At 41.4% G+C, this 133,427-nt stretch overlaps 1 pseudogene; it reads right to left on the bottom strand.

Moving 5' to 3' along the window:
* Window positions 1-27,877: 27,877 nt before the first annotated feature.
* LOC132342241 (nucleophosmin-like) lies at window positions 27,878-103,852 on the bottom strand (annotated as a pseudogene).
* Window positions 103,853-133,427: the final 29,575 nt, after the last annotated feature.

Raw genomic sequence — 133,427 nt, 5'->3', positions numbered from 1 at the left:
TTTCTATAGAGGATCTGCTAGGTTTTGCTCAGTGTGAGCTATGGACACTATTCCTAATTTGTGAAAAAGCAGATTTTTCACATATTGGATTTACCAAAATAATTAATTATCGCACCGTACTCATTGGCTAAGAGTAGTAGTGGCAAAACAGCCTCTTGCCCCATTGGAAAAAAGTATTTGCTTTATGATGTTGCTGCCTACTGCTGGCCACATGTATAGTAGATATGGGAAATTTGTTCCTCTCAAATGCTTCTTTGACTTCTAGGCTAACTAGATTAATATATGATTTAAATTTTATAAGAGCTGTGCTCTTTGCAAAATACCCTTAGAAATGCTAACACTCACTGAAGACATAAAATATTCACATGTAAAAGAAAAGATGAACTCAGTTCAGGAAGGAGACCTGAAACCAGAGAGATCCTGTTTCCTAAGGGAAGGAGGGTTTTGATGACAAGGCAGCTTCCAAAGCTGGAAGTCCTTAAAGGAAAAGTGCAGGAAATTTTCTGAGGATGGATCTTAAATGGTCACACACACACACACACACGAAGGAAAAAAAAAGAAATTGTTAACTGTACGAGGTAATGCATATGTTAATTACTTGATTGTGATGAACTCATATTGTATATCAAAATATCAAATTGTAACCTTAAACATATACAGTTCTGGGGCTTCTTGGTGGTTTGGTGGTAAAGAATCCACCTACCAATGCAGGAGATGCTGGTTTGATCCCTGGTTGGGAAAGACCTCATACATCAAGGAGCAACTCAGCTTGTGTGCCACAACTACCGAGCTTGTGCTCTAGAGCCTGGGAGCTGCAGCTGCTGAAGCCCCCACACCCTAGAGCCTGTCCTCAACAAGAGAAACTGCTGCAATGAGAAGCCCGTGGACCGCAACTAGAGGGCAGCCCCCACTCGCCGCAACTAGAGAAAAGCCCTCACAGCAACAAAGAGCCAGCTCAGCCAAATCTAAGTAAATAAACAAATACTAAAAGAAGAAATGACATAGATGCAGTTTTTATTTTCAATTACACCACAATAAAGCTGGGGGGCAGGGTGATGAAAAGGATATGACTGTCTTGCCTGGAACCACTGCTCTTAGGAAATATCAGAGCATGGACTACTTTGACAGAACTCCAGGAAAAGTCAAAGTCTAAATTAAATAAGGCTGATCCATGGAAAGGGTCTCTGAATGACCAAATTTAAACTCACGTTTCATCTGAAATGCAGCACAAATATACAATAGAAAGATTGAAATGCCCATTTTACTCCTTTCGAGTGTTTTCTTTGCATTGTAAAATGTAAGAGAGGGAAAATTTTGTGTACATTTTGGATCTTCATGGGAACTAGGTTCAATTAGATTCCGGTGCCTGAGAGAAGAAATCTCATCAGCGGGAAAGTGATTGTGAGACAGCGTATTTATACACAGAATTCATCAGTTAGGCAAGTCAGAGAAAGATCTGTCCGAGGGAGATAGATGTAAGCACCATTTTCTTCTTAAAAGATGATTCCTTTGTCTCTGGTTTCACTAGGATGTGAGCTTGCTGTGGCAGCACTTATGAAGCCTTCACATACTGAAATGATAATAAGAACACACACATATACTCATACAGCCCATTGGACAAGCTGTTAAGATGCTCCCTAAAAGAAGGAGTTATAAAAGAAAAAGTAAAAGAGTTTGCAGGTAGTTCACTCACATCACCAAACCTTCTTTTGAAAGTGAAAGTGTTAGTCACTCGGTACTGTCCGACTCTTTGTGACCCCATGGACTGTAGCCCACTAGACTCCTATGTCCATGGAGTTCTCCAGGCAAGAATACGGGAGTGGGCTGCCATTTCCTTCTCTAGGGGATCTTCCTGACCTAGGGATCAAACCTGGGTTTCCTGCATTGCAGGTAGATTCTTTATTGTCTGAGTCACCAGGGAAGCCCCAACCTTCCTTTGGCAATGGTTTAATATCTGCTTTTTAATCTGGCCCACTGAAGAAGTCTTAGGGCAAAGTGATCAGACTCAGTGGGAAACAAAGTAGATCATTTTCCCCTACTCTATCTTTTAAAAATCTACCTGATTCCTAATTTAATAGCACAGACATTTTCTTTTTCTTTTGGCTGCACTGTGAACCATGTGGAATCTTATTCCTGGACCAGGGATTCAATCCAGCACCCCCTGCATTGGAACAGCAGAGCCTTAAGAGTGGGGAAGACCCCACTCTTCTTATTTCTGGAAATGTTTCACCTTATTACTGTTTCCCTCTTGGAGATCTTTGGGATCTATGTAGGATATTTATGGTAAAGGCTCATAGATGGTAGTATAACACATTTAATGTAGTTAAATTTATTGATGTAGTTGTGTATATGGATCTCAGTCCACTGATTAAGTGTGAAAGAAACATTTCTCTTCATCTTTTAAAAATCGATGTGTTTCTGTTTTCACCCAGTTTGTGAGACATTTAACTCGCATCCTTCTTGAGGCTTTCATCTGTACCCTCCTAATCCCAAGAGGATGCCATAGTTCCAGGCTCTGATGTAGTGCCCAGGTGTGTGTGGGAGGGGGTGAGGAAGAGGGTGAACATGCATGCCCTCTGGTCTTTGGCTCTCTTATTTGTAAAAGTCACGACTGAGGCAATCAGTCTTTGGTCCTAATCACATGGTTCCTGTGGGGCCAGCAGCATCTGCATTGCTTCTTCTGTAAACAAACAGGAGCACCTTCAAGGTCTGCTTAAGGGCCCATATCCCTGACGCAGGACGTCACCCCTCCTCTTCAGGGTGCTGGGCCCTCTCTAGGGCACCCCCAGGGAGTCATCGGGTAGTATGCAATAGCTCCCCACCTCTCTGTTTCTGTCTCTGTCTGTCTCTCTGTCTCTTCCTTTCTCCTCTTCTGCCCCATTGTGGGAATATCTCCTTTAGTCTGGTCAGAATCCTCGCTTGATGTTTCTTACAAGCCCATCTGATTTTTCCTGTTCTCTTTGGAAATTTTTTTTATAAAAACAAAAGGTGGAAAGACTACTTGTGCTTTCTATTCATTCTTTCTGGAAGCGATTTGGAGAAGGCTTGCATGAAGAAAAGGGGAAAAGGGACTACGCAAAAGCAAATCTCATAAATTAATATCTCAAAATAATTCACATATACAAAATTGATGAGACTCATTTCTCCTGATCAGTTGTTTTTGTTTTTTTTTTTTGCACTGTGGGTTCCAACCAAATCATGAGGTGTGAAATCCACTTGGTGGGTCACAATTAGCACTTAAAGAACAAATTGGTAAAACAGTAGAACACAATCATAAGGATAATTATATCTTGCTACTCTTTATAAAGGCTTTCTTTTTTATCCAAATTCTTCCTCTCTGATGTTTAAAACAGAAGAAAGATTGATAAAATCTCAGAAAAATACCTTATAAAACTCTTGGCATGACATTATCTGAAATTCAGATAATGATTCAGATAAATTGATGTGGTTGTGTATATGGATCTCAGTCCACTGATTAAGTGTGAAAGAAACATTTATCTTCATCTTTTAAAAATCGATGTATTTCTGTTTTCACCCAGTTTGTGAGATATTTAACTCACATCCTTCTTGAGGTTTTCATCTGTACCCTCCTAATCCCAAGAGGATGCCATAGTTCCAGGCTCTGATGTAGTGCCCAGAGACAGACAGACACACACAAAACAAAATTTGGTACAGTACAGCATTTCTCACTATCCAGCGTAATATTTAAACTCACGTGATACAGTTAGGAATCAAGTAGATTTGGCTATCGTAAGCTACATACACACATATTCACATACTCTATATGTACTGGGTACCTTTTAACATAGATTTTGTAATGTGAATTAAAGTAAAACAAATTTGGAAGAGATTGGTCTAGCCCTCAGATCGTTATTGGAATGATTAAATACTATGTTTCATAGCTCAGTTGGTATAGAATCCGCCTGCAATTCAGGAGACCCCGGTTCAATTCCTATGTCGGGAAGATCCCCTGGAGAAGGGAAAGGCTACCCTCTCCGGCCTTCTGGCCTGAAGAATCCCAGGGACTGTATAGTCCATGGGGTTGCAAAGAGTCGGACACGCCTGGGAGACTTTCACTTTCATGTTTACTGAAATGAGGTGCTGTGGCAGTTAGGAAGACTCATTCTTGAGCTGTGACTTTACAAGATGACAGGTCTGTGATCTTGCTCAATTACTTGGTATTTTTGAACTTTCATAACATGGGGGGAGGGAAGTGACAACTTCACCAGGTTTTGTGAGGACTGAAGGTAACTTGTATAAAGCGCCTGGTAGGAGAAGGAAATGGCAACACACTCCAGTGTTCTTGCCTGGAGAATCCCAGGGACGGGGGAGCCTGGTGGGCGGCCGTCTATGGGGTCACACAGAGTTAGACACGACTGAAGCGACTTAGCAGCAGCAGCAGCAGCAGCAGCAGCAGCAGCAGCAGCAGGTATAATGTATCATACACTGCAAATGCTCAATACAGAAGACTACCCCCTACCCCTCAAATGAATCAGCTTCCCCAAGGAATCTAGCTCTCTCTTTGAATTCATTCTCCGCATCCTTCTGCTCTTAGCATGGATGTCCTCTTCTTCAAGAAGAGGCTTTCCCTGGCTTTCTAGGTCTAGGTTAGATACCTCTACAAATGAGAAATGCTTTTGGCTACAAATAATCGCAAAACCCAAATAAAGAAACTTAAGCAAATAGGAGTTAGTTTTTCTTTCATGGCAAGAATCGGGAATGTAGAGATTTGCTGCTTTGGTTCAGGAAGTGAATTATATTAGGGACTTCCTGCTGACTCTCTAGAATTCCTTTGGCTTTTTCCTTATGGTCACAAGAGGATTGTAGCATCACTAAGCAATCAGTTTCCCATTCCACATAGAAAGGTAGAAGCCAAAGGAGGAGTGATGCTCTGAGTTTCTCCTCAGTACCTTCTTCTTCTTTTTTTTTTTTAAAGAAAAATATTTATTTATTTGACTGCACCAGCTCTGGTTTGCGGCATGTGGGATCGAGTTTCCTAACCATGGGTCGAACGCCTGCACTGGGAGGGTGGCGTCATAGCCACTGGACAACCAGGGAAGTCCCTCCTCATCACCTTGTTTTTATCAGAGATGAAAAAGTCTTTCTCCCCTCCAGACTCCACCATTCTGATAAGAGAAAACCGCTTAGGATTACGATTCAGGCAGATAATAGATTGCTCCCCAGGTAGCTATGGTAGGTTTTCAAAATAAATGAATAAATAACCCAAACAAGCAAACAACAACCATTTAGATTTGCTGCTGTTCGGTCAAGCTCATATATGTCACTGAGAACTATTCTCATGTGCTCGAATATTTGAAACTTCCCAAGTCTACAGTTAGTCGTATCTGTTTCTCTGCAGTGACCTTGAATAAATACAAGGTACAAAACAGGAGGCATCAGCTGGGAGAAACTGCCCCTTTCTCTGGTTCTGACCTCCCCAGTCTCTTGTTTCTTTGTGTATCCCTCATTAACCGAGACAGTGAGAGAAAGATAGACTTGTCGTAATAACACAACAGTCACCTTTATCTGCTTTGCCACTTCGAGTGCTATTCCTGTGTTTCAGTCTTTTACAAATTCGCCGGCCTTGCCAGACATCCAGAGAAGTCTCAGACCTCCTGTGCCTGTGATGACTTCAGGTGGGAGAAAGAGAGGATGAGCAAAAAGAGGAAGTCTAGGAAAGGAGAGGAAAGGAGGGAGCAAGGGAACAATGGAAGGAAGAAAGAAAGGAGGAAGGAAGGAAGGGAAGGAGGGAGGAGCATGGGACGAAGATGGAAAAGGTTTTGAAAAGAGCAAGATGTAAAAGGGAAGCGGACAGAAGAAGAGAAGGAAGGAGAGTAAACTGCGCCTGTTCACTGTGAACCCAGCACTTTCACATACTTCACTGTATCAAATCCACACAAGGACCCAGGGAGGCAGACCCCGTTCCCCCCTAGTACAGATGGGCAAACTGAGGCCTCATCAAGCCTACACAGGGATTCCTCTAGATGGTTTAGGAATGGGACTCAGTATCAGTGGAATCTTTCAAGTTCTTGTGCTTACTACTACCTCATAGGAGAAAAGACCTAGGGAGGTAGGAGAGAATATGAGTGGGGACCAGCAGCAGCCAGGAGAGGCGAGGAGAGAGCGACCGGCAAGACAACATGGCCCTGGTTACGATCGAAAGGTACATCTGGTGCCCTTCTGTCTTCATTAAAGCTGTGCTTACTCTTTAACCACTGTGCACACTATTAGATTAATTAATTAGACTTGAGTGTGCTCCTTACAAACCCCAGGGAGTTCACCAATAAATAGTGTCTAGACATGGTGGCTATGGAACCCAGAAGGAGGTCATCACAGAGTTCACTCTTTGGCTTCAACTCTGGGGTGAGGCTGATGGTTGGAAGGCAAGGATTTGGTTATGAGTTCTCCACATGCCTAGAGCCTAAGATCCCACCGCACCCAAATTTATCTGAAAGTTCCCACATGTTAGGATGATTTGGAGTGGAGAGATGGCCCTCAGTGGGGCTCCCAACACAGGAAGCTTCACTGTCACTCAAATTGACAAAGGACCACAAATCTACCCTTTGAAGCTATATCTCCATGAAGTAGTCTACAAAATCTTCTGTTGACATCATCTGATAAAATCCAGAGACTGCCTGAATTAAAGCTGGAGAAATGAAGATAAGCAGCTTGGAAGAAAACCCAGGAGACAATAGAAGATCCTTTTAAGAAATGAAATGATGCAATACCAGTGCTCTTGATGGCATAGAACACTGATGACTCTGAGACGAAAAACCATTCAGAATGGTACCACTTTGAAAGTATTAGGAATATAGTTCCCAATTTATATCAGTTATATTTTCATATATCTATATATACATATATTATATCTACGAGTGTGGTATCTGTTAAAATCTATATTTATCTGTTTAAATGCTCTTTCAGTAAGTATGCACTTAAACTTCTAAGTGGTACAAAGCGTTGCTTTATAGTTTAATTAGCAGCATTTGTTTTTCTTTTTTAGTGCTGCATGAAATAATGAAGTGTATAAGAGTTAATGGAGTCTTATATTCCAAGAAATACAGTATGTTGTGGTAATAATAAAGCCATTGACTTACTGGAAGGGATAGAAGAGACTCACATCTTTTTATTTCATAGGTGAGGTCTGCTGCAAAGAGGTTAAAGGACTGGGACCACCCTCTACTCATTACAGGACCAGTAATTCATCTGAGGGACTTACCAGGTGTCTCGGCAGTAAAGAATCTGCCTGCCAATGCAGGAGACATGGGTTCGATCCCTGAGTTGGGAAGATCCCTTAGAGGAGGAAATGACAACCCACTCCCAGTATTCTTACTTGAGAAATCCCATGCACAGAGGAGCCTGGGAGGGGTACAGTCCATGGGGTTGCAAAAGAGTCGAACACGACTGAGCAGCTAAACAACAAGGGTTCATCTGAGGGAAATGCACAATCTGGAAGTCAAATCTGGCTTCAAATTCTGACTTCCCCTAGGCAGCCCTGTGCCCTTGATCAAGTAATTTAGCTTCTCTCCTCTTTACTGTTTTTCATCTGCATATTAGGGATGATAATGTCATAACAGGTATCAAAAAACATGTCTTAAAATTACAAAGGGGACGTTGTAGAGTTCTGGGTACAGGTGAGCCTCCAGTCTGAGACAGGTCAGAGTGCTATTATGAGGTTACCAGAAGTTTCTTTCCAGACTTCATCTGTTGGAGAAAGGCTCATCTCTTCCCTGCTCCTGCTCAGTCTTCCCTCCTTCTCCTTCTTTTCTCTCTCCTTTCTTTTCTCTCTCCTTTCTCCTTGCTCTCTTTTTTTCTTTTTCTTCCCTCCCCACTCCTTCTTTATTGCTTTTGAAACCGATTTATTTTTCCTCCTGTCTCCTACTTTTCCCCCTCTCTCCTTTTCCTCCTTTCTCTCTTTCTTTTCTTTCCTTCCCTTACTTCATCTGCCTCTCTCTCTGTCTCCTGCTCTCTGTCTTATCAACCAAAAGTACTTTAAAAGCACTCGTCTCTTTTTACAAGGGCACTAATCCCGTTCGTGAAGATTCTATCTTTAGAGCCTAATTGGCTCTCAAAGGTACTATCTACAAATACCAGTGTATCGGAGGTTAGGGACTCAGCATATACATCTTGGAGGAACACAAACATTTGGTCCATAACACCTTTCCATACAAATATTAATGAATTTCATTAGTTGCGGTTCTTTTTGCTGCAAACTATAGAAAAAGTCTGCAGCTAGTTTAAGCCAATGAAAGTAGAAAGGATGGGATTTCATGGTGGGAAACCGAAATGTTCACAGTGCAAAAGGAAGAGATGAACAGTGGAACTTGGGAAGGATAAAACCTGGGCCATCTTTGAGGACTTCAGCAAGATGTTTTATTGCTCTTTTTTCTCTGTTTCAGTCATTGATGTAACTCAGTTCCAATTGTCCCTCGGTCCCTGGAAACTTCCTTTCAGCTTTCTCATTCCCAGAAAAGATAAATGATTGACGGACAGCCTACTCAAGTGTTTCTACCTCAACAGTACCGCCTTTGGTCAGGTAGACATAGTCCCATAGTACCCCATGTAGCTACTGGGATATGGCAAGTGAGTCACCTGAATTGATGTTTACTGAATACATCAAACATTTATTAAATATCTACTGTATGCCAAGAAACACTCAGATGAATGCCACACAGTTCCTGTCTTCAGGGGTTTATAATAATCTGGGAGAATTCCTTGTTACATCTTACTACTAACTTTCCGTAAGCATATTCCCATTTAACGCGCTCAAGCATTTTGATTTTTGGCACCCTTGTCCTCTTCCATTGATGTATAACATTGGGATTAAGAGCCCTAGCTGTGGAGTTGAACTTGAGTTTGACTTGGCTTAATTGCAGCTGTAGGTACATTACTTAATTTCTCTTCTCTGCACTTTGGTTGCCTTTTCTGCAAAATAGGATAATAGCTCTAACTAATAGATGTGTGTGTGTGTGTGTGTGTGTGTGTGTAAGAGTGCAAATAGATGCCCAGTGGATGTCAGCTATTGCTGCTATTGTTATCATGATCTTAATGCTTTTGATTACTAGAGTTTCAAAATTGAGTTTCAGGAAAGTTAAGTGACTTGCCCAATATCACATTTACTGGTGGAATTTGATTTTATTTTAGGTGGAAGTGCAGAACCTCCTACAGGGGTATATGGCCCTGACTCCCAGTTCTAAGGCAATGTAATAGTCAAGATAGCTGAACATCAGGCGAATCACTTCTGTACTGAAACCTGGTGGGTGACACTGATGACTACAGGACTTTAGGCTCTTGTGACATTTCAGAAACAGTTGTTGACTGTTTTGTGCCCTCCCGTATGCACATGTGTGTTGCCTGTGTGCACGTGTGTGAGCGCATGTGCGGGATTTTTTCCACATCCAACTTGGCTCTTGAAATATATTCAAAGGAGCTGCTTTCATGGAAATTCTAGTCAAACTGGAAGCCAAGCACTTCAGGAAAAATCAGAAAATGGGCCTTTAAGAATCCTCTAACCAAATACTTTCAGACAAGCAAGAGTTCACTTCTCTTTGTAGTGATGACGAAGGAAATCAGTGTTTAGAAGCAGCCTCGGTCCTCTTGAATTCCAGGAGCTTTAATGAGCAGATTTCCCTGCTGACCCAGGTTGAACATATTACATGAGTAAGAGATAATTCTTATTTGTGTTCGGCCATTGAGATTTAAGAATGTTTGTTATTATGGAATAACCCAGCCTAACGTGACTAATAGCAGGAATTTGAACTTCACAGCAGGAGCTGGGTGCATTCAGATATTTTAGCATTAAGTCGACCCCAGCTGTCATGGAGATTACCCCATAAAACTCACTGAGCACCTATTTGTTCCAGGTTATGTGGGAATGTGATGTGCAAATGTGTTTGTCTTCTTAAGGTGTCTACAGCAGAGAGGGAGAGACAAAACAGTGATTGCAGCTCAGCAGTGCTCAGGATATTGTTGGAGGGCCAAGAAGAATGGCTTAAGCCACGTTTGGATAAGCAAGTAAAAAGTAAGCTAAGACAAGGAGGTAGAGGGCATTTTAGATAGAGGGAGCCACGAACAAAAGGAAAATCGATTTCAGGGAACTGCAAGGACACACTGCATTTGGGTCAAGAGTGAATGAGGAGAAATAGGCTGAAATGAAGCTACTTAGGCAGCCAGACCCAAGGTCAAAACCACCTGCAGTGCTGTGTTAGGGAGTTTGACTTTCATTTGGCAAACCACAGGATGGTACCTGGGCTTCCTGGGTGGCGCTAGTGGTAAAGAATCTGCCTGCCAGTGCAGGAGACATAAGAGATGCAGCTTCCATTCCTGGGTCGGGAAGATACCCTGGGGGAGGGCATGGCAATCCACTCCATTATTCTTGCTTGGAGAATCCCAAGAACAGAGGAGCCTGGAGGGCTGCAGTCCACAGGGTCACATAGCTGGACACGACTGGCGTGACTTAGCACACACTCAGGATGGTACCCATTAGACTGTCTCACAGCAAATCCATGTGGCAAATATTATCACCACTAATGCCCAGTGATAAACTCAGGTTCGAAGAAGTCAAATAAGATTTTTTTTCATCTTTCACTTTCAGAATCTTTTATTTATTTATTTGTGATACACTTGACATTGAACACTGTGTAGATTTAAGGTGTACAATGTATTGATTGGGTCTACTTGTATATTGCACTGTGATGACTACCCTAGCGTTAGCTAACACCCCTATCAAATCCCATAATTATCATTTCTTTCTTTGCGGTGAAGACATTTAAGATCTAGTCTCTTAGCAACTTTGAAGTATATAATACAGTATTGTTGACTATAATCACTATGCCAAGCACTACAAACTTGCAGTTAGAAGATAAATAAGTTCTTAAGAGTAAATGAGATGTTTTGATCCCATACAACTAGTAAGTGACTAGTTGAGACTTGAATAGTTGTTCTCTGAACTTTTCAACTTTTCATCTCACTTTCCCGCTTGCACAGGTGACTATGGCCACAAATCTCCAAGTTATCTTTATGTGTTAGGGTTTTGTGCTTGCCTCCCCTCTGGCTGGTCTCTGGGTCCCCAGATCTCCCATGACTGCCTTTATTTTACCATGTGACCTCTCCTAAAATGTTTCTTGAGTAGCGTGCTGTCTGAAATACCCACTGACGCCAACTTCTTGCATCCCTCTTACTCTAGTTATATTTTTTCCTTCATAACACTTACTACTACTGAAAATTTTCTTTGTTACCTAATTAAATGTTTTCTCCTTATTTTCATCCTTTAGACTATAAACTCTATGAAGCAACTTATTCATTTTGTGTATTGTGTATAAGTTGCTCAGTCATGTCCAACTGTCTGTGACCCTATGGACTGTAGCCCGCCAGGTTCCTCTGTCCATGGAATTCTCCAGGCAAAAATACTGGAGTGGGTTGCCATTCCCTTCTCTAGGGGATCTTCCTGACTCCTGGATCAAACCCTGGTCTCCTCCATTGTAGGCAGATTCTTTGCCATCTGAGCCACCAGGGAATATTTCTTGCCTTGAACATAGGTACCTGACTCCTGGTAGATGCCTAACCCATGTTTCTGAAAGGGGTGAGTGGCCCATTGAATCACAGCTTCAAGGTCACAGCCTGGGAAGATAGCCCTGTGCACTATGCTGAGGGTTAGTGAGAAGCTGCCATGAACCGAGAAAAAAAAATCTCTGGGTGATTCCTATATATCACCCTGCTTTAGTACCGAGGAGTTCAAGCAAAGAAGAAAGAAAGAAAATTCTTCCCAAAACAATCAAGAAAAATTATACATTTAGCAGGGATCCTTTGACTTCATCAACTATCTACTGAGCACTGACTATGTGTTAAACCATCCCTGGGATTCAAAGATAAACAATACAACATCCCTGATTTTATTACCTAAAGCTTGCATCTTTTTACATTGTTATTTTATTTTCTTGACTTTCACTGATAATCTGGATAACATTTTATATCTGAGAAAACACACAGTTCCTGAGTAAAACAGTCCTAATCGATGAAGCGATGTAAGGAAACAAAGGTAAAATTCCAGAATTTTAGCAGTATGTGGCCTCACATAAAGTTTCAGCTCATGTCTTCAGTTAAGAGATGGAAAACTGAATCATCACAGATTTTGAGTGATATTTCTAAGGCCGCATGTGAGATAATTGACAAGTTATTGGGAATTAAAATTCTTCTGAGTTCTATTTTAAAGTGCTTTTCCTGTGCAGAAAATTAAAAATAAAAAAGGAAATAGATGAGGCTTCTTTCCTTTAGAGAAATAATTTAGCCACTTTGAAGGGCCATTACTGATGGGATTCGCAATGAAGCATGATTTCCACTCGCTGATTCCTTAACCAAACCAGAGCCCCCAGCTGAGTTATGTTGATTTCTTTACCACCTGACAAGAGTGACAGAATATGAAGGAGTTTTATTTTCACTAATTTGCTTCTGAGGTGTTGTTTGGATGGAATTGCACCTTTAGTCATTATTTTCAACCTCCATGTATAATGCTCTGCTGACTCATATTTACTTTAGATTTAAAAGCTCGGTTTTGTCCTCAGTAATTAAAGTGCCCACATTTCTTAGATGGGCTCAGAAGACGGAGCTCTATTCTGCTGCATAACAGATAAGACCATAAGACATACCATAAGACAAGGGTGTGTTTATTTGAATCCATTACCACCCCTTAGGGATGCCAGCACACCTGATGTGTTAAGGATAGGTTTGAAAATGGCAACCCACTCCAGTGTTCTTGCTAGAGAACCTCATGGACAGAGGAACCTGACGGGCTATAGTCGGTGGCATCACAAACAGACGGACAGGACTTAGTAGCAACAACGATGAGCACACACTCTTGTCCTTCTCATATGGAGGGTGGAAGAGGTTCCTTTAACTAGAATTCTATAGAACCTGGTTTCAGTGGAGTGGGTTCCTGGGGTACCTTTGTCATAGTCATCTCCATGGCTGCCAGGATCCAGGGTCCAATTGGCTTCACAGACTCGTGGGAGCTTTTGGACAAAGAATGACTGAGATCAAGGGCGCCGTTGCAGACACCGACCTGAATAAGCAACATCTGATTCTTCTTGTTCTGTTAACATGAAACATGGCCAGGGGAGCACTTTTCTGCCTTTTTGGACCAGACTTTGGCAGAGCTGAAGGGGAAGTTCACGTTTCAGGTACCCCAGAAACACAGCCTGCTGCCCACATAAGAGGAAAAGCTAAGAAGTCATTTCTGCAAAGCTTGGAAACCACAGCTTCAGGGACCAGCCCAGAGACACTGTTTTCACAAATACTGGATATTTCCGTTTAATTTGCTGTTGATGTGTTCTTTTAGTGATAGGTTTTTTTTTTTTTATGCTCTTTCAGTCCAAACCAGCTGTAGAAGATAATTGCCTTCACCATTCATGTATGTTCTCCAAAGAGAACTTTTGTGTTGTTTTGAGATACTTTATATGAAAACGTTTGATTGCATTTGCCATCCATTCACATCAGTGAGGGAAATTTCCTCCATATTTCTTCCAAATTTCCATTTGTCAGTAAGAGAAGAGAAAGATCTTTTGGATTCTGTACACTTCATTTCAGCTGTTGCAAATTTTGAATGGTTGTGAAATGGTTTTACATTTTATTAACACCTACTCATACAAAGTTGGTTTTTAGTTGTGATAACTATTAAAACTTTGAAAAGAGCCTCATTAAAAAGTATCCATCAGAATTTGTGTGTGGCCAGCTGAAGCATAAAATCCACTATGAAATAGAAGTTATCACCAGAGAAGCAAGTTCAAGTTGCCTATTAGAATTTTGATGGGATTTTATGCAGTTGTTTCATATGAGTTTAATATTTAATACCATCCACAATACTTTTTTCATTTTATCTTTTCTTATCATAATAGCACTTTATAAGAAAGTTAAATGAATTTTCTTCCGCTACCAGCATCACTGCACTAAAAAATAGTATCATGTTTCCTGTTGCAGGGGAAAAAAATGTCCTACACCCCACAGCATGAGCAGACCTTTTACAATTCCTTATTGTGGTCTGGATAATGATCCTGGTTAGAAGTGATTTACTCTCACAAAAGGAACTTCTCGCTGGCTTATACAACAGCCTGGTAAATAAAGCAGATTCTCTTTGTAAAGATGAGCACAAGGAAGCCTTGAGATTAAGTCTTGCCTTCATTCCTTCAAACTGTAAATGTCCATCTCTTTTGCCTCCTGTCCTGTGCTTTGCAGGGTTGGGCAAAGTTTCTCAAGAAAATAGATGATGGTCTCTATCCAAACTAGGAAAACTGGGATGATGCTCTTAACTTTAATATGCTTCTCGTTTTTATTTTTTTAAATATATATATATATATATTTTTTCTTTTTTTAAAAGAATATAATCCCAGAAGGCTCCCCAGGTAGCTCAGTAGTAAAGAATCTGCCTGCAATGCAAGAGCTGCAGGAGATGCAGGTTCAATCCCTGGATCAAGAAGATCCCCTGAAGAAGGGAATGGCTACCCTCTCCAGTATTCTTGCTGGGATAATCCCATGGACAGAGGAGCCTGGCAGGCTGCAGTCCATAGCATCGCAAAGAGGTGCATACGACAGAGCAATCGAGCAAGCATGAATGCATGCTCCCAGAAATCCACACAGACATTCATCTTAATAGATTACTGAAGACTACAGGAAAGGGAAAGAAAGAATAAGTCTTCCATTTACAGATGCTGCTTTACTCCTGGACAGTGGGATATCTGACTGAGAGAAAAAGTGCTCCATTAGGTTTCAGAAGAGTGTACAAAAAGGTCCATGAGCAGGAAAGTGTAAAGTGATATATTTAGAAGAAAAATAATTCAAAAATAATCCAAGCCATGTATAACCCACAGTTTTCAGGCCGACAACTCTAGGTGTAAATCTAGGGTTATTAGAACATTTGACTATAGTCCTTTTTCAGCTTTGTCTCATTAGCTATTGCAAGATGTCTGTCATATTCAACCATCTCTCAAATCGTTCTACTTTTTCTTCCAATTCTATCGTCACTTCCCCTGTCCAAGCTACAATAATGTTTTCTTTTTCTAGCCATGCCACGTGGCATGCAGGGTCTTAGTTCCCTAACCAGGGATGGAACTCACGCCCTGAATTGAAAATGAGAAGTCTTAACCCCTGGACTACCAGGGAAGTCCCCCAAACTATAATAATCTCCTTTCATCCTTTTTTCTCTTTTGTTTATTCTCTTCTTCACTGCCAGCATAAACATTTGGCAGTACTAACCTGGTATTTAACGCACAGCACATCTACTAAACCCCTCTGGCATCTGCCTTCCTATCGCTCATATGGTTAGGACAGAAACCCCCAGAATGGACTTCAGGACCTCCCTTGACCCAGCTTCTGTCTGTCTCTCCTCCTTCAGCTGGCCCCAAGCATTGTCTTTGATCACATTCTCTAAATATACCTGGTCCTCACTGCTTTTGCCCACATCACCCCTCTATGTTTTCCTGATCCCTCTCGTCACCTCAGTCACATATTTTCATCCTTAATATCTCACTTCCTTGTTATATGCTTAGAAAATCTCTCCCCAATGCCCTGATTTGGTCAACAACTCCTACCACAGGCTCTGAAAAGACGGCATAACTTATTCTTGGTTGTGCTTTTCATATTTGCCATTTTTCATTTCCTTGGCAGTTATTTGATTAATGTCTTTTTCCTGCCAGACAGTTTACACCCTCTGAAGACTGTATTTTTCACTTTTGTTTTGGCTCACCATGTGGCTTCAGACTACAATATGGAGTTGAATCAAGTCCAGTGTGAATGTTCAGTACAATACATTTCAACTGCTATTTATTATTAATTGTTTTTTAGTGGATTCAGTGTATATACTTCTGGTGAACTTCTTGGTACTTTCTGTCATTTTCCCTTTTCCTGACTGTCTCCTCCAAGTCCTGTACTAGCTAAGCCTGTCTGCTGCCTCCATCACCGAGTCTTATCCCTGCCTCCTCTGGGTACAAGAGCCAGGCTTCAGCCAAGCCTCTGAGGACCCTCACTGGTGAGGACTATGGGAACAACAGCTTAGGTTTGACCCCATCAGACCCAAGAGGCTCTGGCTTCCCAAGGCTCAGGCCGGAAAAGCCAGGTACAATAGCCAAGCACCATGATGGAATTGACACCCCAGCGGGTGAGCTTGGACCAGCGAGAGACAGGAGACAGGAAGGATGGGCAGATACATGGCTAGTGCTTCTCTCTGAAGAAGAAGTTAAGTACGCAGCCCCACTTGGCTTTTCCAGGGACACCCTTGTGACTGATCCACCCTCTGCCTTTAGAGTCCCCTGAAACTTGGGTCAGTTTAATAAAGCCCATCTCATATTTCCCTTGAAACTTTGATCAGTTTAGTAGCATGGTCTCGTATTTGTTTTCTGTGCTTCCTTCTCTCTTCCCTTTTGCTCCCCTCTCCTGTGCACTGGCTGTACAGCCCTGTGAAAAATAGCAGCTAAGATTCACCTCAGGCTGTTTTCTAGGAAACCGAGGCTTGCATAATTTTCCCTCTTGTTTTCAGTGTCACTATAATCTTCCTTTGGGCACCAATCTAAGCAACTGGACAATGCTGGACCCCAATCATACATTTGTGAGCTAAATATTTATCAAGTTCATACCAAGGGATGGGCTTTATTTGGGGTCTCGTAGGTATGAGAATGTAGAGAAAGCTATTCTTGCGCTTTAGAGGCCATTTCTGAAATGGGAGAAGGGGAAGCAGTCATGAAAATTAGCTATCAGGAGCTTATAGTAAGTGTTCACTGACCTAACAATCATTAGTTTTGCCCAGAGTTGTCAGGAGAGCTTTTTCAGGGGCAGTAACATGATGAGGAAATGTTACCCTAAAGGATAAGGAGTGATCTTCCCATCAGACAAAGTGGCCAGAGAGGAAGAGAGACAAGAGAAGGCTCTCCAGGTGGAGGGAGGAACAGACATGCAAAACAGATTGTGGCACATCCTGAGGAACATTGCCAGAGTTTATCAGAATAAAGGAAGCTGGGGAGGACTTGGGCTCAGAGCCTCAAAGGAACATTCACTCCACATTGTGGTTGGGCAGCCACATTTCTGATGCACCCACTGAAGATGCATCAGAATAAAACGAAGGTGATGGAGGGACCTGGTATCAACCAATTTTGTTTAATTTTTCCTGTTTTATTTTGTAGCAGAATTTCAGGCACGCTGAGCAGCCCAAGCTTAGAAATATGAAGAATGAGAGTTACTATAATCATAGAACCTGCATTTTTACATGAGGTTGCTTCCCCTTTGAAATTCAGAGACTGAAGCGACAAATGTAGCCTGGTTGATTCCCAAAGCAGATCTGTTTTTGATGTCTCCTTTTACAGGGCAGAATTATTTTCAGTAATAATCAATGAAAGGGATGAATATATTTCATGTATGAGTCAAAATTTGTATGTCACATCTTAAAATTTTATACCTTGAATTTCACATTCTATTTCACTTTTAAATTGAAATAAACACTTTAAAGGCACATGGAATGACAGAATTGAAGTGACTCAAGTTCTTTCTTCATCTTTACCATCACTGTATCATCACTGTTTATTTCTCACCTGTAGGTTAAATATAGAAATATGTACTATATCCACAGGGTTGGCTATGTGAACTATATTTGCACCTACAGTAAGCACAAACAGTTCTAAATCCTAGGAAATTTACTCTTGAAAGCAATATGTGTTACTGGGTTTATCCATGTCAGGGGAGCTCTTTCAATCAACTTTCATTGTATTAATGAACAACAAACACATACCAATTTGAAGCCTATAGACACATTAGTAAAACTCATCAGTAGTAACCGTGATTGTTGGGAACTTGGAACAACAAATAATTTGGGAGAATGTGCGTTTTCTCACTGACATTGTTCAGAATTGCTAGTGAACGGTGATAACAAAAGCAGCTGTTGTTGAGCTTCCCAGGTGGCGCAGCAGTGAAGAATCTACCTGCCAGTGCAGGAGAAGCAAAAGATAAGGGTCCAATCCCTGGGTCGGGAAGATGCCCTGGAGAAGGAAACGGCAACCCACTCCAGTATTCTTGCCTGGAAAATACTATGGACATAGGAGAGTCCATGGGGTTGCAAAGAGTTGGACACAATTGAATGACTAAAACAAACAAAGAAAAACACATACAGTAAGTTTTAGATGAACTAGCTCATCTAGTTCAAGAAGGGAAAGTGAGACCCGAGGGGGAAAACTGAGGTAGTAGCTGAGACAGGATTGAAACCCAAATCTTCATATTTCAACTCAGTTCTCTGATCCCTTAGCAACACTGATTAATTTGATTATGGTGACAAAATGAAAGGTTGATCAACAAGCCCGGAAGACTCAGCACTTTATGAGAAGTGTTGTTTTAGGGAAATTGGTTTATGCAGTTGTCACATACTTGTGTTAAAAAAAAAAATGCTTTCTTTTTTTCAGCAAGCTCTGGGAAATGGTGAAGGACAGGGAAACCTGGTATGTTGCGGTCCACAAAGAGTCGGACGTGACTGAACGACTGAACAACAACGGTTTTTCAATATTGGGCCAGGGATAACTTCTCCGTCTCATGGTGACGTGAGATGCCATTATAACCTGAGTGAGATGATGTAGCTACAGCAGCCACACACTGTGTGCACCTGCTTGCTGCTCAAAACACCCTCTGATTTTCGTTACTATTGCTATTATATATGAGTGCTGCCCATAGAAATATAAGACGAGCCACAAATGCATGCCACGTATGTTATTTTGAATTTCCAATAATTACTTTTGAAAAAGTAAAAAGAAACTATCGAAATAAATTTCAATAGTTTAATGATATGTTTTATTATTTAACTCAATATAATTGAATATTATCACTTCAACATCTGATCAATATAAAACTTAGTAATGAAATATTTTGCATTTCTTTTTAGAGGCATGCCTCATTTTATTGCATCTCTCTTTATTGTACTTTGCAGATACTACATTTTTTTAGCAAATGAAAGGTCTGTGGCAACCCTGCATTGAGCAAATCTATTGGTGCCATTTTTTTCCCCCAACACCATTTGCTCTCTGCATATCTCTGTGTCACAGTTTGGTAATCCTCACAATATTTCAAGCTGTTCCATTATTCTTGATTTGTTATGATGACCTTGTGATCAGTGATCTTTGATATTACTACTAGGACTTGCTGAAGGCTCAGATAATGCTTAACATCTTTTAGCAATAAAGTTATTTTTATTTTTTTAATTTAAATTTTTTAATATTACTTTATGTGAACCACTGTTAAAGGCTTTATTGGATTTGTTAACACATTGCTTCTTTTTTTTAATTTTTTTTTTTTTTTGGCTGTGAGGCATGTGGGATCTTAGCTTTCTGATGAGGGATCTTCCCTCTGCCTTGGAAGGCAAAGTCTTAAAGACTGAACTGCCAGGAAAGTCCCCAAATTTCTTCTTAATTAAGGTATGTACATTGGTTTTTTAGGTGTAATGCTATTACACACTTACTAGACTATGGTATAGTGTGTATATAATTTTAGATGCACTGGGAAGCCAAAAAACCCATATAACTCTTGCAATATCCACTTTATTGTGTTGGTCTAGAACAGAGCCTGTAATCTCCGAGGTTTGTCTGTACTTTCTTCGTCTTTGAAGTCCAGTGTGTATTGCATGGGCTTCCTAGGTGGCTCAGTGGTAAAGAATCTCTGCCTGTCAGTGCAGGAGATGCAAGAGATGGGGGTTCAATCCCTGGCTCAGGAAGATCCCCTGGAAAAGGAAATGGCAACCCACTCCAGTATCGTTGCCTGGAAAATCCCATGGACAGAAGAACCTGGTGGGCTCCAGTCTGTAGGGTCACAAAGACCCGGACAGGACTGAGAGACTCAGCACAAAGTCTGTTCTATACTAGAGCACATCTCAGTTTGCATGCTGCTGCCGCTGCCAAGGTGCTTCAGTCGTGTCCGACTCTGTGCGACCCCGTAGACGGAAGCCCACCAGGCTCCCCCGTCCCTGGGATTCTCCAGGCAAGAACACTGGAGTGGGTTGCCATTTCCTTCTCCAATGCATGAAAGTGAAAAGTGAAAGTGAAGTTGCTTAGTCGTGTCCAACTCCTAGCGACCCCATGGACTGCAGCCTACCAGGCGCCTCTGTCCATGAGATTTTCCAGGCAAGAGTACTGGAGTGGGTTGCCATTACCTTCTCAGTTTGCATAGTCACATTGCAAATGTTTAATAGGCTCATGTGAGTAGTGGCTGCTATATTAGACAATACACGTATAGATACTTACTTTAAAAGGTGACATATATTAAGAACATAAAGAGCTATTAAAGTTTTGATGGTGCCATTACCACATTTACATTAATATTTTGGGTAATCTAGCAATCAGGGATATTTGAAGGAAATCCTAAAACTTAAAAGTATTTGATATAATATCAAGATTTGTGTGTGTGTGTTTCCAATGATGCAACAAGAAAATTAGAGATACCAAGGGAATATTTCATGTGAAGATGGGCTCAATAAAGGACAGAAATGGTAGGGACCTAACAGAAGCAGAAGATATTAAGAAGAGGTGGCAAGAATACACAGAAGAACTGTACAAAAAAGATCTTCATGACCCAGATAATCATGATGGTGTGATCACTCACCTAGAGCCAGACATCCTGGAATGTGAAGTCAAGTGGGCCTTAGGAAGCATCATTACGAACAAAGCTAGTGGAGGCGATGGAATTCCAGTTGAGCTATTTCAAATCCTAAAAGATGATGCTGTGAAAGTGCTGCACTCAATATGCCAGCAAATTTGGAAAACTCAGCAGTGGCCACAGGACTGGAAAAGGTCAGTTTTCATTCCAATCCCAAAGAAAGGCAATGCCAAAGAATGCTCAATCTACTGCACAATTGCACTCATCTCACACGCTAGTAAAGTGATGCTCAAAATTCTCCAAGCCAGGCTTCAGCAATATGTGAACCGTGAACTTTCTGATGTTCAAGCTGGTTTTAGAAAAGGCAGAGGAACCAAAGATCAAATTGCCAACATCCACTGGATCATGGAAAAAGCAAGAGAGTTCCAGAAAAACATCTATTTCAGCTTTATTGACTATGCCAAAGCCTTTGACTGTGTGGATCAAATAAACTGTGGAAAATTCTAAAAGAGATGGGAATACCAGAGCACCTGACCTGCCTCTTGAGAAACCTGTATGCAGGTCAGGAAGCAACATTTAGAACTGGACATGGAACAACATACTGGTTCCAAATAGGAAAAGGAGTATGTCAAGGCTGTGTATTGTCACCCTGCTTATTTAACTTATATACAGAGTACATCATGAGAAACACTGGGCTGGACGAAGCACAAGCCAGAATCAAGATTGCCGGGAGAAATATCAATGACCTCAGATATGCAGATGACATCACCCTTATGGCAGAAAGTGAAGAGGAATTAAAGAGCCTCTTGATGAAAGTAAAAGAGGAGAGTGAAAAAGTTGGCTTGAAGCTCAACATTCAGAAAACTAAGATCATGGCATCCAGTCCCATCACTTTATGGCAAATATATGGGGAAACAGTGGAAACAGTGTCAGATTTTATTTTTTGGGGCTCCAAAATCACTGCAGATGGTGATTGCAGCCATGAGATTAAAAGACGCTTACTCCTTGGAAGGAAAGTTATGACCAACCTAGATAGCATATTCAAAAGCAGAGTCATTACTTTGTCCACAAAGGCCCATCTAGTCAAGGCTATGGTTTTTCCAGTGGTCATGTATGGTTGTGAGAGTTGAACTATAAAGAGGGCTGAGCGCAGAAGAATTGATGCTTTTGAACTGTGGTGTTGGAGAAGACTCTTGAGAGTCCCTTGAACTGCAAGGAGGTCCAACCAGTCCATTCTAAAGGAGATCAGTCCTGGGTGTTCATTGGAAGGACTGATGTTAAAGCTGAAACCCCAATACTTGGCTACCTGATGCAAAGAGCTGACTCATTTGAAGAGACCCTGATGCTGGGAAAAATTGAGGGCAAGAGGAGAAGGGGACGACAGAGGATGAGATGGTTGGATGGCATCACCGATTCAATGGACATGGGTTTGGGTGAACTGCGGGAGTTGGTGATGGACAGGGAGGCCTGGCGTGCTGCAGTTCATGGGGTCGCAAAGAGTAGGACACGACTGAGTCACTGAACTGAACTGAACTGAACAAATAAAGATCTTTGTAAATGTCCAGTGCAAAGGAGCAAAGCTAGAATCACATTTTTTTTCTAATGAATAGTTATGACTCCTCTGGTCATATTTTGAGACATAGATCTATTGAAGTTGATTGCATTGTTCTTTCTGCCTTACTTTGCCAGGAAGCTCTTAGCTAAATTGAGCATTCTACTGTAGTGGTTATCTTTAGGCTAAGTATCTTTTTTTCTACCTGCTCTATCCTCAGCTCTTGTTTTTTATTCTAAGTTTGCCTAATTTCGAACATGCTTATTTATTATTACTGAAAATTATTTGAGGAGAATAAATAATATATAAAGGAATAAATGTATAAAGCATCCTAAAAGCATCTTTTGGTACCTTCTTCAGACAGACTATTGGGTTGAATGAATTACAATCCTATGTGAGATATGACCTAGAATTTAGTACTCTTAGGACAATAATTAAAAGTCAGACTATAGATTTAGATATTGTCAGAGTCTGGAAGGGCTGGGAAATTATTTAGTTGGACTCTTGAGTTCCAGATAAGTTAAGCAAACTTCTTAAAAGTTTCTAGAAGTTTAATGGTAGATCTGGCCTTTAGACTGACCTTCACAGCATATGGACTACCTCTGTATCCATTTTAATAAGATTCTGATGAGCTAGTTTTCAAAGAATCAGCTCTCCTTGGTGGGTGGGCAGAGACGTTTTGCCTGGGGCAGTTCAAATCTTGACATTTGTTGGTACAATGTACATTGACTAATACAGATTTCTCTCTTATTTGCTGAGGGCAAACTTGGCTAGACATAATCGATCTATTCTGTGAAGGAGTCTAGGTTCTCCATCCCTGATAATAGAATCATTATTCATGTGAGATGACTTTCCACTGGGAGTTTGGACTATGGATATTGGTTTTTATCACTCATGCTTGATAAAACTACACAACATGCTAATTGCTGAAATTATTTAATAAAATTTGGCATTGATTTGGGAGAAAAAACAGACATTCTCATATAGTCACATATTTACTTCAAGGTTTTTGGAAAATAATTTGCTAATGTATATCAAAAATCTTAATCATATACATGTCCTTTGGGCCAAAAATATAGCTTCTAGGTATTTATCCCAAGTCAATTTACAGCCTTTGCTTACATGTGTATGTTACACAAATTACATTTGTATCACATTTCTGACCCCTTGTCAGGACCTGGGAATTGAGTAGTTCTAATTACGCCCATTTTACAGATTAAGAAGCCAAGACTTGAGGAAGTTCCAATAACTAGCTTGTAGTCACACAGCTAATTGGTAAAAACCTGTCTGCAATTTACTTCATTTGAATTATGCAGACAGCCTTTGAGACAACCATTTTAGTACAAACTGACAAAGGCTATCTAGGAAATCAGAGGAGACAGGAAAAAGAGCAGAGAGAGAACAAGGCTTCCATAAGTGATTTGTTTTATTTGATCCTTAAATATGTTTGACATAAAAATAGCAGATTAAAAGATACTAGACTTCAGACTCAAAGTTAGTAAACATTCAGATCACAGTGAAATCATGCATTGCTGCATTGCACATGAAATGAAGAAGTGTGTGAGATATATATTGAACTCAAAATTCAAGTTCAATGTGATACAGTATTTGCTTTTCGTGACTGTTCATTTAAAACTTGGAAAGATTAGAGCCGGCTACTGACTCTTATTATTTGGACTAAAACAATTTTTTTTGCAAGAAAAAAAACAAAGGATCAACCTACTATTTTAGCTTATTTGCTTTTTTTTTTTTTTAACAAGCTTGGCTCAGCTGGTAAAGAACCCACCTGCCAATGCAGGAGATGAAAGAGATGAGGGTTCAATCCCGGAGAAGGGAAGATCCCCTGGAGAAGGAAACGGTAACCCAGTCCAGTATTCTTACCTGGAATACCCCATGGACTGAGGAGTCTGGTGGGACAGTCCATGGGGTTGCGAAGAGTCAGACACAACTGAACACACGCATACGCAGAAAACCAGCACAGCTGGTTTCTGTGTTTCTGGATTTCTCCTTTCTGTTGCAAGGAGAAATCAACTGACTCCATGTTGTAACTGTTTCTTTGGCTTGCTTTCTGTTGCTTTTGTTATTCTAATCATACATAATGGCCAGCCTCAGAGCATCCTGCCCCTCTGCCTGACTGTCAGAGTGTCTTTGTTCAGAACCCTGTAGATGGCAGGAAGGAAGAAATGAACACATAACCCTGTCTGAGGCTTGCCATTCTGGGAGACATTTGCAGGATTAAATGGCCTTTTACTTTGCGTCCTCATGGCCCCCTATCTCTGATTTGCAAAAGAACCTGGCATCCAGACCCAGGTAAGATGGTTATTTTGAGATATTAGTCTGCCATCTTCTTGGTCAGAAGGCTTTCTAAATAAAGTCCTATTCCTTGCTTTGACTCCTTGTCTCAGATTCATTGTCCTGTTGTGTGGCAAGCAGAGCAAACTTGGACTTGGTAACACAGCCACTATGTACCCTGCTTGACTGCTGACCTGGGGCCAGCCCTCCAACCTGGATGGAGCTTCTATTTGGGGAACAGAGGGTGTGGGATTCTCTGTGGAGCCTTTCCTGTGTCCTACTGGCAAGGTTGTTTTTAACTTTCGCTTGGGAAGCTTATAATGAGGGATTTTCTCACTTTTCAGTAGGAGTCAGACTTTACACCCTAACACGCAGGATTTTAAAATGGGAGAATTGTACAAAGATGCTCGTGGGATGCCTGCAGGGTAAAAGAAGCCTTTGCCTTTGGTGGTTATGGATATCAGGCAAAGTCTGTCATCACCATTATCATTACCTTCATCATCATCACCAAAATATTTCCAAACATTGGGTCAAGCATTATGCTAAGCACCCTCAGCGCATTGTCACGTTTAATCTTCATCATACACTGCTGCTGCTGCTGCTGCTGCTGCTAAGTTGCTTCAGTCGTGTCCGACTCTGTGTGACCCCATAGATGGCAGCCCACCAGGCTCCCCCGTCCCTGGGATTCTCCAGGCAAGAACAATGGAGTGGGTTGCCATTTCATACACTCTGGGTAGCTACTATTACCCCTGCCTTACAGATCAGAAGACTACAGCTCAGGGTACAAGTTGTCTGCCTCACACCTTCAGCGTCAGCCCTGATGGATAGGAGCTTTGAGGAAATCTTCAGTGAAAGAAAAACGGAAGGAAACAGTTAAAGCCTTACATGCATTTAATAATCTCCGTTGCATCAGATGAGAATAAAAATCACTCCATTCACCCTGAGTCCTGCACACTTTGAAAGGCTGGAACTAAATAAAATTAAATTGTTGTTTTTCTCTTGAGAAGCTACAAAAGAAATGTTAAAAAAAAAAAAGAAGAAGAAGAAGAAAAAGAATCAGAAGTTAGTCTGGAATCAGGGGCTGGTAAGTACTCTGTCTATGCCACTAAAAATATAATTCATTGAATTGATGTAATTTATTGAAAGCACAGTTTCTATGGCTCAATGGAGGCAATATTTTTTTCAGAGAGAATTAACAAAACAAAAAATTTTTAAAGTAGAGGGAATGTTAAAATGTAGTGAATACCTTCTAAGTGCCCAACCCTACTTTATGTGTATTTTCACATTAAGTTTTACTGCTTTATAGATTTAATTTTCCTATTTTATAGATGAAAAAATTGGATCTTGGAGATGTTATATTATCTGTCTGAGGTCACAAACTGCCCATCTCTCTGACTCTGAATGATTCAGAAGAGTCAGAATTTCCTCATAATTCAGTTCAGTTCAGCTGCTCAGTTGTGTCCAACTCTTTGCGACCCCATGGACTGCAACACACCGGGCTTCCCTGTCCATCACCGACTCCTGGAGCTTGCTCAAAATCATGTCCATTGAGTTGGTGATGCCATCCAACCATCTCATCCTCTGTTGTCACCTTCTCTTCCTCCTTCAATCTTTCCTAGTATCAGGGTCTTTTCCAAAGAGTCAGTTCTTTGCATCAGGTGGCCAAAGTATTGGAGTTTCAGCTTTAGCATCAGTCTTTCCAATGAATATTCAGGACTGATTTCCTTTAGGTTTGACTGGTTGGATGTCTGTGCAGTCCAAGGGACTCTCAAGAGTCTTCTCCAACACCACAGTTCAAAAGCATCAATTCTTTGGCACTCAGCTTTCTTTATAGTCCAACTCTCACATTCATATATGACCACTGGAAAAAACCATAGCCTTGACTAGACGGACTTTTGTGGACAAAGTAATGTCTCTGCTTTTTAATATGCTGTCTAGGTTGGTCATAGCCTTTCTTCCAAGAAGCAAGCGTCCCTGGACTCAGTGGTCTCTTTTAATGGAGCAACAGTTACTCGATGGGAGGGTTCTTGACTACCAGTTATTCTTTCAGTTCCAGTGACATGCATTGCCCACCAAACATCATACCTAAAGTAATATTCTTAGTTTATCACTCTGAGACCCTCACAGTTCTCTAGAGGATGTATCAAAACAATTAACACATAAATGTTAGGCCACCATGGGCAGTTTGGAATCCCACACTCAAGCAGCATCATGTAAGATGAATCTGAAAATGGATTGACCCTAGGATGTGTGCTTGTGTGTCTAAGAACCCCAACCTTTCCATTTGACTAAAGAAGTAGAGATTCATAGAGATGTGGTTATTTCCCTTAGGGTACACAGCTAGTTAGTGGCAGAGCTGGGTCAGGAAATCTTGACTTGGGGTTCTCATTATATAAAACTTGGTGTTTGAAAGAGAGGTGGATATAAAATTAAGTATTTTAATACTAAATTGTAGGGATATAGCTTCCTTGATTAATAAAGGTTCAAGAGAATTCCCTGATAGTCCAGTGGTTAAGACTCCACACTTTCACTGCTGAGGTTACTAGTTCAATCCTTGATCCAGGAACTAAGATCCCACATGCTGTAGGGAGTAGCCCCCCAAAATAAACAAAAAAAAATGAAAGCTCAGAATGTATATTATACATATACACATAATGCATATATAATTATCTAATTTTATTTAAAATAATATATGCCATTGAAGGCACTATAGAAATATGGAGGAAATTTGCACAAAGTATGCTTATTTAAGTATGAAGAGGAAACAGCAAAAATGAGAAAAAATGATAAGAAGAAAAGGAGAATTTAGTGTGCTGAGTAATTTACATACTGACAGTAAGTTTCTTTGAATGGAACATACAAATGTATGTAAATTGGACAGCCTATTTAAGAAAAAGATATGCAAATGCATGTCCACAGAAATCTGCTACCCTTCCTGTTGAAGTAGAATAACAAGATGCCTAATTTTTGTTCAAATTATTTTTTTTTCTTTCCAGAATGTCCCCTCAGGAAACTGTAGGGCCAAATTTTACCCGTCTAGATTTTAATCATTCATGCATCCTTGTGTTCATCTTACATGCACTTAGGGCATTATACAAAATAATGAAGTAGCAAAGGTGAGTAAGACACAGAAGTTACTGATTTATTGCATTTATTGTAAATTGTGTGCCTCTCCCTCCATAATTGAAGCTCTTTTGAGGGCAGGGCCCTTTATCTGTTTTGCACAATGAAATGTCTAAATCTGCTTCGAGAAACATATGAGGAGCTCTGAAAATATTTGTCAAGTGAGCATGCCTGGCTTAAAGCAAGTGCTCAGTCATACTTAGCTTTCTCTTTCCTACCTCAACTTCAAATGAAAAGCTACATCAGTTATAAGACAAACAAGTACTAATGGTATCATATACAGTATGATGGCTACAGTTAGCACTGCTGTATGTTAAGAAAGCTGTTAAAAGAGTAGATCCCAAGAGTTCTCATCACAAGGAGAATATTTTAAAAGACTGTTGCTGTTGTTTAGTTGCTGAGCCGTGTCCGTCTCTTTGTGAGCCCAAGGACTGTTGCCTGACAGGCTCCTCTGTCTGTGGAATTTCTCAGGCAAGTGTATTATTGGAGTGGGTTGCCATTTCTCCTCCGGGAAATCTTTCCAACTCAGGGATCAAACCCGCATCTCCTACATTGGCAGGTGGATTCTTGACTGCTGAGCCACCAAGGAAGCCCTGTTTTTTTTTTTTTGATTCAAATATTTATTGAGCAGCTAGGGAAATACATGGTCAGAGGTGAGGCAATTGCACAAATAGAAAGCAAAGTGTAAGGTTCACTGAATCACAGCAGTCAAAGTGTTCTAGGAGATCAGTTGATTGCTTCCAGCCTGGAAGGAGGCGTGGGTGGGTGGCCAATCAGCAAAGGGGACTGAGATTCAACTAGAAGACTTCAGTCTGGATTGTTGATGATGCACAGTTTGGACTATGCGTGTCTGTCCTTTTCCTCTCCCCATCTTTGGTCTTAATTTACCAGCAGTGCCCAGGATTGTTCAGTGTGTTTTTCTATACTTGCTTGCATTTTTGCTTTAATGTCTTAAGGACAGAGTTAGATCCTTTCGGTGTTGTAGGTGTTTTTTCCTGTTTTTTGAAGGATTCTTGACCTTTTGATCTTGGTGTTGACAGTTTTGAGTCTTTTCCATTCTGATTCGATTTTTGTGCATTTTTGGCTGGAGTATCTCGTACAGATTTCTTTACTGGAGCTTTTTCTTCCTCATCAAAATTGTCATCATCTTCATCATCATCATCATCATCATCTTCAGCAGCAGCAGCGAGCTTTACTTTTTTTCTGGGGAACCTTGCTACCACTTCCGGGGCAGAACGCTTTCCAAATATACTTAGGAGTTTCACATCCTCCTCCTCTTTGTCTTCTGACCCTGCATCTTCCTCCACAGCTACTAAGTGCTGTCCACTGTTATGCACAGGCCCTGAACCACACTTCAACCGTAAAACCACAGGTGGTGTAATTTCAAAGCCCCCAAGAGAAACTGTTGGCTGTACAGACATTTTCAAAGTTGCCAGTGTTACTTTAGTTGGACTGCCTTCATAATCCATCACCTCTGCTTCAACAATGTGTAATCCATCCTTTGCTCCAGCCCTTAAACTGACCATTCTTAAAGATAACTGGTGCTCATTTTCATCATTATCCACCTTGAAGGGATAATCTCTGTCAGCCTTTAGTTCACAACCAGAAAGATAGTTCTGGGGCCTCGAAGGGCTCATATCCATGTCCATTGACTCCTCCGTGGGTTGGCAGCACACATATGTGGGAGAGAAGCCGGATGGAATTAAACGACTACTCAAAGGAGCAACTGCACAGGACAGAATCACACCAGGGAAAGCAGAAGCCTTTTTAAAGGACTAGAATTACTTTATTTGACAGAACCGTACGAACAGATGAGAATTTAGTTAATATTTTTCACATGTTATCATTGTAACTTTAAGCAGGTAAATCTTAACAGATATTAATATTGTTTACATCATAATTGATTTGCCTAATTCTAATTACAAGAAATAGTCATGCTTTATTTTTTTTTCTTTCATTGTATCTCTATGAGACGATGGATGTTAACTAAACTTATCTCGGTAATCATTTTACAATCTATGTGAATCAAACCATTGTACTGTGCACCTGAAACTTCCCCAGTAATGTTATGTCAATTATTTCTCAATAGAACTGGGGAAAAAATGAAGAGCTACAGAATGTCTGTTAGAGTTGAAAAAGGCAATGACCACCAACCAGCTTTCCTCTCTATCCTCGCTGTGCCAGGACTCTGCTCAGCCTGGGAGGTAATTAACACTCCTAAGGTGACACTTTTTCCACCTGGAGAGGTAGTTGTTGTCCTTGGCATGGGTTCATCTCTCTTTGGGACAAAGGCCATGTCTCCTTCTCCTCCTTTCACCAGATGTCACGTTCCACTGCATCCCATGAACAGAGGTATTATGTGTCTCACCAGAAAAAGTGCTGGCCCTTCTTTTTTCTTTCGCTTTCTCAGCATCAGACACGGTGTCATCCAGCCTGTTTCATGGCTTTACTTTGTTGAAGGGATTTTTCTTTGCTGATGTGTGAGCCGAGTTTCTTCCCTCTTGGTCACATCCACTGTGGCTTCTCAGCCTCCTCTGGGCTGCTGCTTCTATGATTGACTCCTCCTGATACAAGCCCTTGGCAAGGACCAATAGACGATGGATTATTAGTAACTGCACATTGTCCAAGCAGTGCACATCATCTCAGTTTATAAAGCACCTCCCTATTTGTGGGCTTCTTTATTCTCACAAAGCAATTTGTCCTGCTTGTGATGGTTGAGAATAAATGGTATTTAGAATGAGAGGAGCTCTGTTCATATCAGAGCTTGTCCATTCATCAGCTGTGTGATCTTAAACATCCCTTGTGGCCTCTCTGAGCCTTATTTGAATCTGTGCTAATGACTGAGGGATCATACAATGTGTCATCGCCAAACCTGGATAGTTTTGAGCTTCCAAGTGAGTACTTTTAATAATCGTATGAGAATACAAGCATATATAGCTCTGTTCTGGGCCTGTCAGATGTACCATCACTCCTGTTATACCAACAGTTCTATCGCTTACGATACAGATGCTAAGACTAGTACAATAACAGCTACCATTGATGTTATAATATTAGTGATGAATACCTATTTCACCAGGTTATTGTGAAGATTAAGAATGCACATTAAAAATACTTACATCCGGTTAGATGTTTTGTAAATATTCTTTGTTTACTTAAAACTTGGGACAAGAGCTCAGGTAGATCATTCCTGAACATGTGGCAACTAAGAAATAGAAATGGTAGTGGGCATTTTTGGAGATACCCAGGTGGTCAAGGTAGAGCAGAATTTCTAACTTTCAGTTATAAGTGGATGCCTCTGCTTTCTTTTCTGCAACATTCAGAAGCGTGTTTTATTATCCACCTAGAGGTTGGCCATGGCAGTTTGCTCAGTGATGATTTCCTTGAAGGCAGGGTCCATATCTTGCTCATCCGTGTCCTCTCAGTACCTTTTAAAGTACCTGGCTTTATGCACATGCTCAAAGGATGTCATGATGGATGAACATACAGCTGAAGAGCAAAGTTCCAAAGGACAGTATCATTTTTTTAAAGATTTTTTTTATGTGGGCCATTTTTAAAGTCTTCATTGAATTTAGTACAATATTGTTATATGTTTTGCTTTTTTTTTTTATGTCAGTGAGGCATGTGGGATCTTAACTCCCTGACCAGGGATCGAACCTGTATCCCCTGCACTGCTAGGCAGAGTCTCAGTCACTGGACTACCAGGGAAGTCCCCAAAGGATGGTATCATGACAAGTACTCTCTTCTCCCTGGAAGTCAGGCAGAAGGAGGGACTTGGGATGCGAGCTAGAATTAGGATGAGAGACTATGTGAATGAAAGTGAATAAGCCCAGAATGGTGACCTTAATTTCTATCTAGTCTGTTTATAATTGCATTGCCAGTTTTTAGAACAGTGCTTGCTCTCAGCAGGTTCCTAACAAATTGTTGTTGAATCGATATCCACAGCTGTAGTCTATTTGACCTGAAAAGGAACATGTCATTTTTTCCAGAAAAAAGTCAAGTGGTTATAAACTTTTGACCAAGAGAACCAGATACCTGAAAAGGGCACGGGCAGAGCTCAGTGGATACCAGCTGTGGATGTGCTGCAGAGCTGAAGTCCGATGGATGGTCTCCAAACTGTGGTGCTGGAGAAGACTCTCAAGAGTCCCTTGGACTGCAAGGAGATCCAACCAGTCCATCCTAAAGGAGATCAACCCTGAATATTCACTGGAAGGACTGATGCTGAAGCTGAAGCTCCAATATTTTGGTCACCTGATGCGAAGAGCTGACTCATTGGAAAAGATCCTGATGCTGGGAAAGATTGAAGGCATGAGGAGAAGGGGGCAACAGAGGATGAGATGGTTGGATGCCATCATTGATTTGATGGACTTGAGTTTAGCAAACTCTGGGAGATGGTGAAGGACAGCCTGGTGTGGTGAAGTTCATGGGGTCACAGTCGGATGTGACTTGGCAACTGAACAAGAACAACCCCAGCGCTGCTGTCCCTCCCCAGCAGGAGATGCTGGCTGCTCACCTCTTGACTGGGTTGACCTGAGCCTTATCACAGATATAACACAGCTCTCCTCAGACCACACATCTCACAGCTGGGTATGCCAGGATGTTAATCCAAGTACATTCCACTAAACTTCCTTGTGTTCAGCTATTCACCTCTTCTAATTTAGGTTTCCATAAAATTTCAATGAAAGGAACATCTGGAAAATTTTGTATAACACATGCATAAAACTATTCCCTGACCAAAGTGACTTACTTATGAAAAGTAAGACCAGACTACCATTATCCAAATTAGTATCCCATACAACACTGATGCAACAAGATATCCCAAGACAAAGGGTCCCATGGATAATAAGATGAGAATATGTGATATCTTATATTTTTTCCCAATTAAAGTTTCCCAGTATACCTTAGAGACTATAAGTTCTTACACAAAGAAACCAGCTGAACTTCATGAAACATAGCATTCTCTGCATTTATTTTATTCCCAAGCCTCCCTTTCCCACATAATAATGTCCTGCAGTTCCTGTGTTTAGTATAACATACATTGGGAGGTGTTGGGCTGAGATAGTTTCCAAAATTCTTACCAATTCTAAAATTCTGTTCATCTATTTAAAGAGAGCAGCCAGTAGCTTTTTTAGAAAACCCTGCCTGAGTAAATGCTGCTAGTTCCTAATCCATATTTGGGGGATTTTTATTATTGTTTTTAACAGCTGAGGTGGGGTGCTGGCATGGATTATTTCCCTGGTGGCTCAGATGGCAAAGAATCTGCCTGCAATGCAGGAGACCCACGTTCGATCCTGGGTTGGGAAGATCCCCTGGAGAAGGGAATAGCCTCTTATTCTAGTATTCTTGTCTGGAGAATTCCATGGACAGAGAAGCCTGGTGGGCTGCAGCCCGTGGGGTCACAAAGAGTCAGACGCGAGCGACTGAGTGACTAACACTTTCACTTTGATGGTTTATTTAGAAAATGTAAACCATTCTCATCAGAAGCAGTGGTCTCTAAGAAGCTGCCTGAGTGATGGATCATTCATGAACCATGTGTCTGTTCATCTTTAGAGAACTGTTTATAAAGAGGAATTCGATCTCGGATGAAGCCCCGAGATGCATGAGGTTCCCAGCTCCAGATGACTCAGCAGAGGATGAGCTTGGAGACTATTTATTACATTTCAGTGGCTGGTTTGGGGCTGGCTGGGGGTGGGGGGAAGGATGCAAGCCTCTGAGATCATCAGACAGTAAGAATTGGCACCTTTTAGGAAAGAGACTTTAAATAACTCAGAGCAGGCAGTCCATGTTCAGGGGGATGTGTCTTCTCCATTTTTCACTTTGTTAGGTCATTCTGATCAGCCTTATTATTATTTTTAAAAAGTTCTCCCTCCAGCTTTCCCAGCCCATCATCATGGAGGTGTTAGTGGGGACACAGGCCAAGCTGTAATAAGGGAAAGGACAGCTCCAGACCTTCCACCAGGCAGTACTGTCCCTCCACTTGCAGTTAACAGCATCCAGAGACACAGACCCCAGACAGGCTTGCACAACAGTTTCTTTGCCAGAACTGGACCCCTGGGTAGAGATGATTCTTTGAGATTGGATTCAAAACTGTTTTGTGGCAAGAAGATGATAGAGAGCCTTGACCACAGAGAAAGCACAGGACACAGAAGGCCTGATTCCAACATGGGCCCTGTGCCCTACGAACTCGGGCTTTGAACAGAAGTCAAAGTCTTTGAAGATTCAGATATCATCTTGCTTTAATGCAACTTGTATTCTCATGGAGTGGTTGATGGGTAGCAGAAAATGCACAAGCAAATAATGAGATAAACATGAGAATTTCAAATGGGTATAAATAGCTGTGAAGGAACAAAATGTAAAGAAGTAAGAGAGTGAGATGAGATTGGGATGGCTAGTGGGGGGTCAGAGAAGGCCTCTCTGAAGAGATGGCATTTGAACTAAGAGCTGAATGACAAGGAGGCGCTCCCATGGAAAGCTCCAGAGGCATCCTCCTGGATTGTTGATGAATGGCTCTATTTTTAACGCACTTCGTTTATTGAGTTAAAAATAACATGGGCAAAATTACCTTTGGAGGATCCCCTGGAGAAGGGAATGGCTACCCACTCCAGTATTCTTGCCTGGAAAATTTCATGGACAGAGGACCCTAGTGGGCTACAGTCCATGGGATTGCAAAGAGTCAGACATGACTAAGAGACTAACATTCACTCACTCTTTTACTGAGTTCAGAATAACATGAGCAAAATTACCTTTAACTTTGTTTTATCTCTGATTTATCTGCAATTGATTGAGTCCTAGGCTCCCCTTAGTGACAGGTTGCATTCTCCCACCATCTTCTTTGTTATCCATCTATGATAACCATGCACTTTTATTCTTCTGCCTTTCCCCATCTCCCTCTCACTTTATTTACTTGTAGAGAAAGATGGAGAAAAAAGGAATAGATTTTTCTAACCAGTAGAACATTGGTTGTTGTCTGTTTCTTCCAAGAACATTTTAGCAACAGGGACAATCAACAGCAAGAAGACGTTCATGTAAGGATATTGGATTGGTCCCATATATGTGTAGTTATCTGATCTGAATATTTCTATTAAAATAATAAAACTGCATTTTCTTGGAAGGTTCCATCACATGTGTTCTCTCTACATATCTTCTTACAGCTCAGATTAAGGAGCAACAATACCTTAGTTTTGCCTAAATGTAATGGGCTTCAGTAACACCTGAGAGGGATTGGTTTGGCAATTGTATATATATATGTCATAACTCAGAAGAAAGATTTTGGTCAGATGCAGCTTTGTCAGTATTTAGTGTGTTTATAGTTGCAATCACCCAGTATATTTATGGTTGCAATCATCAAGCATATTTATAGTTCACATATGTGGGAAACATATATAGGACTGAGCTTTAAGAGATTAGCAGAGTCATGAAGGAGGCTGAGATGGATTAGCCAGAAATCTTAGAGAACTCACTGGGAGGGTGAGGTGCCATAGAAACCAGGGAAAAAGTTACTTCAAGAAGGAAGCATAGGTCCATGCAGATTAAGATAAGGAGTGAAAATGCTCATTGGATTTATTTTTTAAGAGGTCACTGGTGACCTTGTTTGGGCAGTATAAGCGGAGCGGTGGGCTAGATGCTAGATTTCTGTGGATTGAGGAATTTCAGTGAAGTAAGAAAATGATGACAGTAAATAAGTAAGTTGGTTACATAGGTTGGTAGTTTGAGGATGATATGGAGTAAAATGAAATTATTTGTGAATAAAAAGAAAATGCTCATAGCATCCTACACTGGCCTCTGTCATCAAACTTATCACACAGTGACTGTGTCTCTGTCCAGAGCATTTGACTTTGAATTTTGACCATGACATCTTTGTCCATCTTAGAATCCCCAGTTCCCAAGAATAGACAAGATTTTGTTGTTAAAGATTGCTTAATAATAGAGTGAATTAAAAGGACGTATTTAGGAATATCCTTATGCAAAGATATTCCATTTTTTTGTTGGCACTGGATTTAAAAGGAATAGCTACCAAAAATCAAACGAGCTTGCCCAAAGACTTTCTTTGCTGGAATCTGATGTCTTTAAAAAATATATATTTATTTATTTGGCTGTGCCAGGTCTGGCTGCAGCATGTGAGATCTAGTTCTCTGACCAGGAATCAAACCAGGGTTCCCTGAATTGGGAGCTTGCAGTCTTAGCCGCTGGACCACCAGGGAAGTCCCTGGAATCTGATGTCTTTATAGCAGGAGCCACCTGTTTTTACTTCTCTTAGTTCAGCACCAAGCACAATGCCCCACACGTAATGTGTGTGTGCTCAGTCACGTCCAACTCTTTGGGACCCCATGAACAGTATCTTTCAGGTTCCTCTGTCCACGGGACTACCCAGGCAAGAATTCTGGGGTGCAGAGCCATTTCCTTCTCAGGGGATCTTCCTGACTCAGGATCGAAACTGCATCTTTTGCATCTCCTTCACTGGTGGGTGGATTCTTTACCACCAGGCCACCTGGGATACCCCTCGCCCTGTCCCCACCACACACACACATAATCCTCTCTAGAGGCTTCTCACTTTAAATGGCAGTGAAGTGACTGAATGCATGAGAATGGAGAACATATACTTAGTCTGATTTAGACTTGGGGAAGAGAAGTTTCCCAGGTTTTGCAATCACCTTCTTCAAATATCAGGGACCTGTCAGATACCGTAAAGATTAGTTGTCTTTTCTATTATCCCAAGAAAAAGGAATCGAAAAAAGGGAGGAAGTCAGCAAAATATGTCAGCAACTGAACTTAATGATGATTGCTCCTGTCTGGTTATTCTGTTGATGGACCACTAACATTGTGATGCATAATTCATAAATGAGTGTATGTTTATTCCATGAAACTTATTTTTCTTGACTTCATTTCAGCAAAAATAATTTCTTATACTTTTAAAATAGAAAATGTTCATGTTGTTTGTGTTCTATTGACTAAAATACTCAGCAAGATTAAAATATAAAATAGAGTTCTATTCAAAGTATAAAAAATTAGAATATATTTCCATAAAATGTAAGCTAAATGCAAGCGAAAGTGTCAATTTCATTTCTGTAAAATATAAACATTTGAAAAATTAACATCATTTTGCATATGTCTCCAAAATGTCTTATAAGCTTTCAGTATTATTTATTAAAATTAAAATATATAATATTATTAAAATTGCTTAATATTAACATTTTAGTCAAAATCATTCAAATTCAGTTATTTAATTTTTAAATGTAATTAAATCTTTTAAAATATATGTATGAAAATAGTCTTCACGTTTCTTGCACCCATTGCCCACCAGGTTGCCAATATAAAGTATTGGAGTAACATCCCATACATGTTACACTGAAGCTCAAGAATATGCAGTTTTAAGAGTGAAGTGCATTGTTTAACATTGCAAAATGTTTCATAGTTGACTTATGCGTGTATTCTGAATCCTAAGTTAATTCTGAGTACCTCTGAAATCACTAATTGGAATATAAAGAGATGCAAGATCAATGGATAATTGGCATCCTTGGGAAGCTGATGTTTTATTATACCAAAAGCTAATGCATCCTTGAGAGGAAAGAGTCGATAGAGTAGTTGCTTGATCTTTTCTCTTCCTGAAGCATTTTCTCCACACAGGTGATTCATGTGTATTTGTGTCCATCTCCATTTGCAAAGCTTCACACATTTGGACTCAGCTATCTTTCAAGTCACTTAGTCATGTCCTACTCTTTGAGACCCCATGGGCTGTAGGCCGCCAGGTTCCTCTCTCCATGGGGATTCTCCAGGCAAGAATACTGGAGTGGGTTGCCGTGCCCTCCTTCAGGGGATCTTCCCAACCCAGGGATCAAACCCAGGTCTCCTGCCTTGCAGGCAGATTCTTTACCGTCTGAGCCACCAAGGAAGCCCCATCTTTCAAGAATTTATGGTAAAAGAAACATTTCCTGTATGCCCAAAGAGTGTTAGACACATGAACTAGTGTTTAGGTTTATGAGTTGTTCTGTGACATTGCTGAAAGAGGAGAGTGAAAAGTTTGCTTAAAACTCAATGTTAAAAAAAATAATAAGATCATGAATCTGGTCACTTCATGGCAAATAGAAAGGAGAAAAGTGGAAGCAGTGACAGATTTTATTTTCTTGGGCTACAATATCACTGTGGGTGATATCTGCAGCCATGAAATTAAAAGACCCTTGCTCCTTGGAAGAGAAGCTATGACAAACTTAGCATATTAAAAAGCAGAGACATCACTTTGCTGACAAAAGTCTGCATAGTCAAAGCTATGGTTTTTCCAGTAGTCATGTGCAGATGTGAGAACTGTACCATAAAGAAGGCTGAGTGTTCAGGAACTGATGCTTTTGAACTGTGGTGTTGGAGAAGAGACTCTTGAGAGTACCTTGGACTGCAAAGAGATCAAACCAGTCAATCTGAAAGGAAATCAATCCTGAATATTGGAAGGACTGTTGCTGAAGCTGAAGCTCTAGTACTTTGGCCGCCTGATGCAAAGAGCCAATTCATTGGAAAAGACCCTGACGCTGGGAAAGAGGAGAAGGCGGAGACAGAGGATGAGATGTTTAGATAGCATCTCCAGCTCAATGGACATGAATTTGAGCAAACTCTGGCAGAGAGTGAAGGACAGAGAAGCCTGACATGTTGCAGTCCATGGGGTCGCAGAGTCAGACAGGACTTAGCAACTGAGCAACAACAAATTTCTGAGTATCAGATCCCAAGAAACAGTGGTATACATATGTACTTTCATAAGTTTGCTTCTGATGTACTTTTGTGATATGTAGGATCCTCAAAAGAAAAGGGTTCAGGGAAAGGATACCTTTGTTCTAGCGTCTGAGAGAGGTACCAGGTAGATCTGGCAGGTCAGCATTCAACTTTCCATACAACTTCCTTCTGTATTTTTATTTTTGTAAAACCGGTGGTCTAAAAATTACATTTCTCAAACCCCCTTATAACTATGGTTCTGGTTAAACTGAGTTTCTGTTAGAGCAGTTGCACTCACACTGAGACTTGGAAGGCGAGATTTAACCAGAAGCTGTCTTTCTGTGGCTATAGTAGCTGCAGCTGGCAAACCCAGTGATGGAGATTTGGGGTTTCAGGCAGCAGCATTCCAGGTGTGGGCTGCACTGGTGCTCACCAATGCAGAACTGGCCTGCAGGGAGAGACCAGGTGAGGTGTCCGCCTAAGTCCCTGGAGCACAGACAAGGTGGTATCTTCCTAGGGCCAACAGGTGTTGAGGCAGCCTCCTCACCCCTCCTTCTTACTTGTGGCAGTGGTAGCAGCTCTCTGTTGGCTGATGCTGTCTTATGTCCTAAAAGGACAGCAGGGAGCAGAGGCTTGAGCGGGGAGACAAAGTCCAGGTGCTACCAAAGAGGAGAGAAACAAGCTGCCTTCACTGGGTGCTCACTTTCTGTATTGTCCACTCCACACTTGCATTTCAGACCTTATCTCATTTAACGACACCAACTCAGTTTTTTATTTTATTTTTTGCCTCACCCAGTGATTTGTGGGATCCTAGTTCCCTAACCAGGGATCGAACCTGCCCCCTCAGCAGTGACAGGACAGAGTCCTAACCACTGGACAGCCAGGGAATTTAACCAATTCAGTTTTCAAATGGGCAGATGAAGTAAAACACCTCACCTTGATTGAGATCCCTCTGCAAGCAAGCTTTGTTCAATTGCTTTATCTTTCACCTGAGTCCTCAGAATATAGGTTTGGACTACTGATCTTCACTTTCAGTTCAGTTCAGTTCAGTCTCTCAGTCGTGTCCGACTCTTTGCGACTCCATGAATTGCAGCACACCAGGCCTCCCTGTCCATCACCAACTCCTGGAGTTCACTCAAACTCAAAGTCCATCCAGTCGGTGATGCCATCCAGCCATCTCATCCTCTGTCATTCCCTTCTCCTCCCCCAATCCCTCCCAGCATCAGGGTCTTTTCCAATGAGTCAACTCTTTGCATGAGGTGGCCAAAGTACTGGAGTTTCAGCTTTAGCATCATTCCTTCCAAAGAACACCCAGGACTGATCTCCTTTAGAATGGACTGGTTGGATCTCCTTGCAGTCCAAGGGACTCTCAAGAGTCTTCTCCAACACCACAGTTCAAAAGCATCAATTCTTCGGCACTCAGCCTTCTTCACAGTCCAACTCTCACATCCATACTTGACTACTGGAAAAATCATAGCCTTGACTAGACAGACCTTTAATGTCTCTGCTTTTGAATATGCTATCTATGTTGGTCATAACTTTCCTTACAAACAAGGAAATTAAAGCTAAGTTAGATTAAGGGTTTGTGTTCAAGAAGAGGTTATATGGGGTGTTTTTTTCTTATCACCAACTTCAAAACCCTGTCTCTTTCTCTATCACATGAAGGCTAGAGATGTAGTTCAAGAACGTGGATGACTCAGTTAACTCACAGTAGACTATTGGGACGATCCATATATGTTTTCTGCATATCTACAGCATCCTCTTTACCTTTAAAAAGTAGTCGTAACTCATCCTATGTAAAAATAGTGTATTGATTTTTTTCTTATTGTGAAGTGATACTGCGAAATTTACCTGAAATAATTTGGATAGCACATGAAAGCAGGAAAGAGGACATAAAAATTCCGAGTCCCACTGCTCTCGAATCAACCACTGTGTTCATTTTGAGGTACACACATCCTTCTAGGTTTCTATTCTTTCTATGTAAATGAATGCACATAATTATGGTTATACAGCTCATTTTCTAATAATCTGCTCATTTCACAATTGCTCACAGTGATTGTCAGTTGAATATCCACCTGGTATTCCATCTCATTAATTCTACAATTTATTTCTCTGGTCGTGCATTTCTGAACATTTCTTTTCCCATTTTTTTTTTTTTTTGTGGCCTGGCACATACAATGCTGTATTGATCATATGTGTTTATATTTCTTTACATGCTTAATGATTTCTTTAGACATAGGATTTTGAGATCAAGATATATTTGGGGGATATATATCCAAAAAGATGTAGCTTCTCATCAGTTTTCTGCAAAAGTAGCTGCCTAGAGCCCTTCATTGCTGTGACTATTAGCTTTAAAAATAAGCCAAAAATACCATCTTAAAGAAAAGTTATCCCTAATTAAATTAAAACCATGTTAATATTGAGTAATGTGAGGCTTGGGGGGAATACATTGATTTTTCCCATCACTCCACTCAATTTCCATGGAAGTTCCTGAAGAATGACACCTCTTTTATTCTTATTGTAGAGTCAAAACTTCCTGCCAAGACTTGTCCCCTCCTCACACCTGTGAGGTTTAATCTTACCATCAGGATGTGATAGCATGCTGTCTGGCCAAAACCTTTTTTTGTCTCATTATGGGCTTCTTACCCAGCCCCATTCAGGCAGTGCAATCAATGTTTGCTCAGTTTAAAAGAAAAGGTAGAATAATCCCTAAATATATGAACTATACCAGCAACTACACTCGGAACTGGCTTTAGCATACCTATTTTTAAAAGTCAGTTTTTGTACCTAGGACTTTGATGTTATTTTCCAAATTCCTTTTGCTGTGATCAAAATCAATGTTGAGCAAGGTACTTGACTGAGCTCTAGGGTGCTTCCAGGAGGTCTTTGTCTGGTAATATATATAGAGAGAGAGAAGGGGGGGAAGAAAAGTGTCCTTAAGGTCCGAGGGTGGAAAGGGAACCTGAATGTCACCTTTCCATCCTCTCTCTTCAATCTTACATCTGAGAATAAACGTTCATGCCTTCCATTCCCTTTTGAAAACAGTTAAGCCATAATATATGTACTTTGCCAAGCAGTGCCAGGCATCCTATATACAGTAACTTATGTATTCTCAAATAATAGTCTGAAAGAGTTGGCCTGTTATTATTCCCAGTTTACAGATGAGAAAAAGGAGACACGGAAATGAATTATCTTGCATGGCTTCCCATTTGACTCCTGCCTGCGGGGAGCGAGCTCCGCCCCTGGCAAAGGTCTTGAGGAAGGAGGCTTGGCATACGCAAAGGCGGGATCAAGCCTCAGGAGTCTCCCTGGAAATTCTCGAGCGTCTACCCCCAAAACCAGAGTCTGCCTACTTTCTGCTTTGTGCTTTCACCTACACCTCTGACTTTACGGGGGGCTGTCCCCCACTACCTCTCTCTGAAAAAAGAGTTAGCTTACAGCTCCAGTTAATAATTCCTGGGTGTGAGTGTTTCAACCTACAAATTCCTTTGGAAATCCTCTAGCCTGCCTGAATAGGTTTTTCCGGCCACATGTGATTGCTCAGAGCCTCCCAACTGTGAGAGGCATGAGATGTTCTAAACTGTCTAAATACAGATTCCTTTGAGCAGTTAAAAGATTGATTAGAAATTGTATTGGTGAAGGGATTTTCACTTGTCGGGCCAATGTTTGCTGCTAAGTTTCCATATCCCTTACCTGCTGTGTCCCTGGCAGTGTATTGATTAATATAATTGGTGTAAGTAGTAGCTTTAATGTTTGTAATCTGGGACCCTTGAGTTAATTCTTTTTCTTGTTATAGCCCACCACATCTTTGCTCTGTAGGAATGCAAGTTTATCTAATGCTTTTTGGAGGCTGGCGCCTGACTTTAGAATAATCACCTTTAGAGAAAAATAAGTTTCTTAAAATGTTAACAGCCCTCCGGGCCAGAAGATGATACAAATCACCTAAACTTTTGCATATGATAAGTTTGCAGGAAGAAAGCCTGGCTTACTGCATGATTCTACCCCTTCCCCCATTATCCTCTATGCATAACTTAAGGTATAAAAACTACTTTGGAAAATAAAGTGCGGGCCTTGTTCACCGAAACTTGGTCTCCCCATGTCGTTCTTTCTCTCACCTTCTGGCTGAATTATTCAGCCTCTTTTCTCCACTGAATTTCCTCACTGAGCTATCCTTATTTCAGCCTCTTTTCTTCACTGAATTTTCCTACTGAGCTATCTTTATTTTATTACTCTTTATATCCTTAATTAACGTTTAATTAAGCAGTTGTTTCCTGATCCTCGCTGACGCCGTCCCCGCTTCGAATTCCCTGGATCCACCGGGGCTGGACCCCGGCACCTGCCTGCAGTGCAGGAGACGTGGGTTCAATCCCTGGGTTGGAATGATCCCATGGAGGGGGAAATGGCAACCCCCCCCCCCCCCCCCGCAATATTCCTGCCTGGAACATTTCATGGACAGAGGAGCGTGGACAGCTGCAGTCTACGGAGTCGTCAAAGAGTCGTACACAACTGAGTGACCAACACACATACGTACACACATAGACACATCCATTCAGCTGCTCAGTGCAAAAAATGAGGCAATGCAAGGGAGTTTGATTCTAGGGCCCACAAACCCCATCACTCTGCTCTTTGCCTGACGGTGGAAAGTGAGCTGCCAGCCAGGCAGACTCAAGTTTGATCCAAGCTCATGACCTCCGTCCTTGATCGCCCTCTAAGCTGCACTATGTTCTAGAACATACTGACTGGTAGTTGGGTGCAGAGAAGAGGACGGGCTTTCACTTCATCCCAGCCATGACTCCTCCTCCACTTCCTCACTGTGCTATTTTGGTCAAATTTCTCAACCTCTCTGAAGCCTTGTTTTTTCATCTGCATCATGGAGAATCACAATAATCACAGCATTTCTTGGTTGTGAATTTGCAACAAAGGCTTAGAAAAGTGTCTAAGGGAATAGATGGCTGGCAAGTTTTATTCCCCCCCCATCTTTTTTTTTTTTGTCATATGGGATTGTATCACAGATTTCCCAGGGCTCAACTTGGCTTCATTTTCCTCTTTGATAAATATTCTTAGCTCCAATATCTTTTTTTTTTTTTTTAATATTTGTTTCTTTGTCTGCACCTAGTCTTGGCTGCAGCATGTGGAGACTTCCACCTTAGTTTCAGGCTGTGGGTCTAGTTCCCTGACCGGGGATGGAATCTGGGCCCCCTGCATTGGGAGCACAGAGTCTTAGCCAACAAACCACCAGGGAAGTCACAACTCCATTATCTTTTAATAGTAATAATTATGTGAATATCATTGACATCAGCTTTACAGAAATCATCCTGGTCCATTCTCACATACAATTCTCACTTCCATTCTGCAAGAGTGGCCATGATATTATTGTCATCTCTGATTATGGAGAAGGAAATGGAGGAGGCTCAGGAAGGTCAGAGGACTTGTCCAAAGTTATAGCAGCTCCACATATTTGAATCCATGTCTTGAAAACAGGTCATCTGACACCAGCAGAAGACCGCTTTCCATCCCAGCTTCCCTCTTTCTGTGTCTTGCATGATGTATTTTCCAAACTTTCCCTTATTCCTCTGGCTTCTTTCTTCAGGGTCACAGCTGTTGCTGGTCAATAACTTCTTGAAAGTGTCTAGAAGTGGGTGCAGCATTTCAGATGAGACTTGCCCAGGACTGCACATTTTATTGTTTGTTCATCCCACGATGCCTGGAAGAACGGGTTTTGGTCTGAGCTCTGTCTCAGATGTGTTATGTGAGAATGGTCAGATTGTTTTCTCTCTCTAGTCCTGGCTTTCCTCATTTGAAAAAGAGAATTGCTAGCAGTTCCTTCTACACTGTTGGTTTTCAATACATTTTGTTTGAAAGAATGAATGAATAAAATAGTTTGTTTCTTAATTCCTTATACTTCTAAACTTTAAAAGCAGGCATTCAATAACGAGTACACTACCTATGAAATTTAATTTTTAAAATTTTTATTTGGAGGATAATTGCTTTACAAAGTTGTGTTGGTTTCTGCTGTACGACAATGTGAATCAGCTATATGTATACATATTTCCCCTCCCTCTTGAGCCTCCCTCTCACTTTTCATCCCACTCTTCTGTAATTTCTTAATTTCTTTAAAGACACTCTAAATTGACCCAAGATTTTAACTGTTTTGGGGAGTGCATTTCCTTCCTCCTCGGCTTCATGTTTTCATACAGAAAGTGCTCCATTATAGTAGCATCTTGCCTGTGGCACTGGCCTCTTTGTCTCCTCCCTTAGGGAAGAAAGAAGTTTCATTGATTAGTGAATTGCTGAATCCATCCTGGCTCTTCTTTTGGGGCATATTCTTACCTTTAAAGAGGAAGTTTCTGGTCTATTGTTTCTATTTTACCAATTTGAGGGGGGCAAGCTTCATGTGCCAGAGAGGGTGGGGCAGTGATTTGCGAGGAAGTCCAGTTCAGAGTGATAACAAGCTCATTGGCTATGCTTGGAAGCCACAGTTGATATAACTTTTATCAGTAGGGAAACATTTTGATCTCCATCTCTCCAATCCAGGGTCCACATGTCGTTTGCTCCATAATTAGAAAAAAGGTGAGGCATAATTTACTGACACAAAAATCCTTTCATTTGATGAGAGCAGATCCTGATAAATCACAGAGAAGAAATATTTGGGGTCAAAATGTAAGTCATTGTGACAGAGGATTTGTTAGCTTGGAACACAGCTTTGGGCCCAAAGTTATGGCTTATGGTGCCCATGTGGGATTTTGACTAATTTGCATTGGCTTGTGCCCCATGAGGGTGGTATTTGGTTTTATGCTTGTGCCAGTGACCCTTCTGGAGGCTTTTCCATCAATGAATGGTTGTTATTATACAAACAAAGGTGGATTTTAATAAGCATGGACTTCAGAATATGCTGGTCATTTAGATCTTCATTTTGGTCTCCTGTAACTTGACCTTGAACCACACAGGTATGGCTTGGACTAGTATTTTAGGAGAAGCCAAGGCAGATGTTAGAAGTTTTGGTCTTAATAAGTGGCACAGTACTTCTACTTTTCCTGAGGTCATCGGTCAAGAGTAGGTCTACAAGTGACCACTTTAAGCTGCAAAGGCAGTTACACTCTTCATGGACTGCAGTCTTACTGCAGGAAATTCTTACTTTAGAATGTTATTGCCAGGCCTAGGCAGCCAGCACTAAACCTGCTGCCCCCAGCTCTCCTGGCAACATGAAGGGACAGAGGATGGACCCAGAGGTTCCAATAGCTTATAAACGTGGGCTTGTCTACTGGTTCTTGAGAGTTTATTCTCTACTCTGTGACCTCAAGTTGGCACGGGGTTTGTTTATTTTGAGGTTCTGCCCATGGTTTTCGTTTCCCAAGACTGAAACTGTGCCTTCACCCACAGAATGGTGGTGTATTTTATTAGTCAACAGGTAAAATAAAAGGAGACCCTTACTGTAAAGAAGAGTAAGCTATTTTCTTGGCAGGAATTATTAAAAATTTGGAAGTTAAAAATCTAGAAAATGGTATAGATTTCTATTAGCAGGGCAAGAATAAAGATGCAGATGTAGAGAATGGGCATGTGAACATAGGTGGTGGGAAGGGGAGTGGATGAATTGGGAGACTGGGATTGACATTTATACACCACTGTGTGTAAAACTTGGAGAAGGCAATGGTAACCCCACTCCAGTACTCTTGCCTGGAGAATCCCATGGACTGAGGAGCCTGGTAGGCTGCAGTCCATGGGGTCGCTAAGAGTCGGACACGACTAAGCGACTTCACTTTCACTTTTCACTTTCATGCACTGGAGAAGGAAATGGCAACCCACTCCAGTGTTCTTGCCTGGAGAATCCCAGGGACGGAGGAGCCTGGTGGGCTGCCATCTATGGGGTCACACAGAGTCAGACACGACTGAAGTGACTTAGCAGCAGCAGCAGTGTGTAAAACAGATAGGTAGTGGGAAGCTGCTATATAACACAGGGAGCTCAGCTCAGAGCTCTGTGATGACCTAGAGGGGTGGGATATGATGTGGTTGGGAGTGAGGCTCAAGAGGAAAGGAACATATGTATGCATCTAGCAATTCACTTCATAAAACAGCAGAAACTAATACAACATTGTAAAGCAATTATCCTTCAACTTAAAATAAAAAAGAAGGCAATTAAAAAGCCTGCCTGTGCCTAGAATACTTCACTTCTAGGAGCCATTTTATTTAGAAACTCAAGGAGGAAATAGAAATCCTGACTAGTATACTTCAGTCACTCTCAGTGAGAGTAATGGAAGCTTTGGAATCAAGCACAGGATGACAGTGTTAAAGCAGAAATATACCTCCTTAGATAAATGCTGACATCTTGGCGGAAAAATCAGGCAGATATGAAAGGGAAATGAGATATCAAGGACTATGATAAGCAGATATAAAATAAAAGTAGCTGCACCTAGATGTAATTGCTGTATAAAAGGGCATTATAAAAGAAGTCATTTTAGTTGTTATTAGATCAGACAATTTGACAGTTATACAAAGAAATATAACAGAGGGAAAGAGGCGAGATTTCAGGAAGCAGACTGGAATGAATGTCTCAGGATCCTGACAATCGCTGAGAGAGGACCACATGAAGAAACCACGAAGCCTGGGAGACACATATAAATGACTCCGAATATTTGGACAGACAAGAGACATCAATAGAATGCACTCAAAAGAACTTCAGGATTTTGGAGATTTTACTGTTCTAGATGGTCTTTCAGCTCTTGTCTCTGCCATTAGAAAAAGGCTTGGTCTATTTTTGGATTTAGGATTTTAAGGCCACCATTTAGAGAGAATGATCTGAATGTTTAAGTGATTAGATTAATCACATGACCATACAAATAATCTTCCTTTTGATGAACTCAATGTCGATTGATGAGTAACATTAATTATATTTTCAGAATCCCTTTGCCACGTACTGCAGTGTAATCACCGGTGTGATATCATAGTCGAAGTCCCAGGGATCAGGGTGGGATATCTTGGGGCCTATTTTTAGATTCTTCTTACCACAACACATATTAAAGTGGATCTAGGCAAAATAATGATAGATTAAATCCAGATATAGTCTGATGGAAGAGTCTCTCCTGGGTAGCACGACTCAACTCAGAAAATGATAATGCACAAGATTTGTTGGAATGTTAGAGGCTTCTGGCAGACTTCAAAATTATTAATTTTATAGCCCTCATTGTGGGAAACCATATGAGATAACATTTAAAGGATAGTGTCGGATAAATAAACATCTTGGCTAGAAAGCAGAGGGAAAAAACCCAAAGGAAAGAAGTAAGGAATTTAATTCCAGCAAGCAGCATAGGTCCTCCATTTGCTTGAGAAGGAAGGGGGCCAAGCTACAAAAGAGATTAAGTAGTTAGAAATTCAGTTGTACATTCCTGTAAGCCTTAACAGCACAACAGAGAGGAAGGAAAAACTGGAGGCATGGTTTGCGTGTGTGCGTGCTAAGTCGCTTCAGTTGTGTCTGACTCTTTGTGACCCTATGGACTGTGTAGCTCACTAGGCTCCTCTGTCCATGGGATTCTCCAGGCAAGAACACTGGAGTGGGTTGCCATGCCCTCCTCCAGGGGATCTTCCCGACCCAGGGATCAAACCTGTGTCCCCTGCACTGGCCTGAAAGGGTAGGACAAGACAGTCTCTAAGGTTTCTTCCAGCTCTGATGTGAGGGTGTTGATGGGGAACACTGAGAGGAGGAAGTTCACGTTTGCGGCCTGAACTGTATCTCCATTCATTGTCTTTGAATGTCCTGGTCCTTATCCGTGTATTATTGGCAGATTTGGGGAACTGATGGAGTAGGACATGGCAACCCGCTCCAGTGTTCTTGCCTGAAAAATTCCATAGACAGAGGAGCCTGGTGGGCTGCAGTCCATGGGGTGGCAAAGAGTCGGACATGACTGAACACTCACTCTTTGGGGAACTGGATTCCCAAGCAGGGGTGCCGTAAATGGAGTCAACAAATCATTGCTGTTAGGGTCAGCGTGACTGTCTCTGGCAACATTAAAAATAGAACACAGCCTTTTTTGGTCTCCCTGCCTTTTCATGCCTAGATACATCTGATAATTAAGAGTCTGATAACGTGGATGTTTTCCTCAGAGCAAAAATGAAAATATCGCCCAAGGCACCAACTGAGTTTTGTTCGAATTTGGCTGGATTTAAGAAGTGTGTCTACAAGTTCAAATGCTCTCTTTCCCTTAAGGATAATTGTAGAGCTGATACCCTTGTCTCCCTCCTCCTGATGTGTTTTCTCTCTGGTTCTTCCTTTTAGCCATAGTCCTTAGTGCCATTGTGAGTCTTTCACCTGAATCCCATTTCTGTTTCCAATCACCACGGCACCTGTGTTCCTTGACAAGCAGCTTTTTATCTTAGCACGAAGCAGAGTGAGAGAAGCAGGTGAAAGCTCAGGGCTAAAAAGAAAAATTCTTGAGCCTACGTATGTAGTTTTAAACTATTTTGGAAAGTTAGAAGTTGGCTCAGGGGAAAGCCAAAATTTTGAGGATTTCTTTTGCGTGTCATTTTCTGTGGAACGCGATCCTTCATACCAGCACTGACATAGTTCTTTGCATATGCGCTTCCCTTTATTTGGAACCTCCTCCTCTGTTTTCCATTTATTTCCCTCCCCTCTCTCCAACGAACAATCTCTCCTCTTTGTTGTCTAAAAACCCATCCTTCATGAAGTTTCAGCCAAAGCATCACTTTTTTCAGGTGACTTCTCTGGACCCCTCTGTCTGGACTCCTTCCACAACTCTTTACTGATGCTACACTTGTGATCACACATTTCATGTTTGTTTATCACTCTAAACCATAAGGTCCTGGAGGCTGGAAATGTACCTGTCTTGTCCAAATTTATCTTTTTTTTTTTTTAAATTGCAGTATAGTTGCTTTACAATGAATGTCGTGTTAGTTTCTGCTGTACAATGAACTGAATCAGCTATCAGATCATATCCCCTCCCTGGTGGGCCTCTTTCCCCACACCCTCTTCTCCCCAACCCACCCCTCTAGATCACCACAGAGCTCAGCTCCCTACTCTGAGAACCAACTTTATCTTAAAAAGCCAAATATTTTTTTTAATCCCAAGTCCTATGTGTGTGTCCTCAGCCATGTTTGATTCTTTGCAACCCCATAGACTACAGCCTGCCAGGTTCCTCGTCCCTGGGATTTCCCAGACAAGAATACTGGAGTAGGTTGCCATTTCTTTCTCCAGGGGATCTTCCCAACCTAGGAATCCAACCTGCATTTCTTGAGCCTCCTAAATTGGCAGGTGAATTCTTTACCCTCTGAGCCATCTGGGAATCCCTTAATTTCTATACATCCCAACTTCTAACACTGTGAAAGTGTTAGATACTTCTACAAAGTAGAAGACAAAGTAGATGATGACTAGGTATTGACTTTATAATTTAGTGAACACACTAATGAAAGACTGTTGAAGACGTATTCCCTGCTCCTGGTGTTTCCTTCCTTATGAAGGGATTTTTCACTTTACTGACACTTAAGCCATCTCCTGACCCTACTCTTAAGCCTCCTCATGGGAGGACGAGTGGTTGGTTGAATACAGGATAATGAAGGGCAGGTATACATAGCTCCTCTTCCCTCTGGGAGCCCCCTGCCCACAATATACCTGAGTTACTGCTCTGCTCCTCCCCTGCTCTGCATTTCGAAAGGGTGTGCCCACAAGCTGGGAGGGAGCCCTGTGGCTGATGTTCAGAATTAGACAGCCTTTTCTGTCGTGTGTCGGAACCACTTCCTCAGTTCCGCTTTTATCAATAACAAAGTTGCTTAAAATCTCTACCTGTCTTACTCCTTGCCTAATGTTTTAACATTAGGTTCAGAGTGTGAGTGGAGAGAAGGATTTTTTTTTTCTTTAAAGGGAGAGGTCTTCTGAAAAAATATTTTTACTTATCATTTGGCTGTGCCAGGTCTTAGTCGTGGCATGCAGGATCTTTAGTTACAGCATGTGAACTCCGAGTTGCTGCATGTGAGATCTAGTTCCCTGACTAGGGGTCGAACCTGGCCCCTTGCTTTGGGAGCCTGGAGGCTTAGTCACTGGACCACCAGTGAAATCCTGAGAAGCTATTCTTTATAAGACACCCTCCAATCCCAAAGGAAGACATGAAGTTTTCATTTCTTAAAAGGAGCATGGATTAAAAAAAAAATTTAGAAGCTGTGCTGAAGTTCATGTGGGACCTTTGACAAATACTGTGCAAGCAACTAACATGATTGGTTTTAGCAACCTGGCGAACATCTGCTGAGGACAAAGTACTTGACGCTATAGGGAATTCAAGACAAATAAGCGCTGTTCCAGGCCTGTGGAGAGCTCACGGTGCATCAGTGAAGACAGATAGATGCATAAATAATTCTAATTCAAAAGAAGACTGTGATAAGTGCGCTCACTGGGGAATAAACACCACCTTGCGGAGTTTGGGGGAGAGAGAAACTTTAAACTTTAAGTTTAAAGAGCATCTCCTACAAGCTGCTTATAAGAGAAAGAACAATTTAACCTGGGCCTTGTAGAAAAGTATGGGAATATGTTTAACCCAGGGCCTAGACTGGGCAGCTGGGAAATCAGAGGGACAATGGACCCCGATGCCTTGAACAGAGCAAGGAAGCATTTTGGAAGGTGCTCAGGAAGGGGTCATATCCAATTAAATTGCCAAGTGAGAAATGTTCCCTAAAGAGGCTCTGTCTGTTCAAAGGTAAACATGGTTGGGCAATAGCAACCTGGGTTGAAGAGATGGTATGCCTTTTTTATTATTAACTTTTATTGGAGTCTAGTTGCTTTACAATGTCGTGTTAGTTTCTACTGTGCAAAAAGTGAATCAGATGTGTGTTTACAATCCTTTTTTGGATTCCCTTCCCATTTAGGTCACCACAGAGCACGGAGTACAGTTCCCCATGCGATGCAGTAGGTTCTCATTAGTTATCTATTTTATACACAGTATCAATAGTGTATATACGTCAATCCCATTTCCCCAGTTTCGCCCAGTCCCCTTTCCCTCTTTGGAGTCCATACGTTCTCTACGCCTGTGTCTCTATTTCTGCTTTGCAAATGAGATCATCTATATCATTTTTCTAGATTCCAGTTATATACATTAATATGCTATATTTGTTTTTCTCTTTCTGATTTTTCATTTTTTAAAGTTCTCTGAATCTCTTCCTTTGTAACTGTGTCTCACTCTCCCATCTTTCCACCAAGAATAGAATATTTTATTGGCAGCCTCAGGCATCTACCCAATGCATAGATCTTTCTCTGCCTAATTGATCTAAGTAGGATATCGTTCTACTTCCAGGTAGATTGTGTGTGTGTGTGTGAGTGTGTGTGTGTGTGTGTGTGTGAGTGAGTGTATGTGTGTTCCATATTATTGAGATGGGAAAGGTATAATTTTCTGGTTCATCAGCAGCCATGACTCCACAGGTACCAAGATATAGGAAAAAGACCAAGTTGGGACCTGTGAGTGGTCAGATCATCCCCAGCTCACAAGATTCAAGCCTCTAGCATGCAGGGTACTTAGGGCTAAGTAGACAATGACTCAAACCACCTAGCTTATCATGGAGGACACTGGTTGTTTCCTTTTTACCTACCCAGCATCTAGTCTCTTTTCCTTCTACCAGTACCCTGATTTTTCTCCTAGTGTATTTCTTTACCCTGGCCACAGTGATTTACTCAGGAATGAGGGATAGAACCTCAGCCATTCACTGAGAAACAATCCAGAAACTTGGTGCAGATATTATGAAAGAGGTGCTCTTCACTGGGGTTGCTAAGCTGATAGGATGGAATCTCAGCGCTTGCTCATACAAGGGGAAAACCTTCCCAGAGAAACACAATGGAAACATAACCAACTTAGAGAGAGAAAGATGTCCAAGGACGTTATCTGTACATTGATCTCCAAGCAAACATGAAACCATGGATTTTTTGTTTGTTTGTTTGGTCTTGGCTATACTGGGTCTTTCTTGCTGTACGGGCTTTTCTCTAGTTGTGATCAGGGAGTATTCTTCATTGTGGCCCTCAGGTTTCTTATTGCGGTGGCTTCTCTTGTAGAGCACGGGCACGCGGGCTTCAGTAGTTGCGGCATGAGGCTCTGTAGTCGTGGTTCCCAGACTCTAGAGCACAGACTCAATAGTTGTGGCCCTTGGGCTTAGTTGCTCTGCGGCATGTGGGATCTTCCCGGATCAGGAATCGAACCTGTAGCTCCTGCATTGGCAGGTGGATTCTTTACCATTGAGCCACCAGGGAAGCCCTGTCCATAGATTTCAAGTGACATAAGTGAATTCTTTCTTTTTACGGCTCAAGTTGGCTTGAGTTAGGACTGTATCACTTGTAATTGAAAGAGTACCCGTTAATTCACCCAGATACCATAACATATCTGAAGCATCTCTTTTATGTCCCTTCATGTCAACATGTGTGATTCTCTCTTCATGTTATGATCCTACTCTCATCTTTAAATTTGTTGCCAGGATGCCCTAACTTGGCTACTTTGTGAACTTGTGTTTTTAGAATAACTGCAACCCTGGTCATAGTATCTTGCTCTGGGTCGTGGGAAACCAGGGTGAGGACTGGAAGTATGCTTAGGGTGGTCTGTGAGCTACTGAGGGTAGAGTTAAGATAATGCTGAAAACCAGCATCTGGGCTCTTAAGTAGGGTCGTATCAAACCAATAAAAGTGGGAAATTATCAGACCCAAGGCAATAAGTAGCCCAGACACTGGAGCATAGACAGAGAGATAAAGACAGTTGATCTAGGATGGTCAGTCTGAGGATGGAGCCTGAGGGCTGGGGTCTGTTTAGTGAACAGAAAATAGTGACTCACTAACATTCTCAGGGGATTTCTCAGGAGATAAGAGACAGAGTGGAGTGAAAACTAAGCGTCAATTTGGGTAGGGCTTTGAACACCAGACTGAAGGGTTTAGAATTTATAGTAAAACAAATGGAAATTCAAGACTACAATTTTGGAGGCAATGTACATGAAATTGGACATAGACAAGTAAATCCGTCAGGAGGATCCCACTCTGACTTTGAGCCTGGGTGATGAGAAGAACACTGCTATCGTGCCTGGAAGTAAGGGACTCCACGTGGGAAGCTGGTTTTGCAGACAAAGGAAGGAAATGTTGAGCTGGATTTTAGATGAGTGGAATTTCACATGCCAATGGGTGAAAATAATGTGGAACACTCTGACTTGAGATCCAGAGAAAGAGCTGAGCTGGAGTCATTCCCTTGAAATGCTGGGGGTCATTGGAAGTCATTGCAAAGACAAAGTGAAGCTGTAAGTGTGACCGACTTTTCTTAGGGAAAAGCGCCAAGAAAATCGACCTGTCGGATTCCTTTACTTGTTTTATGGAGGAGATTGGTAATCCATCTAACAGACAGCACATAAACTTAAAAATATATATACGGTGATTTAGGAGGAAACAGAGAAGCCTAGAGGAGGATCTAATCAGCTCATGGAATGATTCCCTTAGAGGGAGGTATTCAGAGCTGTGTTCCAGCTCCTTGTGACAGGGAAGAGGCTCTTCTCCAAAAGACCACACACAAACTTGGACTTTAGAAACAATTGTGGAAAAAAATATGAGGCAACTACCACACAGCAAACATCAGTCACAGTTTTATCTTTTATTTGCAACTTTGTGGCAGAAAGCCTTCCTGCAGGAACTCATGGCTGACAGAATATATTAATGTTCTGTTCGCAAGGAATGTGTGGATCGCTTACTGATGTCAAGAAAAGAAATGGAACGGGGCAAAAGAAAGGAATGTCAGGGATTATTTATCATTAACCTTTCCCTCTTCTTTGTCCCTGTACTCCATCGGTTATTAATCTCTGACAATGTCGTCGCTCTAGCGTCTCGTCAACACATACTTATTAGGAAAGTACTACGGACCAAAGTATACCAGGCCATCATAAGAGAGAGGATAAGAAATTGTTTCTACCTTCTGGTTTCTCAGAGACAAGCGACAGATAAAACACAACGAGCTTGCTGGCGCCCACAAGCAACCAGTGCCGTGGTAAAGGTAGTGATGGAGAGTTACTTTCAGTCTCGGCTGACAGAGGTTTCCCTGGTGGCTCAGCGGGTAAAGAATCTGCCTTCAGTGCAGGAGACCAGGGCTCAGTCCCTGGGCTGGGAAGACCCTCTGGAGAAAGGAATGGGAACCTACTCCAGTATTCTTGAGTGGAGAGTTGCGTGGGCAGTAACAGCCTGGAGGGCTACAGTCCACGGGGTCCCAAAGAGTTGGATGAAAGAGTCGGACACTACTGAGCGACTAACACTTTCACTTCTGGTCTTGGTTGACAGAAGTCTTTTCTGACTTCCCCCAGGAAGTGATATTTCCTATGATTTGTCATATGACATAAAATATGAGTAGGGATTTTCCGGTCAAAGACACATGGGAGAAGGGCATTCCAGGTAGAAAAGTAACATTACATGGTCTTACTTTATTAACCCATTCAGCTTACCAAAACTTATGAAAATCCTAGACATGATGCCAGGAACTAACGATACAGAAATAAAAGAAATGTACACAAAATAGCCAGTTAGTATTATAATCCATTCTCTATGCTCCCAAGATACTGATCTTACACATTTCTCTTCATCTCTCTTAGATTCGAGTTTCTACTGACACTTGAAAAAATATGGGTTATTCTAGGTTCTGCAAGGGCAAAATGGAGCCCCTTTATAACCCAAGCAGACCGTATCACAATGGAATCATTGTTCGGTGGGCTTTTTCCTTCATGTTTTGGAAACCTCAGTGTTTTCTGTCTAGGGAATTAATGATCTCTCTTTCCCAAACAGCTGGGGCAAGCTGGGATACTTGTGTTAACTTTGGATACCCAGAGCAATCAGAAGTCCTCCCGCTCAGCTGCCTCCAGAGATGTTCTGATTTCAGTGCTGTCACATATAATCCTGCCTGGGTCATGATGAAGCGGGGTTTGAAATGACAACATAAGCCCTCTGCCCCGTGCGGCAGATGTAAAAATAGACCTGCGGCTGAAGGGAGTGCAATGAGCTTCACCTTTGTGCTCCTTAGGTTGTCACTTTTCTTTGTCTGAATCCTTCTCCGCACCCTCTGAGCCTTCAGTGTACACAGAGTTAAGGTCTTGGAAGCAGCCTCGCTCTGTGCCGCCTAATGTCATGGGCCATAATCGTCCTGGCTCGGTTCACTGTCTTCCAATAGGCAGACTGAGCAAGTTTGGGCGAGAAGACACCATGAGGGAGTACAGATCTCATCCTGGCTGTCTCTTGCTCCTATAGGGGCTGTAACCAACAGCTGGGGTGACTTTTAGAGCAGATTGGCTAGATGTTGTGACGCTGTGTAGACACAAGTTCCATGTGACTCTGTGACAATCCACAGGGGATGGAAGCAGGCCTAGCTCTTCACTGGGGTTGTCAACCTCACGGTGTTTTCCTGGTGTGGTGGGAAGGTACAGCTGTGTCTTCCTCTTTTTTTAATTTTTAGCTGCACTCCAAAGTATGTGGGACCTTATTTCCCCTATCAGAGATCGAACCTGCACCCCTGTCTCTGCATTGGAAGGCAGAGTCTTAACCACTGGGCCACCAGGGAAGTCCCCAGGTGTGTCTTCTGACCTTGATCTTTCTCTTTTTGGTTCCCTTTTTCTCCCATTCTGGGAGGTTTCATTTCTCTAAATCCAGCCTCTGATCTGTTTTCAGCTCTGCTGATTCTTTCTTTGTCATTTCTCTCCCAGCCAACCCTGCTTTCTCATTCCCCACTTCCTCTGTCAGACTCAATTTTATGTTGCTTGAAATCAAGGTCTTGTTGCCTGTGTGCCTCTAGAGGTTCTCATCCAATCAATATTTCCCATGGCCTCCAAGGTTTTTGGTCAACAGGGCTTATACTTTTCTTGTTAAAATTGACTTGGCTACCCATAGATGCCTGCATTCAGTAGGGGTTTTAGAACTTTTCACATTCCTTCTTCCTATTGCTCTGCCTGTCTGTTTCAGCCTGGAGTTTCTGATTCCTCATGCTGTGGTCGCCTCTTCTCTACCAGGAGGGACCACCTTCTCCATCCAAAGCCATTCGTCCAGTTGCCTTTTCCCATCTTCACTGTGCCCTTGAAACCAGCCCTGAGGGACTGCCATACTGAGTGCCCTTCAGCACAAAGAAGACGCTTCCCCTTCATCTATCTTCCAGAGCCTGCCTGACTTCAAGTGTCACTTATCATTGGCTTAAGCCTTCTAACATGCCACCAATGCCACTGGCATGTCCCTGGATCCAGATTCAGTTTCCTAATACCTAGAGGAGCAAATTAGCTTGAAACTGGGAAAGGCAATAGGACTCTCAGTGACAACTATTTCAAGAGGAAGAGAAAGTTAACTCCATTTTATTTGGAATCAGATCTCTATGCCAGGAGTAAATTGCACCTACAACCCACTTTACACCTTCCAGGACTTGCGGTTCTGGTTTCCCCAAATGGCTATTCAGAGGGAATCTTGCTGTAGTAAAAAGCGAGAGAAATTCTTAAGCAGAAGATAAATGGGGAGTGATGTTATAAAATTATACTATGGTTGGATAGCTTCACTGACTCAATGGACATGAGTTTGAGCAAACTCTGGGAGATGGTGAAGGAGAGGGAACCCTGGCGTGCTGCAGTTCATGGAGTCACAAAAAGTTAGACATGACTTAGTGACTATACAATAGCAATAACAAGGAACCTAAAATATCGCTGCCTAACTATTTATTGAGCAATGAATATTTGCAAGATGCCTAGTACATATGATCAAATTAAATCTTCATGATGAAGTATACCACAGCATGTATAATTTTGTGTCCTTATGGTAGACAATGAAACTAAGGCACCAAACTCAAATAAATCCATTAATATTATGAATACAGAAACTAAGATAAAGCTGCTGCTGCTGCTGCTAAGTCGCTTTAGTCGTGTCCAACTCTGTGCAACCCCATGGACAGCAGCCCACCAGGCTCCTCTGTCCATGGGATTCTCCAGGCAAGAATACTGGAGTGGGTTGCCATTTCCTTCTCCACAAGAGTAAAGCTAGATTTATGTAATTCCCATATTAGTATTACTTCCAATGCCACCACTCAGATCATCAGTAACAGTCCTATTCCTTCCTTCAGTCAACAAATATAACAAATATTTACTGAGTACCTTTAATGTCACCAAGGTGTGTGTCAGGGATTGGCCATTCGATGGTGAATCAGATATGTTTTTAGGAATCCTATACATTAAGGTTATTGCAGTGTAATAGTAGATGCAAAAGCGTAGATAGGCAAATAGAATAGAGTGACAATTATTATGACAAGGGAAACACAGAACATGTTCCCCAGAAGCAGTGCTTGTTAGAAAAAAAATGGTATCAAAGTTGACCTTGAAGGGTGAGTTAAAAGTGAGTGAAAAAAGACAGGTGGAAAACATCCCAAGAAAAATGACACGTGCAAAAGCACAAATCCAAGAAAGTACATGAAGCTCAAGGAAACTGACTGTAGTTGGAGTGCGCAGTAGTAAGGAAGCAGTGGAGAGAGCGGGAGTCAGTGATGGAGGTGGAGGTCAGACTTTGTCCACCACGTTGAGAAGTTTTGTTCTCCATTGTGATGTTAGCGGCATGTTCACGTGCCCAATGCACAGAAACTGAAACGTCGGAGTTTGGAGCCAAGAAGTTTTATCGCAGGGCCATGCAAGGAGACGGGGCTCATGCCCTAAAAGTCCCAAACTACATAAAGAGTTTCGGTAAGGCACTTTTAAAAGCCAAGTGAGGGAGGGAAGTCACAGGATACATGATCAGCTTCTGCATGATTCTCTGATTGGCTGATGGTGAAGTAGTTGGGTGGCATCACAGGGGTTAGCCTTATCAGTCCTTAGGCTCCAAGAGGCCTGGGGCTGTGTTCTCATGGTCATCAACTATCAATAGTTAACATCTGCTATTTGGTGGGGAGTTTTCACATCTGCAAAACAACTCAGGATATGTGCCTCAAATACTATTATCTGAGTGATGGTTTAGTCACTCAGTCATTTCTGATTCTTTGCAATCCCATGGACTGTAGCCTGCCAGGTTCCTCTGTCCATGGGATTTCCCAGGCAAGAATACTGGAGTGGGTTGCCATTCCCTTCATCCAGGGGATCTTCCTGACCCAGGGATCAAACCCGGGTCTCCTGCATTGCAGGGAGATTCTTTACCAACTGAGCCACCAGGGCAGAGCTAAATCAGAGGCTATGCAGGAAGGCCCCATAGGGGCCTACTCAGTTGCACTGAGGGCCATGGAGAGATTTTGAAAGCTTTGAAAACAGGTGATGTCGTGATTAGAAAGATCTGAGATTAAAAGGAGGCCAGGTTGAAAGTGGAGGCCAGCAAGACTAGTTAATCAGACAATTGCTGATATAATCTGGGGTTCTCCCAAAAGAAATGGAAAGGTTTAAAAGTTTTAGGAGGTGAATTTGATGATCATGACCGACCAACTGAACAATCCCCAAGCATCACCTGAAAGTGTCAGGTAGGATGTGGCCTTTCTCCTCTAGTGAAGGTTCTAGATCTTAAGGGGAAAGGTCAGGAATTATCTTCCCTGAGACCCTCAGAACTGATTCCAGCCTGCCTCATTTTCCAGTCAACCGCAGTCCTTGCAGAAGTCCAAGCTTTTCTTCTCATTTAGTATTCCCCTTGTCAACTGGTATTTTTCATTTTCGTCCAGTCCTTCCCAACTCCACCCCCTAAACCTTTCCATTGTGCCCTTTGAGGCATCCAATCCATGCTTAGCACATTCTTCTCATTTTTATTTTTTTTAAGATCTTTTTTTTTTTTCTTTTGATGTGGATCATTTTTAATGTCTCTATTGAATTTGGTTCAATATTGCTTCTGTTTTATGTTTTGGTGTTTTGGGCATGAGGCATGTGGGATCTCAGCTCCCCAACCAGGAATTGAACCTGCAGCCTCTGCCTTGGAAGGTGAAGTCTTAACCACTGGGCCTCCAGGGAAGTCCCTGTGCTCAGCACATTCTTTGTCTTTACTCTCCTCTTGACCCAGCCACAGAATAGCCACTTTCCACTTCCTGACTTTTGCCGAAACCTAGTTGCTTATGTTGTTATCTCTCTACCTTCATTCTCACCAACTTTTCAATTTCCATCTGCCTCAGGCGTTTAGCTCTAAGTGCTTCTTCTCTCGAGGGACATTTTGATGTTTTTATCCTGGTGACTGACTTTTAAGGGTTCCGTGCCTGATTTTGTCATTATTGGATCTTATGCTTTCAAAATTGGGCTTCCCCATTGGCTCAGTGGTAAAGAATCCATCTGCAGTGCAGGAGACACAGGAGATGCAGGTTTGATCCCTGGGTCAGGAAGATCCCCTGGAGAAGGAATTGGCAACCCACTCCAACATTCTTGTTGGAAAATCCCATGGACAGAGGAGCCTGGCAGGCCAAAGTTCTTGGAGTCACAAAGAGTCAGACACAAAGAAGCAACTGAGGACTATGGCACAATGGCACATGTGCTTTCAAAATTACCCTTTCCAGCGTTCCAGTTGGAGAAGGCGATGGCACCCCACTCCAGTGCTCTTGCCTGGAGAATCCCATGGACGGAGGAGCCTGGAAGGCTGCAGTCCATGGGGTCCCTGAGGGTTGGACACGACTGAGCGACTTCACTTTCACTTTTCACTTTCATGCATTGGAGAAGGAAATGGCAACCCACTCCAGTGTTCTTGCCTGGAGAATCCCAGGGACGGGGGAGCCTGGTGGGCTGCTGTCTATGGGGTCACACGGAGTCGGACACGACTGAAGTGACTTAGCAGTAGCAGCAATATTCCAATCCCCAAGCACCAGCGCTTCATTCTCTAAAATCTCTCCATCAGAGACTACTCAGGTGATCTGGTGGCTCTGAGCTCCCAATGCAGGGGACCCAGGTTCGATCCCCGGTCAGGGAACTAGATAGATCCCACTTGCAGCAATTAAGAGTTTGCATGCTGCAACTAAGATGTCATGCAACAAAATCAATATGTAGATAAATAAATAAGCTCTCCATCAAACAGCCCCCCCCCCCCAACACGTGCCAAGCCTCATCTTTAACCTCCAACAATGATCCTTCTCTGTGAGTTGCCCTCCTTTTCTGCCTTAGACTTCTATGGTCTGTTATTTTAGTCTTCCCCCCCACCCCACCTTAGAATACCCTCACATTTCTTACCACCCCTGCCTCCCACTGCCTCATTCCTCATTATATCTGTCTCGAAAATATTACTGGATGATTCTAGCTATCCATCTTCTCTGTGTCTGTGCTCATGACAACTTGGCTGGTGTAAATCATGTGGCCTACATTTTTGTGTGACTAGAAATTTATGACCAGTGACAAATGATGTACCACATGACGCTTGCCAGCATTCTTACTGAGGTTCTTTAGTAAATGCATATTCCCTTTGTCGAGGACTAGCTTCTGCTTTACCTGCTTTCCTCAGCTCTCCCCTCCACACTTGCCTCCTTTCCAGAGGGTGTCACCTGATATTTCTTTGAGCAAATAGAGACTGTAAGGAGCAGACACACACTCCCACCTACCTCCACGTCTGCATATGTCTGAGTTATTTTTCTGTTGCTTCCCTGCTTAAGTGGAAGCCATGCTCTTCCTCTTGCCAAATGCCAGTTCCCTTCTATGTGCAGCCTCCCTCTGTTGTTGTTGAGTTGCTAAGTCCTGTCCAACACTTTGCCACCCCATGGACTGCAGCATGCCAGGCTTCCCTGTCCCTCACAATCTCCCGAAGCTTGCCCAAGTTATTGTCCATTGAATCGGTGATGCCATCCAACCATCTCATCCTCTGTTGCCTCCTTCTCCTGCCTTCAATCTTTCCCAGCATCAGGGTCTTTTCTAATAAGTCAGCTCTTTGCATCAGGTAGCCAAAGTATTGCAGCTTCAACTTCAGCACCAGTCCTTCCAGTGAATATTCAGGGTTGATTACCTTTAGAATTGACTGGTTCGATCTCCTTGCTGTACATAGGACTCTCAAGATGCATGTATACATACCTTCTTTTTTTTATGGTTTGTCACAGAATACTGAATATAGTTCCTGGTGCGATTCAGTAGGACTTTGTTGTTTATCCATCCTATATGTAATAGTTTGCCTCTGGTAACTACACAAGCTTTTAAGGACTGTTTGGAATGTATAAAATGGTTCCTGGTTAAAATTTCAGTAAAAAACATGATGATAATCCCTCACCAAGATTTGGGTTGAATGGTTATATAAGAGAACAGCTGCTTTGGATAACTACTCTTCACTGAGCTCCTACTGTATGCCAGGCTCTTGTACTACTTTATTTCATTTAGTATTTGCAGATGAAGAGTTTTTACATCTGCTTACTGACAGTGGAACGCCTTTCTTCAGTCTAGGAAGATGATAAAATTCCTTTTTAAGGTTTAAATACAGCAACATAGAATCAAGTATCTAACACTTGGTATGTTCTCTAGAAACACTAGCTCACCGCACTGCAGTTCTTTCAGCAAGCAGGATTTTTTAATGGGAATACACTTTTCTGTAACCATTTTTTATTTATTTGTTTGTTTATTTGGCTGCACTGAGTCTTACTTGCAGCATATGGGATCTTTACTTGCAGCATGTGGGATCTAGTTCCCTGACCAAGGATCAAACCCAGGACCACCATCCCCCCCAACCCCTGCCACCGCCCTGCATTGGGAACATAGAATCTTAGTCACTGGACTACCAGAGAAGTCCTAGTAAGCAGCAGTTTTAACTTGATGGTCACCCATAGGCCTTGTCGGAGAAGACAGTGGCACCCCACTCCAGTACTCTTGCCTGGAAAATCCCATGGACAGAGGGGCCTGGTAGGCTGCAGTCCATGGGGTCACTAACAGTGGGACACGACTGAGCGATTTCACTTTCACTTTTCACTTTCATGCATTGGAGAAGGAAATGGCAACCCACTCCCATGTTCTTACCTGGAAAACCCCAGGGACGGGGGAGCCTGGTGGGCTGCTGTCTATGGGGTCACACAGAGTCAGACACGACTGAAGTGACTTAGCAGCAGCAGCAGTAGCAGCAGTGTATATATGCAGAGAAGGCAATGGCACCCCACTCCAGTACTCTTGCCTGGAAAATCCCATGGACGGAGGAGCCTGGTAGGCTGCAGTCCATGGGGTCGAGAAGAGTCAGACACGACTGAGTGACTTCACTTTCACTTTTCACTTTCATGCATTGGAGAAGGAAATGGCAACCCACTCCAGTATTCTTGCCTGGAGAATCCCAGGTATGGGGGAGCCTGGTGGGCTGCTGTCTATGGGGTCGCACAGAGTCAGACACGACTGAAGTGACTCAGCAGCAGCAGCAGCATAGGCCTTTGTAGTTCAGTGACTTCTGTGCAGATAAACTTGACTGTCTTATGGGAAAGTATGAGAAGAACAGAAATATGTTGGTGTGCGCAGGTTTATGTTCCTAGGCAGGCACATGGACTGCACTTCGCCTCATCTGTGAGATATATAAGCCCACTGTAAGAGAGAAATACATGCGGATAGAATCTGACTGACATGAAAATGATCACATCCATTTAATAATGGTTGGATGGCTTCACGGACTCAATGGACGTGAGTTTGAGAAAACTCCGGGAGTTGGTAATGGACAGGGAGGCCTGGCGTGCTGTGGTTCATGGGGTCGCAAAGAGTCGGACATGACTGATCAACAACTAAACAGAACTGAACTGAATGGGCAATAATTAATGTGTGTGCTAGGAGAAATAGTCTTTTTAGGAGCTGAGCTGGATGCTAAGGGAATGAGCACAAATACTTGGGGTAGAGACAAGGCAAAATTTCACATATACACACGAATGTGTGAGCACCCCCACACATAGACACGTAGTCATCTGTCAGCCTCCCAACTCTCCTCCAATCTCAGACCAGCCGGTAGAGCATATCAGCATTACTTGTTATGCTACATTCTGCTAGGACAAAGCGTTTTGATTTACAGGTTTTTGCTGCAGTTTTCAATTTCACTAGTATTTGCCTTAAGCCTCTCCTTTTAAATATTTGCATTCAGAAATTAAAAATAAAATTCAATAGGAACACACATTGTTTTTAATTTTCTGAGATCCCTTAGGCACTGGTTGAAGACACTTGGTGGGGGTGGTGTAGGATGAGAAGCAGCTTTTAATTTGTTCTCAAAGCTCAAATTCTACTTATCTACTTCTGAGAAACTGCAAAACATTTGGGGAAGCTTCCCTTAGTTTTTAATTTCCCCCTGGTCTTTTTACTCTGTCTGATCAGAATGGCAGAAGTATAGAATTTTGCAAGTTCAGAACTTGAGGGGAACTTCGAGATATTCTCGTGTAACTAATTTTTAAAAAAATTTTTTTTTTATTTTTAATTTTATTTTATTTTTAAACTTTACATAATTGTATTAGTAAAGCTTTTTTTATATTGGAACATAGTTGATTAACAATGTTGTATAACTTTTAGGTGTACAGCTAAGTGGTTCAGTTGTTTATTTACATGTATCTATTCTTTTCTAATTTTTTTTCATTTAGGTTATTACAGAGCAGAGTTCCCTGTGTTATACAGTAGGTCCTTGTTGATTATCTGCTTTAAATATAGTAGTGTGTACATGTCCACCCCAAGCTCCCAATCTATCCCTCTACCCCAACCTATCCCCCTAGTAACCATAAATTCATTCTCTGAGTCTGTGAGTCTTTTTCTGTTTTGAAAATAAGTTAATTTGTACCCTTTTCTTCAGGTTTAGATAAATGACATCATATGATATTCCTCTTTCACCATCTGAGTTACTTCCATTAGTGTAATAACCTCCAGGTCCGTCCATGTTGCTGCAAAGGACCTTACTTCACTCTTTTTAATGGCTGAGTAATATTGTGTTGTATGTAATTACTTATTTTTAAGAGGAGATAGCTGAGGTCCAGAGAGGGAAGTGACCTTTCCAAGGTCATGTAAGTAGAAAGTGGCAGAGCCTGAGATGATCCAGGTCGCTAAAGTCCCCTTCAGGATTGTTTCTATTGTCCATACAGTGATACCTCTGTTTATGCTGCTCCCTTGCTTGGTATAAAACCCAAGATCTTTATATCTTGACCCCTACCCATCCCATTCCCAGGGATCACAGGAATCCTAACACCAGACTCAGCTATGGGAGGATTCCTGAGGTCCCAGAATTCACTGATCATACCTGCCCAGATTACCTGCCCTCTTTCTACCTTAACTTTGCTGAAAGAAAGTGATGCTTCCTTCTCTTTCTTGCTTCACAGAGACAGTATGGGGACAGAGCTGTGTGGGAGGTACCCTCTTATAGTTCTAGGGTCTGGTTCACTGCTAGGTAGCCCTGCCATGCTTGTTCATGAATGCACATAACTGATGATAAGGCTACATGTAATTTGAAGCCATGATAACTCTATCTTACCCCACTGTTTAAGATGCACAGCTTTATTCTTGTTCCTTAAACACATTGAACCCCCGCTTTGTACTTGCTCTTACCTCTTCCTGGAACTTCCTCTCCCTGGAATCTGCTAGGGTTTGCTCCATCAGCTCCATCAGCTGATCAGTGAGTCCTTCTCCAGTTGATATATTTAAAATAGCCACCCACATCCCCAGAACTCCCTATTTATAAATCCCTGCCAATTATTACATTGGAATTTATTATAGCATATTATATTTGATTTTGATATACTATCTATCTTGCCCTAAACAGATGTAGATTCCATGAGAACAGGGATTTTTGTCTGTCTTGTTCTCTGTTACATTAGCAGTACCTACAAAAAGTGCCTGTCACGTAGGACAATAAATATTTATTCAATGAGTGAATGAATGAATGAACGAATGCTATGTTCCTTCTATTAAAATGTGGTCCAGTGTCTTCAGTGGTCCCAGTCTCAGGGGTCCTTCTCTATTAAGAAGACTCCTGGGACTTCCCTGGTCCAGTGGTTAAGTCTCCATCCTTCCAGTGCAGGGGGCATAGGTCCAGTCCTTGGTCAGGGAAATATTATCCCACATGTCCATGACACCAACAAACAAGCAAACAAACAAAAGAAGACTCCTGCTTGGTCAGTTTTCTGGCCTGTTGCCAGGATAACTATTCATATCTATCATCCAAGATTTTATGAAATTTTATTATCAGACTGCACAAATGGTGAAAATAAGACCCTTTTTTTCTTTCTCTTTTATTTTTCACTTGGTGATTCAAAAAGAACATTGAGCTGGTATCAGGACACCTGAGTTCCAGCACCTTATTTTTCTAGATTCCACAAATATGCATTAATGTATGATATTTGTTTTTTTCTAAGAGTCAAATTCATAGAGTCAGAAAGTACACTGGTAGATTTGCCAGGGGCTGGAGAGTGGGATGGGGGTGGAGTGGGGAGGGGAAATGGGGACTTAGTGTTGAATGAGGGCAGAGTTTCAGTTGAGGAAGGTGAAAACATCGGGAGGTGAATGATGGTGAGAACTGCACCACAGTGTGAACGTACTGGGTACCATGTGACTTTTACCACACACACACACACACATGCACACACACACACACACACACACACACACACACAACATTAAAAACCTCCCCCCAGACAATAACTTGTTCCTGATAAACATAGATAGTAAATGGTGGAGCCAGAATGTGTACTGATGCCAAAAGTTACATTATCAGATGTGGTTTCTCCTCTCCTGCTTACAACCTACTGGTGGGAACAGTTAAATGAATCCCAAATTACGACATTTTCCAGATGGTGATCCCTATTAGATAGGTTCGAGCTACAGTGGGGAAAACAGAAGGCCTGTAGACTCAGACTGAGGATGGCAGGTGATAAAAGACTTTGCAGCAGGGTGACCACTGAGTTGAATTTTGCAATTTATAATCAGGACCACCTTACCCCTTACTTGTTTCTGTTCAGTCGCTGTGTCCAACTTTGCGACCCCATGGACAGCAGCAGGCCAGGCTTCCCTGTCCTCCCCTATCTTCTGGAGTTTGCTCAAGTTCATGTCCCCTTACTATCTGTTTGATATTAAGCAAGTGATGTAAACTTACTGAGTCTCAGTTCCCTCATTTGTGAAAGAGGGATAACAATTGCATCGCACAGGTTTGTAGGGTGGATTAAATGATGTAACATTTGGAAAGTTACCAACAGACTCCTTGGCCAAGGGTAAGTGTTCCTTAGTATTGGCATTTTCCTTATTCATTCTCTGAATCTCTGCACTGGAGTAAAGAAGTTGGTGTGATTAAAAAATTAACTTTTCCTAGAGGGAAGTGATTCTGTTGGACATGTTTCTGGGCATCAGTTGCTTTGAAAACAATTTTTACAGGTGACTTCCAAAAATTCCAAAAATTATGTTCCAAAATTAGAATTTCATAATGGGACCATGGTCACCACCCTAAGGCCTGAAATCAAAATGTCCTCATCTCTGCTTTATCTGATGCTCACAAACCTTTTTAAGAGTAGACAGAATCCAGATGTTCAGGGAACTTTTATTGCTCATGTTGCAGTTTATACAACTCTGATGAGACTATTACAATCCATGTCCCTATGCTTACCCCAGGAAAGCAGAAGGTAATTATCATTTCTGTGAGTGCTCCAAGCACTCTGAAACATTTTTCATCACCAAAACATAAAAGGAGGTAATTTTCATTTTATTTGTCTAGCTCTTGATTGTTTCCTCCTCTATTTTTATGGGATTAAAAAAAGTTGCATACTACATTTGGCTTGGGTTTAAAATAAAACCATCCTCAAATCATCTTGTAAAGACCACAGTTAAGTTGTTCCCTGGACTAGGGGATACAGTGACCAGGTCTTACAAAATAAAGTAAGTTGCTGAAGCACCAGTATTTTGGCCATCTGATGTGAAGAGCTGATTTATTGGAAAAGACCCTGACACTGGGAAAGATTGAGGGCAGGAGGAGAAGGGGGCAACAGAGGATGAGATGTTTGGATGGCATCACCAATTCAATGGACATGAGTTTGAGCAAACTCTGAGAGATAGTGAAGGACAGTGAAGCCTGGCTGCCTGCAGGAAGTGCTGCAGTCCATGGGGTCGCAAAGAGTTTGCCCATGGCTTAGTGACTGAACAACAACAAAAATAAAAATTGACTGTAGAGATCTACCTCCCGATCCCCACCCCTGCATCCTCTTGCTTCTAAGAAGAAAGGAAAGCAGAGAATAAAGCAAAAACAATCTGGAAATGTCCAATGTGGCTTTCAAATGTCCCACTTTGTCCACATCCCTAAGCTGATGTTTATGGAGAGAATGAATGTAAGCATCGTTCAGTTCAGTTCAGTTCAGTTCAGTCGCTCAGTCGTGTCTGACTCTTTGCGACCCCATGAATCGAAGCATGCCAGAAGTACTTAAGAGTGCCAGTAACTATGTTTTCAGCTTTAGCATGAACAGATCTTCAGTCTTGCCCACAGTGGAGAGGATAAACTGCCTACACCTGGTTATATGTGAACATGAAGAAATGTGGGCCAGCTCCATGCAGACTCTGCATTAGCAGCACTATGTATCCAGCCTGAGCGTCCTTTTTATTCTTCTTCTTTTTAAAAAATAAGTTCCTCGAGGTATTCTTACTTACACTGCAGTTTGGAAAACACTGGCATGAAATCTGTGCTGGAGCATAGAAGACATAATGGTTGGTTTCCCCAATAGTTGGACTAGAAATTAATTTGGCTCTGTTTGGAAAAGATAAATCCCTCCCTTGACGACAAATTAACAAAAATAAAAGATAAATAGATGTTTTGTAAAAAGTCTGCTTGTCTTAAAATTTCTCTCCTTTGGCTCCTGCTTTCGTCTGCGTGGTGTTCTCTTTCTGCTGGAATTACAAAGTGTTCTAAGTGGTTGTGGTAACTTTGGGGATAGTCTCTTTGGTCATATTTCTGCCAGGTTCCAAGGATAAGGGGTCAGAAGTAAGTTCGAGAAGGGATCCTTACTATGCAAGGACACACCTCTCTGTACCTCTGGACATGGCTTTCTTTCTATTAAGCAATTCCTTCCCAGCTTGTTTTAGTGTTTTTTATCCACAAAACCTTTCCCAGTGCTTCCAGCTGGCATTAATTTCTCTCCTAAATTGTCAAGCTGTTGATCAAATGTGTTTCACACAGTCCTGTCTGACTTGCAATACATTAAATCAAATGAAATATCATTTGTATAACGCTCTCCAAAGTGTTTTCACATACACTGCCTCGTTAATCTTCATGATATACTCTGCTTGGGTATTGGAGCTCTCCTAGGTTTAAGCAAAGGTGCTGAGGCTCCAGAGGTTAACTGACTCCCCAAGATTTAGAAATTAGTTAGTACCAGAGGCAGGTCATCTTTCCATTACACTGTTTTTCACATAAGTTTTATAGTTCTGTGCTTCTTTCATCAACCTACAAATAATAAAAATTAAGCAGTTATGTATGCCATTAGCATTCATACACAACTTTATGGAGCCACTTTCTTTCTTGTGATTTTCCTGATAAATTCTGGCTCAGCATCTATCCATCTCCCACACTAACCACCCCACGCCCACCTTGGTTTTCTGTCTAGGAAACCGGTGCTGTCAGATCCTTGCTCAGCTATTTACTTCCTGAGACTGGCTCTGCATCTAGTGAGTGTCTAGAAAATAAGGTGTAACACCGTCCACTCTCAGTGCCATGGATTTCTGGTCAGTATGACTTTTTTTCCCCTTGAAGTTGTAGGTGCCTGCTCAACCTGGTACAGGATCACCTGGAGACTGGGATGGGAGAGAAGGAAAAATAAAACCTCACCCCAAATGGGATTTCTACCATTCTCTCTGATCCACATGAACCCTCTTTACTATTCCTTGGACCAGAAAGAAAGGGTTTTTTGTTTGTTTGTTTTTAAATCTTGTTATGGGTTAAATTGGGCTCCCCCTCAATTCATGTTGAAGTTCTAACTCCTAGCACCGCAGAATGTGACCTTATTTGGAAATAGGGTCATTGCAGAGGTAATTAGTAGTGCACGCATGCTCAGTTGCTTCACTCGTGTCCGACTATTTGTGACCCTATGGATTGTAGCCCACCAGGCTTCTCTGTCCATGGGATTCTCCAGGCAAGAATACTAGAGTGGGTTGCCATGCTGTCCTCCAGGGGATCTTCCTGACCCTGGGATCAAACCCATGTCTCCTGCATTGCAGGCAGATTCTTTACCCACTGAGCCACCTGGAAAGCCCATACTGAAGTAGGGTGATCCCTTAATCCAGTAGGACTAATGTCTTTATTAAAAGGCAGTTAGGACACTGGTACAAAATAAAGGAAGGTGATGTTAAAAAACACAAGGTGAAGACAGCCATCTACAAACTGAAGAGAGAGACTTGAAAGAGATCCTTCTCACATAACCTCAGAAGGAATCAACTGCTGACACCTTGGCTTTGAACTTCTAGCTTCCAGAACTGTGATAATAAATATCCTTTTTTTTTTTTAAGGCATCCAGTGTACCATAAAGAAGGCTGAGCATTGAAGAGTTGATGCTTTCAAATTGTGGTGCTGGAGAAGACTCTTGAGAGACCCTTGGATGGCAAGGAGATCAAACCAGTCAGTCCTAAAGGAAATCAACTGTGGATATTCACTGGGAAGACTGTTGCTAAAGCTGAAGCTCCAATACTTTGGCCACCTGATGTGAAGAACTGACTCACTGAAAAAGACCCTGATGCTGGGAAAGATTGAAGGCAGGAGAAAACTAATTCAGAACTCTCCTTGTCCACAGCTGGTGGACATTTTTGAGCTTTAGGAAGTCTTTGAGTCTGGGTTAAGAAACATTGGAGGAGAAAAAAGAAGAAAATCATCATCAGTTTGGTGTTATTTCAGTTTCTGGTTTCCTTCCCCAATCTGCTTGTTACCACTTAAAAAAAATATTCCTTAGATAGCTACACTATACATTCTGTCCTGGGAGTTTCATTTTAATTGAGTGGAAGAGACAGGGCCATGCACTTACTCTATCTTGAGCAGAACCAAAACTGACCAACTGTTTTTGAGTTTGTGGCTTCCTTTTCTTTGCTTAGATGTTAAAGAGTTGATTTGAGAAAAAGGATCTTATGTTATTTCATCATCTTGTCAAGAAATGGGAACAGGGAGCTCTCCATTTCCTTTCCTTCTGAGGCTAATTTCCTCCAGGCTTAGTTTAGAAACGCTAACATCTTTTTGGTTGCAATTTAAATTTCTAAATTTCTGAGTTCATCCCGCTCATTATCTTTCAGGGCTGAGGGCCTTTTGGACTTTGGGGCAATAAAAGTAAATTATGTCTCTTCACCTTTAATGATAAAGAAATGGACACCCAGTGGCAAGACATTCTTAGGATGCCTGTTTCTGATTCATCTGGGTTTTTATTCAATTCCATTTTATACACATTTATTTATGATCTTTTTTCTTTCATTTTTTAAAAAACTTTACAGATGACACTAAAAGGATGACTCACAAATGCTTGTTCCCTGAAGAAATTCAGGCAAACTACTTCTCAGAGAGCCTTGATACCTTCAATGTATAGAATAGGAATAATTAAATTCATCATACAGATGGCATGTGGATTATTTGAGAAAAGGAAATAAAAAAGCATTTTGTAAACATAAAGTGTCACATCAGTGGAAGTGGAAGGTAATAATTTTTTATTTGTCTTAGGTGGCGCTAGTGGTGAAAAAAAAAATCCAGTCACCAACGCAGGAGATCCAAGAGACGTGAGCTCCATCCCTGGGTCAGGAAGATCCCCTGGAGAAGGAAATTGCAACCCATTTCCTGGAAAATCCCATGGACAGAGGAACTTGGTGGGCTACAGTCCATGGGGCTGCGAGAAGTCAGACACAACTGAGTGACTGAGTACACATACGTGCTTTCTCTCAAGCTTCAAGAGGAGCCTGAAAGAAGGATTTGGGGCTTTGCTGAATAAAACTCTGTTTATTCTGTCCAAATCCCTCCACATTCTGTGCCCGCTTCTTCTCAACCTAATATTTCAGGACAAAACAATCCTGATATTTCTAGTCTGAAACTGTACAGCATCCTCTGCTGGCCCTTGCCCTCTGGGGGAGCATCCCAAGCATCATTAAGTCTTTCTGAAAGAACAAGTACCAGAACCGCACACAATATTCTACCAAGAGGCACCCTGGGTCTTGTAAAATGGGAAAATATGACATATTCAGATTTCAGAGAAAAATGGTAGGTATGAAAGTACATAACCCCTTATGCTGACATATCACTTGCCTTGCTCTTGAAGCTATTATGCCCTTAGTCTCTAATATCTTTACTCCCCCTACTTCTTAACCTGTCAATACAGGACTCATTTATTCAGCAAGTAATTTCTGAGCTCATACTCTGTGGTTATGGCAGTGAGCAAGGTAGGAAAAGTTTATGTTTTCAAGGGGTTTACTTTCTGAAGGTGGTGGGTAGAAGGAAGAAGGAAAGAAGGAAGGAGGGAGAAGGGGAAATGGGAGGGGGCAGGGAAGGAGGGAGAGAGAGATGTAGTGCTTTGCTAAGTCATTTCAGTCATGTCCGACTCTGCAGCCCCATGGACTGTAGCCCGTCAGGTTCCTCTGTCCGTGGGATTCTCCAGGCAAGAACGCTGGAGTGGGTTTCTATTTCCTCAGGGGATCTTTTCGACCCAGGGATCTAAACTGTGTCTCTTATGTTTCCTGCATTGGCAGGTGGATTCTTTACCACGGAGCCACCTGGGAAGCCCAAAGAGATAAGATAAAGATAAATGTTGGGAAGAGAATTAGAGTAAGGTGAGTTAATAGAGTATAATGGGGGGTCAGAAAAAGCCTCTCTGAGACACATGAAGAGCAAGAGCATTCCAAGCAAAGGGAATAGCTGTTACAAAGGCCCTACAGTAATCCTGGCGCAACAGGGGACTGGAGGTGACAAGGGCGGAAGTGGTACAAGATGAGATCATAGAGATGGTCACAAGCCAGATAACACCAGGCTTTGCACATCAGCGCAAGGAGAAGTTTGAGTTTTATTCTAAGTGTGATGGAAGCTGTTTTTTTTTGGGGGGGGGTTGTTTTTTGTTTTAATTTTATTTATTTCATTTGGCTGCATCAGGTCTTAGTTGGAGCATCAGAATCTTTCTGATGTGATATGGGAACTCTTAGTTGTCATGTGCGGGATCTAATTCCTTAACCAGGGATTGAACCCAGGCTCCCTGCCTTGGGATTGTGGAGTTTTAGCCACTGGACCACCAGAGAAGTTCTACCATCAGTGCTTTTTAAGCAGGAAAGTTACACATTTTGATTTGTTTTTTGAGATGCTCATTCTGTCAGCGATGTGAAAGCTACATTGTATCAATACTTCTGCTTCAGAATGTTTTTCAGATGCTTCTTCTGTCAGACATTCTTCCTGCTAATCTGCCGCAAAGTCATCCTTCTTCCATGGAGGAAGACTGAAGATCTCCCATTATATATAGTCGTCTGAATTTTGGTGACTAATCTGATTTAAGGAACCTTAATGTTTCTCTTCTGTAAACATACAGATGGTATATGGATAAATAAGTGCAGAAAAAAGGCTGTGGCACTTGGTAAGCTTTTACGGAGTTCTGATGTAGTAAATGTCCTTGGTACTTTGAACCTAAAATTGATCATTTACTATATCTTAAATTCTAGCTGGTCATTTGTATGTTTGATTTGTCCTCATGACTGATTTCCATTAAGACAGAGATTTATTACACTGGTGCCCTCCCCGCTTCACCTAGTAGACATAGGAATAACCTAAAATGTTATAGATTGCTGTGTGTTCACCCAAGTTCATTCCTTTCTCATCTGATGTAAACAGATGGGTGAAATTCCCAAGTCTCCACTTAGGCAGGACCATGTGACTAGCCATCTGAGTTCCAGCCAACTGGATGAGATTAAAGTGATAGTCATGAGCTCCAATCTCAGTCCTTAAAAGCCTCCTATAAGTGATTCTTCCGGCTCCTTCTGGCTTCTTATTTGCTGGGAGAAGATGAATGAAGCAACTATGACAAACCTAGATAGTGTATTAAAAAACAAAGACATCACTTTGCTGACAAAGTCCATCTAGTCAAAGCTATGGTATTTCCAGTAGTCATGTATGGATGTGAGACAGACCATAAAGAAGGCAGAGCACCAAAGACCTGATGCCTTCAAACTGTGGTGCTGGAGAAGACTCTTGAGAGTCCCTTGGATAGCAAGGCAACTCATTGGAAAAGACCCTGATGTTGGGAAAGACGGCAAGCAGAAGAAGAGGGAGACAGAGGATGAGATGGCTAGATGGCGTCACCGATTCAGTGGACATGGACTTGGGCAAGCTCCGGCAGATGGTGAGGGACAGAGAGATCTGGCATACTGCAGTTCATAGGGTCACAGAATTGAACACGACTTGATGGGTTTGGGTGGACTCTGGGAGTTGGTGATGGACAGGGAGGCCTGGCATGCTGTGGTTCATGGGGTTGCAAAGAGTCGGACATGACTGAGCAACTGAACTGAACTGAACTGGATACTGAACAACAACAATAACATGAAGAATTAGGAGGCCGTGGGGAAGGCTGAGCAGGAGGAAGCCTGGACCCGTATCACTGTAGAGACAACCCCTTGGATTACTGCAAGAGGGAAAAATAAATCTTATTTTGATAAGCTGTTAAGATGTCAGAGTTGTTCTCTTGCACTGTTTGTGTTCCGCTAACTAGTATAACATATTATCACACGTGTGGCATTTAGAGTTTACATGCCCAAATTTCATCTCCTTTGCTATTTCTAATACGAAGGATGCAAGGCAAGGAAATCAATTTTTTCCCATTTTATTGAGGGGGCCTCTGGGGAAGGTTGTGATTTTCCCTGGTTGTTAAGGTAAGAACTAAGCTGTGAGCTCTTCATTATGCTTTAGGAAAAACAAACAAACAAATCTATCAGGAGAGTGGAGAGTGGATTAGAAAGGAGTAAAGCAAGATTATGAGAGACTGGTAAATAGATCATCATACTAATAAGGATGGTGAAAGATAAGATTCTGAATAAGTAAAAGTGAGGAAGGTGGTGAAAAGCAGATGGAAGTCCCAGAGCTCTTCACTATATACCATTCTCTCTGCTGCACTGTGACCTACTCATTAACCACCCCGCCTTTTGTCATATTGGGAATCTGACTTGTGAAATGAGTAAAGCATACTAGAACTGAAGGTGAATGAGACTATTTTTGAGCAAGGTTTGTGGTTAAGAAAAAACATATAAAACAAGAGATCCTTGGTAGGTACAGGAACAGTAGTGTCATAGTTATTATTATCATCATTATCGTTTTAAGTTGCAATTTGTGCCTGAGTTATCTTCTGGAATATTTCAAGACTATGTGAGGAAAATAACTGCTTTGTGGTCTTCTCTTTCTGATTTTCAAGTTTCAGATACAACTGGCTACAACATAACTCTCACATTCTTATTTCTGGCTCAGGCATCCTCCTAAAGCTTACATCCATATATCTATTTGCTAAAACCTAAAGAATCTTGCTAAATATCTCCCTCCATTTCTCAGTTTAATCTGTCACCAATCCCTATAAAATTTACCTCATAAACATATCTTAAATATGACTTCTCACTTCAATTAAAACAATGGATTCTGTCTAACAGCCCTTGATGCAGTTTCTTTCCAACTTATCACAAAAAAATCTATGAAAATACATTTTTTTTAAAAAAGATAAAACTGGGTAACAGCCTCAAATTTTAAATCTGTTAAAATTTACTGGGATCAAATCACTTTTACTGAAGTATCAGAAATCAAAACAACAGAAAAAAATAACTTTTAATGAGTCCCTGTATAAGCAGTGGAAACACATCAAATTTATTATTCTGAAAAAACAGTAGAAAATTCTCTAGTTTATGGTCTGTAGTTCTGAAATATAAAGTTTAAACCGGTAGGAAATGGGCCAGTAACTCTCTTTAGTGCGGGATGTTCTGTTAAAAGCAATTACCGTGAAAGTCCCATTTCCATCCTTTCCATTTTGTTCTTTGTCTGCAATTAGCTCTCCCTAGTATATGTGGAGCATCCCACATTTGTACTTGTTTAATATCTAAATTGTTTTGGTAGTATGTGTGTATGCTCAGTCATGTCTGAGTCTTTGCTACCCCATGGACTATAGCCCGTCATGCTCCTCATCCATGGGATTCCCCAGGCAAGAATACTGGAGTGGGTTGCCATTTCCATTTCCTTCTCCAGGGGATCTTCCAGACCCATGGATCAAACCTGGGTTTCCTGCATTGCAGGCAGATTCTTTACCATCTGATTTTTTAAGTAAATTAAATTATGATCTCCAGGAGGACAAACATTATGTCTATTGTGTTCATCATGGTGTCTTTATGCCCAGCAGAAAGCCTAGGAGATAGTGATGCACTCAAGATTGCTTTGTTCTTGGACTATAACCATTCCCTCACCCATTAAAAAAAAATATGGTTCAAAAAAAAAAAAAAGACAGTTGGCAGTGATATATGGTATTTGGCAATTAAGCACTTCATGTAATGATTCATGGGTGGGGACAGAAAAACAGACTTGTTAGCAGATTATTTTGTGATTCTTTTCTTTTCCCCACTGTAGTGCACTGGTTCAGAAAACAATGAACCAGATAATGGGTATAGGGAAAAGCTGCAACCTCTGTCAAGCAGACCTACAGAAGAATTTTGAGCTGCAAAATTTTCATTTAGTGTTTGAGAATGGTATTTAAACATCACCCCAGCGAACAGTGCCTGCAAACTCGGGCTGGCAAACACTTAGTGTACAGACACACTGCACAAGAACACATTACAGATAAACCTCATCACATTTGAAAGTGAATAAAGTGGAAAACAAGCATAAAACCCACTGCAGAACAAGTGGGAAAAAACACCTTGAACACTCAGGAGAACTTCACACGTATGCATATTTTTTAACAGGAATTGGAGGAACATGTTAGAAAACTAAATGTTTCAATAGAATGCAGGAAATAATGATCTCTAAACTAGGAGTAGCTAGGCTTAAGCAGAGAAATAGTTGAGATTCAAATACAACAGTCTGAGAAAACAAGCGATCCAAAAAAACTAAAGAAGGGTTGCAGAGGAACCACCAATTCGGTAGCAGCAGTAGAATTAAAATCTCCACTGCAGGCCTGAAGGGGTAAACTGGCAGCAGGGCACAGCACCTGTGAGACGTAGGACAAGCGAGCAGCTTCACTCAAATGCAAGAGAACAATTCTTGTGAAAGGAAAAGCAACAGTTATAGAGGGAAAATATATACCCAACAACGATACACGGATATCTAATGTTATTTTTAATAGTATTTAGTACACTACTATAGTATTTAGTACTCTACTAAATACTAAATATTTTTAATAGTATTTAGTACACTACTATAAAAGTTGGTTTTTATTAATAGTATCTCTATGAAAATTATCCTGGATGATTTCTCTCAAGAAAATTAAGACGGTGTAAAGAGTTGACTCATTGGAAAAGACTCTGATGCTGGGAGGGATTGGGGGCAGGAGGAGAAGGGGACGACAGAGGATGAGATGGCTGGATGGCATCACTGACTCGATGGACGTGAGTCTGAGTGAACTCCGGGAGTTGGTGATGGACAGGGAGGCCTTGCGTGCTGCAATTCATGGGGTCGCAAAGAGTCGGACACGACTAAGTGACTGAACTGAATTGAACTGAAGGGCATGCCTTAAAACAGGTTAAACCATTTAAAGGAACATTTCAATGTAAACATTGATAACATGTAGAAGATTTGTAAAAGCAAAAAAAAAAAAAAATTAAGAGAACTTACATGACATTTAGTAATTATTATGAAAAATAAAGGAAAATCAAGCATCAAAGCCTGCCATTATAGAAATACTGTCAGGTAACTCAAGAAATAGCAAATTTACTGGAGAGTCTGAGAATGGCTATTAAAATAACTATATAATCTTGAGATAAGTGGCTTGACTAGGTTTATGATGAATTTACCTAAATAGACACATTGAGCAGAAATTTTACCATTATTCTAAAAATAAAGACTTGACCAGGAGTTCTTTTGCTTAATTATTTATTACACAAATATTTGTTGAGAACCTAATATTTGCCAGACATCATGATGTATTCTATGTACAGTAAAAGTGAAAGGCACTCAGTTGTGTCTGACTCTTTGTGACCCCATGGACTATGCAGCCCATGGAATTCTCCAGGCCAGAATACTGGAGTGGGTAGCCTTTCCCTTCTCTAGGAGATCTTCCCAACCCAGGGATCAAACCCAGGTCTCCTGCATTGCAGGTGGATTCTTTACCAGCTGAGCCACAAGGGAAGCCCAAGAATACTTGAGTGGGTAGCCTATCCCTTCTCCAGCAGATTTTCCAGACCCAGGAATCCAACTGGGGTCACCTGCATTGCAGGCAGATTCTTTACCAAATGAGCTATCAGGGAAGCCCCTACGTACAGTAATGGTGACCAAAAAGGCCCTTTATTTTGTTATCATTGAATCATTAGTTCAAAGTAGTATGCCAACAATCAGACAATCACAACAAAACAGTCTGGTAAATGTGATAGGGTATATAGGCTTGTGGTGCCCCCAGACAGAAGAATCTCATCCAGTCCTGGGATCCTGGGGAATGGAGGTTGATCATTCCAAGCCAGGACTATCACCAGTATGAAAGCCAGAGGGAGAGAGGTCCTGGTGAGTTGGAGAAACCAGGAGTTCTTTATGATTGACTCTGAGAATCAGTGAAGGAGAATGAGAAGAGATGTGAGGGGAAAAACACTTGAAGATTAGCTATTGGGCAGAATCTCAAGAGTATGTTGGGCTTTCTCAAATACAGAGTTTAAATTACATTTTCAAGGTTATTTGTACTTACATCTGTGTACTCACAGTGGCACATTGGGTTCGTACCCTTTTAAAACCACTTCTCCATATCAGGTACTTCACATATATTATTTCATTGAATTACTCTCAGAATTTCATGAAGCAGTCATGATTATTTTTAATAAGATGAAAACTGTGAAACAAAGAAAGAAGTTAATCTATGGAAGATTAAATAGGAAAAGGCAACAGTAGAATTCAAATGTAACTGTCGCTGGGAGAATTTTCACCTTTTCTTACTAATTTGTGAAAGTTCTTTCATATTAGCAGTGCAGGTATTTTTCCAGTTTTGCCTTTTAATTTTAGTGCCGTGATTACAGACTGTATGTATTGATTCAAATCTGTTTTCTCTAAGAAAGTATGTACCTCTGCTGGACCGAACGAGAAGATGAGGATGAAGATGACAACATCACCAACCATCATGATTCTAATAGTGACATATATTCACTGAGTGTGCAGCACTGAGTTTAGCATGTTGCAATGATTTATTTACACAGAAATACTAGAAGAATATTTACTACAGAAGTTTAGTAAACTCTGGGGATAATTAAGAAACTCAGTCAAACTATGCTTGTTGCTTTGATCTGTTCCTCTGTGGACTACCCTCCCTTTGCCCTTGGCCTCTTCATCAGATTAACTTTTATACTTATTTTAAAATGCAGCTCAGGTATCACCTGTTCCAGAGAAGATTCCCTGATCCCTCCCACTCCCAACCTCCATTTGATTCGATACCACTATTCTGGATTCCATTTACAGTCTGAGCATATATAATCATCCTTGCATTTCACACTAGACTTTATCTTAATTTGTATTTCTGCCACTTCCACTTTTCTGTGAGTTCATCGAGGAGAAAGATGTGCAGTATTCTGCTTTGGGTCCTGACTACTTTTCACACTATTGGAGACGTTAAGGACTTTCTAAGCTACAACAATTTGCTGGGAGCTGAGCCAAGTGATCGAAAGTCACAAATAATTAAAATAGGGTTGAAGAATATCTTAAACTTACAAAAGCTCATATGTGGTAGAAGTACATTCTGTGTCTAAATTAACTTAGACTGTTTTGTACAGAAACCTTGTCTTTTCCTCCCTAAATGGCTGAAGAACATTTTTTTTTCTTATACTTGGAAAATTTATATAAAGAATATATATGGTACCCCAGAAACACATAAACTCTGGACTTAGTCTTTCCCCTGGGGATCACCCAGGAGAGGTCTAAAAGCTCCTCTACATTCTACCTAACTGAAAGAATTCTTAACTAAGATTTCACCCAGAGGCTTTCTGACCCAGCCCCATTTCCAGAGATGAGAAATATTTGTTCTGTGGTGGCATTTTTCACTTTATTCTGCTTGGTCGGGTTTCCACTGTGAAAGAGAAAAATAAGACATTCTGGAAAGTGTTCCTTCTACTGTTGAAGTGAAAAGATGTGAGAATCTTAGGAACTAAATCCATCCTGGTGAATTGGAAGAGAGGTAGCTTCCTCTGAATCAAAAATGAAGAGTTAACAAGGACAATTAGTGGGTATGAACTGACTCTGCCAACCACTGAGAGATGAGCTGGCCTTCTAGACTCTGAAGGTTCTTTGTTACATTGCTTCCTGGACCTGAGAGCGAAGAGGTACCTTAAAAAGTGGAGACAACTGCAGGCTCATCGGATGACCACTTCCTGAGCTGTGCTAACAAAGGCAGTGCTTGTGAACGTAGATGCAGCTTCATCAACAGATTGCTCCAAGTTCAGGTCCATGTGTTGAGCTGAGTTGTGGACATTCACTCATTTAGTATCTGAACTAGAGAATTTCTCATTCCTTGAATTAACCTCTTCATGCATTCAACTGAGCTTCTCAGTTTTCTTTTCAGCCTTTTGTTTTCCAGTCTTCTGTCTTTTATTTCCCCCTTCATACTTGGGATCTGATCTTTGGATCTTCACACTTATAGCCAGAGTTAGAGTTCACTGCAATGAATAAATATCTCAGAATTAAGACTTAATGATGACATAAGTATGATTTCACCAAAATCTGGGAACACGTTTGTCAGCATTTTACTAACAGTAGAGTGATTTGAAGTAACAGTATTTAGCAGGAAATAGAGGCCTTCCTACCACTTTTTAAGTTGTGTTACCTGCGACAAGCCATTTAACCTTTCCAGTCATTCAGATTCCTTGTCCATTAAGTGAGGATCATTATTGCTAATTCATGAAAATGTAGTAAAGATTAAATGTGATACTGTAGCAAAACACCTGGAATATAGATATTTACTGCCTGGGAGCTGATATTGATATCAGTTTTGTATTATTGTTAATATTAATATTATATAGATTGACTCAGAAATTAAAAATCAACACTATTATAATCCCAAATCTCCCAATTCTGGTTTTCCCTTTTATAAAACGCTGTAGCTAAGCCACCTCAAAATTGAGCCTATTTGAGTCCTGATGAATTTAGTGAATGAAGGGTTTACGTGGAGGATGGTAGTTTCCAAAGAAACATTTCATAGAAGCAAGACAGGTACGTGTTACTTTTTGCCAAAGTCACTCAGAGCCCTGTATGAGTTACAGTGTGATCGAGGTGCAATGGCTCATCCTTCAGGCCTTTCAAGAATCAGAAATATGAAAAACAATAGACATATCTGAGGAAAGTTTCATCACTCAAATTGAAACAGTCATGTGTCTGGCAGAGTTCCAACTTGGCAGCCCATAGTTCACTAATGATAAACTTTACATTCAGACACGTCTGAAGACAGTTGAGGACTACAGGGGGACCTGATAGGGAACAGTTTGCATAAAGAACCGAGAGGCATCTTTGGTATCATTGTTTGGTCGCTCTTTGTGATTCCATGGGCTGTAGCCCACCTGGATCCTCTCTCCTTCACTATCTCCTGGAGTTTGCTCAGATTCATGCCCACTGAGTCAGTGATGTTATTTAACCATGTCATCCTCTGTTGCCCACTTCTCCTCTTGCCTTCAATCTTTCCTAATATCAGGATCTTTTCCAATGAGTTGGCTCTTCATATCAGGTGGCCAAAGTATTGGAGCTTCAGCTTCAGCAACAGTCCTTCCTGTGAATATTCAGGGTTGGTTTTCTTTAGGATTGACTGGTTTGATCTCCTTGCAGTCCAAGGGACTTTCAAGAGTCTTTTCCAGCACCACGATTCAAAAGCATCAATTCTTTGGCACTCAGCCTTCTTTATGGTCCAACTCAAGAGGCATCTTGGAATAGTTTGTCTGGAAGGAAAGGAGAACTGGAGCACTCATATCTCTTCCAAGCCAAGATGAACTTCACTGCAGAACACAAATGACATGAAAGGCCAAAGTAAGTAAATAATTACAATCACAAAATAATAATAACAATATTCTCCAGCTGAAAGAAAAATAATGGGCTTGCAAATTAAAAGTACACATCAGGCAGTATTAATGAGATGACACTAATCCCTTAACACAACTTCTTGTGATTCTTCATATACATGTTCCAGTAGGCGGTAGGTCTGTTTTAGTCATTAAAAAAAGCATGCAGTGACTTTTATTTATTTATTTTTCTATTTAAATACAATCTGTTTTATACCTAAAGGATTTATGTTCCTCAGAGCGATAACCTGCAGAGATTAGCTATGGTTCCTTGAATAATTTATAAACATAGCTGGGATTTTGTCCTGTTTTTCTTTTACAGAATTCTTAAGTTGGCAGCCAAAACAACACCAGCAGTCACCATAACCACTACAGAAGCTCAGTGATGTTAGTATTTGCACCATTATATTTAGTGCTTATAAAAACATGTCTCTGTGATCTGTGGAAATAACTTCTGAGGCATGGAGCATCCATTTAAAAGAGGGGAAACTGGGATTCAGAGAGCTTTAAAGAACTTGTCCAAGGTCACCCAAATAATGTCCCTAAGATCTGTGTCTTGGACTCTTCTTCATATTTCTTAGCTCTTTTCCTGGAAAGATGATGGCTTTTAAACTGAAACATTACCTGCCACACACCATTAGGAGAACATTTTTAAGTGTTAGGATATAGTGTTACTCTTTACATCCTGGAGTTCATGTTTTTCTCCACAGTAAGACATCTGTTTATGGGTTTAGGAGGATGAGGTTCTTACAAATTAGACCACAGTATTAGATTTCCATTCTGCCTTCCTTATCTGCATGTTGATTTGACCCATCTCACTAATAACTAATCTTTAGCAAGAACCCAGTCTGGGCCTTATACAACTCTAGACCACCAGATAAAGTCATAATAACTCCACATAACACATGCTGTAATATGATGAAACTTATGGCTGAGAAGTGTATGACCTCTATGTGTTATCACAGTTCATTAGAAGGTGAACTCATCTAGACCAAATCCCATATTCTTTCTCCTACTTACAAACCTTTCTCACTATCTTATTTCCTAGAACAGATAAGAAAATCCTGCAACTTGATGGCATTTCACCATTTCTGTCATACTTCTAACTTTATCTGTTCATTTGTTCATTCCAAGTCTAGTACTAGCTGACAGCTAATATAAGCATCTCTCTTTCTGCATTTAGGGATACTGGAGAGCAGATGGGACAGTTAACTTGCTCAAAGTCACACAGCTTCTGGGTGACAGAGACGGACTTAAAGTCAGATCTGTCTTAAATTCTGAGATGACTTCTCCTTTAAAAATCTTTCAAAGGTGTCAGACGGCAGGATCTCTGCATTCTCCCTGTTCATTTAAGCTTCTAGTCCCCATGTCCTTATTTCGTTATTGGCAGTAAAAAGCATTGTTGTATGGTACTTTCTAATTTGATGATACACATCTCTTCTGTGTACTTAACTTTAGGTAAGTTCTTTCTCCTAAGTTCAGAGGGCATCTTTAGTGGAATAATAGGTGTCCTTCTCCACCTTCCTGGAAGAAGACTAGCCAGAGTCATTAAAACTGTTCTGCTGGGAAGCATTGCCAGGTAGAAAGGAAATTAGGGAAAACATGAATGAGTATGTGTCAGATATTTACTCTTCTCCTTCAAAGAAACCAATACAATATTGTAAAGTAAAAAAAATAATAATAATATAAGAAAAAAAAAAGGCAGAGGATGTCAATAAATAAATTAATTAATTAAAAAAAAGAGGGAAAAAAAAGTCTTATTGATGTGATGGAGTATAAGCCCAATGTGTTAGACAAGCTAGAAACAAAATACAAATTGTCATGAATCTGGGCAAGTATTTGATCATATGAAATTAAATTGGATAAATTCTTCACCTATAAATCAAGCCTTTGTACACAAAGACATATCTGGAGAGAGAGAGAGACTTCACCTTGGTACTTACATGGCTTGGCCCAACCCCAGAATTTCTCATTCGGTAGATCTTCAGATCAGATCAGATCAGATCAGTCGCTCAGTCGTGTCCGACTCTTTGCGACCCCATGACTCGCAGCACGCCAGGCCTCCCTGTCCATCACCAACTCCCGGAGTTCACTGAGACTCACGTCCATCGAGTCAGTGATGCCATCCAGCCGTCTCATCCTCTGTAGATCTTGTTTGGGGCTAAAACTTCACCTCTTTAACTTTCTAACAAGTTTCCAGGTACTACTGGTGATGCTGGGCTTCCCAGGGGGCGCTAGTGGTAAAGAACCCACCTGCCAATGCAGGAGACTCAAGAAACTCGAGTTTAACCCTTGGATCAGGAAGATCCCCTGGAGTAGGAAACAGCACCCCACTCCAGTATTCTTGTCTGGGAAATCCTATGGACAGAGGAGTCTGGTGGGCTACAGTCCACGGGTTCGCAAAGAATCGGACGCGGTTGAGCATGCACACCAGCAGTACTAATATGGGCTGCAATGTTTATCAAGCCCTTGCCGTGTGTCAGGTGCTGTTCTAGAGTTTTGTATGAAATACTTCATTTAATCCTTCCAACAACCTATGAGTGGAGAGAGTTAGTTAATCTCCAGTTTGAGGATGAATTTAAATTACCTGCCCAAGGTCACAGAGTTAATAACAATCCCTCCTACGAGCTGGGATTTGAACCTAATCAGAGAGATTCTCAAGAACAGACACTTGCTTGGGTTCTCTGAGTTTCAATTACCCCACCTGTAATATGGAACTCAGAATTGTTAAGTGACCTTACAGGAAATGATGTGTCTTTTTCATTTCCCTTTCACCTCCAGCTTTACCATTTACTGACACTGACTTTCAGTAAGTCATTTAGAACTTTCAACTTTATGGACTTTAACCCTTTAACTGTGCTTTGACAAACTCATGTCATCTGTAAAGCGGAAGGATCATACCTGATTTATTTGAAACCCCTCTAGATAAGAGCTTTGAACTTCAAAACAAAGAAAGAGCAACACTGAGGAAACTTTCTTTCTTTTTTTTTTTTAAATTTTATTTTATTTTTAAACTTTACCAAATTGTATTAGTTTTGCCAAATATCGAAATGAAACCGCCACAGGTATACATGTGTTCCCCATCCTGAACCCTCCTCCCTCCTCCCTCCCCATACCCTCCCTCTGGGTCATCCCTGTGCACCAGCCCCAAGCATCCAGTATCATGCATCGAACCTGGACTGGCGACTCGTTTCATACATGATATTATACATGTTTCAATGCCATTCTCCCAAATCTTCCCACCCTCTCCCTCTCCCACAGAGTCCATAAGACTGATCTATACATCAGTGTCTCTTTTGCTGTCTCGTACACAGGGTTATTGTTACCATCTTTCTAAATTCCATATATATGTGTTAGTATACTGTATTGGTGTTTTTCTTTCTGGCTTACTTCACTCTGTGTAATAGGCTCCAGTTTCATCCACCTCATTAGAACTGATTCAAATGTATTCTTTTTAATGGCTGAGTAATACTCCATTGTGTATATGTACCTCTGCTTTCTTATCCATTCATCTGCTGATGGACATCTAGGTTGCTTCCATGTCCTGGCTATTATAAACAGTGCTGCAATGAACATTGGGGTACACGTGTCTCTTTCCCTTCTGGTTTCCTCAGTGTGTACGCCCAGCAGTGGGATTGCTGGATCGTAAGGCAGTTCTATTTCCAGTTTTTTAAGGAATCTCCACACTGTTCTCCATAGTGGCTGTACTAGTTTGCATTCCCACCAACAGTGTAAGAGGGTTCCCTTTTCCCCTGAGGAAACTTTCTTATCATCGTTGCTTTCATTAATTCCTCATGATTTTCACAAATGTTCCAAAAGGCATCTGAGAACACACTGCTAATTGATAAAGTTATAGAACTCAGTTTCTGTAATAACCACTGTAATTTGCATAGTATGTTTCTTTGGAGTCTTGACAAAGAATGTGGACCAAAATGTTCTCATGCAAGGTAGGAACAAAATCATGCCATTTAATGGATGGTTACTATTTGTAGACTCTCTGCTAAGAACTCATCCTTCCATTTAAGCTTCACCATAGCTCTGTGAAATTTGATGTTATTTTTGTACTCATTTTTCACATAAGTAAATTGAAGTTTGGAATAGTTGAATAACTAGTCAAGATAAGTTATTAAATCTGTTGTTGAGTAGGAAATGAACCAGGCTGGCATCCTAAGTCTGGCTGTGTAAGCAAGTTACTTTTTCTCAATTTGAACAAATCAAACTCAAATAAAATTTCTTTTCTTTCTTTTTCTTCTTTTATCCACTTAAAATGCCCTCATGTCTTTGGTACTTTCCACTCTTTGTTTATTTCAGGGCTGCGTGTGGCAAATCCAGGGGGAAATAAATCTTAGTCTTTAATATCAGGGAACTTCTTAACTGATTTGTCATTCTGAACTTGGCAACCAATTCTCCAATAAGGTCACATTTCATTCATTTCACATATCTATCTACAATGCCTCGAGAATTTCCTCAATCCCGAGTTTTACAAAGATAACTAAGACTTTGTCATCCACGTTCTGGGTTGAAGGCTCAATGTATCTTTTCACTCGGTTCACGTAAGCAAGTAAATATGCCCCACATCCTAAAGTTTCCTGAGAGGATCTGATGTAAACGTAAGAGTTCCTTCTTCTTGTGAACTTAGCAGAAACCCGGAGGCAGGGGACTGATCACTCAGGACAGTCATTTCCACACCTTCCAGCTGCGCTGAGTCACCTCTCTGTGTTTCACTGTCTGTCTCCCCTTGTGGGTCTCTTCTGGAACGTCCCTGCTTCAGGATATACTTAGCCTTCCTCTCCACCTGCTCACTTGGGCAATGCTCACCTTTAACTGGTTTTGTCACGGGAGTGTTACTTCCTCCAGTAACTCTAGTACATGCCTATCTCCTGGCCCACATCTTAACTGGGATGCTACGTGCACTCTAGGTAGAATTTTTGCTAGACCTGTCCCTCCATCGTCTTAGCATCTGACTGCTTCTTTGTATCTTCTGCTTTCTCTCCTGTGGAGTCTGTGAAGGGAGAGAGTATGACTTCAAGCAGGCAACCTAACTCCCAAATTTGGACCCAAATTCTTTCTTTGGAAATTAAAAATGGATTTAATGCAATTTAACAGATATTTATCGAGGGCTTATTATTAACAAGTCTGAAGCTTCCCAAAGTGGAAGAATGACATTCAACAGGATTTTAGGTAAGACAGTTTTTGATAGGTAAGCTTTAAATTTTTAAAAAATAATTCTATTCACCTTTTTTTCTTTAAATATATCACTGGCACATCCAAACCTTAATTTTGCAAATATGGGTACTTAGAACCAAGTAAATGCCATCTTGAGATACTTATGCAGACTGCCAGTATCACTAAGGCTGTCTAGCTTACTTCAGGATACAGCAAACACAGATAAGTAGGTGGATGGATGAGTGATGTTTGAGGAAAGGTGACCTAGACATTTGGATGCCAAGACACACATGAAATGGCATTAACCCTCTTCTGACCCCCATAGTGGTTTGTGGAGCTCTCCTACATACCTGTTTCGTGCTCACTCAGATTATCTGGATTCAAGCCTAGACTCTTCCAATTTTCTTGCTCTGTACTTAGAACCAGTTATTTACCTTTTCTGAACCTCAGTCAATAACATGAGGCTCTAAGAATAATACCCATTGCTCAGGGTTCTTATAAAGATTAGATGAGAAAATACATGATCCTGAAAACTAAAAGACATTGATGAAACAAAATGAAGAAGATGCAAATAAATGGAAAGATATTCTGTGCTCATGGAATGGAGAATTAATATTGTTAAAATATCCATACTACCTAAGCAATCTAGAGGAACCAGAGATCAAATTGCCAATATCCACTGGATCATTGAAAAAGCAAGAGAGTTCCAGAAAAACATCTATTTCTGCTTTATTGACTATGCTAAAGCCTTTGGCTGTAGGGATCACAAAGAACTGTGGAAAATTCTTCAAGAGAGGGGAATACCAGACCACCTGACCTGTCTTTTGAGAAATCTGTGTGCAGGTCAAGAAGCAACAGTTAGAACTAGACATGGAACAACAGACTGGTTCCAAATTGGGAAAGGAGTACGTCAAGGCTGTATACTGTCACCCTGCTTATTTAACTTATATGCAGAGTACATCATGAGAAACACTGGGCTGGATGAAGCACAAGCTGGAATCAAGATTGCTGGGAGAAATATCAATAACCTCAGATATGCAGCTGATACCACCCTTGTGGCAGAAAGTGAAGAAGAACTAAAGAGCCTCTTGATGAAGGTGAAAGAGGAGAGTGAAAAAGTTGGCTTAAAACTCAATATTCAGAAAACTAAAATTGTGGCATCTGGTCCCATCACTTCATGGCAAATAGATGGGGAAACAATAGAAATAGTGACAGACTTTATTTTGGGGAGCTCCAAAATCACTGCAGGTGGTGACTGCAGCCATGAAATTCAGAGACACTTACTTCTTAGAAGAAAAGCTATGACCAACCTAGACAGCATATTAAAATCAGAGACATTACTTTGCCAACAAAGGTCCATCTAGTCAAAGCTATGGTTTTTCCAGGAGTCATACATGGATGTGATAGTTGGACCATAAAGAAAGCTGAGTGCTAAAGAACTGATGCTTCGGAACTGTGGTGTTGGAGAAGACTCTTCAGAGTCTCTTGGACAGCAAGGAGATCAACCAGTCCATCCTAAAGGAAATCAGTCCTGAATATTCATTGGAAGGACTGATGCTGAAGCTGAAACTCCAATACTTTGGCTACCTGATGTGAAGAAATGACTCATTGAAAAAGACCCTGATGCTAGGAAAGATTGAAGGCAGGAGGAAAAGGGGATGACAGAAGATGAGATGGTTGGATGGCAGCACCAATTCGATGGGCATGAGTCTGAGCAAGCTCTGGGAGTTGGTGATGGACAGGAAGCCTGGCGTGCTGCAGTCCATGGGGTCTCAAAGAGTCAGACAGGACTGAGCTGAACTGAAGGAATCTATAAATTCAATGCAATCCCTATCAAAATTCTGATGAATTCTTTTTTTTACAGAAATAGAAAATGGAATTCTAGAATTTATATGAAACTACAAAAGCCTGAAAATAACCAAAGCAGACTTGGTGACTAACCAAGCTGAAGGCATCATATGTCCTGATTTCGAGCTATGTTACAATACATGCATATATTTCTTATGCATGCTAAGTCACTTCAGTCGTGTCTGACTCTTTTCGACCCCATGGACTGTAACTCACCAGGTTCCTCTGTCCATGGAATTTTCCAGACAAGAATACTAGAGTGGGTTACCATTTTCTACTACAAGGGATCTTCCCAACCCAGGGATCGAACCCACGTCTCTTGCTTATCCTGCATTGGCAGGTTGATTTTTTTACTATTAGTGCTACCTGGGAAGCCCATACAGTATGGTATTGGCATAAAAATTGACCCATAGATCAATGGAAAAGAATTTCTCATTTAGTCACTAAGTCGTGTATGATTCTCCTACAAAGCCATAGACTATAGTCCTCCAGGCTCCTCTGTCCAAGGGATTTCCCAGGCAAGAATACTGGAGGGGGTTGTCATTTCCTTCTCTAGGAGATCTTCCCACATCTATTGCATTTTCAGCTGGGTTCTTTACCACTGAGCCACCAGGGAAGCCCAGAAAAGAATAGAGAATCCATAAATCACTCATGCATATATGATCAATCAGTTTTCCACAGAGGAGCCAAGAATATACAATAGAGAAAGAATAGTCTCTTCAATAAATGGTGTTGGGAAAACTGGACAGCCACATGCAAAAGAATGAAACTAGACCACTCTCTCAAAAATGAGATATGCAAAACTTAACTCAAAGGGGATTGAAAAGTTGAATGTAAGACCTGAAACTGTAAAACCTAGAAGAAAACATATGGGGTAACTTCTTTGATTTTGGTCTTGGCAGTGATTTTTTTCTGGGTTTGACACCAAAAACAAAGGCAGCAAAAGCAAAAATAAATATGTAGGACCACATTAAATTAAAGAGCTTCTGCTGCATAAAGGAAATCATCAATAACGAGAAAGGCAAACTACCGAATGGGAGAAAATATTTGAAAACCATATGTCGGACAAAAGGTTAACACATAAAGAATTCATACAACTCAGTAGCAAACAACCCTAAGTAATCCAATTGAAAAATGGGCAAGGAACCAGGATAGACATTGTTCCAAAGAAGACATGCAAATGACCAACAAATTCATACATCAATTAATTCTATTGAGGAAATACTTTCACAATATATATTTATATGAAATTATCACATGTACAGTTTAAATATCTTACAACTTTCTCTGTCAGTTATACCTCAATAAAACCAAAAGAGATGAGACAATACATATCTTTAGCTTAAACGTATGGCATGTTGTAAGGGCTTAATAAGTACTGAAATGATTTTTTCAGGGAAAAATACATATGATGCTGTTTTAGGTTTAATGTTGGGCTTCCTTGATGGCTCAGATGGTAAAGAATCTGCCTGCAGTGCGGAAGATCCAGGTTCGATCCCTGGGTCAGGAAGATCCCCTGGAGAAGGGAATGGCAACCCACTCCAGTATTCTTGCCTGGAGAATTCCAAGGACAGAAGAGCCTGGCAGACTTCAGTCCATGGGGCCTAAAAGAGTCAGACATGACTGAATGGGTAACACTTTCACTTAGGTTTAATAAAACCAAAAACAGCATTTCAGAGTCTTGGAAAGTGGACAGGGACTTCAAGTGTTCTGACTGAACTAGTGGGCCAGCTGAGGCTGAGGGAGGTGACCTTAGTTATTAGTGGTCCTAGGGGTGCCCAGAGCCCCGATAGAGTTATATCTTCTGGCTCCACGTCCAGAGATCTTCCCATGGCCCTAGTTATCTTCCGAACCAAACTTGTGTGATTGCTCTTACTGATAATCTGATTTCTATTCAATTACTTAAATGCTGTATGCTCCAGCCCAGAGCCTCTTAAAAATATCTGACTGTAATAATCCCAAGACCCACAGGTTTAGTCAAAGGTAAATCCTGGCTTGCTATACCCTTGTTCTCAAACACCTCAGAGGTACTTGTACAAATACATTTCAAAAAAGAAAAGGAACTGGGGACATTTCCTCTTCTCCTCCCAAGGTAATTAAACAATGAAAGAACCTTTTATAAATGTCACAATGGTGCTTTTCATCAAGGCCATGAGCATCACAATATGTTACCTTATTTATTGTTTCCTTTTTTCCGTCCTAGGGCAGAAGGCCTGTTGGCATATCCTCAGTGTGTATCTGTAAGTCTTTACATTTAATCGGACCAGTCATCGCCATTACATTGTTCCAGAGGTGTTTCTTGCAGTTGGTTTTTAAAATGGGAAAACTTGTTTTTCCTTTGTACAGAGTTTGGAACAAGGGCTTCCCAGGTAGCTCAGAAGGTAAAGAATCTGTCTGCAGTGTGGGAGACCCAGGTTCGATCCCTGAGTTGGGAAGATCCCCTGGAGAAGGGAATGGCAACCCACTCCAGTATTCTTGCCTGTAGAATTCCATGGAAAGAGGAGCCTGGGGGGTTTTAGTCCATGTGGTTGCAAAGACTCAGACACAGCTGAGCGACTACTACACACACACACACACACACAGTTTGAAATGTGTCTCTGCTCAAGGTTTTACTTTTTCAGATGTTGGGACAGTGTTTGCACAAGGTCCCAAAGTTCATGAAAGAGAAGGTATGTGACTCTTAAGAGTGGAATCATGCTGCAGGAAAAGATGTGAACAATGGAAAAGATAGAGTTGGGATTTTTAAGATGTATAAAAGCTGGACCTCATTATTCAGAATAGCCGTGGCTTATACAGACTCTGTCACAGGAATGGAAAATCCTGAGAGCCCCAGGCTCCTTGACTGGCAAATGGTCCTAGGGTGGACACATTTCATTTTTCAGGTACTTTCTGTACTGAGACAAGTTCATCAAGGTGAATGTTTTCAGTAAAATCTGATCACCATTTTTTATTAGCCTAGCAAACTTGGGCAAGTAACTAAAGCTCTATAAACCTGTTTTCTCATCTGTAAAATCGGCCAATAGCACCTACCTTAAAGAGTTGCTGTATGTGATTATATAAGCATCCTTATGTCATCTATGTCTAATTAGCTTTACAGAGTTTGAAATCTTACAGAGTTTGCTCTCTGACATCAAAAAATGAAATCAGCTATCAAAAGAATATCCTGGGGAAAAAAAATCCTGAAATTTGTATTCCTAGACAACATAGATATAATTAACCTGTGGGTCAAAGAAGAATTCACAGGAGAAACTAAAAAACACTTTTTGTCAAATGAATGATAATGCTAGCAAGATATATCAACATTTATACAAAGTAGCTAATCAGTGGTTAAAGAAAAACTGTTAACTTTAAATGTTTATATTCAAATAGTAGAAAGGTTTGAAAAATCAATGTATTTTTCTTAACTGTATCAATATAATATTTCGTTTATAATGTTGTGCTGTAAAATTTTACCCTTGGGGAGAAGTAGATAAAGCGTACAAGGATTCTTCTGTCCTATTTCTTGAAACTATGTATGAATGATCTCCAAATACAATATTTAATTAAAAAAAGGCAAAGGGTAAGACTTGGCAAGCTATGGACCACGGGCCAAACCCCATTCACTTTGTGAATAACCCACAAACTAAGAATGTTTTTAATATTTCTTAAGAGTTGTTTAAGAAACAAGAATAGACAGAGACCATATGTGGCTGTCTAAGCCTAACATGTTTACTAACTGGTCTTTCCAGAAAGCATTTGCTAACCTTTGATCTAGGCAGTTTCTGTTCTTTTCTGAAGTGTAAACTTCCTACAATCCACCCCTTCACAAATTAAAAAATAAAACCTCTGCACAAAAAGCAATAACAGTCACTTTATGACTTTTAAAGGGAAACAAAAGTGGGCAAATTGTGGACGAGAGTTGAAACTTATGAGTGACTCACACTGGGCTGTTTTCCAGTGTATTTTTATTTATTTTTGTTTGATGAGTGAGTCCCTGTTGCAAGTTGTATGGCAATGTTAACCAAGACTTAGGTAAAAACTGTCACCTGTTTCAGTTAGACATCTGATTAGGTGTAAACTTTCATTTTTTAAAAAAAACTTTTTATTAGCGCATATTGCTTTAAAACATTGTGTTAGTTTCTGCTACACAGCAAAGTGAATCGGCAGCCCATATACATATGTCCCCTCCCCTTTTTTGAATTTCTTTTCCGTGTAGGCCATCACAGAGCACTGAGTAGAGTACCCTCATTAGTTATCTATTTTATACATAATATCAATAGCGGTATATATGTCAATCCCAATTAGACTTTCTTTCTGCCTAGGGAAACCAGAAAAAAGGAGATCCTGTAGGCCAGAAGGTGAGGTGAAAAATTAAAGTGAGAAAACTGGAAAGGAAATCACTGTTTTCCCCAAAGTTTAGAAGATTTTTAATAGTAGCTTTTTCTTAAATAAATACTTCTTGATTTGATTTACCTTTTGGTTAATTTCCAGAGCCATGTCAAAATTGTTTTGGTCAATTTTGTCTAGTTTTACTGTTCATTTTTGGAGACAGGATTTGCTAATAAGCCCTGGTCTCAGCCATTCCAGAACATTTAACCATAGAAAGAAAAAATCTTTGGGGGAAGAATTTAAAGTAAAGATATCCTTACTTGCTACCAAAGTGAAGACAAGGTACTAAAGATAGCATTAACATATTATTATGTTGGATTGTTTTCGAAAGAGAAAAAAAATTAGACAATTTGATTCAGGAACACAGGGGAAAACAGTGCTTGAGAGAATGTCATTATGCAACTTGAAGAAAGGAGGCCATCAAACTGAGCATTTAATGAATGATTTTAGAGTCTAAGCAATGAAAGTAATTAATGTAAAGGAAATGCATCTTTGGATTTCAGCACATTGATTTTTGTGATCCCCCTGAGTTCTTTCAGATCTGTTGACTGGTTTTGTGCACCAACAGTTCCTGATTAAAAAGGGCTAAATGGTTCAAGTGGAAATTGCACATTTAAAACCGTCTATATAACTTCTGTCTATTTTCATCGTGTTCATCTTGCTCTTTGATCGTGTAAGGTGGAAAGGTACTAATGAACTCATGTGCAATGAAAAATTATGCTTAGAATGAATTGGTTACGAACCAGGAATTTATGAGGGCAAACAAAGAACTGTGGTTCTTTAATTTTGAATTATGACTGTGGGGAAAAGACTGAGCATTGCAGAGATCCACTTACTCTTTCATTCATGTAGCAAATGTTTATTAAGCTCTTACGAAGAGCCATGAACAACTGGGGATAGAGTGGAGGGTAAAAAAGACAGAATTCCCTGCATTCTTGGATTTGATATTTTCATAGGGCAAGGCAGTAAATTATATCATATGCTGGAGAGTATCAGTTTTATGGTCAAACATCCTAAAGGAAATCGACCCTGAACATTCATTGGAAGGACTGATGCTGAAGCTAAAGCTCTCATATTTCAGCCACCTGATGCAAAGAGCTGACTCATTGGAAAAGACCCCGATGCTGGGAAAGGCTGAGGGCAGGAGGAGAAGGGGGTGACAGAGGATGAGATGCTTGGATGGCATCACCAACTCAATGGACATGGGTCTGAGCAAACTCAGGGAGATAGTGAAGGACAGGGAAGCCCTGGCGTGCTGCAGTCCATGGGATTGCAAAGAGTCACATGACTGAGCAATTGAACAACAGCAGCAAACTGAATAGGAGATGGGGAAGGGAGAATGGTGGGGAATGTTGCAATTTTAAATAAAGTGGACATGGTCGATCTCACCAGGTGATAATGTTTGAGCCAAGACTTGAAGAGAAAGCATGCCAGGTGAGCATCAAGGGTAAGGACCTTCCAGGTAGACAGGCCAGTGCACAAAGGAAGATGATTCGGCACATTCAGTGATGATAGCTACGTAGGGCAAGAGTAGAATGAACAAGGGAAAGGGAAGAGGCGGTGAGTGGAAGGATGACAGAAAGCCGGATTACGTAGGACTTTGCAGGTTACCTCAAGATCTTAGGTTTTTACTGAATATAAAATGGAAAGCCTTGGACAGAGAAGTAACTGGGTCTCTTATAGATTCAGAAAGCTCATTAAACCGGTGGCTCAGACAGCAAAGAATCTGCCTGCAATGCAGGAGACCAGGGTTCGATCCCTGGGTTAGGAAGATTCCTTGGAGAAGGAAAAGGCTACCCACTCCAGTATTCTTGCCTGGGAAATCCCATGGACAGAGGAGCCTGGAGGGCGACAGTCCATGGGGGTTGCAAAGACTCTGACACAACTGAGCAACTTTCACTACACTATTAATGTGTTAGGAAAAAGTCGAGGACTTTGAGTAGACTGAGCAATGAATTGATATCATTGTATGGCATTCTGTAAGTTTTTTGTTCACTCAGATTTTATCCCTGATAGTAAATCCACAGGATCAAGTCCAAGCTTGTGAGCCTGACATTCAAGGCTCATTTCAACACTGCCCCTCCCACTGCTTTCCAGGCTCATCACTTCTGCAGCTGCTTCCTCATCATTGCATCTCACTGCCCTGCATCCCAGACGCATTGTGGGGTTTGGACAAGTAAATGGTGCCGTTTGAGGATGCTTTTCTGTCCACCTCGAGTGCCCTCATCTGTCTCTGGAATTCCAATTTCTTCCGGTTAGCATAACACATTCCATTTTATTGCACTCATTCATATTCCTGTATGTCTCCCCTCCCTAGCAACAATATTCAGTACATAAGAGGCATTCTATATTATATATACTGCATTATATTGGATTCAGTAAGGACAATTCTCACTACTTGATTCAAGTTAAGGCGATATTTACATTTATGCTAAGACTAATGTCAAAAAGGAATAAGGCAGTTTATAAGCAAAAATTTGTATTTCAAAAGAATTAAAGAAGTGATAAATCTTGAAGAACTTTACTGAGAGTTCAGTGAGGTACTAGGGAATAAATGCAAAAACCTAGGCAAGCATATCTTTCCTTCGATATCTTATTACTACCTGATATTTTATTACATATTTGTTTGTATTTTTTAAATCTCTTTCCAGGATGGAATCTCTATAGAGTGGAGACTTTGTCTTTGGCACCACCATGCTTACGTTTCCTAAAGGTAATTGACATATTTGTTAAATGAATGAATGATCTCTTTAAGTGAACAATAAGCTTTGATATGAATACCATATTCATAGTGAAGAATTCTTTTTTGCTTCTGATGAAAGGACCGCTATCAAATTTTTCTATTTGATAAATAGATGATCTTGATAAAAAGATGAACTTTTGACTTATTTAATCCCTTGAAGGAATTTATGTCACTTAATTTCACGAAGTCTTACCTAGAGACCATTTGTGATGATAACAATGTCTTTAGGAACTGATATATGAAATTTCAGAAGTGTTCTTCAGGAAATTATTTCTCAAGTGATCCAATATTAAAAGTCAGTATAGTGGCTCTTAATGTAAATTATTACCCTTTCATTCTATATAATATTATTAATTTTAATTAACATTAACTTTTAATTCTATAGAAAACTGAAATAATGTAGCTCATATGTAGGCTTCTGGTGATATAACTTGGGAAAAATAAAATCTAGAGCCATGTATTAATGGGAAAGACATTAAACCTTTATTTTCTTTCTTTGAAAAGATAAATAGCAACTCAAAACTAGTCACTGGTGTCCTTTCCTCTTTTGACAATCTTTGATTATTATTTTTAGGCTGTAGAGCCAGTTTCCTGGATAACAGTTAATTTTCTGGCCCCATATACCCATTTTATTTGTCCTTTTTCTACTAATCTTTGAGGCTTTAACCCAAGGTGATACATTGGGTTAAAAAGTGGAGGTGATGGAATTCCAGTTGAGTTATTTCAAATCCTGAAAGATGATGCTGTGAAAGTTCTGCACTCAATATGCCAGCAAATTTGGAAAACTCAGCAGTGGCCACAGGACTGGAAAAGGTCAGTTTTCATTCCAATCCCAAAGAAAGGCAATGCCAAAGAATGCTCAATCTACTGCACAATTGCACTCATCTCACACGCTAGTAAAGTCATGCTCAAAATTCTCCAAGCCAGACTTCAGCAACACATGAACCGTGAACTTCCAGTTGTTCAAGCTGGTTTTAGAAAAGGCAGAGGAACCAGAGACCAAATTGCCAACATCTGCTGGATCATGGGAAAAGCAAGAGCGTTCCAGAAAAACATCTATTTCTGCTTTATTGACTATGCCAAAGCCTTTGACTGTTTGAATCACAATAAACTGTGGAAAATTCTGAAAGAGTTGGGAATACCAGACCACCTGACCTGCCTCTTGAGAAACCTATATGCAGGTCAGGAAGCAACAGTTAGAACTGGACATGGAACAACAGACTGGTTCCAAATAGGAAAAGGAGTGCGTCAAGGCTGAATATTGTCACCCTGCTTATTTAACTTATATGCAGAGTACATTATGCAAAATTCTGGGCTGGAAAAAGCACAGGCTGGAATCAAGATTGCCGGGAGAAATATCAATAACCTCAGACATGCAGATGACATCACCCTTATGGCAGAAAGTGAAGAGGAACTAAAAGCCTCTTGATGAAGGTGAAAGAGGAGAGTGAAAAAGTTGGCTTAAAACTCAACATTCATAAAATGAAGATCATGGCATCCGGTCCCATCACTTCATGGGAAATAGATGGGAAAACAGTGGAAACAGTGGCAGACTTTAATTTTTTGGGCTCCCAAATCACTGCAGATGGTGACTGCAGCCATGAAATTAAAAGACGCTTAATCCTCGGAAGAAAAGTTATGACCAACCTAGATAGCATATTGAAGTAGAGACATTACTTTTCCAACAAAGTTCCATCTAGTCAAGGCTATGGTTTTTCCAGTGGTCATGTATGGATGTGAGAGTTGGACTGTGAAGAAGGCTGAGCACTGAAGAATTGATGCTTTTGAACTGTGGTGTTGGAGAAGACTCTTGAGAGTCCCTTGGACTGCAAGGAGATCCAACCAGTGCATTCTGAAGGAAATCAGCCCTGGGATTTCTTTGGAAGGAATGATGCTAAAGCTGAAACTCCAGTACTTTGGCCAACGCATGCGGAGAGTTGACTGATTGGAAAAGACTCTGATGCTGGGAGGGATTGGGGGCAGGAGGAGAAGGGGACGACAGAGGATGAGATGGCTGGATGGCATCACTGACTCGATGGACGTGAGTCTCAGTGAACTCTGGGAGTTGGTGTTGGACAGGGAGGCCTGGCGTGCTGCGATTCATGGGGTCGCAAAGAGTCGGACACGACTGAGTGACTGAACTGAACTGCCTGAACTGATCATGTCATATATATATATATATATTCAGATAAACACATACATATAGAATGTGGAAAACACACGCACACATATATACACATATGTGCACACACACATGTGTGTGTATAGAATTGTCTTTTTCTATCATGGTCCTCAGATGGTCTTTTGAACTGGAGATGTATCTTGGTTCAGGAGAAGGTAGTTCTCTTGATTCTGCCACTGGAGTGGAATTTTATTGTTCTTGCTCATCAAAATATTATACTTTTGAGAACAATACTCTGATTTTACATTGTAAAAACCACTACGTTTTTGGTCCACGTTCACAAGGTGAATAAAGCTGATTGCACCTGCTTTCACTCCACTTGACTCCCCGACCTGCTCTCACCCCTAGATTCCAGGTTAACAGGCTATGCTGCCAATGCGTTCAATGCCTCATCCACAGAGTAGGTTCCAGGGGGTAGAGAAGCGACCCCAGTGGGGGCATTTACTGTTCCCTAGGCTCAGTTCTCTGATTTCTGTCAGCATGTTCAGGGGGGTGAATGGTCTCTTCCTCTGGATCAGATGCTGCAGTAATCGTAACCTGGAATCACCAGGCAGAACCCACTGATGCGTCCCGCCCAGAAAGACCAGAACAAAGTAGCGGAGCCTTGTGACATCATCTGGGCCCTGAACCATGGCTCATCTAAAGCTAGATCTATTCCTGGATGCTGTGCATTACATGAACATCCACTCTCCTTCTCATTTAGTTTGTGTCAGGTTTTCTGCTCCTGGCTACTGAAAGAGTCCTCACTCTTCATTATATAGCCAGTAACCAGCTTCAGTGCTGGAGACCCATCAGGTGACCTTCCCATATCCCTTCTCAGTTTTCCCCTCTACGAAATGAGAATATTAATTCTTATCCAAAGCTGGTGGGAATTCCACGTCTGTCCAGTGGTTAGGACTCTGTGCTTTACTGCCAAGTGTGTGCTTGTGTGCTAAGTCACTTCAGTCATGTCTGACTCTGCAGCCCTAGGGACTGTATTCCACCAGGCTCCTCTGTCCATGGATTCTCCAGGCAAGCATACTGGAGTGGGTAGCCATGCCTTCCTCTAGGGGATCTTGCCAACCCAAGGATTGAACCTGCATCTCTTATGTCTCTTTGCAGTGGCAGGCAGGTTCTTTACCACTGGGGCCACTTGGGAAGCCTCTCACAGCCAAAGGCCAGGGTTAAACCCCTGGTCACTTACTAAGATCCTGCAAACTGGACAGTGTAGACAAAAAAAAAGGTGGTAAAGTTTTGTAGAAAAGTATTTGAATAGACTGTGAACTGATATGTAAATTAAGGGTGGTACCTAAATGCTCCTGGCCAACATGCATTCTTTTGAATATTTAATTTTGCTAATGGTTTGCTATTCTCTCATTTGAAATACAATCTATGAAACCTATCATTATATTGTTTTCAATTATATGCCAGAAACTTCTCAGGTTAGGGATCCACAAACAAAAGAAATGGTCACCTTCATCAGCTTCCTCTCTTCTATGAGAAATTTGAGGAGAGGGAGCAGAAATGTCTATTACATCAGAGACTTTGTTGACTGTCCCATAATAAGTTCATATAACTTTGAGAGATATATGTAGGAGAAAGCAATTGCTTCTGACTTTGTTGTGGGATGGAATAAAAAATAAAGAAAGATTCATTAGGAGAGCAAAATTACCTCTTTTGCAAAAACGTTTATGTGTCACGTACTTATCATGTCTTGTCTTATTTACTATCTCATTTAATTATAAAAAGTCTATGAGATCCCTATTTTATCGATGAGAGAATTGAAGCTATCAAAGTTTGAATGATGTTTTATAGCTAATTCGTGATCGAATCAGTATGTAAACTCACGTCTGAGCTGAGAATTTATACTCTATGACTTGCCTTGAATGCTCAGGAGGAAATGGGAATTCAGAGGAGGAGAAAGGGGCAGTCTAGGGAAAATGACCATGAGCAATCCTTGCACTCTGTGGGGCGGGGGCGGGAGGAGGTCCTTCATCAGCACGGGTGCAACTTTGGCAGCTTCTGCACCAACAAGACACAGCCCTGGGTGTTAGAGAGGTGAATTTTGGGCCACGGGACAGTGGAATATGAGTGATTCTACTATTTACTGGAGATTTACAGTGCAGGCATGTCTGTAATTTACAGAGTGCCTAGAGTTCCAGCAGGCTTCCCTAGTGGCTCAGACGGAAAAGAATCCACCTGTAATGTGGGAGACCTGGGTTCGATCCCTGTAACTAAGATCCCACAGTGTGATGAAAAAAAAGAATAGATTGAAGTATAAAATAAACATTCAATAGAGAGGATCAACAGGCTTCCCTGGTGGCTCAGATGTTAAAGAATCTGCCTACAGTGCAGAAAACCTGGGTTCGATCCATGGGTTGGGAAGATCCCCTGGAGGAGGGCAGGGCACCCTACTCCAGTATTCTTACCTGGAGAATCCCCATGGACAGAGAAGCCTGTCCATGGGCTACAATCCATGGGGTTGCAAAGAGTCAGACACGACTGAGCATGCACTCTCTCAAGAGAGTTCAAAGGGATCTGAGAGTAGGCAGATAATTCCTTAATGGAGATAACATTTCCCAACTATCAGCCATTTCTGCATCACCTGCAGGATGTTTATGATAGATACACAAAATACTATTATTTAATGTTTTTCTTTTAACAGATACTTTTTACTCTAAAAATTTCACATGGAAAAAAAAATCAATTGCCATCTTAAATGGAAAATAAGAATCACTTACGATAAATGAAACGCAAACTTAAAAATAATTTAATGCATAAAACAAACACAACACAACAAATGGATGATGATGCTTTTAAATTCTATTAGATTCGGTTACCATCCAGAGTCTCAGCCAGTTGTCTATTATCGTTTGGCTAATCACCACATTAAGCCTAAATTTGTCTCCTCAGAACTTCAGCATGCCTGTTCTTGGTCTGGTTTCCAGAAGAACAGAGGAAAGATCTAGTCCTTTTACTTTATGATGACTCAGCTACTATTATTTGCCCCTCTGCAGGGTAAATAAGATATTTCTTTTTTCTTACAGAGAAAATGCTTTTTTTCCCTCACTATATTACCTCCTTATATCAGAATTTTTTCTTTTTTGTAAGGAAAAATTTTGTGAAGTATCTGTTACTTGGTACTAATATATACAATAGAATTTAAAATATATTTTTCTAATCTTTTATGCAACATTCCAAGATATACCTCAACATGCTCATTTTACAGATAAGAAAATTAAGCTATTAGTGCATCTGCATTTAACTAATTTGTCCCAAATCTCACAGCTGATAACAGTGGCAAAGCCGGGATTCCACCTCAAAGCTACTTACAAAGCTTGGAGAACTCGTACCATTTCTCGTGTTAATTGGCCATGGAATTAAAAGCCAGAGTAAGATGGAGTTGTCTAATGACACAGAAATAAGGATTTAAGGTGATTTAAACTTGTAATTACCTAAATAGAGATAGCCTTAACCTGAAAAGTAAAAGTGTTAGTAGCTCAGTTGTTTGACTCTTTGTGACCCTACAGACTGTAGCCTGCCAGGCTCCTCTGTCCATGGGATTCTCCAGGCAAGAATACTGGAGTAGGTAGCCATTCTTCACCAGGGGATCTTCCTGACCCAGGGATGGAACCTGGGTCTCCTAGATACCAGGTCGATTCTTTCTTCCAGGAAAGCCCTGCCTTAACCTAGTGGTGCGTTAATATAATCTAAAGAGTTTTATTTTAAGCCTCATCTTGATATTTAAGAGAGTAACTGAAAGGACCCAACGTGAAAGCTCTTATTATTTCCCAATTCCTCTAAATGTTCTACAAACGCCACTTTAAAAGGAAGCTGAAATCTGGAAGTAAACAAAAACAAATATTAGACACTCTGAAAGTTGGTGTGATCATCAGACGATGCACCATGATGGTGCCTGGATCCTCCTGGGGGCTGCACGAGGCACGTGATGGTTAAATTATGTCACCTGGGCCAGGAGGTGCTCATAGATGTAATGGAACATGCTTTCTCAGCGTGTCTGTGTGCTTCTGATAGAGTCTTTGAATTTGAGGACTCATAAAGCCGATGTCCCTCCCCAGTGTGGGTGGGCACAATCCAATCACCAAGGGTCTTAATTGCAAAACTACATGACCTGGAATAAGTAGCCTTACCTCTTTGGGTGCCGGTTTTCTTTTCAGTCTTAAAATGGAGAAAATAATGCCCACATTCCAAGATTGTTTTGTAGATTGATATATTAAGGCTGAGAAAATATTCAGCTGTTGTATGGAACATATTAAGTGCTTAATGATCAAAAGTTAGTATTGCATAACTGTAATATGCATAGACAATGTATCATAAAATTAGCCTTCAGAGCCCTCACCTCTAACACTATGATTAGCCTCATCTATGCAGGTTATGATTTTCCCGTCTTGCCATCATGAACTCCTTCAAGTCAAAAAAAGGAAAATATTTTCTCTTTTCTAAACCATTGCCATATCTATCAATTCATTCATTTCAATGTGCCAGGCATTCCTCAAAGGACAAAGTATAAATAACAGCCTAGGACTTTTGTGTTCAAGTGATTCCTAAAATAACAGAGGTAGGAAGCCACATATACCAGTTAATGAATAAAGTATGAAAATCATTGTAATTCAGTGCTCCATATTATTATATCTTCTTCTTAACCCTTCAAAATAGGTAAATATGGGTATCAACTCCCATCTGAAGTCTTCTTTGATTTACCTGTGACAAATCATTTTCTGTCTCAGTTGTCACCATCACCTCATTTATTCACTACAATCACAGTATTTAATAACTATTCAACATTAAATAACAGGGTGTTTGAAAGATGGGACCTAGTGTTTTTTTGTTTTTCCCATTTTTAGAGCTTTAAAATTTTAGACAATGCCTTGAATGTTGGGTGATGGATGGATGGAGGGAGGAATAGAAGGAGGAAAGAATGAAGGGAGGGGAGGAAAGAGAAAGGGAAGAATGGAGAAAGGGAGGGATGGATATGTGGATGCATGCATGACACATGGATGCTTGCATGACACATGGATGCATACGTGATAAGGGAAACATAGGGGAGGAAGGCATAAATTCTGGTTGAAAGAAAGACAAAGAGGAAGACTTCGTAATTAGGGACTGTTTGAGTTATATCTACAGGACGAGTTAGATTTCAGAAGAAACACGGAAGTCTGTGTGTGACGATGGGAGGCTGGGCGGGTAAAAACATTCCAGATTGAGGAAGAAGTATAATAAATGCACAGAGGTATGAGATGTGACTATCTATTAATGGGGCAATGAGTGGATCAGGGGTAACAGAGCTGGGATTGGGAGTGGGAGGAGAAAGGCAGAGTGGTGGAGATAAAACAGGTTTCAGACCTTGAAGAGCTTTAGAAGCCCCTCTAATGAATTTGGATCTTCAAACCACAGTGATTCCTCAACAGGTTAACTTGCCCATCTTGCTAAAAGACTAAACCGTGACTGAGGATGTTATTTCCTCAGTTTCAGTTAAGTACTAAGTACTCGATTAAGACTGAGAGCAGGTAGGTGACTCCAGTGCTATTTCCTGGGAGCCTAAATCACAGGGTTTCGGCATCTCTGAATTTAAAGGGAAATTGAAATAGCTTCAATATATGTATTCAGGCTGAAACCACTTTTCCAATTTCCAGGAAGGAACAATTGAAAACACAAATCTCTCTCCTAACAATACTTAGGCTTTGGGATTCTTCCTGCCTTCATTCTGTTGAATGAGACAGAATGTTATGAATAATACCTGACGTGCCCTTATATTATATTTGTAGAGCACTCTCACAAAAATGATCTCATTTGATCTTCATAAAAACCCTGCAAGCTAAGCACTATTATCTTCATTCAGCAGTAAGGCAGGCAGGGAAATAGTAAGGCAGGCGAGTCTTCATGCTCTCACCTCTCTCTTTCTCTGACCCTCCCAGCTGAGGCAATTCTGAGCATCTTCATATGCAGAGAAAAGCCTGCATCAGTCCCCAAAGAGGCAGAAGGTAAAGTGGTATGTTATATGTATTGAAAATCTGCTCTGTCTGATACTTGCCATTATTATTATACAATCCCCATATCACTCCTGCAGGTAAATGAAATTGGGTCTACTTTGTAGAAAAGTACCCTGAAGCGGGGAGAAATTAATTAAGTTGTTCAGGTTGGTCCAGGGCAACATGGAAGGACCAGATCTGAACCTCTATCTTTGGTCTCCAAATGTACACGCCCTTTCTACCACGTCATAGGCCAGGATGTTAGTGTGCTTGGAGCTCATATTGCCGTGTTCAACCACTGATTCATTGGCCTTATGACCTGGGGACTGGCTCTATGACCTTAAGAACTTGTGCTTCACATTTTCTTCTCTAAAATGCAGACTGTATTAACACTTATTCCTAGGAGTTGCAAATAAACTGGGGCAATACATCTTAAAGAGGTTAAACAGTCCCTAGCACAGAATCCATATGCCAATAGTAAGCATTGTCTACACTTATCAAGCATCTTACGGATCTTGAATAGATTGCCTTACCCAGACCTACACTTGAGCCACTGATTCCACAAGGATTAACTTCTCTGGTGCTAGGGTACAGATATCAGCTAGACTTGACACAAGATTCTCTGGAATAAGTTGGCCTGGGAGCCTCCCTGGTACCCAACCAAGTCTCCCTACAGCTCTCGTTGTGTGAGCCCAATCTAGAGGACAGAATTATCGTCTGAATGTTTCTTGCTTGTTCTTCAGTCCCTCTGAATCCCAATTCATTGGATTGTAGCTCTAGAAATACAACTTCCTTTTGCTAGACCCCTTTCACTAAACGATGACTTAATGCCATATGCCTAGCATGCAGGCCAATGTTCTTCTGTGTCCACCCTCTTGGAACAGTTAGTCCTGCCCATGTAGCATTTACATGACTGCAGGTCAACTCTGTTACCTTCTGGTCAGCTCCTTCTTTCTGTTGGAATTTTGCATCAAATGTTTATTTTATTTCAGGAGTTACGTGAGGTCCTAGAGAAAAAACTCCAATCAACCAAGCATGGTGTCTGTTCTCAGAGAGGATAGCCAGATTTCAAGCAATCAGTTTTACAAATAATTATCTAGTTATAGTTGAGAAAATTTCTCAAATCAGAAATACAGAGTGTTTTGAACAAATATAGCAGGAAGATCCCCAAGAAGTCTGAAGGTTCAGGAAACCCTTCTTGAGGAAATAAAAATATAAGTGATCTAGGGCTCCCAAGGACAAAGTCTTACTCTTTGATTTATTCATATACAACTATGTGATTTGGAGGGGATGAAGAAAAAAGTATCACCTCTAACAGTTTTTCAAAACAGTGATAGACTTTTAAATTTACACGAGTCATAGTTATAACAAGATTTTTTTAAAACCCTTTTTATTAAGTACATGTGAGGTAGTTTGTTAAAGACATGGCATCAATCTTGTTTTCTCAGTCTGATCAAATCCCGGGTCAGTCACTCTTCTAGGATCCAGAGAACCAAAGTCTTTAAGGAACAGTTTATGACTTAAAAAAAAATCACAGTAGAATGGTTCCCACCATAAATTTGAATTGTGAATCGCTTTGGATGAGCTAGTTGAGGGTGTTGTAATGTACTAGCTCTCTATTGTAGCATAAGAATGGCAAAATTTGAACAGCTTAAAGCTCATCCATTTATCAGTTTTGAATTCTGTAGGTCAGAAACCTGTACAACTTTAAGTTCTCTGTTTATGGTCTAACAAGGTGTCAACCAGGTGGGCTCTGGTCTGGGGGTAGAAAACACTTCCGTGTTCACTCAAGCTATAGGCAAATCCAATCTCTTGCTGACTGCTGGCTTGGAGTTGCTCCCAGCAGCTAGAGGCTAATCTCAGGTCTTTCCATTTGGCTCCCTACACTGCAGCAGCAGAGAATCTCCCTCAAGCTTCAAATTTTTCTGCCTTCCTCTGCTACTAGATAGAGAAGATGCTCTGCTTTTAAAACACCCACGTGGTTAGATTCAATTCAGTTCATTTCAGTCACTCAGTTGTGTCGACTATTTGTGAACCCATGGACTGCAGCATGCCAGGCTTCCCTGTCCATCACCAACTTCCGGAGCTTGCGCAAACTCACGTCCGTCGAATGGGTGATGCCATCCAACCATCTCATCCTCTGTCATCCCCTTCTCCTCATGCCTTCAATCTTTCCTAGCATCAGGGTCTTTCAAATGTGTCAGTTCTTCGCATCAGGTGGCCAAACTATTGGAATTTCAGCTTCAGCATCAGTCCTTCCAATGAATATTCAGGACTGATTTCCTTTAGGATTCACTGGTTTGATTTCCTTGCAATCCAAGGGACTCTCAAGAGTCTTCTCCAACACCACAGTTCAAAAGCATCAATTCCTCAGCTCTCAGCTTTTTTTATAGTCCAGCTCTCATATCCATACACGACTACTGGAAAAACCATAGCTTTGAATAGACATAGCTTTGACCTTTATTGGCAAAGTAATATCTCTGTTTTTTAATATGCTGTCTAGGTTGGTCATCTGAGAAGGCAATGGCAGCCCACTCCAGTGCTCTTGCCTGGAAAATCCCATGGATGGAGGAACCTGGTGGGCTGCAGTCCATGGGGTCGCTAAGAGTCAGACACTATGGAGCGACTTCGCTTTCACTTTTCACTTCCATGCATTGGAGGAGGAAATGGCAACCCACTCCAGTACTCTTGCCTGGAGAATCCCAGGGATGGGGGAGCCTGGTGGGCTGCCGTCTATGGGGTCTCATAGAGTCGGACACGACTGAAGTGACTTAGCAGCAGCGGCAGCAGGTTGGTCATGGTTTTTCTACCAAGGAGTAAGCATCTTTTAATTTCATGGCTGCAGTCACCATCTGCAGTGATTTTGGAGCCCAGAAAAATAAGAAACTGTTTCCCCATCTATTTGCAGTGAAGTGATGGGACTGGATGCCATGATCTTAGTTTTCTGAATGTTGAGCTTTAAGTCAACTTTTTCACTCTCCTCTTTCACTTTCATCAAGAGGCTCTTTAGTTCCTCTTCACTTTCTGCCATAAGGGTGGTGTCATCTGCATATCTGAGGTTATTGATATTTCTCCCGGCAATCTTGATTCCAGCTTGTGCCTCATCCAGCCCAGAATTTCTCATGATGTACTCTGCATATAAGTTAAATAAGCAGGGTGACTATATACAGGCTTGACATACTCCTTTCCTGATTTTGAACCAGTCTGTTTTTCCATGTCCATTTCTAATTGTTGCTTCCTGACCTGCATACAGATTTCTCAGGAGGCAGGTTAGGTGGTCTGGTATTCCCATCTCTTTAAGAATTTTCCAGTTTGTTGTGATCCACACAGTCAAAGGCTTTGGCATAGTCAATAAAGCAGAAATAGATGTTTTTCTAGAACTCTCTTGCTTTTTCAATGAGCCAGCAGATGTTGGCAGTTTGATCTCTGGTTCCTCTGCCTTTTCTAAGTCCAGCTTGAACATTTGGAAGTTCACGTGCTGTTGAAGCCTGGCTTGGAGAATTTTGAGCATTACTTCACTATAGTATGGTAGTTTGAGCATTATTTGGCATTGTCTTTCTTTGGGATTGGAATGAAAACTGATCTTCTCCAGTCCTGTGGCCACTGCTGAGTTTTCCAAATTTGCTGGCATATTGAGTGCAGCACTCTCACAGCATCATCTTTTAGGTTTTGAAATAGTTTAACTTGAATTCCATCACCTCCACTAGCTTTGTTTGTAGTGATGCTTCCTAAGGCCCACTTGACTTTGCATTCCAGGATGTTTGGCTCTAGGTGAGTGATCACATCATCGTGATTATCTGGGTCATGAAGATCTTTTGTGTATAGTTCCTCTGTGTATTCTTGCCACCTCTTCTTTTCTTCTGCTTCTGGTAGGTCCATACCATTTCTGTCCTTTATTGCGCCCATCTTTGCATGAAATGTTCCCTTGGTATCTCTAATTTTCTTGAAGAGATCTCTAGTCTTTCCCATTCTATTGTTTTCCTCTATTTCTTTGCATTGATGGCTGAGGAAGGCTTCTCTCCTTGCTCTTCTTTTGAACTTTGCATTCGAATGGGTATATCTTTCCTTTTATCCTTTGCCTTTCACTTCTCTTCTTTTCACAGCCATTTGTAAGGCCTCCTCAGACAACCATTTTACCTTTTTGCATTTCTTTTTCTTGGGGATGGTCTTGATTCCTGCCTCCTGTACAATGTCATGAACCTCTGTCCATAGTTCTTCAGGCACTCTGTCTAATTCTAATTCCTGAATCTATTTCTCACTTCCACTGTATAATCGTAAGGGATTTGATTTAGGTCATACCTGAATGGTCTGGTGTTTTTCCCTACTGTCTTCAATTTAAGTCTGAATTTGACAATAAGAAGTTCATGATCTGAGCCACAGTCAGCTCCTGGTCTTGTTTTTGCTGACTGTATAGAGCGTGTCCATCTTTGGCTGCAAAGAATATAATTAATCTGATTTCAGTGTTGACCATCTGGTGATGTCCATGTGTAGAGCCTTTTCATTAATTGAATTAACCAAATCCCTTTGCTATGTGAGGTGCTGTGATCTTGAGAGTAACACTAGGGTATGAAGTTTATGAGGCCCACTTAGAATTTTTCCTGCCACATGTAACTAAGCCCCACAGCTCTGGATACTGGAAACAAGAAAGGCTTATCTCTCATTTATGAACAAGTCCATCCTGGGTTGCTTCTCGTCCTGTTTTGCAATGCTCTCGCTCTAAGAAACAGGCTGCTGTAGCACCTACCACCATCTGGAGCATTGCCAGTTGCACAGCAGTGGCAGAATGTGCTGGTGGGTCATACACTAGTTCTTAAGCCTTCTGCCCAGAGGGTACACACATCGCTTCTGATCACATTTCATTGACCAAAGCAAGTTACACGGGCAGACTACCTTCAAGGGGCCAGAGAAGTACAATCCTATCATCTGCCTGGTAAAGGGGAGACCCAGAAATCTTTGGAGAAATAGAACTAATAACTAACACAGTTCTTTTGATCATCAACACAGTTCCTTCTTTCCAGCAGACAAAATACATTCACCTCTCTTGCCTTTCAAGGGGGATAAACCCAAAGTCCCATTTAGTTGCACATCAAATCAAACTTCACATTTGAAGTTTGGGGATACGTAGGAATCTCCACATCAAGGAATAAGTGTGTTTCCTGTGTCGTGGGTCTAAATGCCCCCTCGGTGTTGTTGCCACACTTGACAGAGAAGGAAACAGGCTTCAAAGAGTTGTCCCTTGATCTAAGTCAAGCAACCAATAAGTGGTAGCTCCAGGATTGAAATCTTCATCTCTTTCTTCCCAACAGCCTCATGACTTGATTGCCAGCTGACATAATAGGATGCAGTATGGGGTGCTAAGCAGCGGCCACCTAAGACCATTAGTCCAGGGCGAGAGTTAAACCCCAGAGAAAGATCTCCCAGTATGGGCTTCCCCAGTGGCTCAGGTGGTAAAGAAACTGCCTGCAGTGTGGGAGACTTGGGTTCAATCCCTGGGTTGGGAAGATTCTCTGGAGGAGGGAACGGCAAACTGCTCCAGTATTCTTGCCTGGAGAATCCCATGGACAGAGGAGCCTAGCAGGCGATAGTCCATGGGATTGCAAAAAGTCAGACATGACTTAGCAACTAAACTACCAGCACCCATAAACACACACACACACACACACACACGTGTGTGTATATTTACATATATATATGTGGCTTCCCAGGTGGCACTACTGCTTGGGGTCACAAAGAGTCAGACATGACTGAAGCTACTTAGCAGGCACACACACGCAGACACAAATACACACACACACACACACACAAACATACATATGTAAAGAAAGCTAAAGAAATTAAAAGAGCTTATCTATGTGGAACTGAATAGAAGGGGGTGAAAAACACAGGGCAAAGAGTCCTTGGGCACTGTTCTCAACCACGTGTGTGTGTGTGTATGTGTGTGTGTATTTAAATCTCAAACGTGCATTAGTTTAATAAAAATGAAATATAAACATGTCTGTGTGTATAGGTCTGTATAATTAAAGCCAGTGTGCCTTTTCTCACCAATATAGCAGAGGGAGGGTACCATTTCTAGTTGGTTTTGGAGTGCTTTCTATGTGAGACGGACTCTGCCTGAAATTCCTGGCCGTTTTCTCTTGGCCCATTTCCCCCTTTACTAGAACTGCCTGGGGCTTTGTGAACTCTGTAAAAGAAAGGTCTTCATGTACCTTTCCAGTCATGCCTATTAACCACTGACCTTTCTTCTTGATGACTCTTCACCCATTTCAGCCTTTGTGGGCAGTTTTGGGAAAAATGAGGGTGCCTCAGATGGTATTCAAAGGGAGGAGAAAGAAACCTGAAGTAAAACTGGACCAGGTGCCAGAACATGGATCTTGAAAACACGTGCAGAAGGAGAGGAGCTGGATGAATAAGGGGATGTCCAGGAGAAGTGCAGCGGAAAGTATTCTTAAGGGGCAAACAGTGTCCAGAGGGAATGGCAACAGGCTGAGAAAACAAATGAGCAAAGCAGGTAAGTGAGCAGTGTGCAGTGATCTCCCAGCAGAAAAGTGTTATCAGATACGCGTGAGCGTGTGCACACGCCCTCCCTGCACACCTTGTGCATGGTGCTATAACACTTATATCACCTCATGTTACTTCTTTTTTATTTTCCTCTTCTCTCTCTCTCTCTTTTTTTTTTTTTTGGCCGCACTGTGCAGTGTGTAGAATCTTAGTTCCTCGACCAGGGATCTAACCAGTGCCCCCTGCTTTGAAGGGCAGAGTCCCAACCACTGGACTCCCAGGGAAGTCTCCTCATCATGTTATTACCTCTGTAACTCTCGAGGACCCTGAAGTGAAGACCCACAATTCTGCCCAGAAATGGAAGACTCCCCCATCCTTTAATCTGGTTCTTAAGCCAAAGGTTAAGAATTCTTGGTTCTACCTGTGGCGGATTCATTTCGATATTTGGCAAAACTAATACAATATTGTAAAGTTTAAAAAAAAAAAGAATTCTTGGTTCTTATTCCTATTTTAAAGCAGAGCCTCATTGGCTATCTTCCATTTGTTAATTCAAGAAAATGCGTCTTCCTCTCTCAGCTTCCATGTCGTTTCGTCACTCTGGGTGGCCCCTTGTATACAGGCTGTGTGTAGGTTGTCCTTTCTGTGTATGAGCACTCTTTTATGCTGCATTAAAATGAACATTTGTTTCGCTCATATCCCTGTATGTACCTTTAGGACCTCAAGGGCAGGAGTGGTGTCTAGTTCCCATTTATCTTTGGCATCAAGCCCGGGGCCTGGCACTTAGTAGGTTCCTGGTTAGTATTTCTTCAATGAATCATCGGTCTAAATGTGAGCAGGGTTGGAGGGCAGCTGGGTGCCAAAGAGGAGGGAAAAGATCAAGGCTTTCCTCATAATTTTCCTCCAAATCTACTTTTCTTTTTCTAACTCAAGTCAAATTCTCATTCTTATATCTATTTCCTTTTCATTTTGCTTGTTAGAGAAAAAAAAAAAAAAGGAATATGAACCAGGGGAAGGACACTGGTAGTATTTTAGTGTGCCAGTGGCCCACACTATATACTCAAATCCCAAAAGGTTCACTTTCTTCCTTCTTCATTGTTCTTGCTCTCACAAGCCTCTTGTTTTGACGGAAAGACAAAAAAACCAAGTGGATTGATTGTATATTCCAGGAGATTCACTGGGCCCTTTTTTTTTTTTTTAATTGTTATTAGTTCATAGTAATTCTCAGCTCAGGCCCTTTTATTCCTATTTTAAAGCTGAGTAAACAGGGAATTCCATGGTGGACCAGTGGTTAGGACTCTGTACTCACTTGCCAAGAACCCAGGTTCAATCCCTGGTCAGGAAACTAGAGTCCCACAAGCCATGAGGCCAAAAAAATAAAATAAAATTTGAGGAAATGAAGACACAGAGACACACAATGAGCTTGAAAGTGGCAGAGCTAGGAGAGAGCTCATTCATTAGCATTGCTGCCCAGGTCTCCTCTCCTGGGTATCTCTCAAGTGCATTTTCTTAAGAAAGACCTTAGAAAATTTCAATATGTACAAAGACCCATTGTACACATTGGAGAGCTGAGGTCCAGTAGAAGGAGGCGACTTGCTTAATGTAGATCATTTATTTTTCATAAATGCTTTGCTTTTTCACAGATCTTCCCTTGCCCTACTCAAAAATAAACTCATGAAGCTTTTCGTAATGAAACCAGCAGATCAGAGGACTGTGGAAAACAAATGTCTGTGAATAATCCTTAGCTACCTGCTTTCATCCGATGTGTGCATTTTGAATGCAGGACCTTAATGTCAGGCAAGCTCAAGTTCAAATCCCAGCCTTGCTACTTATTATCTGTGGGAGGAAAGAGTTAAGGTCTTTGGGCATCAGCTTTTTTCTAGGGTTATCACAAGAGTTGAATGAGATCAAATATGTAAAGCATTTAGCGTATTGTCTGGGGCACGGTAAGAGCATCATATAAAAGTGTTATTATCTTTAGTGTTAAGCTTGCCAAGTGCAGACCTGTGGGAAGCGTGTCATTGATGGTAAACACTGTGGAAAACGTTTCTTGTTCGCTTTCTTCCACTTCCCACCATGGAAACATGAGTGCATCTATTATACACATCCAAATCCCCATCTAACATTCTAACTTTAATAATTCTTGCATCCTTGGTATTTATAAAATGTCAATTTTCTTTTTCAAAATTATACTCTGAGAAAGAGGTTGCTCTGTTCTGATATGCCACTTTCTTCTTCCTAAGTGGCTTTAATCTTTTTTTCATTCACAAGAGCTAGAACTTAAGGAGTGTTGCTATGGAGAAAATCATGATATCATTAATAATAGAAATGCTTTGAGGTCACATACTTGGCTGGGGCATTGGCTTTAAGCATTGTGAGTTACTAGAAGTACTTGCAATTTCAGAAAGGAGAGCTATGGTCTTAGATTACAATTTGCCTATTGAATAGACTGTGCACAGGGATAGGAATAGTAGGGGAAGGATGCATATGCTTTGGAGTCAGGGATGTTTTTGTTGTTTGGTCACTGAGTCCTGTCCAACTCTTTGTGACCCCATGGACTGTATCCCACCAAGCTCTTCTGTCCATGGAATTTCCCAGGCAAGAATGCTGGAGGGGGTTGCCATTTCCTAAGGGGATCTTCCTGTCTCAAGGATCGAATCCACATCTCCTGCATTAGCAGGTGGATTCTTTACCGCTGAGCCACTAGGGAAGCCGAAGTCAGGGAGACCAGCTTGCAAATCCTGGGAGCATCACTTATAACTGTGGTCTTGACAAAGCTTGGTAAGCCCTCTGCTTCTCACGTTGCTCACCATAAGAGAGGCTGTTGATTCCTACATTTCAGTGTTGTTATAAACCTTAACTGTGGGTTAAATATCCAGAGTCTCTCACACTGAGCGTGCTCACAAGTAATAACTGTTTATTTTATTATTTGGAGCCATAGAGTAAAATGAAGTTTTGCCTCAATTACTTCATGGAATCAGACAATTTATGTAAATGGCAATTAAAAGTTCCACAAAAAATGCACTGAATTTTCAGTTTTGACCCATTTTCTAAATGCAGTGAATTTTCTAAATGGAGTGTTATTTCAGTAAGGATTCTGATCCATTTTCTAAATGCAGTGAATTTTCAATAAGGAAATGAAAATCCGTTTCAACAATGATTTTCAGAAGCCAAAGTTTTTGCTTGGAGGAGAAGGATGAGCCCCTCCTATCTTATGAATTTCAACATTTCTCAAAATAATTGGAATACATTAACACCTTCAAAACAATTTCTCATCACAGTGTTTTCCACTTCATTTCTAAAACATCAGTTGTTTGGAATGAAATCCTTATGTTCTTAATTCCTTCCTCTTGACTCAGTGCTAAGGCTTTAATAAAGGAGATAAATGCTCAAAATACCCAGCAAAACTAAGACTTGTGATTTCGGATTTAAAGCTTTGTTATTTTCTATATTTTAAACTAACGTGATGATGTTGATACAATCAATGCCCCTTCTTCCACTTTACAGAAGGAAAAAGCAAGGTTCAAAGGGAGGTCTGAAATGTGCCTGACCCTGACAGTAAATTACAGGGCCAGACCATTTGCCTCCTGAAATTGTAAGTGAATTCAAGGGAAGACTGTAAAGATCAACTAAAAGGGAAAAACTTGAAAGTGAGTTGCAAACTCTTAAATGTTAGAGGGGACTTCCCTGGTGGCCCAGTGGTTAAGGCTCTGTGTTCCTAACACAGGGGGCACAGTTCCCCTGGTTGGAGAACTAAGATCCCACATGCCATACACGTGGCCAAAAAAGTTAAATAATTAAAAATTAAATATTCTGAAAATTTCAAGCACTCAGTTGTTTGCTCCACGACTGAATGAGAAGGGTCTGATCCCGATGATAGCTGGGTAAAGGCAAAGTCAGGAACAAGAGTGGGAATCTTCATTCTTGGCTTGCAGGCTCTGGAATCAGACATTTATAGGCGGGAGTAATGGCTCAGGCTTTTGCTCCCCATGTCACCTCGATCCTTCACTTAAATGTAACGAGCCTGAACCTCTTTACAGGTGTATCAGGGACCATGACACGTCCCTCATTGGCGGGAGGAAGGATTACATAAAACAAAGGGCAGATTGCTTGATACAGGAGCTTGGCGTAAGGGTTTGCTTTTTTCTGCACCCTATCACACTGCAAAAACATTTCAATGTGCTCTCAAATTTCAGCTCCAGAGAAGTGCTTAGAAATAAATCCAAACTAAAGGCAATCATCATGTAAGGGGTTGGAAAAGAGAAATGAAATGGTTCGTTATATGTGGCAGAAATCAAAGAGGACCCATGCTTGGTCTAAGAAGTTAAAAAGGACTATGAACCTATACTAATAAGAAAGCATTTCACTGAGGTTTCCTGAGAAATAAATGTTACATGGCTTTAATTGACTATTTATTAGTGCCCGTGGTTGCTGGACCCTTGCTATGGGACCTGGCCTTTAACCACCAATCTGAGTTATAAAAGAACATAATTTAGTTACAAAAATTGAGATGGATAGTGACTGTTTAGAAGGAAAATGTTCTAACGTATATATTTTTCTTGCAACAACCTGTGTTTTCTTTCACTTTCCTTCAATTCTAACCTTTTTTATAATTACTTAATGAGTGTGCATTAGTCAGGATAAGCTAGGTTATGCCGCAGTTATAAATAAACTTTGAAATATCAGTGATATAAGCAAGCATGTTTATTTCCTGGGTACACTCATATTCCGTTGACTCAGTCAAGGACCCAAGTTGATGGAGATTCTACTGTCTTGACATGTGACTTGATAATTCATTAGAGCTGAGAGAGAAAAACTGGAGAACTGTTGTCGTTGTTCAGTCACTAAGTCATGTCCGGTTCTTTGCAACCCCATGACCTGCGGCATGCCAGGCTTCCCTGTGCTTCACTATCTGCCGAAGTTTGCTCAAATTCATGTCTATCATGTTGGTGATGCTATCTAACAACCTCATCCTCTGCTGCCCCCTTCTCCTCCTGCCCTCAACCTTTTCCAGGATCTTTTCCAATGAGTTGGCTCTTGGCATCAGGTGGCCAGAGTATTGGAGCTTCAGCTTCAGCATCAGTTTTTCCAATGAACATTCAGGACTGATTTTAGCTCAACTGAAAAAATATACATCACTGCTGTTCATGTTTCATGGGCAAGAAATAGCCACATGACCTTTACAAGGTGCTCAGAAGTCTAGCATTCCATTGGCCAAGGAAGGAGGAATATGAAACAGGATTTGGTGAACACAGCAGTCTCCTTGTGTTGGTTAACAGTCGCATATGCGCACACCCTCTCTTCTTTATTCATTTGTCTCTTGATAGACACTTAAGTTGTTTCCATATCTTGGCAATTTGAAAACAGTGCTGCTGTGAACTCTGGGTGGCGTACATGTGTCTTTTCAAATTAGAGTTTCTGGTTTTTTTTTTTTTTCCCCAGATAGATGCCCAGGTGAGGAATTTCTGGGTCATATGGTAGTTCTACTCTTAGTTTTTTGAGAAACCTCCATACCATTTTCCACAGTGGCTCTTTTCATAGAGGTGCTATTTTAAACATTTAAATTGCATGATATTGTTCAAGACTGTGGGATGTTGCATGGCATTATAGACAAATGTATTAGAGCAGAAGAGTAAGAAATGGACTGATTTTCACATGTACTGAACACCAAGAGCTGTGTTAAGTCTAGACGTTCTGTCACTGAGTCACCATGAGCTCTAGTTGTGCTAATGTCTCCATTCCATAAACAGAGAGGTAAGAAACTGGGCCAAGATCCCAGCTGATCAGCCAAGAATCCCATATTTAAACTCAGGTCTTAACACCTCAGAGTGCAGCCCTTGTCTCCATGCCCATCACTGCCTAACCCCCAGGGCTGACGGTGAGTTCATGGTCACTGGAGAGATTCAGGCGGAGGCTGGAGCATTGTCTTCTGGGGATAACGTGGAGCTGGGGAAGCTTGAGTTGTGCTTTGCATTAGATAACCATGAAAATGCTTTAAGAAGCCAGAACTTTGTGTTTGTGTAGTTGAGCCTCAGGGATTCCTACCCGCAGAGGGTGGGAGAAACAAGAAGTGCCTGTGATGAAGAAGCCATTCCCGCAGCGTGCTGTCTTGGGCCCCGTGGCTGCCGGAGCCTGGCAGGTTCCCAGATAAAGGAGCCCAGAAGAACTTAATTGCTGAGCTTTCTGAATTTGGAGCTCTAAATGTCCACTCGCCCTCTAGTTTCCTTGTTAAATCTGTTCAAGTGGAAATCTTTTGACAGGTGTAATTAAGGTCACTTTCAAGAGCAAATAAACACTTGTTTATCTCAAAGTCACTTACTCCATAGTTTCCCGAGACATTTAGCAAGCCCCAGCAGCTGCCGAAAGCAGGCAGTAGACCAGGAGAGAAGGCCAGGCACACAGGACCACAGTTTACTGTCCTGGGCTTAGGATAGCCTGTGGAGTCAGGGTTGGGGATAATTCAGAGACTAGCAAATCCCTCTCCATGCACTGTCCCCAGACTGTAGTGATTTAGGGGGAAAACAAAACAGTCATGCAAATGTCAGGAAACTCCATCTCAGACACGAGCTGGCTACGTGACTGTAGCTTAGTCACTGCCCCTATCCAGATATTCCTTTCTTGTCACATCTCAAATACATTCTTCTTCTTCTTTTAATCATTTTTTATTTGTTTATGGCTGTGCCGGGCCTTCATTTTTGCAAGTGGGCTTTCTCTAGTTGCAGAGAGTGGGGGCTACTCTCTAGTGGGGAGTGGGCTTCTCAATGCAGTGACTTCTCATTGCAGAGCATGGGCTCTAGGGATGAGATTCAGTAGTTGTGGCTCCTGGGCTCTAGAGCACAGGCTCAACAGTTGGGGCACCTGGGTTTGGTTGGGCTTCCCTGGCAGCTCAGGAGTAAAGAATCCACCTGCAGTGCAAGAGAGCAGGTTCAATCCTAGGGTCTGGAAGATCCCCTGGAGTAGGAATTCCACTCCAGTATTCTTGCCTGGAAAATCCCATGGACAGAGGAGCCTGGTGTTCTACCGTCCATGAGGTCACAAAGAGTTGGACAAAACTGAAGTGACTGAGCATGGAGCACAGATGGGCTTAGTTTTCTTGCAGCATGTGAAATCTTCCAGACCAGGAGTAGAACCCCTGTGCCCTGCACTGGCAGATGGATCCTTAACCACTGGACCACTGGGAAGTCCCAGATAGATTCTTAAATCAGGTGCTTACTAATTCTTTTCATGTCCTGTGTTGTCTGGAGATCCAAGGTGATGATCTAGGGCTCTGTTTTCTCACCAATGGGAAGGACAGCGGCTCGTGTGGAAAAGGAGCGTGGTGGAGTGAGTCCAGCATCTGGATGACAAAGATGTGGCTTCCGGCTCTGTCACTCACTGGCTGTGTTGCCTCGGGCAAGGTCCCTCTGTGTACCTAGTCCTGCAGAAACAGGAACAGTGTTATCTACATCACTCTACTATGATGAGAATTAAATAGTAAAAACAGCCTCTGGCTCAGACACATCACACATGTTAATATGCACCCCTTCTCCTACTCCTCCTCAAAATACCAGGAAATAAGATGACCCTTCAGTATCCCCAGAAGTGTATCTTATGGGTCAGAACTATCCAGGGACCCAGACTTCTGCAGGCAGTAGTTTAAAGGGGAAAGTAATTTTGAGCACAACACAATGAACATCTTTTCATCTGTCATCAGTTCAGTTCAGTTCAGTCGTTCAGTCGTGTCTGACTCTTTGCAACCCCATGGACTGCAGCACACCAGGCTTCCTTGTCCATCTCCAACACCCGGAGCTTGTTCAAACTCATGTCCATCGAGTCAGTGATGCCATCCAACCATCTCATCCTCTGTCATCCCCTTCTCTTCCTGCCTTCAATCTTTCCCAGCATCAGGGTCTTTTCAAATGAGTCAGTTCTTCGCATTAGGTGGTCAAAGTATTGGAGTTTCAGCTTCAGTCCTTCCAGTGAATATTCGGGACTGATTTCCTTTAAGATGGACTCGTTGGATCTCCTTGCAGTCCAAGGGACTGTCAAGAGTCTTCTCCAACCTCTGTCATAACCAACTCTCATTTTGACACTCCCTCATCAGGTAGCGCTAGTGGTAAAGAACCTGGCTGCTAATGCAGGAGACTTAAGAGATGCGGTTTGATCACTGGGTTTGGAATATCCCCTTCCAAGAGAAGGGCATGGCAACCCATTCCAGTAACCTTGCCTGGAGGATCCCATGGACAGAGGAGCCTGGCAGGCTATAGTCCTTAGGGTCGCAAAGAGTTGAACACGACTGAAGCCACTTAGGTGGCATGCACACACATCAGACTTATGAAAAGACATCTCTAATGGAGATAAGAAAAAGAAAGCACCAGTGTAAAAATAAATGAACCCAAGTTTCAGAGGGTACAAGTCAGCAGTGCAGCCTGGTGACAGTGGATGCCCAAGCAGGTGGGGAATTTCCCTCACCTTGACCCAGAAGTTTCTTGGGACCTACCTGAGATTGCAGAAAGTATCTCTGCAGGGACCTGTTAACACTCATCCCAAGCTGGGAGTTGCAGAGAGGAAAGACGTATGCACATCTGACTGCCATTTGGGAGAATGTGTGAGATACTTCAAGTGGACTTGACTTCCAAATTCTTTTATGTAAGATTTGGAGTGGCTGGAGCTCAGCAATTTAGCTGTTGCGGCTGGAAATTAACTTTTTTTTTTTTTTTGTACTATTTTTATTACTTTGTTTCAACTTCAGTTCACAGCTTTATCCTTTCGCGCCCAGTATGGGCAAAGCACTGTAGCCTGGGGACTGTTGAATGCTTATGAAGTATCAAACATTCTTCTACTTCAGTGCAAAGGCCCTGGGGTCACGCAGACCTTGGAATGTTTGAGGAGACAACAGCCTGCACAAAAGGGAGCAGAAAAAGATATGAGGCTGGATTGCATTGAATTTCATGAAAAATAAAAGCCTAGAATCACTTTTGCATTCTGCTTCTCAACAATGATTGAATCATCCTTTAAGTAGAATCAGAGTCATTTTGTTCCTCTCAGGTTCTGTCAGTGCATCTCACAGTGATATTTAAATTTAGTCTTCTCTATCCCAACATGACACCTACAGCATCTGAAGAAGAGGAGGATGTTTATGAAAATATGGAGACAGAAAGCAAGAAACCATAAAGTGAACATTTACCACATAATTGGTGGAAGCTACTACTGTAATGATTCTGTCATCGTTGTTATAGTATTAGCAAACACTAATAGGTTTTACATGACAGAAACCCTATTCAAACTGACTTAACAAAAAGGACAGTTTATTACAAATGGTCTTGTGATTGCATGAGATGGGAATGTGCCAGCACCTTAGGAGGAATCAGAACCAGACACTCGAATGGTACTAAAATCCTGGGTCAATGATCTGTATTCCTCTTTCTGAATCTGATTTGTCTACTTTTTTTTCCCTCTCTTTTAAGCTAAGTATCCTTCCCTCTCATCTCTGTTTTATTTCTCAGGTTCATCATGTACAATAGTAACAACTGACAATTCCCAAACTTTTCATATATTTTCCAAAGTTAGTGTTTCTACTGTGAGTCCTCCTTTCCCAAAACCTCAGGGATGGGACCATCGGTCCAACCTCTGGACCAATCAAATGTACTCAGAGGGTGAACTCATATACAGGAAATGCTCCTTTTCCAGGCATGTGAATAAGATGGGAGAGGAAGTAGTCTCAAAAGAACCAAGAGGAGTAGAGATGTTCACATTAGAAGGCAGGTTGCTGAGAAGAAAACAACAGTTACCCACTATAATCATCATATTTATTTTTATTTATGATCAGTTCTGACAAATTTTTTAGTACTTGTAAATTTATGAGCTCTTGGAGTAGCCTGGGAGGGACTTTATTGCATCAGTAACTCTTCACAACCTGACACAGAACTATTGCTAGTTCTTCCCAAGGGTTTGATGAATAATGCTTCTGCCTCCCCGTGGTTTGTCCACCTCCTTTGCTGTGAAGATTGGAAGCTCTGCCTTTGCTCCATTTCTGGCATTTAATGTAGACTCCTCTGGTGTTATTCTTAGAGATGACAAGGAACAGCTGGTCACCATCTTCAGCCCAGTAATGTTTGATACGTTTGAAAACTGCTCTTAAGTCAGTCCCTTCACTCCTCTTCAGACTAAATAAACCCAACAGCTCCAGCCTTGTGTCTGAGCCTCATCATTGTGGTCACTATCTTCTTGATTGTTCTGTCTTCTCCTTTTCAGAAGGTGGGTCTACTTTGGCCCCTAGCCATTGACATCTCGGTGCTTCGTCGAGGACAGTTCATCCCTGGAATATTTCAGAGAAGAGAATCAATAACTGCACAAGGAATCACGTTCTGATGTGGGTGAGTTGTGGGTCAAAATCTCTGTGTGATTTTCCTAGTTGCTATGATTGGGACTCCAGTGTCTACTGCATAGAGTTGTGTGAGCAATCCTGGGTCTAATTTGCTTGCTTATTGATGGGCAAGGGATTCAATTCTCTGTCTGGCTTACTTCATCTGGGCTGTGGTGACAAGAATACCCATAATAGTAAAAGAATTCGTTGGGAGGATTCAGGGAAGGGGCTGAATAGAGTGACCGACCATGTAAGAGTTGCTCCCTAAATCTTAGTTCTGTTCCTTTTCTCCTTGCCTACATGGGGAAATTAACAGACAATAGCAGCTGGATTAATGAACAGAAGAAAATTCAGCTTCAGGTGCCAGCTCTACAAGTACATATGGGACCTTGGGAAAGTCTCTTCGCTGTATGACAGCTGGAAATAGAGATGAAATTGATTCCTAGAATTGTTGACAGCTCTACAAAACCTTCCCTGGTGACTCGGACAGAAAAAAATCTGCCTACCATGGGGGAAGCCTGGGTTTGATCCCTGGGTTAGGAAGATGCCCTGGAGGAGGGCCTGGCAACCCACTCCAGTATTCTTGCCTGGAGAATTGCATGGACAGAGGAGCCTGGCGGGCTACCATCCATGGGGTTGCAAAGAGTTGGACACGACTGAGCAACTAAACACAGCACAGCCCTACAAAACCTTAAGACTGTGAGTTTCCTTAGTTTGGCAATTTTTAATGAGTTAAGAGGTATTCACCACACATACACTGGCCACAAAAGCAATACTGAACACAAGAGAATACCTTTAACTCACAGAATAATATTTTCCCCATATTCATTTCTTTTTTCATTATTTATTTATTTGGTTGTGCTGGGTCTTAGTTGAGGCATGCGGAATCTAGTTCTCTGACCAGGGACTAACTCATGGCCTCTGCGTTGGGAGCTCGGAGTGTCTAAACTGCCGGGCCACCAGAGAGGTCCCTGTATCTTTAATTGCATTAAATATCTCCAGGAAGGAATCCGGTACGCTGAAGAGTTCTGATTGCTTCTCGTACCCTATCAAAAAAGGTCAGAGGCAGATAGTGAGATAAGAGTGGGGAAAATCAAAAGTCCAAGGTGGCTGTGGTCAACTCTGGAGAAGAGAGGTCAGAGCTGATCCCCAGAGTGACCATCACGAATGAGGGAAGGTCTTAGCACCAAGATCCAGAACCTAAGGTAGGGGCAGCGCTAGAGAGGCAGAGAGCATAGAGGTTAAAGAATGAGTTTTAGAGTCTAACACACCTGGCCTGAAATCCTTTCTGTGCTGCTACCTGTAGCATGAAGATAATGACAATTATCTAGAAGCGCTGTTGACAGCATTAATGAGATAATATATGGAAAATAATTAACATATGGTGAGTGCCCCATCAACTGTGGCTTGTGTTGTTAACAGAATCCACAGCAGGGGCTAAGTGGCTCCAGTCGTGTCCGACTTGTTGCAACGCCATGGACTGTAGCCTTCCAGGCTCCTCTGTCCATGAGATTGCCCAGGCAAGAATACTGGAGTCGGTTACCACTCCTTTCTCCAGAGGATCTTCCCGACCCGGGGATTGAGCCTGAGTCTCTTGTATCCCCTGCATTTGCAGGCAGGTTCTTTTCCACTAGCACCACCTGGGAAGCCCCGGGACTGTACCAATAGGACCCAGAGAGATATACCCCTCTCTCCTCCAACTGGCGTATGTTTATCCTTAATACACAATCGTTTCTTTTGTGGAAGTTCTTGATCCCTACAAGCCAAGAATTGTCTGACATTGTTTCCTGTGTGGATGAAAACAAAACTTGACTAAATTTGCCTTTTAGGAGGAATTTTATTATTAATAGATGGTTGCTTCAGCAGCAGAGTTTGCTCTTGACTGATCTATACTAGCACTCTAAATTAACAATATTATTAAATGAGCTTGCTTTTCTCAAACATGTGTTAATGGATATAAGGGGGAGACAGCTTGGAGTCTGGGGTTAAGATTTTATCACAATCTGTGAATGAGAAAAAGCATATTGAGATAAACATTCATGAGATCAGCATATTTAATTACACTAAAACGAAAAGCTTCCTTCAGTGATGAAGAAAGCCAAACAGTTAACTAAAATAATAAGATCAATGAAAGGCTGAAGAAACTACATTCAATAAAAAGTTGGGACTCTTTTGACTGATAATTTAAACAAACAAAACAAAATGCTAAGAGCCTAATACATACATAGGCAAAAACCATAAACAACTGTGTTCTGAAGAGGAAACAAGCGGAAAAAAGTACTGTTCCAAATAGTCCTGAGATATGCACATTAAGACATCAAAGGGTTTGATTCACCTATTAATTGTCACACCTTCCTCAAACAATTAGATTCAATGACCAGGAGATGAATGAAATAATCTAATAGATTGTGGATAACATTATTAATTGGTACAATAGTTTGGAAAAACCTTTCAAAAATTTGTCTCAGGAGACACTGCTGGGATATTGACCTAAAGAAATGGGAGAACATATGAAAAATATCAATGACATTCATTTCTAACAACAAAAAGAGGCAAATGTTCAAATAACATACAGACTATGGGAGATTCATTCAATGTGGCATTACATAGTCATCAATGACTGTATACAGAATAACTTGGTAAGCTGATGCCATTGTGTCATGGGAAAAGTAAGATGCAAACAGTTTGTAAAACGTGGACATATTATAAAAGTGAGAAGTTAATATACTAAAACCTGATTATTATGATTACGGTATTATAATCGTCTCCCTTAAAACAGCTTTCCTATGTCCTTCTCCATTGAATAATTACTAGCTCATTTCTTTGCTCTTCTTATGAGTAACTTTTCACACCCCATTGCCCCATCCCTACAGTTCTTGTCAAGACTTTCATATGTTTTATTCTTCAGTAACTTTTCTCTTATTACTTGAGTTCTTATCAGCCTTCGACAGAGTTGGCCATCAACTTCTTTTAGAACTCTCTTCTTTGGGCTCCCCTACTACTGCACCCCCTGATATTCCTCCTGCTCCCCTGACTATTGATTCTTAAATCCCTTGCTAACACCCCTTTCTCTTTTCCTTGACTTCTAAACATTGGGTTGCCCTAGGCATTCATTTCTGGACCCTACTGTCTTCTTTATTTGCTCCTTCTCCTGCAGTTAGTTCATTCAATATCATAACTTTAGGTATCAACTATGGTGATGATTTCCAAATCAGCATTTCTGGTTCAGGCTTGTTCTCCTGCTGAGCTCCAGACTCACCAGCTGATTACTTCTTCTCCATCTCCAGTTGCATATTTTGCATGCATCTCATACACAACACAAAACATTTTTCTCAACATTTTCCTCTGTCCCAACCCAACCTGTATCAATCCTGGTTTTCCCATGTCATGACAGAACTATCCACCTAGTTGCTCAAATCAAAGACCTAAGGATATTTTTTCACACTTCAAGTCCAATCCACCTGCACCTCTCAGCAGCTGTACCCTCTGAATCAGTATATCCTCTTCATCACTCTGTACATCACCCTAATCTCCATTGTCATTTCTCTCCTGAACCACTACTGTAGCATCTAACTGTTCTTCCCGCTTCTGCTTTCCTCCCATAAGTCCCATCATTTATTCTTCACAAGCAGCCAATGTGATCTTCTAAAACATAAATCAGATCATATTACTCCCACTTAAGATTCTCTAATGACCTTCCTTTGGTCTCGGGACAGAATCCAAAGTTCAAGACAAGGATGTTTCTGTCTCTCTGAACTCATCTCTCATTCATCTTCTTTTTGAAATCACATTATTTGAGACTCTCTAAGTTCTTCTAGGCTGAGCTCATGCAAACCTTAGAGTCTTTGCATTACTATTCTTCCACCCGGCAATGCAGATGTCATACACCTAAACACAGATGACACTGAACTTCCTGTGGGCTTCCCAGGTGGCTCAGTGGGAAAGAATCACCTGCTAATGCAGGAAATGCGGGAGACTCGGGTTCAGTTCCTGGGTGGGGAAGATTCCCTGGAGGGGAGAAGGTAACCCACTCCAGTATTCTTGCCTGGAGAATCCCACGGACAGAGGAGCCAGGTGGGCCCCAGTCCAAGGGGTTGCAAAAAGTTGGACACCACTGAGCAACTAAGCACAGCACAGCAACACAAATCCATCTCTTCACTGAAAGTTTTGGAAACGCATATATCTGAGTCAAGCTCTGTAACTTCATCTATAAAATATGAAGAGTGGGGCCTATACATCCCTAAGTTTTCCTACAATTCTTATTTCATTTTTTCTAAGGATGCAGTGGCAGAAATACCAGGTTGTGTGTCTTCTTCCAGTAGGTGGCGCTATTGAGCACAAAATTTTTCTCAGAAATAACATTTTTTAATTTAAAAAAAAAATGAAAACAGAGGGAAAGATTCATCAATGTTGCTTTTACTCACTGTGAACCACTTCCCAGAATAGATCCACTAGGCCTGAAACTATGAGAAGTATAAACTGAAACACATAAAGTGTTTCTTGTTAAAATCATGAAAAGGATCCGTTGGTTAACCACATTTTCTTACTTTCAAAAAGCCTTGTAAATTTTGTGTGGGCCTGAGGACATATGCTGAAACTTGATTATACGCTCGGATACAGAAAGGAAAGGGCAAGTTCTTTTTTCCTCTATTGGAAAATTTTACATTTATTTAAAAATGGGCATGATGCATAGTCTCCAATAGGATTTTTCCAAAGCTCTCATGTAGGTGGATGAAATGAGATGATAATTAACAAAGAAGTGCTATGAACACTTTAAAAATACCTACTATTTATTACTGCCATATTTTTATACACTTGCAGTAGCAATTATTAGAGTTATTCTCTCTTCTATTTTATTACATGAAAGCATGAGGCTGAGAGAGGTTAAGAGATTTGCCACTAAGAGTAAGTCAGTGGACGCGCAAGCTGAGTCATTTCAGTCGTGTCCAACTCTTTGCATCCCTATGTACAGTAGCCTGCCAGGCTCCTCTGTCCATGGAATATCCCAGGCAAGAGTACTGGAGTGGGTTGCCATTTCCTCCTCCAGGGAATTGTCCCGACCCAGGGTTCGAACCCATATCTCTGTCTCCTGTATTGACAGGCGGGTTTTTTTTTTTATCACTCACTTGAATTTAAATCCATTCTGGGTAGCTTCAGAATCAGAGCATCTGCAGATTACAGAGCTATTGCCCTGGAGCTCGTACGGGGTGATGTAGATTTGGTAATAGGAAACATTCTCAAACTTTCTCAAAAGGATGTGCTGAAGTTCCTCTGTTTCCTTAAAGGTGAAAAACATTTGAAGAAGGCATAGGCTGAACTAAATCAAGGTTTATGGTTTGCTTTTTGCCAGGAAACATTCACCAAAGAAAGAACAGTCAGGCACTTGAAGTCTATGGTAAAACAAAGAATGCTGCACACCATTTAGTTCTACAAGGATCCAGTCACTAGCTGCAGCAGTGGCTGACCAGCAGAGCACTCTGACAGGAACTCAGGACAGAAAATAGGATGTTGGATACCAGGTTTATGAAAGGAAATCTCTTCCTCAAGTGTGACTTTTAAGGGGTTCTGCAGATGGGCTCTGCTAGGACACAGTCCTGATTTCAACTGCTGCTTTAAGATGCTCTGAATGTACAGACTCAGTGAGATATTAGGAACATATTGTAAGCAAAGAGGGTAAACAGTCCCCAGAGAAAGAGAAGCGGGCATGGCTTTTTCGACAAAAGAGAAATTCTTCCTCCCAGTTCTCTCATGCTTTTCTCCTCCATCATCCCTCTCACTCACCCCCCTTTAAAACCTTGAAGAAAATATTTCTCCCTCCCTCAATTTACTAGCCTGAAATTCTCAAAGAAGACTGAGGATTTTCTTCTCAGACTCTAGAATTCTGCCTGCTTCCTCTTAGTTTTATGTTCTCTATCCCGGGCAATGCATTTCTGCTACTGATGTTTTTCCCAGGGGAAATTATTATTTCCCTTGTCACCTTTTCCCTCACCTAACTTCCCTTTGTATTAGATGTTCCTCAGAAAACATCCAAAGCCTGCTCAGACGTTTGTAAAGTGTATTTTTTCTGTAGTGTGTGTGTGAGGTGGGGTGGGGTGTGGATTGTGGTGCTGGAGAAGATTCTTGAGGGTCCCTTGGACAGCAACGCAATCAAACCAGTCAATCCCAAAGGAAATCAACCCTGAATATTCATTGGAAGGACTGATGCTGAAGTTGAAGCTCCGATACTTTGACCACCTGATGTGAAGAACTGACTCACTGGGAAAGATCCTGATGCTGGGAAAGATTGAGGGCAGGAGGAGAAGGGGGTGACAGAGGATGAGATGGTTGGATTGCCTCACGAACTCTATGGACATGAGTTTGAGCAAACTCCAGGAGATAGTGAAGGACAGGGAAGCCTGGCATGCTGCAGTCTTTGGGGTCTCAAAGAGTTGGACACAACTTAGGCACTGAACAGCAATAACAACTACCCTTCTAGGTTCCTGGCTGAAAGCTACCTGTAATAAGACAGATGAACAGGAGAAATACAAATGGATTTTTATTATTAATAATATGTGTACCTCCTGTATACATGGAAGATATCCAGGAAACTGAGTAACTCCTGGAAATACCTTAAGCCATCACCTTAAATACCATCTTTAGGGAAAAACAAAAGAAAGATGTTGGATGGGGGAAGGACACCTATGGAAGGTTCTAGGAAAATCATAGTAAACAAGGGTATGACTGCTGTGCACATTTGAGTGAATGCCTTCTCAATTGTTAAGAGTTTTGAGAAATTTAGAATTATCCTCCTCTTCCAGGTACAGACAAGGAGACATGCTTAACAATGAAAATTTCTCCTATGAATGCAAAGATCTTTTACATAAGAGTAACTTCTCCTTTTTTAGAGCTTTTCCTGTGTCTGCTTTTTCTTAAAAATAATCAGCTGAAGATAATCCTTATGCTGAAGAGACATATTTTGGGGTGGCAGATTTTGCTCCCTTTCAAATGGAAAGTATAAATATCACTCTCCTAATCTTCAAAAATCCCTTAGGAGCCCACAGTAGGACAGCTGCCACTGCTTAGGGTCTGAACACTTTCTGCTCAGAGAGCCTGGAGGAGCTTAGCAGAGGTCTTCCTGCACATCAGATCTCATATCACAAGGGGGGCGGGAGTGTTGAAGGGATCTGACAAAAATGCCCTCCCCCTGGTCCACACTCAAATTCCCCCATCATTAACAATTTAGCCAAAGTCAGCCTCAGTTAGTCTTAAATTGTTGCAAGCCATGACACTAAATAGATAGAATATGGGCTCTGGATTTGGATCCTATATTCTAAATGGACCTGTATTCTAAATAGGGCTTCCCAGGTGGTGCGGTGGTAAAGAATCTGCTTGCCAATGCAGGAGACACAGGTGGTGTGGGTTAGATCCCCGGGTGAGGATGACCTCCTGGAGTACGAAATGGCAACCCACTACAATATTCTTGCCTGGGATATTCCAAGGACAGAGGAGCCTGGCGGGCTACAGTCCACAGGATCGCAAAGGGCTGGACACGACTGAGCATGCACGCACGTTCTAAATGGAGTGACTCTCGACACTGACTGCACGGTCTACATGCCGTTTTTGCCCAAGATGGAAACTGCAGGCAACATGGGCACAAGCATCTCCGTTCCTGGCTGGGGAGGAGCAGGGAAGTGGGTGGATGGAGAGTGAAGAAGCAGACTCAAGACGGACAAAACCATCCTCCAGTTTCCGTTCTGTTTCTGGTCAATTGATAACCCAGCGAATATCCAGCAGAAGGTGCTGTTTGTTACCAGCTGCTGCTGCCTTAGCACAATAGGGAGGAGAGCCTCCTCCTCTCCTTTGCTGAGACTGTTCACCCCTAATTTACACAGAATAGTTGGGAAACTTCAGAGGAAACACTGTCTCCATCCCCATGGTATTTTTGGCCGTGCATTGTGATGCAAATACAAATAATGCAAACTATAAATTAGCAAATCAGTGCATACCCAAGAAAATGTATTGCATTGAAACCACTACTATTTTTGAAAGTCTTGCTTCTGAAACAGAACTGACTCCCTCTACATTTGTGATCCTGTTTGGGACAAGTCTAGCTAGACTCCTTTGGGGGTATCAAATTCCCACCTACTTACCCAGTCTCTGTCTCTTCAATTTATTTCTTAAAAAGATCCCAAAGAAATACTATTTCGGTTCTTCCACTTGGCCATGAGTTCGGCATGGTGAGCCCTTCTAGGAGTGGGTATGCTCAGGTTATATGCTGACCGTGGCAGAGAGTGGAGGTGGCACAGATTTCATTCGGTCCTTTGGGATTGAAAAATGACACCCCAAGGTTTTAGACTGAATTATAGGAGAGCACTTAGTTCTCAGTAAATCCACTGTGTTGGGCAAATGACTGTCATTCTTGCTTTAGTCTAAGTGCCTCTGAAGGCCTTAATGGTTGTCCCTATTACTGTCATGGCTGAGGTATTGTCACTGACTTAAATGGGAACTCAGAGCCAGAAGAGGACACAGGTGGTCAAGAATCCCTTTTATTCCCTTATGATGCAAAGAATTTGGCAGGAAGTGAGGCCAAAAAAAAAAAAAAGACTATTTTAATACCCACTCTCACTTGGGCTGTTAAGCAGTTATGGCTCTATTTGTGACATAGAAGATCATTTGTCATCATATGAAATTGTTCTGTGCCTGTATTAGTAGATGGACTGACTAATATAAGAGAAAGTGAAAGTTGCTCATTCGTGTCCGACTCTTTGCAACCCCATGGTTGCAAAGTCCATGCAAGTCTCCAGGCCAGAATACTGGAGTGGGTAGCCTTTCCTTTCTCCAGGGGACCTTCCCAACCCAGGGATAGAAGAAATCCCAAATTTCAGGAGCTCCTATAGACTGAATGTTGTTATTGTTGTTCAGTTGATAAGCTGTGTGTGTCCAACTCTTTGTGAGTCCATGGACTGTATGCAGCACACCAGGCTCCTCTTCCCAGGCAAGAATACTGGAGTGGGTTGCGATTTCCTCCTCCAGGGGATCTTCCCAACCCAGGGATCAAACCCACATCTCTTGCATTGGCAGGTGATTTCTTTACCACTGAGCCACCAAGGAAACCAGACTAAATGTTCTCCTCACTCTTGGATTTGTATGTTGAAACCTAATCCCTGATATGATGGTATTAGGAGGTGGAGCTCTTGGGAGGTGATTAGGTCATGAGTGTGAAGCCCTCATGAATAGACCTGTGCCCTAAAAAGAGGCCCCAGAGGACAGCCTTCCTCTTTCTGCACGTGAGGACACAACAAAAACTTTGCCATCTGTCCAGCAGGAGGCTGGGTCACCACGCACTGAATCTGCCTGCACCTTGATCTTGGACTTCCTGGGCTCCAGAACTGTGACATATAAATGCTTGTTGTTGGGGACTTCTCTGATGGTCCAGTGGCTTAGTCTCTGAGCTTCCAATGCAGAGGGCCCGGGTTTGATACCCGGTCAAGGAACTAGATCCCACATGGCGCAGAGAAGATCAAAGTTCCAGTGTGCCAAGATCTGGCATAGCCAAATAAATAAATAAATATTTTAAAAAAATGTTTGTTGCTGATAAACTACCCAGTTTGTGCAACCCTGTTATGGGGTGTTCAAGTGGACTAAGAGAGAAAGCTATAATAAACTTTTTCTTCACATTCACATGAAGTGTAGAGTGAGGCACGTGGCCCTCTGTTATCTTCTGAAACCTACTATCTACTCGGCCTCCAAGGGCAACACGGCAGCCAATGGGCCAGGAAGGAAGCACATGACTCTTCACCTTCTTGGACAGAAAGTGACAGTTCTAGTCGATTGATCAGAACTAGTCACATGACTCTAGCTTTAGTGCAGGGTCTGGGAAGTGGAGGGGAACACATAGACTATATGGTGATTACTGTTTCTACATGACCATCTCATGTCTTCCTTACATGCAGACCTGTTACCAAGGGGATATGGTCCATCACCCTGGAGTGAGTGAGTCACCCAATTACAAACTGTGGTTTTGTAATTGTTGGTCGGTTTGCAATCTGTTGGTTTGCAATCTGGTCCCGGTAATCTTCCTTCACAGCTCAGTTGGTGAAGAAGCTGTCTGTAATGCAGGAGACCCAGGTTTGATTCCTGGATTAGGAAGATCCCACGGAGAAGGAAATGGCAACCCACTCCAGTATTCTTGCCTGGAGAATCCCATGGACAGAGGAGCCTGGCAGGCTACAATCCAAGGGGTCGCAAGCGTGGGACACAACTTAGTGACTATACCACCAACCACCACCCTGTAAACAGAAGGCAAGGAGAAACTGAAAAAAGAGGCAGACCATCCCAGATTGGTAGTGTCAGTTTTAATAAGTTGGGAAGCTTATTCAGGAGGCTTGTCTTAGGCAGCTGCAAGACGAGTATATGTCTGTACCAACACTATAAATATTAGGCTCTCATTTATAAATTGATAAAGCATTTCACCGGCATGGAGTTTTGTTCCCATTTTACAAGGAAGATGCTAAGACTCAGAAAGTTACTGTGGGGACTTACCTGGTGGTCCAGGGGTTAGAAATATGCTTTCCAATGCAGGGGGCTGCTGGATTGATTGCTTGTTGGGAAACTAAGATCCCACTTGTCCAGGGAAACTTGGCTAGCACTCTCTAGAGCCCATACTCTGCAAACACACATCTCAATAAGAAGACTCTGCACCGCAATGAAGACCCAGAGCCTCCAAAAAAAGAGAAAGGTTCTGTGACTTACTCAGAATCACACAACTAGGAAGGGGAAGAGTAGGGGCTGACTTCTGGTTTTCTAACACGAAGCCTTACGCCTTTTAAGTTATCTCGCAAGTTCCCTGAGTTTGGAGATCGCTAACTGGGAAAGAATTAGTAGTGGATTATGGAAGTTGATTAGCATAAAAGGTAACAAAGGCATTTTCTACAGGCAAATTGAGGCAACCTCATAGATTAATGCATTTTTTTCCAATTGTCTTAATAGTCAGCCAACAATTACATTTTAAAATGGTTGCTGGAAGTATTAAGTGAACAAAGTAATTAAACCAATCACTTGTATACCAGTTGTTTTGGTCATTAAGTGTGGCCTATGTGAAATGAATTTATCTGCAAATGACTTTACACTCAAGCTCCCCACCCAGATCCAGCCAGTGTTTGGAGCTGAGCAAAGCAGTTTCTGTAGTTACACTGATTACATGTGTTTCCCCAAGCATCCTGGAGACACAGACAAAGGAACCAAAATAGATACTCAGACAGATCCCAGTCTGACTTGTTTCCTTCTCCCAAGAGAGGGTTATTTTAGCATGATTCTAAATTGATGAAATTTCTCCAGAGGTCATCACAAATTAGACTGCCAGCTTCTACGTTAACCATTGATGGCCTACTTCAACCTGAATATCTTGCATTCTAGTCTCTTTAAAAAATAGGTTAAATAATTTAAAAGCAAGAGATAATTAAAAATCAAGAGACAATATTTTATTAGAGTAACCCAAATATACCAAATTCTATGACGGAAGAAAATAACAATAAATTATGTAGATGTCCTGGCCTAAGTGAAGGAAGCCATAACTCCTCATTCCTTGAGTACAGGGGTAGTGAATGAATACAGTGTGGAAAGTGGGAAAAAAAGACAAACTTTATAGTGGAGAGACCTGCTAAATGCTATTTCAAATGGGTGATCAAGGTCAACATCAACAACCATACATCATATAGAGTAATACATACCCTTGATATTCTGTAATGAAAATGACACCCTACTTCTGTGATCTTCCTTCTCAAACCTGTAACTTCTGTCTAATCAGAAAAAAAAATCAGGAAAATTCCAGTTGAGAGGTTTCCTACAAAATATCTGTCCAGTCTCCTCAAAACTGTCAAGATAATAAAAAACAAGGCAGGTGTAAGAAAAAGTCACAGTCAAGTGGAGCCCAGGAGACATGACCACTAAATGTAACATGGATATCAGATGAAGATTCTAGAGCAGAAAGACGCCACTCAGGCAGTTCAGTTCAGTCGCTCAGTTGTGTCTGACTCTTAGCAACTCCATGCACTGCAGCACACCAGGCCTCCCTGTGCATCACCAACTGCTGGGGTTTACTCAAACTCATACCCATTGAGTCTGTGATACCATCCAACCGTCTCATCCTCTGTTGTCCCCTTCTCCTCCCACCTTCAATCTTTCCCAGCATCAGGGTCTTTTCAAAGGACTCAGCTCTTCCCATCGGGTGGTCAAAGTATTGGAGTTTCAGCTTCAGCATCATTCCTTCCAGTGAATATTCAAGACTGATTTCCTTTAGGATGGACTGGTTGGATTTCCTTGCAGTCCAAGGGACTCTCAAGAGTCTTCTCCAACACCACAGTACAAAACCATCAATTATTTGGTGCTCAGCTTTCTTTATAGTCCAGCTCTCACATCCATACATGACCACTGGAAAAACCATAGCTTTGACTAGACAGACCTTTATTGGTAAAGTAATGTCTCTGCTTTTTAATATGCTGTCTAGGTTGGTCATAACTTTTCATCCAAGGAGTAAGCACCTTTTAATTTCATGGCTGCAGTCACCATCTGCAGTGATTTTGGAGCCCCCAAAATAAAGTCTGACACTGTTTCCACTGTTTCCCCATCTATTTGCCATGAAGTGATAGAATAGGATGCCATGCCTAATTTTCTGTATGTTGAGCTTTATGCCAACTTTTTCACTCTCCTCTTTCACTTTCATCAATAGGCTTTTTAGTTCCTCTTCGCTTTCTGCCATAAGGGTGGTGTCATCTGCATATCTGAGGTTATTGCTATTTCTTGATTCCAGCTTGTGCCTCATCCAGCCCAGCATTTCTCATGATGTACTCTGCATATAAGTTAAATAAGCAGGGTGACAATATACAGCCTTGACATACTCCTTTTCCTATTTGGAACCAGTCTGTTGTTCCATGTCCAATTCTAACTGTTGCTTTCTGACCTGCATACTGATTTCTCAAGAGGCAGGTCAGGTGGTCTGGTATTCCCATCTCTTGAAGAATTTTCCACAGTTTACTGTG

Source organism: Bos taurus, chromosome 14 (genome assembly GCF_002263795.3).
Source record: "Bos taurus isolate L1 Dominette 01449 registration number 42190680 breed Hereford chromosome 14, ARS-UCD2.0, whole genome shotgun sequence".
In the NCBI taxonomy this organism is placed as follows: domain Eukaryota; kingdom Metazoa; phylum Chordata; class Mammalia; order Artiodactyla; family Bovidae; genus Bos; species Bos taurus.
Note: the sequence above shows the minus strand (reverse complement) of the source record. Positions and strands in the feature narration are given on the sequence as shown.